Source organism: Doryrhamphus excisus, linkage group LG10 (assembly GCF_037039965.1).
Source record: "Doryrhamphus excisus strain RoL-2023G ecotype Guam linkage group LG10, RoL_Dexc_Guam_v1.1, whole genome shotgun sequence".
In the NCBI taxonomy this organism is placed as follows: domain Eukaryota; kingdom Metazoa; phylum Chordata; class Actinopteri; order Syngnathiformes; family Syngnathidae; genus Doryrhamphus; species Doryrhamphus excisus.
In genome coordinates, this window is record NC_136366.1 from 6,423,115 (window position 1) to 6,533,399 (window position 110,285).

The following is a 110,285-nucleotide window of genomic DNA, read 5'->3' on the forward strand; positions in this document are numbered from 1 at the left end:
CTCGGCCATCTCTGTGTGGAGTTTGCATGTTCTCCCCGTGCATGCGTGGGTTTTCTCCGGATTCTCCGGTTTCCTCCCACATTCCAAAAACATGCTAGGTTAATTGGCCACTGAATGTGAGTGTGAATGGTTGTTTGTCTATATGTGCCCTGTGATTGGCTGGCGACCAGTCCAGGGTGTACCCCGCCTCTCGCCCGAAGACAGCTGGGATAGGCTCCAGCACCCCCCGCGACCCACGTGAGGAAAAAGCGGTAGAAAATGAATGAATGAATGAATCTTCTTCTTGATTATGCTCGGTCTTCAAAAAGCTCATTTCCGCCGTACCAACATTAAAGTACAAGTACTGACACATTTACATCCGTATATGCACGCTTGACCTTTTTGGCCTTCCGCCGCACCGCTACTTGTTATAGCTTTCCTGCTAAGCCAACTCAGTCGTAAGCGTAATACGGCAAATCGTATCAAATTCTCCTGGGACCTAACAAGGCATAGCAGCATATCATATCATGTCTGAAAGTGCGAGCTAAAAATAATGACAAACCATTTGTCATGTTCAGATGGATTCCAATCCAAATCATAAAATCGTGTTTTTTCTTTGTGTATTACTTGAAACAAGAACATCCATGACCAGAATACATCATATAAATGAGTAGAAGTGTCACCACTATAGCACGGTTCGATGCCAGACTATTGATTCATGAAGACATGGTGACGTTGATCATCATTGTTATCATTCGAAGTGTTATTATTGCGTTGCGTTTCAGTTTCAGGGATTCCATGGATTCAAAGAAATTTCCCTTATGAATTGCGCTGAGTTTCATCATCGTGCCGAAAGATTTTAATCAGATCCAAATGTGAAACGGAGCTCTTGTCAATCCCAGCACACCTAAACTCAACTTTGACTCTGTTGCTGTCATATCTGTGCAATAGCCTGAACAGGAAGTGCTTTCAACACGTTGAAATTAACCGAGACGTATGATGTCCTTCAGCGTCATAAAGGATGAGGACATCGTATGAAAAGGAGAATGGGTTCCAAGACTGTGACGTTGGGCCGTGGTGGTCATTCGGGAGTGGACTTGAAGCAGCGGGTCCTTCCAAGTTGCTCGTAAGTCAACAAGGTGAGCTCATGGGAAGTCCCTGCCTCTCCCGTGTCGGAGAGACAAGAGAGGCACGTCCTCCCCGCACTCTGCTTTTTAGAGGCTTCTAATCCTGGCGGGAAGCGGGCTAACGTCACGGGGGCACCGCCCCTCCCCTCAGTCACACTCTTTGCTGATGTTAGCGTACCCCGCACTCTCATTTCCTCCCCGCCAGACTATGATGACATGCGTTGTTGGCCTCTTGACTTTCCTACGAGCAAAACATGGCCGCACTCAAACCGGCAAACTCGGCTCCCCTGATGCGTACTTCCAAGTCCTCATTCCTCATTTTCTTCCCCGCCTGTGTGTTTCTGTCCCTGCCGTCTGCTGCCAGGGCTGTGTCACGTGACCAGGAAGTGTGGCTCCCCTCCATTTCCCCTTCTGGCAGAAAGGAAATATTGTAACAGAGGGGGCCGGCGCTGGGCTCCGTTACGTCGGCGGTTAAAAATAACTGGCATATTTAAGGTGGCTGAGGAATCCCGGAGCAGGCAGAGGCTGGACAGCCGGCAGCCCGGCAGGACCTCTCCGTCTCTTGCTGCTCTGCCCTGTCACGTACCATCATAGCGCCAGGCTTTGCAGCGGAAGCCCAGCACTTATCCAAGACCAGCCTGTTCTCAGCCCTCAGCCTGGTCCATGTGCCTGCTTTTGCAATAACAATAACAACGACTGCACAATGACACATCCTTATTGGGCGACAGGTACCAGGATGTCTGGACCGCATTGTTTTGTCATGCAAATGTATTCCCTCTAATGTTTGTTTTAGTAACAAATGTCACCCCGGCCTTCCAGATTGACTTGCCACGTGCACCTTCAGATGAGAAAGCAGACAAATGTGAAGAGAGAAGAAGAATAACTAAAAAGCATGATTGCAGAATTCACCACGCTTTTTTTAAATGTTTTACAGGGGTTCACTTCTTTTTACACTTGTGTGACATGGAAGAATGTTCAAAAGGAAGAGGGGAATGTGGGAATGAAAAGATACAAATATACAGTACTAGAATGCAGACTTGGTCTCCATAGTAGGAGTAGTTACTGAGGAACAAACAAAGAACTGGTGAGGAACTAATGACTAAGGCACATACATTTAGAGTAGTTACTGAGGAACTAATGAGGAGGTAATGACTTGAGTAGTTACTGAGGAACTAGGCATATAGTACATTTAGAGTGGTTACTGAGGAACCAAGCATATACATTTAGAGTAGTTATTGGGAACTAATGAGGAGATAATGACTTGACTAGCTACTGAGGAACAAAGCATATACATTTAGAGTGGTTACTGAGGAACTAAGCATATAGTACATTTAGAGTAGTTGCTGAGGAACAAATGAGGAGATATTGACTTGAGTAGTTACTGAGGAACTAAGCATATATATACACATTTAGAGTAGTTATTGGGGGACGAATGAGGAGATAATGACTTGACTAGTTACTGAGGAACTAAGCATATATATACATTTAGAGTAGTTATTGTGGGACGAATGAGGAGATAATGACTTGACTAGTTACTGAGGAACTAAGGATATACATTTAGAGTAGTTGCTGAGGAACTAATGAGGAGGTAATGACTTGAGTAGTTACTGAGGAACTAAGCATATAGTACATTTAGAGCGGTTACTGACGAACTAAGCATATACATTTAGAGTAGTTATTGGGGAACTAATGAGGAGATAATGACTTGACTAGTTACTGAGGAACTAAGCATGTACCTTTAGGGTGGTTACTGAGGAACTAAGCATATACATTTAGAGTAGTTCCTGAGGAACAAATGAGGATATAATGACTTGAGTAGCTACTGAGGAACTAAGCATATACATTTAGAGTGGTTACTGAGGAACTAAGCATATATGTACATTTAGAGTAGTTATTGGGGGACAAATGAGGAGATAATGACTTAACTAGTTACTGAGGAACTAAGCATTTACATTTAGAGTGGTTACTGATTAACAAATGAGGAGCTAATGAGTAGAGTGGTTGCTGAGGAGGTAATGAGAAGTGGCTAACGAGTCGGTAATGGTAACCCATCAATCATGCACTTGGGCCATTCCGGAAGGAGATGCTAAGCCGAGTGAAGTCAGCACCCAGCATTCCAGTAGCATTCCTAGTAGCATTCCTAGTAGCATTCCAGTAGCATTCCAAAGCTACCATCTCACTATGGAAAAGGCAAATACAACAAAATGCCCTTCTGGTCTTTCTCAGAAGAACATCAACGGCAGGAGGCAAACGAGGCCAAGAAAGTTGATAATTGATTTTCCAGGATGTCATTCATTCCGTCAGTCCTCCCTTCAGGTATGAAGACATAGCGGATGCTAATATGGATAAACGTAGGACACCTTGCACCCCCAAAAAGCAATGGCACGCTGATGCTGTTCTAGTTTTACGTAGCGTGACAAAGAGGCCGCATGAGGCTTTCAAGAATTAGCGCAAGAATGAAAAGTATTTCTAATTACTGAGCAGCATCTGGACCCGAGTGGAGAACGCTTCCTGGAATACCTCCACTTCTAATCTTCTGGTACTCAAATTCACTTTGAGGAAAGCAGGTCACTGTACCTAATGGTCGTGCTGCTGGGTGATCGTGAGCGTTCCTACTTCATCAGATAAGAGCAAATGTCTGTGAGGGCGCGTGGCGTGTCGGAGCTAATGAGTGGAAAATTATTTAATAATTACCTCAATCCCTCCAGATCTCTTTCCTGCACTTCGCTCACCAGCGTGGTGAATTTATGGTCGATATTTGGGTTGTTAACACTCCAAATGATTCCTGCTGGGTGGGCTCTGGAAGCCCCCAAATTCCAAGCCTTAAGCCGGAGCCCAGGCTACAACAAGGAGTGTAAATCTCCACTTCTCATCGGGATGCAAGTCAGCAGCTGCTCTCTTGGCCAATTACGCCTGATTTCTGCTCACAAACCATTCCCTTCAACGCTTGGGAGAAGTATTTTCGTGACGTGGAGTAAGACTCCAAGATCTCTGCCAAGGCTCGGTATCCAAACTGGATCAGCACCAAACGGTACACCTCCTGCACACGGTAAGGTAAGAAGATCCCTACACTTGGTACGACATTTTGGCAGACTACTGTATCTGATGCTCCCAAACATTTTAGTTGTGGACTACATGACCCGCACAGAAAGCCTTTTAGATCTTCCAGACTCTGCACCTATTCCTGCAGTGTTTCCATGGCCTTCCTGCCTTCCGCTCAAACTGGGCCCCAGCCCCGGCTCTCCCTCAGGCATGCCTCAGCTATGATTGGTGGAAGCTCAGCCTTCTGGGTAATGTAGTTCACATACCAACACAGGCTTTGTGATAGCCCCCGGCGATGATGACCATGGGTAGGCCAAGTAAGGATCCACAAGTCACACCAAGAGAAATTTAGTGGCGTACAGGGTTACCATCATGGAACAGCTTTGTGTATCTGGCGAGGAGGACACGGCATCAGGAAGAATGAAGAATCGTTAGCGTTAACAAGCCCCCGCAGTGGTAGAAAATAGTTTCCACCGACTCAAAATCAAGTGAGAAAGACGCCCCAGCCCACTAGACAACATGGACCACTGGTCATCAAGTAAGTTCTAGAAGATATTGATACACAGTCCATCTACGCACAAAGCAAGTTCCTCGGTGTTGGTTCAGACAATACCAATGCACCCATAGCTTGGTTGCAAGGGGAGCGTTGTTGGCCGGTTTGGGCTGGTTTTATTGGAGGGCTTTATCGGTGAAAGAAGGGAATTCCCGTCCACTGCCTCGTGCATTGGAAACGCACAGAAAAGGGAAAGATGTGAGTTCTGGTCTCACATGAGGATTGTGGCCGAGCGGTTTTCTGTTTTGTTTCTGTACTGTTCCGAACGGAACCGTGGCATTTATCCCGAAACACGTACCAGACCAATTATGCCGTACCGTGACACCCCCGGTCTCGTGTGAGTCGTTACATGGCTTGTCGTTACATTCCAAATGATATGACCTCGGGGGCATTACGGGGGCATTACAGGAGCTTTACGGGAGCATTATGGCTGCTAGTGCTGTTTTACCATCAGTAGGACACACTATGCCATCTTTATTGTGTCGCGGAGGAGACAGTGGTGTCATTTTTCCCCTTCTTCCACCAGCCCCTCCCCACGCTCTCATTATTGTTGTTATTGCAATGCCAAAGCACCTCAGCTGTCAACCTTTTCTTTTCGGGATCATTTTCAAAACCCATTATCCGGCGGCATAAAGAAACTGGCTGTAATGACCTAGCTTGCATTGTGCGGCGGCAGGAAGCGCGGAGAAACTAGGTGCTGTGGTTTGAGCCGTGTGGGTATTTACAGGAATATTTCAATACAATGTACGTTGAGATGGTTTGGAGTGTTCTCCAGGCCCAGACTTAGAACATCCAAACACGTTGTACCTAACTACAGATCAAGAACACAACGGAAATGACTTCACACAATTTGGTGATCAATGAAATAAAAGAAATGACTGGGACCCGTTTTGAGCCCCCAAGCCTCAGTTTGGGAAATCCTGCTGCAGATACGAGATTATCTGCCGCAGGATACAATTTCTGTTCACCAAAGCCGTCACGCTGTCCTCCAAATGTGTCTTTACCTACCAGTTTTTTTCTATTTGCTAACCAAAATGGCGTGCACTCAGGCAATCCTAAGTAGCTGCAGTCAGCGTGTCCTGTTGGAGTGACGGAACATTTGTTTGACATGCCCAACGGACAAGATCCTGATGCAGCAGGATGAGTGGCGAAGGCTTGTTTGCTCTCAAACTTTTCTGCAGCCATAATTGTCTCTCGGAGAGAGAGAGAGGTTGGTGTTAGCTCTGCTAGCTTTGAGTAAACACGCCGCAAAAAAAAAAAACTGTTCAAACGCAGCACTTGAAACAGTTTAGTGATATTCCTCAAGGCCAGCTTTTCTCATGTCGGGTGTCAAGTTTGCGTCGCTGGTTGGTGAACGGACATAAGGAATTTGGAAGAGGAAGATTTGATCGGCGGGGTTTTTGTCACAGAAAATACTGTAAGTCTGACACTCTGTATTTCTATGTTGTTTATTGAAACTATTGAAACTGGGGATTCTTTCATATTCATTGATCCACAAGTTTGCCATCTATATTTCTATATGCATTTGAATGGGCATACGACACCGTAAAAACATGAGGCACAAGTCTATGATCCAAAACAGCTGGATCAACGCTATTCACCTTTACAAAGACAATAATTAGCAGTACTTTAGATGTAAAAAATGCTGTTGGGATTGACCGTTGTACAGATCAAAACTGAAAACCACAACACATTGAATGCACCAGCCGGAAGACGGAACAACCCTTGCTAGCAATCATCAACAGAGGGAAAACTCACTAGGGTAAGCTGGAGCCTATCCCAGCTGAACTGGTGGCCAGCCAATCCCAGGGCACATATAGACAAAACACATTCATACCTATGGACAATTTGGAGTGGCCAATGAAGCTAACATGTTTTTGGAATGTGGGGGGGGGGGGGGGGGGGGGAGTGGAGTACCCGGAGAAAACCCACACATGCACAGGGGGAACTCCACCCAGAGATGGCCAAGGGTGGATTCCAGCCAGGTCTTCCCATCTCCTGACAGTGTGGCCTACATGCTACATGCTTCACTATATCCTGGTTTTCTAAATAAATAAATATGAGGTATGTGCCATAATTATCAGTGTCCGTAATAATCATCCCGATATCAGCATAAAAATGTGATATCGGGAACTGATTTTTTTCCCCCAACCATGAAAAGCGATATAAAAATGCTGATACAACACATACGGATGAACAACACAATGTGTGTGTTCATTCCATCAGGAGATATGTTATGTTACACATATCAGTAGCAGCTGATAATGGTATCGGAAATTGAGAGTTAATATCGGCATATCGTTTTTTTGGCAAAAAAGCCAACATCAGACATCATTAATAAATACATTGGCCTTATTTTGTGCTCAATCAATAGTCAAAAATGCATCTTGAAGCGAAAGGTATTTATTCTTGGCTCAGGCTTCAGAAACCGGACGGTTGAGGGTTCAATCCTGAGCGGCATATAAATGGGAATGAATGTTGGGTGGTGGTCAAAGAGGCTGCAGGCATGAACTGGTAGCCATGTTTATGTCAGCTGTGACTACAGTCATAGATAACCACCACAGAGTGGATGGAACGACTGCATTGTGAAGCGTTCCAGGTGCCTTGAACGGCGCCATCAATTCTAACCGATGATTATTATTCAATAGAAATGTAAAGCATTGAGAAGACAGACATTCACACATTGTACACTGCTCATGAGGTTCAGCGACAAGGATGGGACAATAGCCACCACAGGAAGTACACTGTGGAGAAAAGACCAAAACACACTCGTGAAATGATAGTGTTTTTTGGAGCCATTTTTTTTAGTTGAACTACAAATTTATCCGGTGGTACGTTCCAATTGGGAGGTGCATTATCTAAAACCCATCGCGTCTTTTTGGGGTACAAAGTCTTGTGAATGGGGTGGTGTCCTCAAAGGCTATTCTTGGTTCTATGGTTATCATTGCACTTTGCTGTTATCGAAGTTTCCACACTATTTGGTAGATTTATAGGATTTTAGAGGTGGAATGAGGCGGTATACTCAAAATAGTATCCTGCAATAATTACAAATAATTTGACTATTTATTTACATGTTCTTATTTTATGGTTGTAATGACACTTTTTCCACTTTGATATTATTAAAAACACAAACAAGCCAAAGAAAAACCAAAACATACATACATAGTCCCCAGCATTACATCCATATATATGGAGTGTATATGGATGTAAAGTGTTATGTACAATAATGGCAAATAATTAGCATGTTTAACACACACACACACACACACACACACACACACACACACACACACACAAAGATAAGAAAACATGTCTAATGAAAAACTGAATGAACTGAAGTGAATGAACTTGAAGAATGAAGAATAAAAGCACATGTAGTGGCTAACATAGTATGAACATCGCCATAACACCCCCACCCCGGACAAAATAAACTAAGTCTTCCCATGAGAACATTCAAAACTTTAACAAAAGTAAGAAAAAGTAAGACAGGAGTAAGAGCAGTGCGGATGGGTACTGTTGCTATGAACACAAACAACGTGCTGCCTCGCTCGCGTTAATGTTTTTGGCCCGGTTGCCAGGCAACGCAGACGAGGCCACGCCCAGCGATTTAAAGGCACACCGCTTCACACGCCGCTCTCAGTCCGCAGCCAGACGCTCAATTGCGTGGCCACGACGACGACGACGGCGACACGGCCGCGCGGAAAGAGGGATTCCCGGACGTTCGGCGCCTTCTGGTCTTCCCACGAAAAATCATTAAAAATAATAGAATAAACTGAAACACCCACGCGCAGTACGTGGCACGCACGTCCAGCGGAAGCAGAATGTCGTGACACATACTGGAGCGACTTATTATTTTCTTTGCTTTTTTTTTTTCTTTTTCCTGAAAGCAACATAAATTCCTGTGAATGAGGTGCGAACGATACTTTGGAGGACAAACGTGGAGGACTACAACATCAGGACCGAGGAGGACTGACTTTTTGTTGTTGTTTTAGGCAGCCTCCAAATGACGTCGAGATGGCTTTAGGGGGGACGCTGCTGCCATCCATATCCACCTTTACCAGCCCTGCTACCAAGACCAAAGCCATAGCGAGTGCCAACCTGGTGGGTGAAGCCTGCTTCTATGAATACTTCTATGAATACAGTACTGTACCGGTAGAGTACTACTGTGTACGCAGACACACTTGATGCGGCGTGCACATCCCTAGACCAAAAGGGAGTGGGATGACTATACTGTAAGGTCAACGGGGGCGTCCAAACTTTTCATCAATACAGCACAGTTGAATTGGTGTGTGGGTGTTTGTTGGGGGGGTGGGGGGCTTTGACACAAAAGTAATATCTAATCATATAGCTCATTTAAAGTCAATGTGGTTTATTTGCATAGTAGTTTAGCATAGTAAGCTGAGGGCCGATAAAACATAAGCTGTGGGCCAAAACCGACACTTGCGGTGCACTTTGGACACCCCTGATACTTCCTCCATCACAAAAGAAGTCAAAAAAATTCAATATGAAGATTAAAGTGTGGACTACGGGAATTACAGCCCCTTCAGGGCTCAAAAGTATTTGGACAGGTGGCGACTGGCACGTTTCTAAACAAGAGTATTTGCAGGTGGAGTCGTTTAAGGTTCATGCATTATTTGCTGCTAGTCATGCTAGCCTCTACTTTTTAGGAAAGAGTTTGGCATACCAAACCATATAAAGGTGAAATGACAAATAATGAAACACAAAATGAACACTCATATGGAAAAACAACAACAAAATAGTAAGGATCCAAAACATAGCGCATCATATGTCACAGAAATGTATGTACACTTGCTAATGGAAGACAAATTTAGCAGTAGTTTTGGCAGGCAAATGAATGGAATATGAATATAATTTGAAGGCGGGCTATCAGAGCATGCTCAGTGAAGACAAAAATGAAAGAAAAATAATCCTAAATGGTAAATGTCATCTTGCATACTAGTGGAGTATCAAGCGGAGTACCCCAGGGATGAGCTAACTAGCGCTCCTGAACGCTACACACAAAAGGCTGAAAGTTTGGCAAAAACATTCACGCTACCGTGTTGCCTGCGCTATCGTTTTTCTAGTAAACGCACCGCATGGTGGCGCTGTTGATACACCCCTTGAAATTGAAACGACTTGAAATTTCTCACACAGCTCTACCGACACCTGCTGTAACTTTGGAGTGTTTAGCCGTCATTTTGGTGTTCGCTTTAGCGCATGTCTGTAAAAAGTGGGGATGATTCCTTGAAAAACATGGCCGCCTTCAAGCTAATGTGTTTACAGGCATGGGCGGGACTTGGCAATTGGTTGTCCATAAGTCATAGACCAGTTGTGAGGACATCGGTACATGTACAGTACACTAACATGTAGCGCAAGCCTGTCCGCGCTTTACGTACGCATAGGTGCTACACTGACCACATCTTTGCTTCAGGAATAATGATAATAATAATAATAATATTGAGTCCAGTCATATTGACCTTATCCTGAGAGACAGCGGACGTGTCCAGGTCGACAACATTGCTGTATGATTCTCGCCGCTGATGCCTCTGTAAATTTCCTCTAGAGATGGAAGGAGGAGCTGTCCCATCTTAAGAGACTCAGCGTGCCAACCGGGAGCTCCGAGCCAGACCATCCCAGTACCACCAGCACAACAAGCCCCAGCATGTCCAAGAAAGACGCTGAGCCAGACCTGGACTTAGACTATGACTTCATTCTGTCCAATTCCATGCTCCAGCAGCAGCAGCAGCAGCAGGACGAGGCCATGGTGTGTGGGTCTGCCCAAACCCTGCAGCCCCCATCGCCAGGCTCCTTCTCCTCCTCGTACCCCTTACCGTCCCCTCAGGGCTCAGCCGGCGAGTTGCTCTACACCATCCCGGACATTAGCGACGTCTCCCCGTCGGGAGGTTTTGTGGCGGAGCTCATGAGACCCGAACTGGACCCGGCGTACCTTCACCCCACCAGTCTCCATGGCAAATTTGTGGTCAAGACCACAGTGGACCTGGGGGAGTACAGCCTGGGGGTCAACGTCAGCAAAGCCTGCGTTAATCCAGCGGCAGATCCGCCCTCTGCCCGCACCTCGCCGCCATTTACGTGCCACCGGATAAAGCAGGAGACACCCAGTAACTGTACCGTCACGCAGCCCATGGACCTCCACCTAAGCGGGGGGAGGCAGAGGCCAGGCCAGCTGGACCTGCACGGCTTCCCCGGAAGCACGGGGCGGTCAATGACGGGCGGCCGCTTGTCCTCATCCTCGTCCCTCTCACCGGAACACCCTCTGAGCCGCGAACACCAGGTGTTGGGCCACCCTCACGCGCAGATTCCTCTACCTCCCCACGGATACCACCACAGCTCCCCGCAGGGATACTCCGCCTACCCTCAAGCGACCGCCATGCAGCAATACCAAGGTGCGTGCTCACGCAACACGGACATCTGTCGTTTGACATGCTTGTCCATTAGTCAAAGAGAAGACACGCATACACTAACAAAGAGCAGACTGCGGCGAGGCATGTGAAGTCCCTTTAAATATATCCTATACAACATTGTGGGTTGTAATTACAGAGCAACAGGAGCGCTTGAAAGGGATTAAAACCAACATCCCGTGGCCTTGGATACAAAAGCATCTCTTCATCGTAGACTTCAAGAAACCAGACCAGATGTGAAGCTAATTTAACGTATTGTTTTCGTCCTTTTGCACAATACGGACGGCTCTTTCAAACTAAGGGGCTTAGTTTTCCCTCCATTTCGCGCCGGCGTTCTTACGACACCGTCACTGTATTAAACAGGTGCTCTTTTTTTTTTTTTTTACAGACCCCCTCATGGTCTCCAGCGGCGACTGCATGCCGGAAGAACCCAAGCCCAAGCGGGGGCGCCGCTCCTGGCCCAGGAAACGAGTGGCCACGCATACGTGTGACTACGTCGGCTGTGGGAAGACCTACACCAAGAGCTCGCACCTCAAAGCGCACCACCGCACACACACAGGTAACGCACCAAAGGAAGCGCTTCCTACCGCACCTTGACACCTTCAACTGCACGCTCATGTGAGCACGATGTGGGGAAACTGAAACATCTAGCGATTGCGTCACATCGAAGCTACACATCGTGATGAAAACTAAGAAATCCATATTTCTAGAGGTATGCTTTTCATTGGAAAAGAAGAAAGATACATCATGTAAGGCGAGATATCATGTCCTCAAACATATGGGGAGCGTACCCCCATATGCCCTTATAAATAAGTGGCAGGACCCGCCAGACCATGAAAAAAAAAAGTGTGGCTTATAATCTGGAAAATATGGAAATCAACATTTCAGCTTTTCATTTTTTGCTGGGCCAATAAACAAGCTGTGGGCTCCAAAATGGCCCCCAGGCCGCACCTTGGACACCCCTGGAAAAGTCTGCCATATCAACATCAGGATACATGTACTGTATGTGGGTACCATTGTGGGTACTATTCCACTATCCGTTCAGCTCAGTGTGACGAATATAGACATCTTTTGTTCACTCTGGTCTTTTCAACCATTGATCCCCAACCGGTGTTACGTGTACCCGGGTGGTACATGAGCAAATTGCAGGGGGTACAGCTAGCTTCCCAGCTGTGCCAGAATCAGGATGGTTGTGTTACATTCTGCTCCCGGAGAATTATCAACACCAAATGTAATCTTACATGCTAAAATGGAGACTTTATGTACTGCAACAGAGCCGATGTTGCTCATGCTGGCCAGCAGCATTTAACGTGCATGCAGAGCTAGATGAAGCAGCTGGAGGCCAAGCGCTCACGTTGCCGCGAATGCAGTTGCTACCATCTTGTGGTGTTCATGAAAAGTACACCAGGAGGTTGCCTGCAGCCACAGCCAATTAAATTCAATGTTTAAGACATCGTTCTAATAAGAGAAATAGAGCACTTACGCTACATTTAGAGATGCTAACATGAAAAGTATTTCACCACAAGTTTTTTCAATTATTTCCAAGATTTTTCCAGCATTTTTCTGCTGGAAAATGTACAGGAAACTGGAAATGTTCACTTGACTTGAGATGATACACTTTGGTTCTGTAGCAGCCAAGTGAAAGGAACTTCTAGGAACACCGTGATTTTTGCATTTTACCCCCTAAAAGCTAACTTTTAAAAAGAGAACTCAAGTGCTTTTCAAACATTTGACACACCCCGAGGACCCATGGCCTATGTGCACCGCATGCTATGAAAAAGGAACCTGGTTATGGGGGGTGTGGGGGATGGGAGGAGGGCAGGTTGCTACTGAGCCTTACCCAAACATAAACCCCGCAGCAGCTCCATTAGATCTAGCTGGGCCTTTTTAGCTACACAACAGGAAGGACTTTTTCTGGAGTCAAAGGTCACGGCTAACTCCATTTATGTGCATTGTCTTTCCGAAAACAAGGAGAGAAGCCTTACCACTGCGACTGGGAGGGCTGCGGGTGGAAGTTTGCCCGTTCCGACGAGCTGACGCGCCACTACAGGAAGCACACGGGCCACCGACCCTTCCAATGCCAGAAATGTGACCGGGCCTTCTCCAGGTCGGACCACCTGGCCCTGCACATGAAGAGACACTTGTGAGGACCGGATGACGACGACCAAGGACGGCTGCAGAACTAATTCAGCAGGACTTGCCTTGGGATACGCCAACAAGACGCGCTGTGGTGTTCATGGCTTAAAAGAGCGACTGTCAAGACGAGACCTGTCTGGGTTGTACAAGGGAGCAAAACTGGAAGTCCTTTTATTTATGTGACAAAAACCTGAGGACCATGTGCCAGAGACTCTTGGAACTGGAATCTGGTTCTTCTTGACGTGGAAAAACCAGCATTAAGAGAAATCATCTCCAGAGGCCTTCTACCTGCAGCAACACGCCCTGACACATCCAACACTGTATGGAAGCATATCATATATATTTATATATAGTCACATTTCACCTGCCACTCCATTGACCTCAGCTACAATGGTCGACCATTCATACCCAATGGTGCTCAAAGCGCTTCCAAAAAAAAGGTACCAAAGATGGACAAAAACAGGAAGTAGTGACAAAGTGCCATGAGATTCCAAAAATAATCAGGTTATGACTTTCACTTTCCAGCGGTGATGGCAATCTTGAGATGCACTGCAGTTGCAGAGTGCAATAATTTATATGGAAAAACATTCATATTTTTCTAATGAAATGAGTGACTCTGAACAAAAAAAAAGTTGTGTTTTTGTGTTCAAGCCAAATAATGTAATATAATCCTGATCCTTGTACATTTGTAGATAAGAATCCTTTGTTATTATGGTTTTGTATTTTACAGTACAATAAAATGTATTTCAGATAATGGAACAGTGGTCCCTTGTGTTGGTCTGCCATATTGAGGATGCCCACCGGGGTACGTTGTCGCCATTTAAGCCACTTTTAAATACGCCCTGTCTGACTTAAGGATCAAATTGTTACATACTGCTGTTTTCCAAAGATGCATTCATGTGCATATTAAAAGTTGGCCCGGGAAGGTCTGCTGGGTTTGTTGTGGTCGCCTTACGATCATCCATCAATGAACACTAGCAAATGACAAACAGACAATATACATTTCACTCAATAAATAATACTTCATCATTTGAAACTTTAATAAACATTAGACGCATCAAATAAAGGAATATAGAATTTAAACCATAGAATAAAGTTTTTCACGAATGATTTAAAGTGGACCTAATATGCTCATTATCCCACCCTTTGTATTGAGTGGTGGTCTACAAAGCAGCCACAAACAAGAACCCTACACAAAGCCTTTTAGATCTTCCAGAACATGCACCTACATTTCACCTGTATTTTATTTCATTCGTACTTCCCGCCAAAACGCTGTTTTCATTTATTCCACCCACAGCCCGCCTCCGGGGACGCCCACTCCGCTGTGATTGGTCACACGCACGTCCAAAGCGCTTCCTAACTGTGAACCATATGTGACGTCACAAAGTGGCACCACCCATCCCAAAGTTCTTTCAGGGCTCACTTCCAAATGTTCAAAAGTCATGATCTGATCCTTTGGTATGGTTTAACTCCACAATACAATATTCTATAACTACAGTTAGAAAAGCCAATACATTTCCCCATACTAATTCATAATTTAATGAGCTGCTTATTTAGTTCTATGTGTAATTATGGCCTCTAAAAAGAACCATAGTCAGAAATATCCCATAACAAGTCCCAAGACAGAAAATGAAACCAGTAAAACCAGTAAATATTGACCTCACTCACCTCAGGGCTGCTGGGGACGTCCACCTTATGGTCTATGCCGCCCTCTAGCGGTCCTCTCAGGAAGCGCAGCGCCCTAGATATTCAACAGCAGCTGGCGGTCGGCAATACAATCAATACAGCAGTGCTTGATTGCAAGAATAGGAAAATATGAAATAGGCGTCAGAACACATATTGCATTTATTGAAGGTTGAATGGAAGCCTACCGTGAGCGTAAGCCACCGACATGGTTACCCATGAAGGATGTACAATGGGGAGAAAGCTATTACTAATGCACTTTTAGTTCTCAAACTTAGAAAAACAGTCAAAATAAGACATATGTGTAAAAACAATGATTGAAAAAAATTATAATAATTATTATAGTGAAATTATTACTGGAGTATGGCGAGGGGGGGTAGATGTGTAAATATGATGATACCGTGGATGTATCTCCGATGACAGAAATCAAACGTAGAAATAAATCTCTATCAAGTGGTAGCCGGGGTTGAAATCAGTCGTCATCGAAATTCTGCTGTAAAAGGAAGTTGGCCGCCAAGTTCTCGTTCTTCTCACAAGCAAAGTAGGCTTGTATAACGAGCCCCTCCGGAAATCCTAAGGCTTTTAGCTGCAAGACACGGGACACGCTAGCTAGCCACACACGCCTTTCTCAGGGCAACGAGTCGGTTACTCCTCACCCTCTCGATGGCTTCCTTCTCCTGCGGGGTGACCTGGATGTAGCTCATGTTGGCGCCGCCTTGAGAGTCACCCGGCGCCCCGGCGGTGCCCCCGCCCATCGGCGACGACGACTCTGGAAGGGGCTCGTTCAGCATCTGTATGAAGTGCTCTTGATTGTTGCTGATTTCCTGTGTGGAGAGAGAAGCCTTAGCCGTACAAGGGCCCCCTAGATTTGAGTAGCCCCCCTACACGTCAGTGACAATTTTATTTGATCATAACCTCTCAAGGAACCGCTTGTGTCGCTGTACAGATCGGTCAAACATGATTCAGCATTGTCTAAATACTGGCTGGGGGCTGTCTAATAACCAAAATATAAGAAAAATGCCCCATCCCAAGTTGAACACTAATTGAACTTTAAGGACGGATACATTCTGCTTCAATTATTTCACATGGGAGAAATTCTAGAACAGATGGTGTGGATTTGTTCTAATCCACGTTTACCTATACCTACCTGCAGAAGCTCCGGGTTTTCCCTGCCAATCTCCTGCAGCAGAGCCGGAAGCAGTGCAGCGTTCTGCTGAATCAACTGCCGCATCATGTAGAACTGCGGCTGATTCCTTAGGAAACTCAGCGGATTACCTGAGAGCATGAGCGGATTCAATAGGCGATACAAAGGAACGTTTCCTACATGACCACATGTGCGAGGGTCCTCTTACCTGCACCCTCTGGAGCACCGGTGCTGGGGAGGTTGCTTAAATCACCCGTAGGTCCACTTGGAGCGCCACCCAGGGCGGACAATGCGGCATCAGAGCCTCTGGCTCGGACCTGCTCCCTACTTGGGATGCCCTGATGGAACGTTCACACAAATGTTTGAATCCATGGTGTGCAAGACTTCTTGTACAGTAGCTCGCATTTCAAGAACCATTTTTGTTATAGTACGGATTCTCAGCGTTGTGCAGGCAGGGCCAGCAAAGCCTCCTCTGCTGGCCTAAAGACCACGAGAAACACTGACCTCCATTCAAATGTAATCTTTGCATTTGTTCATGAACATGTCTAGTCTATTATGGTCTTTTCCTAGTGTGTGTTTTGGCTGCACTGCTCTCTGTATACAGCATTACCAGGTCCATCTTACCTACTCATGGTCTTCAGAACCAGGACCTCTGACAGACATCTGTCACCACTATTTAGCTAGCAGGGCAACAATAACGTTAGCATTCCCCCAGGGCGAAACTGTTGAACATGCCAAGTTATGGCCACCATGTCTCAGGGAGGAGAAAAACTTGGACGTTTTTGTCATGTTATTGAATATTGATTCTGAACTGTGTTGCAATTGGTGGAGCACCAAACTGACAGGAAGCAGCTACCAAGGTGGATGTTATGTAATGCTCCAAGTTGGAAGCAGAAACGTAGGTCAGAGAGATTGTTTCTTCACCTCAGACGTGGCAGTACCCACCCCAGATACACCAAAAGCCTCAGTTGATGCCACACCATGGAATATTGCATTTTGTATATTATTGATGGTTTGTACAATTGCCACAGCTCCAAGAGTGATCATCATGGAGGAGTGGAAAAGGATTCCAGTAGCAACCGGTGCAGCTCTGGTGAGTTTTGAGTATGAAGGCGGTGCGAGTGGATGTTTATGTTCCTTACCGAGAGCAGGTACTCCACGGCTCTGTCTGGGTTGTTGAAGCTGGCTCTCAGAGCCGCCACCACCTGCTCCCTCTCATAGCCCATGAGCATCATCTCGGTCACCATGGCGTCGTACGATGGGCCTGTCACTACGAGAGGACTTCAGCAGTCAATTCGAGCGAAAGGTACGGCAGTAACCGGAAGCAACGCTGCCTTACCAAGAGTCGAACCTGCCTCATCGACGAAGGTGGACGAAGCCGCCGAGCTCCTGCAGGAGGCAAAGAGACGCATGAGTGGTGCCACAAGTCAAATCAAGACACAGGAACTATCACGCGGTTACCCGCCAGTGGGGGGAGGTGGGTTGGCAGCGGCAGGCCGCCTCGCTTCTGGCTGGCCATCCGCGGGGGCACGCTCTGTGGGCGTCTGCGAAGCGGACGATGTCGTCGGAGGGGCCGCCGTGCTGGGTGCCGATGCAGGCGGGGCAGCTGAGGCCTTTTTAGGCTACAAGTTCATCATTAGGACACAACTAAAATCACCTCTGAAAATGCAATCATCACCAAATAACCAGCAATAATCTATGATATGATAATCGTCAATCATATCAATTTACAATTAGATCTTACTGAAAGAGAAAAAGCCACAAACCTTGGTCACCATGACGACAACAAAGTTCTTCTCATCAATTTTGTACTCTTTGAGCGTGGAGTCATCGCTGAGGATTTTACCTGCGGACAAAAGTGAAGATCATTTCACGTTGTTCTGCTGTGACTGCCACAATAAAGGCTCAAATTGCATTATTATTGGTTTTATTATTAAATGAACCAATTCTAAAATACCAATAGATAAATAACAACATAATAAACAAAGCACGCATCTACAGAGCAAGGGTGTCCAAAGAGCTGCCCGAGTGCCATCTGCAGCCCATAACTTGTTTTTCTGGAGAGTCTGGCTACCTACCACTGGCCAAAAACACATCAAAAATTATTGTGAAATTAAAACGGGACAACATTTCTCATTCTGAGAAAATATGTCTAGTGGCCCCGAGGCCTGGGACAATAACAAATAATCACATAAACACAGTTGCAGCCTCGGTATATTGCAATATATCTGTTTTCCTCTTCTCTTGCCTCCGAACAGGCAGGAAGAGAGTTCACTCTGTGCATTGCTTTCACCACCTTGGTACCCACGTTCCATGGAACAATGTAATGTAAGACCGTTCCTATCCCAGCTGTCTTCGGGCGAGAGGCGGGGTACACCCTGGACCAGTCGCCAGCCAATCACAGGGCACATATAGACAAACAACCATTCACACTAACATTCATACCTATGGACAATTTGGAGTCGCCAATTAACCTAGCATGTTTTTGGAATGTGGGAGGAAACTGGAGTACCCGGAGAAAACCCACGCATGCACGGGTCTCCTAGCTGTGAGTTCTGCGCGCTAACCACTCGACCGCCGTGCAGCCTAATGTAAGACCAATAGACATTAAATAATACAATAAAAGAAAAACAAAATAGTCCATAAAATACCAGCATAGATTAGTTTCTGCCCGGCAACTGGAAAATTGTCCTGCCCCTTCTCTTGCTCGATCCGCTCTTTTAATGTCGTCACCTGTGAGGGAAACATGACAGCAACATGAATTGATCTTTAGCCAATATTGCAACAAAAGTAACATCAAAAGAAAACATTAGCTAAACGCTTTTTGATGTTTACTCATGTTTTCAGCTGCCTGAGAGGAGCCAACTATTGGAAGAACATGGACAAGGGTAAAGACAAGGCAAAATCGGAGGGCGGAGTCAGTGGTCCTCAGGTTACGGCATTTTGTAATTCCGATCACTATCCAATAAATGAATTTAAAAATGTCATTTGGTCTGTAAGACACGACTTTCTTGACTATTACAGCATGTGCTGCACGCCGCTACATGGAATGATTAGAATGGCTTTTTTAATTAACTTTGCTCTTTATTCCCAAGTCCAAAGTGGAAGGTCGGCTCTTCTGGTCGAAATACGCCCAAGTAAAGAGAAACCATTACCATGGAAGTTCAAATGAACACCGTTAGAAGCTCCCTAGAGAAGAGAAACTATCAGCTCCTATGAAAGCCATTATGGTTATTATCACTGAGATGGAAGGGGAGCCAATCTCCCAGTGACTTTGGTGTTCATTTGGGTCAAACCATCCAACTTGCACCAACACTCCTTAAAAGGGTCTCGGACCCAAGACCACCTGGTGTGGCATTCAAGGCCCATGAGTACCTACAGTAAACGTAGCACGAATGAGGTCCAAAGTATACTTGGTCATAAAGTATTAAAACGGCCAGAGAGCCGCCCTGTTTGTAGTTACTTGGTCTTGTACAAGTACACGGAGGGCAGACGAGACTGGTAGTTACGAAATAAAGTAAATTTATCTGTGAACATCAGCCGGCTATGGCGAAATATTAATATTAGTTTTCAGTCCGTACCGTCAACCATTGCAAACAGACACAAATATCGAGTACTGTAACATTTAAGACGGATTAACTGTACGCAATTGTTAAACCGGAACAAATGTCCAATTATTTCAGTTAAAATAAATACGTTGTCTAGACTGAAATGCTGTTTTTATTGCGTTAGTGCAAACCAACTCCCGTTCCCTCCATGTTTGACTTACCGTCTCCTCTTCGTCTATGTCGATTCTGAACGTCTGCTGCTGCAAAGTTTTCAAAGTAATCTGCATTTTGACGCAGGATTCTATCCACAAATAGGGTTTAAATGGGCTAAATTCAACTTATAGGACCGTGTTTTGGTTTGGCTGGCTCATTACAAACTGTCAGCCGCCATGCCTTGGCGCCACTCTTGTTCTACGCTCGTTTTGAATAAAGTGAGTGAATGCTAGCGCTCCTAGTGGTTAGTGTGACAGACGGGGGTTAACATAATCACGGATTTATAATAATGACGAAATAATTTCCATCACCAGTTAAACCTGTAATGGAATAATATTTTGGCGTTCATTTTTAAAGTAAGAACATTTAACGCGTTGTTTGTGCTTTTTGGATAACTTCCTGTTGCCTTGAATTGCACTCGGACATTTGAACACACGTAGTGAGTGCTCATCTCATCTTTTGACACACTTGTCTTTATAGTGAGAGAATAATTATGACACATTTGTCTTTATATTGTATTCTTTAATTGTTATATACGTCAATTGTGCGTGCAGTCTTGTCTTTAGCGGTCGTTAGAGTGTGACGTCATTCCCGTTATGTTCCGATTTCCGAGGTGCTGCAACGCAGCATGTAGCCCTCTATAGCACACGTACACACACGTACACACAGGTGCTCCAAAAACGGTCTTTTTTGCTTTTTGTGCCTTTCTATCTGACGGTATATTGCGTTCAAGCAACTAAAACTCAATTTTGGCCATCTCTATAGAGAATGGAGACGTGAAAATGATGACATATTTTGTAGCGTTTGCGACGTCTCGCTGTGATGACGTCACACGGAGTGCCAGTTTATTGCTTAAATAACACCACTGGCTTCTGCTTAAATGTTTTCATGTGGACAGTGTCACATTTTTACATTTCCCTCCTCAATGTGGGGACATGCATAAAAGAGTAAATGAATGTGTGAATGGCCACCATTGTTATTTCCAAATAAGACATAGTTGAAGAATATTATGAACATATCCAGTTGAATGCGCTTATACATATTCATCCAGACCTTGCAAGTGTCCCAATTCTTATTTTCAGTAGCGTGTGAGTTGTGGTCTGGACTCAAACATGCAATGGTGGACTGTATGAATCTGTCAATCTTTATATCCCAATCCTCTCAATGTCTCCATCTGGCCGCCCCCCCTTCAGTTCTTCTCTGCTCTGATCTGTTGGCAGACATCCATCACAAATTCTCCATGTGTCCTCCTTTGCCCCTCCTCTCCGGCTATCCCCCCTGCCGTCGGTGCAGTCTCAAGTGCTAAACTGTGAGATTAAAATCTGATCCTCAGCGATCTGGAAATAGCTCAGAGACGTGAGATCATGTCTTGCGTTTCTTGTAGCGTTAGAATGACATCATGACAATACGAACAGGCCACAAACAGCCTGTGCCTGACTTCAGGTGGTCCTGATGATGGAAGTGCAGCATCCTGGGGATGGGTGCCTTCACTGACCATCTTTATGGTGAGTGTTTGGACTGTAAAATTGCAGCATTTGAAAACAATGCACGATACCATAAAAATGAGTCGGTGGTCAGCGCTTCCAAAGCTACGTGGAGCTCCATGCTAACGTATTGAAGGGTAAATGGAAGTGTAGTTCAGTAATGTTTCAACTATACCTAATATGAGCGTACTGCTGGATCCTATTTTCCTAATCTGCATCCCAATTGCCTTTCAATGCTGCAACAGACGTGTTGGAGCCCACGTGAAGCCAAGATTCGCCCAGAAAGGAGTCAAGTTGTGTGGAGGAATATCTTGGCTCGGGTTCCATCCAGCAAGAGCGCAGCTGGCAACATGGCCGACCTCAAGCGTCCACAAACATGTCAACGTTACCTTCCAAAGGACAACTTCAACCCCCACGTCCAAGTTCCTGATAGTCAAGAAGCTCGTGTTGTTGTCACCATGAATAATATCGACCTCACGCTTTGGTTGTGGACGGAGGCTTGGAAGATGAAACCAAAGAAATCGGTCTTGAAAGTCTGGGAGTCGTCCGGGACGGATTTCTTTGCCATTCCAGATGATTTGATCAGTATGTAGTTCTTCCGCCATAGCTGAGTGCATGGTTAGAGTCCTTCAAGCCAAAGGCTGCCAGGGCACCCTGACTTTATGTTCCGGAAAGGAAATCTCATCTCTTCCGTGTCTCCATTATTTTGCTATGCAACAAGACTTTTGTCCCAAGTTCAATCTGACATTTATGTCCTCATGAAATAAAACTCCACAGTATTTTGCTGAAATAAACATTTTGTAAGCTATTTCTGAATCTAAAGGTCGAAGTAGGAAGTAGTATCTAGTTTAATGTTGAAATTTAATACAAATTATTTCCTTCTATTGTCCTACCAGATTTGCTGCTTCAAGACTACCAAGAGCTAAATGCTAACAACAACATGCTAACACTCTGATGCTACTCAAAATATACAGCATATGCCTAACAATTGATATAAATATCAACGCTATACATAATACTACGCTCCAGTAGTCCCAGATGACAAGAAATAGGTCAATATTTCAACTATAGCTATAGCGAGTGTACCGTACTCTAGTAACCAAGTAGGTATCAACAAAAATACTTTAATACTTTTGAATGGATTGAGTAAGGACCTCAAACAATGCACAACAATGAGCCAATTCAAGAAACAATACAAGCAGTTGATGTTTGCTAAATACAAGGATGAAGAGTCTTGAACCAGTCATGATGTGCTATATATATCACTATATTGACACTTACCATGGTACACATTATGTCATTGGATGGTCATATCACCTACTTCGGTACGTGACACAAATAAAAGAAAAAAAGAAAAAAAGAAGAAAAAAAACTATTTTAGGAAAGCAGGAAGTGAACAAATGTAACAGTTACTGATTGTAAAAGTACCAGATGGAGGGGTAGGATTTAATAAGCTTTGCTTCTTCCTACTCCTTTTGGACATGTGGAACTGTGAACTGATTATGTGATGCATTCAATTGTAATCTGATGCATGTTCAAATGAAATAAAACCATTACCATAATATGTATTTACACGTTTTCCTTCTACAATGCAATTTTAGAACGTGCCGCTACTTCAGTGCTACTACCAAGCGCTAAATGCTAACATTAGTGAAAAATACAGAAAGGCGACTGGTCTGGTTTTCCTTACCAAACGTAACACCTGAAAGCCATCCGAACTGCAGCTTCATTGGCTCGTTGAAGCAGAATGCAGGAAAACGACAAGTGACCATTATCTGATAACTTTATTATCAAGTTAAAAAAAGACAATGAATTACAATATTTACAGAATATCCAGAGATAAATGGAATAAAAGTGTAAACAATCATCCTAGGCAACATCACAACCCACCATCAGGTAATCAAGATTTGGACGAGAAGAAAGGCAAGAAGGACAGATGCTAGTGTCCACCTATGGAGCCAAAAAGCACACCTATGTACAAAGTATCCAGTGTGTTGTCAGCAGGGAGTCTACACGTTTGGGGGGGGATTGGTAAGTCACGGACTACTCAAAAGATCACACAACATCTGTTTTTTTTGGGGGGGGGGCTCATTTCGCCGATTGTCACGAGAATAATGATGCAACATCTGCTCAACAATTGTAGGAGCTGCCTTTTAGTGACACCACGAAGGTTGGAGAACGCTACCAGCTGGCTGTGTTAAAAGGAAAGCCAAGCAGCAACCAGGTGGGAATGGCGATGGGATAACTCGAGTAAAACGGGGGCATGGATAGGCGGATAGCTTCCCGATCTTCTGATACAACGACTGGATTAGACAGGAGGCGGATCTTGACAAGAATGGATGTTTGTTCCTATTCCTATATATGATCTTCCTATCCGGAGACAGTTTTCCATTTTAAATGGATTTTTTTACAGCAGGGTACTGGATCGGGAATTCCGAAAAAAACCTAAAATATCATATTTTTGGGAAAAGATGCAAAGACAAAAGAAAAATGGACTTGTGTATTCTTTCTGAAACACCACAGTTCAAACACTTAACAAGGAGTTCTCTGTACAAGACTGCAAACGGAAGTGAGCAGATTTCCCTTTTGGAAAGAGGTCACAGCGGCACAGGCTGGAGAACCAGTTACGGAAAAACGCACCCTGCATCTCCACTCAATGCCATCCAAATGTCCCGATCTGGAATTTTGCACTAAAATCTGATTGCTCTTCTTTTCCTCGTAAGGCTTTAGGGCGTCGGAGCAGCAACTTTCAACGTAATACAATCTACTGGTTTTGGGGGGGGGGGGGGGGGTCAACATGGACTCTTATCTACACCAAGAGAATGACACACAAGCAGACGAAGAAGGGGGGGGGGGGGTCAACAGTTTAAAACGATAGCAGAAACGAGGTGCTCAGTCTAGGTTGCACTTGTCTTTTTATTCGAACTCGGGCTGTCCCATAATTAGCGGTACTGATATCAGAAAAATTGGTTGATATCGGAACCAGTGTTCAATGTTTTCCGATGAATTTTTCCAAAAAAATCAGGAAAACATGTTCATTCCACCACAGGAGATATGTCCTTACACATATCGGCATCGGAAATTGACAGTTGGACAACATCTGCTTTTATTTTGGGGTATAGGGATTTATACAACGGGGGCAGATCATGGAACTACTTCCTTCAAGCCAGGCAGAGCTTTTCTTCCCATTGCACATGCGCCAGAAACCTGAAAAGACCCGTGAAACACAATAAATATATATTACCATTAGCAAATACGGCCTGTCTACTTCACTGATCAAGTATGAGTACAAGTATGTATCAAGAAAAATACTTGAATATGTATTTAGACGTTTTCCTTCTACAATGCAGTTTTTTCAGTGCTACTGCAAAGTGCTAAATGCTAACATTGCTGATTTTCACAACAGTAATGTTAGCATTTACTAATATTACTAATCTTGATAAGATTATTCTGGTTTTGTTCTGAAGAATAAAATGGTCTTAAAAAAAGAGGTGTGGTCTTATATGCCGGTCAATATGTAAATGATAGAAGTTTCTTTTAACACAACCAGGGTATGTTCTCTATGTCTTATCCTCATTAGGGTAAGGGGATGCTGGAGCCTATCCCAGCTGGCGAGAGGCTGGTGGCCGTGTTTACTAGCCACTAGAGGGCAATGTCATTCAGTAAAGAAACACCACCCACTGCTTTTGGGACTTGTGGGTCTTGTACGCACGAAAACAACTGTTGTGGTACTAGCGCCACTAGGGGGACGCAGGAACACCAGTGTTTTTAAAAATACTATTATACTCTTCCAACGATGCGAAATGTGTAACAAGTAATCCAGTAATCAATACACATGTATCCATCCCGAAGTATGCTACCGTTGCGCTGGCCTCCCACGCCACAGCCAATGGCAAGCAAGAGTCGTGCAGCCAGACAGACCGTTGCCATTTTGCTTCATTTGCACCAACCCCGACTAGCATGGCCCTCCTGGTAAAAAGACAAGTGCAACCTTTACCAAGTGTCCTGTCAGTCCAGACCGTGAACCAAACTGTCGTATGCATCCCAAGGCGCACTGCCTAAATGACGACGGACTGGAAACCAACGTCTCAGGGTTAAGGTTTAATCCAAAAATCCACTATTTTTCATCAGGGAAATGACGGAACAACAAAGCAGTACAGTCCAAACACGAAGGGTGTGCCACAGGCGGAAGGCTTATACGTAGTATAATCATATTAAGGGATCTAAAGATAGCAATTTGCTACAAAAACACGGGTGGTCGATTGCCATCAGTTCTACCAATGAGGATTTGCAAACGTAGTCAAACAGATAAGGTGCGAGTCCTACTCCAGGTTTTCAAACTAAAGGCTTCAATGGGAAAAAGATCAGATGTCGCTTCTACATCGGGCCAATCCGAAAATGTTGACATGTTAGCTCATTTTTTTTTATCTTTTCTGATTATGCGTGTGGAAAAGGTGCTTCCAGTCGCTCAGTTCCATCATTTTGGGCAACATTCTCCATAAATAGTTGAATATAGCTTGGATCTTTCACGGTACTTTTGACCAGAATGTCGGTAATAAAAGTTCACTATTGGTTACCAATATATTAAAAATCTGTCCTAGGGGACCGCCCATTTCATTCAGGAGCTCCGCCTTTTTTTGTAAGCAGCACAACCTAATACTTATATATGTAACACCTACAACCTAAGAATGCGGCAACTCAAAACGTTTATTCACTTTTTTTTTTGTTTATTCAACATCCTATTTGGACCTAACTTTCATGTCCCAACAGGGTCCCATAGGGTCCCAACAGGGTCCCCAAGAGGGGCCCGAGGGTCCCAAGAGGGTCCCAATCTGGTCAACCCAGCTGCTGATCCTTTTTGGCGTCAAGCATCTCGTCGTCGTCGTCCTGGCACTGACTGTGCGATGGATCCGAAGGGTTGTGATTCTCTTCCCAATTGGCGGAAAGGTCCAGTCCAGTGTCGATGGAAGTGGAGGAGAGGGACGACAGAGCGGAGGCCTCCATTGTGGAGTTTGTGCTGGTGTCCAGTTGGTTGTTGTTCACCATCCTAGAAGAAAATGAAAAGGCGTTTTAGAAGAGGAAGGAAAAGCACATCTCGAGTCTAACGTACACTTGGATGTTAGGTGGCTCACTTCCAGATATACATCATGATATGTTGATATACAATGATGTCCCCGGGGCGCTTGGCCCCTCCCTGCCCAGAACTGCCCTGACCTGTCCACCTGAGGTCCTAAGGACTCATGTTCAAACCCATCTGTCCAAAACTTGCTTAGAACGTTTCATCCCATTTTTGCTTAGTTTATCATTTTAGCAGCAAAAGTCTTGGATTGGTTGCATTACTTCCTCTTTAGTCAAGTGCCTTGGAATTTTTGGAAAAGCGTTTCAGTTTGGTTTTGACTGCATGGAATAAACAATGAAATGGAAAGAAAGGAAGGCATGTGGCGTTCCTCAGGAGTCTGTTCTGTGTTCCTCTTACATGTCAATTCAGTAGCAATACACCTTTCTATAAATTAGAAAGAATTTTCCTCCATTTGTCCATATATACGTATATAAAAGACGTTTCTTTATATATAGTATTTCAACTTGTGCTCTTGCAATGACAATGACATATGTTCTTTACCACTCATTAGATTACTACATTTTTCGCTTAATATTTAGACTTTATTCTTATAAAAATACTACTGATTTTTTTTAGTTTCCAAGTACAATACAAGTAAACAAAAAACAACAAAACAGCCATGGCCACAAATGGCCCCCCAACTGTCCAGGGGGCCAGGGTATACCCTGCTTCTCGCCCCAAGTCAACTGGGATAGGCTCCAGCATACCCCACAAACTTAATGAGGATGAGCAGCATAGAAAATGGATGGATGGATGGAATAGTGACCTCTGTGTGAAAAGACGCCATGCCACAAAATGAGCTGAGTGCATCACCCGTCACGCCTCAAATGCCTCCTTTTAATATTTCACCCCCGGGATAATAACACCCACTGGGGTGGCAGTAATGACTCGGATTCATCTGTAATTACCACTTGTAATTACCATCTGTAATTAACCATCAGTAATGACCATCTGATTGACCATCTGATTAACCACCTGTAATTACCACCAGTAATTAACCATCAATAATTACCATCTAAATAACCATCTGTAATTATTTTTGTAATTACCACCTGTAATTTACCACCAGTAATTAACCATCAGTAATTACCACCTGTAATTAACCATCAGTAATTACTACCTGTAATTACCACCTGTAATTACATCTGTAATTAACCACCTGTAATTAACCAACTGTAATTACCACCTGTAATTAACCAACTGGAATTAACCACCTGCAATTACATCTGTAGTTAACCACCTGCAATTACCACCTGTAATTAACCACCTATAATTACATCTGTAATTAACCACCTATAATTACATCTGTAATTAACCACCTGCAATTACCACCTGTAATTAACCACCTATAATTACCACCTGTAATTAACCACCTGTAATTACCACCTGTAATTAACCACATATAATTACATCTGTAATTAACCACCTATAATTACATCTGTAATTAACCACCTGCAATTACCACCTGTAATTAACCACCTATAATTACATCTGTAATTAACCACCTATAATTACATCTGTAATTAACCACCTATAATTACATCTGTAATTAACCACCTGCAATTACCACCTGTAATTAACCACCTATAATTACATCTGTAATTAACCACCTGCAATTACCACCTGTAATTAACCACCTATAATTACATCTGTAATTAACCACCTGCAATTACCACCTGTAATTAACCACCTATAATTACCACCTGTAATTAACCACCTTTTATTACATCTGTTATTAACCACCTGTAATTAACCACCTATAATTACCACCTGTAATTAACCACCTTTTATTACATCTGTTATTAACCACCTGTAATTAACCACCAAAAAATTACATCTAATTAACCACCTGCAATTACCACCTGTAATTATCCACCTATAATTACATCTGTAATTAACCACCTGCAATTACCACCTGTAATTAACCACCTATAATTACATCTGTAATTAACCACCTGCAATTACCACCTGTAATTACCATCTGTAATTACCATAACAAGACACACTGCATGTTGTGCAACGTCGGTCACACTGAAGTCAGGGTTTTAAGAGAAAGTAAATAAACAATATTACAAATACAAATACAATATTATGCCATATACAAGTGAACACCCCGGCTGGGGAAATACAGGAAGTGGTCATTTGGGATCATGTGATGCACTCGTCTTGCTCCGTTTTCTGTTACAAATCAGCAATAGGTAAAAAAAACAATACGAACATGCCGTGGCGAAGGACATGACGTTCCCACTCTAAATTGTTAGTGAAGCAGCGTCCACAGAACTGGCAAGGAAGACGTTTCTCGCCCTTCTCGCTGCTGCTGCTGCTGCTACTACTGCTTGGAGAAGCAAGGACTTCTGGGAAATAGAGTTCAACACAGGGTTGACTTTAGCCGCTACTGGGAATGGATGGGACAGGAGAGGTTTTATTTTACCAGGTGGGGCAGGCCTGTCCTCCTCCATCTCCTTCAATCCCTCCTCTTCTGCTTTGATGCTGCCGTCCCGCTCTTCATCCTCCATGCCTCCTTCGTCCTCTCCTGGGTCTTCCATCACTTCCATGCCTTCATCCTCCGCCTCTTCCTCCTCCTCGGCAACAGCAGCACTTCCATCGACCGCCATCTCCATCCCGTCGTTGTCCTCCTGCGCTTCTTCCACTTCGTCCCCCTCGCTGCTGCTTTCTTGCTCCTTCATCATCTCCAGCTGGTCCAAGTTGACACGGCCCATCAGCTCAAAGTTCCGGATGACCTGACCAAAACCAGAAATGACACCACCGTGGACATTTCTACTTTTCAACTTGAACCGTTCCGCTTGGACAAAAAAACAATCTCATGAACGCTCCATAAACGTACGCTTCCTGACCTTGTGCTCCAGGCGGAGGTGCTCCTCAAGCTGGCTGCGGCGTCGGCTGTCGTAATAGCAGAGCTGGCACTGGTAGGGCTTGACTTCCACGTGCTTCTGCAGGTGGAGGTGCAGGGCCGGCTCGCTGGAGCACGTGAAAGTGCACATGTGGCAGCGGAACACCAGGCCTTGGAGGTGACGCGACAGTTTGGAGCGGTTCACCTCCAGCGGACCCATGCGGTCATCTGAGGAAGAAAAGACCGTTCAACATACGCCGAGACATCCTAAACTATATCATACTACTTCATAGCTTTAGTTGTGTCCACCAATGGAGATCTTCAACCCTCCATCTTTGAGACATCCTGGTACAGCGGTAGCATGCGTACCTTTGTGCAGAACGACGTGGTCGATCATACTGCTCTTGTATTTGGTGTGGTAGAGACAGAGAGGACAGCAAAGGTCTCTCTGAACGTCCTCTGGTGCGTTGTTGTTGTTGTTGTGGCCGGCCTCCACGTGCGTAGTGAAAGTATTCCTTCAGACAACAGAGAAGCAATCAGCGTTAGAACGACCACGGCCTTCAGACATCAGATATTTCGATCCGTCCAGCGTGGTAGCCATCGTCTCACTTGTAGCAGGTGAAAAAGGAGCAGTCCTTGCACTTGAAGAGCTTCTTGCCCCCGTGACGGTCCCTGTAGTGTCGACGCAGGCTCTGCATGTACCCGGAGCTGAACTCGCAGAACTCGCAGGTGAGGATGCTGTCCGGGCGATTGTCGGCCAAGCCGTGGGAGGAAGAGGACGACGCATGACTGCGAGAAGCCGTTTGGTAAAGATCGAGCTGCTGGGAAAAATCCTCCTGCTCCCAGTAAGACGGGTCTGGAAGAGGAACAAAACCGTTTTGTTAATTCTGGGAAAGTCTGGAGGGGTTTTACCGAGACCCCCTGATTGGAAATATTCAAGTCAGGGCACAGCAATCTAAGACTCATGGTAGGCATCGACTTCTTTTACTTAAATAAAGACTAATAATATAAGTTTTATATACTGTATATGTGTATTTATGACAAGTACCTTGTGATCTCATGTGGAAATAACATAGGAAATGTTACATTCAGGCCTTTGGATATCATTTCCATACATTGGATACCATCGCCATTTCTATACATGGATATCATTTCTATACATGATACCATCCCCATTTCTATACATGGATATCATTTCTATACACGATACCATCCCCATTTCTATACATGGATATCATTTCTATACACGATACCATCCCCATTTCTATACATGGATATCATTTCTATACACGATACCATCCCCATTTCTATACATAGATATAATTTCTATACATAGATACCATCCCCATTTCTATACATGGATACCATTTCTATACATGGATATCATTTCTATACATGGATATCATCCCCATTTCTATACACGGATACCATTTCTATACACTTAACCATCCCCATTTCTATACATGGATATCATATCTATACATGGATACCATACCCATTTCTATACATGGATATCATATATATACATGGATACCATCCCCATTTCTATACATGGATACCATTTCTATACATGGATACCATTTCATTAATTCATTCATTTTCTACCGCTTTTCCTCACGGGGGATGGCTGGAGCCTATCCCAGGTGTCTTCGGGTGAGAGGCGGGATACACCCTACACTGGTCGCCATCCAATCACAGGGCACATATAGACAAACAACCATTCACACTCACATTCATACCTATGGACAATTTGGAGTGGCCAATTAACCTAGCATGTTTTTGGAATGTGGGAGGAAACCGGAGTACCCGGAGAAAACCCACGTGAGAACATGCAAACTCCACACAGAGATGGCCGAGGGTGGAATTGAACCCTGGTCAGCTGTGAGGTCTGCGCACTAACCACTCGACCGCCGTGTCGCCCCGGATACCATTTATATACATGGATATCACTTCTATACATGGATACCATCCTCATTTCTATACAGTACACTTTGGAAAGTAATAATGCAGAAGCCATTTTAGATGTGAATATATTGTAAGAAAATGCATACATGTGACTTGGGAGATGAATTGATTCCATGGCGGGCGATGTGAGCCCTTCAATCATCCTCTGGAGGTTGGCTAATGTCGCCCTACTTTGGGGCCTCGACATCAATAAATAAAGCACAGTGACACTAATAGAATATCTATCCATAAGAAAAATGCTTCATTCGGCATTCCAGACTTTGAGGAAGAAAGTTACATTCCATTTTCACGACGAAAGAAAGGTGGAGGAGATGGAGGAGATAAGGAGCTGTGCTTATGTGAACCAAGGGCCGCACGTTGGATTCCAGCGTTCTTTACACAACATGGCTGAATGGTTGAGTGGATGGTTGTGTGCCGTGCCCCTGGCCGTGCTGGATACGTGATGCTGGGGAGCAGCTGAGAGCCGTGGTTGGCGCTGTGAGGAATGCAGGGAATATTCCTCTGCTCCGGCAGCAAGGGGACAGCTGCCGCCAAGACGAGTCCAACCAGGGGGTCCGGTCTACGCCCAAGGTGACCCTTTGACAGGCTCAGGTCAGTAGAAATGGTAAGTACTACCACTACCAGTAGAGGGCGCAAGCATCATATTGATGCCATACTGATGAGGATTTTTCCATAACGGAGCCTAGAGAGCCTTTTTCCCAAAAGGTTTCGTGTGGGACTATTTTGCCCAAGAAAATATTTTTGTTGTTATGACAACATGTTTTGTTGAAATACTAACATTCATATTAATGTCATTAATGTCAAATAATAATATTTTCCCTAAAGAAATGATCAAGCAAATGGCCCTCCAACACCCATACCGGGGGCCCCAGGATCTCCTACCTTCCAGAGATTCTCCAGGACTCTGATCAGCGCTGGTGGTCAGCCGGGTGGTCCTCAGAGCAGCGTGGGCGGCCTGGTTGGCGGCCCGCAGCTTGGGCAAGGTTAAAGCCTCGCCGTGGTCCTGCAAAGAGTGCTCCTTCAGCTGGCTGATGGTCACGGAGGAGAAGGGGCAGGACAAGCACTTGTACGTGTGCTGCTCGCCTGGGGAGGGGGGGTAAAGACATAGCTGTATTTTACATCACGTCTTTGAGCTTTCTTTGAAAAGATCAACAAAATATCTGCAGGTACTGCATCTTGAAGTACATATGTTCAGATCTGTGCAGTATTTCCATGCAGTTGAATTACATTGCCAATTACTACTGGCGTGGAAGGCAGACTGCAGGCAACTTGTTGTTTGCACTCAGAAATGGAACAAATAAAATATTCATACATTTTTTTAAATGTGCATTCATCAGTTGACCATGTTTTACTGCCAATAACGTTGTATTTTTTTACAAAAGCCAAACACTAATAGAACATTAACGCTATATTAAGAGAAAAAAGTCATTGCCAGGATAGTCAGAAATATTACAAATACAGTAATGAGCAAGTCAGTTTTCCTAAAGCAAAGTCCTACTTTGAAAGGAATATCAGAAATACAATGAGATGCTAAGAAGCGCTAACATTAAGAGAATTATTATGATGATCATAATGAGTGTTTATTATGATGGTTGGAGAGCTGAGCAAATGACACATTTTGATACTATAGTAATTTGGTTTGTAGCTTATTAACATGCTTAGGGTAGCATGTAGATACAGATGTGTATTTACAGTGTATTATTACATGTCATCATACGGTGTGCATATGCACTTACCGGTGTGCGCCTTATGCATGTGGCTCTTCAAGCGGCTCACGTAGGCAGACTTAAAGGGGCAGAGTTTGCACTTGAAGGGCTTGTGGTGGCCATGGTGAGACTGCATGTGTCTGTCCAGGCTGAGGGGGGGACAGAGAAGAAGAGTGGATTAGTGGGCATAACCAAGCACCATATGTTTGAGTGACTACGGCTCATGGAGGTGTGTGTGGGGGGGCAGGGGGACTCATCTACCCACAATCCCCTGGTGGGTGTTAGCGCATGCGGGGAACGTTGGCGGCGTTTTGAATGCCAGCCGCTCGGTGGCGGGTCAGGGATAACACCAGGGAGCTCAGAGGAGACGAGGACTCGCTTGTCCCCTCTCGCTCCACCGTCTTGACGGACGAAAACAAACCTGCGTCCGTCTCAGAAGAGGGAGCCATCGGTATTCGTAGGGAAGGGCTACGAGCTGAAAATCAGTCCTGTCACAACCAAGGTGTTGTATTTAACCCTTAACATTGTTCTAATGTTCCTTCAAACATTTTATTTCACCCCGGAATGATTCATTCCATTCCCATTACTGCCTATGGGAAAAACTCATCCCAGAATAACTGATGGCGCTTCCACCGTACGCTACTTTATGGTCGTGGCTCAACGCACTCACTTGTGTCTGAAGGGTGAGACGAAGTGGCAGTACTGGCAGCTATATTTGTCCTCTCTGCTGAGCATGGCCATGGCCGAGTGACTCCTCTCATGGGACCTTAGTCCCTGCATGGACATGAAGACTCGGTCACACTGGGCACACGGATGGCCTCCCGTTGCCAGACGTTGCTTGAGCGAGGTCCCCGACGCCGAGGCCCTGGCCGCCAGAGTCGCCGCCCTCCCCTCGACGGCATTCAGCTCTGGCTCCCGTGTCGCTGTGGCAACAGGGGAGCCCGCGGGGTCCACGGTGTCGTCGGCGGGCCCCTCGAGGCTTTCTGATTCATCCTTTTCCACGTCACCGTTAACTAGTCTCTGTAACGGGGCAGTAAGTGGAAGCTCGCCGACTTCCTTCTGGAAAACAAAGGATGCTCTCGTTAGGGATGCACATCTTCAAGCTGCAAACGATACATGTAGGATTTGGAAATTTTGGATGCCTCCAAAACATTTCTGATGTTTTCATGTGTTATTTTTCACATCCATTTGTGTTATTATTAATTCATTCATTCATTTTCTACCGCTTATCCTCACGAGGGTCACAGGGGTGCTGGAGCCTATCCCAGCTGTCTTCGGGCGAGAGGCGGGGTACACCCTGGACTGGTCGCCAGCCAATCACAGAAGTAATCTGGGGTTCAGGGTTGAGTTTTAGGTAGTGTGGGTTACAGGCAATACAGTGGCTCGTGTTTTTAATTTTAAGACTTTTATTGGGGGTATTGTGCCTGTTGTGAGATAATCCACACCTGCAATAAAAGGCTGTTGTTGTGGCAATCAAGTTTATTTTTAACAAATCACAGGCCATATTCAACTACAAATGGCATAATTTATTAATTAATATATATATTTTTAAAATGTCATAAAATGAAGACGTGTAGTTCAAGTGGCGAGGGATGACTGTACTTCATACACAAATGTTCTTCGGTTATTCATTCATTCATTTTCAACCACTTATCCTTACGAGGGTCGCGGGGGTGCTGGAGCCTATCCCAGCTGTCTTCAGGCGAGAGGCGGGGTACACCCTGGACTGGTGGCCAGCCAATCACAGGGCACATATAGACAAACAACCATTCACACTCACATTCATACCTATGGACAATTACAAGTGGCCAATTAACCTAGCATGTTTTTGGAATGTGGGACGAAAACGGAGTACCCGGAAAAAAACCCACGCATGCACAGGGAGAACATGCAAACTCCACATAGAGATGGCCGAGGGTGAAATTGAACCCTGGTGTCCTAGCTGTGAGGTCTACACGCTAACCACTCGACACCGTGCAGCCCGCAGTGTTATTAATTTTCCAAAAATTATTCTTTTATCAGTAAAAACTGTTCCACACCAAATTAAAATGGTCATTATTTAGCAAGAGTATTCCAGCGTGTACGCTTGTACTTAGACCGCTACCCTTGTGGGCAGCAGGCCAAAATATTGTAGTAGCAAGGTCTTACATTTGCTGTCTACAAATTTAGAAAACCAGACGATGACCCATACTACTACTAATAACAATAATGTATAATTATAATGGGATAATGTCCCATACAGAGACTTTCTTCCTGTCACACACACACACGTCAAAAGCAGAGGATGCTAGTTATGCTAATTTTAAAATAATGCTTATCAATGAAAATGATTCCAAAAGTGGGTCTTTTATTCAGCGCCTATAGTCGGGTCACTATAGTACTTCGGTAAGTGGAATGACACGGGGTGAGCCTATGGGCGGTAATGGGACTGAGAGATTGCACTTCTTTGGCTAGTTCACCTGAAACCAGAACAATGTGTGTTTAGCTCGGCTAACCTCTTTATTCCAATGTCTCAGGGCATATTTTCCATCTATGTCTGCCCCCCCCTCCCCAATCTCCCGCAGAGGCTTTGTGTGTCTGTCACGATCCGATGGACAATCACTGCGACTTTTTCATCCCCTCAAGGAGGCTCCTACTTTCCAGCCGAGGCCCTGGCCTGTACTTCATGCAGCCATAAATAAGATGCGGCATCTCCAGAGTGAAGCTCGCCATCTCCTCTGTGCAAAGCCCCACCTTAGGAGAGTGTCGCCACGGTGAGGCGTGTTGCTCGACTATGAAGTCAGCTAATGTTCTCTGGTTGTGGCGCTGCATCCCCAAGCTGGTTCCCAGTCTCTCTGGAATACTAATGTTTCCAACAGCTACCCGCCCTGTCCTAAAAGTTAGACTTCAAGCTCCTCCTCCTCCTTCCCCTGCTCCCAATGTTGCCTGAAGGGGACGCTGGCGGACGGTCTTACCCTGGAGTAGTCGTCACTCACATGAACATGTTTACGGTTCTCTTTTTTCATGAATTTCCAATGCATTTTTATTTATCAATATTTGTCTGGGCTGCACGGCGGACGAGTGGTTAGCGTGCAGAGTGTGAATGGTTGTTTGTCTATATGTGCCCTGTGATTGGCTGGCGACCAGTCCAGGGTGTACCCTGCCTCTCGCCCGAAGACAGCTGGGATAGGCTCCAGCACCCCCGCAACCCTTGTGAGGATAAGCGGTAGAAAATTAATGAATATTTTTGTCATCCTTCAATGGAGTCACTGCTAATATTAAAGACAAAAACGCTGCACTTTACAACAAAACAAGTCAAAAGCAAAAACACCAACACAGAGACTGGCCCTAACGATGTCAGGGAAGCCGCCATGTTTGATGGCCACATTGCCTGGCTGCTCAATCCAAATACAGAAGATGTGTAGAAGGTTCATAACAAATGCGGTGAGTGTATTGTTAGGAGAATACGTTCCATCTAAAGGCCTTTGTTTGTAGAGCGTGCGGTGCTAAAGGGTTGCCAGATACAGGAATTGGGATCTCCTTTCACTGCAGTTACGAGTGTGAGTTTATGTTGAACAAGTAAGTTTGCTCCTGCATTCAACACTCCTCCCCCATGTTTTAGCATGCGCCTTATAATACGGTGGGCCTGAGACGTACAGAAACAGACCCTGTAATTGAATAAATATAGGATAACTCGATCACAGCATGCAAACTTCAATGGAAAAACATTCTGATTTTTACCTTCACGTGTCCCTCTTTGACCTCTCCATACTGGACATGCTTCCTCAGATGATTGCAGATGGCTCGCAGGGTAGGATGGACCTCCATGCAAAAGTTACACCTGAAGCCTACAGGAGCTTTGTTTGCACAGCTTTCCTGTGAATGGAGAGAGGGTGATGTGTGTTGTTCATGGGCTTTTGTTTGACAGCTTTACTAATGATTGAGATTGACTTCACTAGAAAGGTGTCAAGAAAACATCCTAGGTATTTGAGATGAGCAAGGTTGCTGAGTAATACCTAATAACAGCTCATAATCTCAATCAGAAATCACTCCACACTATTGCTCTCTGGTTCTACCATATCTTACTTATTGTGTGGAAATATGGGGTAATACCTATAAGAGCAATCTTCACTCGCTAAATGTACAGCAAAAAAGGTCAGTAAGGATAATTCATAATGCCGCCTACAGAGAACATACTAACCCCTTATTTCTAAAATCACAAATACTTCAACTTGCTGATATAGTTCATCTTCAAACAGCTAAAATAATGCATGAGGCTAAAAATAACCAATTATCTAAAAATGTCATCCAATACTTCTCTACAAGAGAGGAGAAATATGATCTCAGGGAAGAACTACATTTGAAACACTTATATGCTAGGACTACGTTAAAAAGCCATAGCATTTCAGTATGTGGAATCAAACTATGGAATGGATTGAGTAAGACCCTCAAACAATGCACAACGATGAGCCAATTCAAGAAACAATACAAGCAGTTGATGTTTGCTAAATACAAGGATGAAGAGTCTTGAACCAGTCATGATGTGCTATATATATATATTTCACTATATTGATACAGTCATTGTATGGTCATATCATCTCATACTTCGGTACAAGGTACATTATTAAAAAAAACCTTAACCTGTATTATGGAAAGCAGGAAGTGAACAAATGTAACAGTTACTGATTGTAAAAGTACCAGATGGAGGGGTAGGATTTAATAAGCTTTGCTTCTTCCTACTCCTTTTGGACATGTGGAACTGTGAACTGATTATGTGATGCATTCAATTGTAATCTGATGCATGTTCAAATGAAATAAAACCATTACCATTACCATAAAATGTTATCTTGAGAAAACAAAGAAACGCCCCCCCCGGCCGTGCTCTGGTCACCCCGCCACCCGAGAAATTCTAATGACTTTGATAGTATTTTAAAGAGTATTTTCTCTCCAGTGCCAGATCACAAGAGAAGTAATTCAAGAGAAGCTTTTCCATCAAAAGCGTCAATAACTTGCTCTTTTATATGAAAAATAGGGCGTGTCATTTCTGCCTCGCAAGTTTCCAATTCTGCTGTACTGCAATGATACATGACAAGTCAATTACGCGTCAAGCTACTGGTCTTAACTTGTAGGATCATGGTGGTGTACAACGGTGAAACCTAAAGGGAGACTAGACTGCTTTCCTACCTTCTCAGCTTTGCTGTCCAGTACATCCACTGCTTTGTGTTTGCCGAGAAGCTGCTTCCGCCTCTCCTGCCTGGTGACCCTCTTCTCAAACTCCTCATTGTGGTTCAGCAGATGGGTGGCCAGCACAGGGAGGGCCAGGAACTTGAGTTCGCAATGCGAACACTGGAACCACTCTGAGGTCTCATCCACGGGGTCGGGTGACATCTCAAAGTCCCTCTTGAAGTCGGAGCTGTGGTGGTCGTTGTAGTGCATAGACAGCAGCCTGCCGGAGCTGAAGGACAGCCGGTAGCATTTGAAACACTTAAAGGGCAGCCAATCTCCGTCTCCGTCCTGCTCGGCTTCTGGAACGTCCTCCAGCAGTTCCTTATCTTCCGTTTCCATCGGACTGTCCTCTGTTTTTTCTGGTTCTTTGGCATAGATGACGGTAAAGTAGCGACCGAGCTTGCTGGCGTGCTGCTTCTTCGGGAAGACGCCCGGGTGGCGTTTAATGTAGTGGGCCACGATGCTCTTCCTGCTGAAAGCCTGGAAGGCACAAAGAGAACACTTGCGTCTCTCCACGGCCAAGCGCAGCTCTTCGCTCATCTCCGAGGTCTCCCCTTCAGATGGCGTGGGTATGGTCAGCTTGCTGGGTTTCTCGCTCATTGTCTTGGAAGCAGCCAAGCAGTGGGTGTAGTACGCATCGATGTCGTGGCGCTTTTGGTAATGCGCCGCCAAGCCTTTACGGATGGGGTTCGTGTATGAGCACAGAGCACATTTGAAGACGTTGTTTTTGCCCTCCGGTTGGGCGCGGACGTTGTTGTGCTTGATGCGGTAGTGGCGGGCGATGCCTTTACGGGTGGAGCAGAAGTACTTGCAGAGCTGGCACTTGAAGATGGCGTGCTTCTCTGGCTTACTGATGGGGAGCTGTGCAAGGGTAAAGTCAACATCACCGACCTCCTGGACTTTGGCGGTGCCCGACATGTTACTGGCACTGCATTCCGCAATGGGCTCCGCGTCTTGTCCGACCGAGAAATGAGTCAACCCCGGGGTGAAGATCTCGGTGGCTGACTGATTGTGATACTTCTCATAGTGAATTTTGAGTTTCTCCAGGGTCCCGTGCGTATACGAGCACATTTTACACCTGTAGGCGCCGTAGCCTTGCCTTTGAGTCTTGTTCTTGTCGTCGGCTTCACTGGCGTCCGCGATTTGCTCGATGTCATTGGCAAAGTCCTCCGCCGTGACTTTCACCAGCGGGTGCCTTTTCTGATAGTGAGTGAGGACGCCATGGATGCGGGAGTTGACATAAGGACAGTGGCGACACTTGTAAACAGAACTGGGGTTGATGTCGGCTTCCTGTGCAAAGTCTGCCGCTTTGACTTTCATACCAGGGTGTTTTTTTCCATAGTGGGTGAGGAGGCCATGGAGGCTGTTGTACTCCGACATACACACAGTGCACTGGTAGGGATTCGTGGAGATGGAGAGACGTGGGTGAGGGCGATTGGGGTTGCTCTCTGAGGGGGGGATGGCAACGAACAGGGAGCCATCGTCTTCTACAGAGGTCCTCTCAGCTGTCCCTTGAATAATATCCAAAAGTACCGATTCATCCGCTTTAATTGCCCACGGGTGCACGGCCTGATAGTGACTCGTTATGTCAAATATCGTGCAGGCTTCAAAGGCACAATCCCGACATTTGTAATGTTTCGTTTCAAGGTTCCCCCCGTGTTCGCTGGTCTCCGGTCCAGCCCACAGCTTGCTCGCCATGTAGGCAAGATCCACATTATGCTCAGGGTGGCGTCTTTGGTAATGGAGCAGCAAGCCCTGGGGTTCCGCGTGGGAGTAAATGCACCACTCGCAGTGATAGCCAGCCTCCAAGATGCCATCTTGGTAAGCCCAGTGTAAAATAGTCATGGCGATGGCCTTCACGGCGGGGTGATCCTTCTTCAGATGCTTTTTGAGGGCATACACATAAGGGGACGTGTAGGAACAGTGTCTGCACTTCAAGGAACGCAAGGGGGTCGCGTCATCAGGGTCCGGTGGAGGGGCCGGGGCGACCATGGAGGAAGCGAAGCTGCTGGACTGCGCACGTTCACGTTGACTGCGTACAACGGCGGTGTGACGACGCACCAAGTCAGCGTTTGCCTTGGTTTCCCTGTGCTTCTTCTGGTAATGGATGAGCACTCCCTTCACAGTCCGGTTGCCGTAATCGCAGTGCTGGCAAAAGAACAGCTCATCTTCACTTTTGTCTCCCAGTTTAGGGCTGGAGTTGGTGGATCCACCGTGACCGTTGTTTTGAAACTGCGTCATCAACTGCTTAGGTGCCGCTATTTGCAATTCGTCCATCAGTTTCATCAAACCAGGAGTGGGGGCACCTTGCTTGATATATTTTGCCGTCACCTTCACTTCAGGGTGTCTCTTTTGATAATGCACTAACACGCCCACAACAGATTTGTTGCTGTACACGCAATGTTTACAGTAGAACATATCTTCATCTGAGCCATACAGTGCCGCACCTGATTGTTTCAGGGGGGTGGACGCGCTCAGGTTAAACGAAGTGTTCGTGATGGGCTGATCCACAGAGACGACCTTCATTGTTTTCTGGATACGGAAATAAGACGCCTTTTGCTCTGGGTGTTTCTTCTGATAGTGAACCAAAACAGAGTGCATGTTGGGGCTGGAAAAGGTACACACATCACAGTCATATACGACGACATTGCCCCCCATTGCTTCCTTGAGGGGATCCATCTCTGTGGCGGCCTTGGGGGTCTTAGACACAGTTTTCAGCACCGGACTTGAAGAGGATCTTGGAGTAGAGCTGGCAGAGTTAAAACTTTTGGGGCCGGAGTTCAGTATCTCCCTCAGAGTTTGGGATTCAGATGTCTTGTGGGCCTGCTCCACAACATAGCTGGAGAAGATCATAGCGTTGTTGATCTTAACGGTGGGGTGCATTCTTTGGTAGTGGGGCATGAGGCTTCGGACGTTGGGGCTGGTGTAGGAACAAAAGCGGCACATGTAGACCAGATTGGGCTGGTTGAAGTTGAGCACGTTGCTGGCTTCCGGGTGGTGATCCATGTAGTGTTGGTGGAGGTCGTTGTAGTTGTTGTATTCAATGTAGCACTCCAAGCAGCGGAAGACTGCGCTTTGGTCCTCAGGGTCCAGAATGTACTTAAAGCTGAATTTGACATACGGGTGCATCCGCTGGTAATGAGTGCTGACGCTACGTGCGGACTTGTTGTGGTAGTCACAGTGTTTACAGTAGAAACGTGCGGCTCCGGGTTCCTCCGCATAGTCGCTGTTTTCATGGGTGACCTCCCTGCTATCCAGGAGATCACCTGAAATGTTTTCACTATCATCAGAAAGAGTCAACGACAGAGGTAGGCTCCTGGATTTGGACTTGGGATTGCTTTTTCTTTTCCCGACTCGGCTTCCTTTATGAGCCAAGTCCCTCGCATGAGGCTGTTCGATGTTGTAAGTGAAAATGGCATTTTTCTCGTCATGCCTTCTGCTCGCTTTGTCAGCACTCGTGTAGTTGTCCGCATTGTCCTCGTCATCCATGTCGTCCAGTTTGATGACCAAGTCCTGCTGGCTTTGGCTTATTTTGCTTTGAAGGTTGCTTGCAATTTCGTCAATTCTAGTTCGCTTTTTGACCGAGGACAAGTCCAAAGGCAAGTCGTTGATGGACTTCCTCGCCCTTTTCCCGGTTACTAAGGGTTTTTTGGTGGCCAGCCCTAAAATGGAAGTCTGGGTTTTTTGTAGGCAGGTTGGCGATTCGGCTACATCAGCGTCCAGCTGGTCAGCCAACTGGCTTTCCGAGACGGCGGGATCCATGTCATCGCAGTAGGAATGTTTGTGCTGCTGGTGGACCCGCAGACCTTTCAGAGTGGTGGTGGAATAGCTGCAAAGCGTGCACCGATGGGGGTTCTGCTGCTCGTGCAACGTGCTCGTTGGCTTTTTCCCGTTCATTTTGCTTACATTGCCCCCGTTGACTGACTCTGCTGCACCGTCATGATGAGGCTCTGGGCTGTCGCTCGTCAGGTCCATGGTCTCCATGTCTGAGGAACTATGGCTCTGTTTGTGGGTGCCTAATTTATGAGGGCTGGTGCAGATGAACGGGCATTCGTCGCATTTATACACTGTGGTTTTACCGGAGAGGTGAATGTTCTCGATGTGACGCGAGATGCTGCGCCTGTGCATGGTGAGGAAGGAGCAAAAGGGGCATTGGAAACGGTTCATGTACTTCCTGAAGGGTATGCCTTTCGTCTCCAGCAGTTTATTGTCCTCGTCTGATAAAAGCTGCTTCGCGTCTGCTGACAGCGTTCCAGTGTAGTTGGGATCATCATCAATATCAACCAAGTCTTCATCTTCCTCAAGGCTGCTCCTGGAGTCCTCATTGAGTGCATTGCCGCCAGTCTCTACGCCCCTATTCGCCACGTCCTCGCTGATGGGTGTGCCTGCACCACTCTGCGTTGCTTCAAGCGTTTTTAGCGTTTTTTCCGGGGATTCCACAAATCCATCAGTCGAAGCAGTCTTTGATGCACTCGCGCTTTGGGATGGCGAATCTGCTTGGGGCGAGCTTGCACCTGCATCCCCGTCTGGCTCGGAATTGCAAGAAACGATCTTGACCTTGTCACCGTGTTCCTTGAACACGTGATTCGTCCAGTCGGCCTTCTGGTCTGTCTGATAGTCACACCATTCGCAGGCAAAGGTCCCCCTCATGAGTCGGCCGGATGAGTCTGACTCCTCCGGCTCCTCATTCTCCGAAGGACCTTTAGAACCGTCTAAGGGAACCTTGCTATGACACATAACATGGTGCTTGATCATCCTTCCTTTACGTGGCGACTTGTACGTGCAATACCGACACGAGTAAACTTTGGAATTGTCACTGTGCTCCACGGCCGTCTGCGAGGAGATCGGCGCCACCGTGCCCTCCTCAACAACATTGTGCACCTTCTTGGTGTGGTTCCTCAAGAACACCTTGGATCGGAAGTAACGGACGCAGAATTTGCACTGGTAAAACAGCAGATGGGTTTCGGCGGTTTGCTTCTGCGGCGCCTTGCTGGAGCTGTCTGCAGAGTTGGGACCTAAACAAAGACAAAACAATTGTAACAACATAACATGATGATGGCATTGATAATAAATTGATCATTTAAAAGATGTATTACAAAGCAATAAATGATACAGTTGTTCCTGGTTTATTGCAGATAATTGATGAATGAACCTGACAGATGTAGACGTACACTCCGACAGCACTGCCAGCTTTGTTTACATCCCAGCTGCTTATGTGCAGGTGACTGAACGCTTGACGTGGCCGCCGCTTTAACGCTACTGTAACTCGTTATCCTTCACTATATTTATTCTGAAAGCAGGTCATGTCTCATCAAGGTAACATTACTGCTTCCTAGTACTGACCAGATGCTACACAATTTTGGACCAATATTTCTTCTATGTAGCGCGCAGACCTCACAGCGAGGAGACAAGGGTTCAATTCCACCCTCGGACATCTCTGTGAGGAGTTTGCATGTTCTCCGCGTGCATGCGTGGGTTTTCTCCGGGTACTCCGGTTTCCTCCCACATTCCAAAAACATGCTAGGTTAATTGGCGACTCCAAATTGTCCATAGGTATGAATGTGAGTGTGAATGGTTGTTTGTCTATATATGTGCCCTGTGATTGGCTGGCGACCAGTTCAGGGTGTACCCCGCCTCTCGCCCCAAGACAGCTGGGATAGGCTCCAGCACCCCCGTGACCCTTGTGAGGAAAAAGCGGTAGAAAATGAATGAATGAATGAATTTCTTCTATGTGTCAACATGATTTAAACAAACAACAGACATTATTAAATCAAACATTCCACTGGTGGATTGGAAGGGATGGACCAACTTCCTGGCCACTCCAGATATTAGTTCTGATAAAGATATCATGTACTAAACATCATAAGGGACATCAACGACCTGAGGGACGAGGTCACTGGGATATTGCCACCTTTGATGAGGCTACGCTGCAAATATAAATATATTATATAATCAGTCCCGTCTTGTTGCTCTGCATTCAATAGTATATTCAATGAATACAACGCTTCACACTAAATATTGTGATCATGTATCATGAGTTACGCTGCCATTTCACACTTGAAAAGCAGCACGAATCAAATAAATATTTATGATTTACGGAATGAATATTGAATATGGGACTGTGCATTGATGACTCAGTGAAACAATGATCCCTTTATGTAGAAAATGTGTCTCCGCATGATTGATGAATAACTGTCACATCTTAAGTTGATGTGGGAGGCATACTCATTTCAGTTTTAGTCGGTGTGGAATCCTTGTCACGCGTGTCCCCGGTTTCCTCTGCTGCTGCTGCTGCTGCTTCCCCCTCCTCCTCGCCATCATCATCTTCTTCCTCCTCCTCGTCTTTCAGTGAGTCAGACTCGTCTGCATCCGCCGGCTGCAGGAAGACCGTGTGCACTTCCTGAATGTGGGTCTTCAGGTCGTCATACGACTCGGCGCGGAAGTCGCAGCCATCACACTGCAGCGCCTCCATAACGGAACAGGGAAAGCACTCCCTGGAAAGTCAGGGAAACCTGCAAAAACACACAAAGTAGGACTTGTTGAGCGAGGGTGGGGCACCAGACCTGAATGAGCTGCTAAGTGAACTCATATAGGACAAATGTTGGACTTACTAGTACAAATATTTAGGACTTGAAATGGGCTTTGTTATCACTTATTCAATCACTCGCCATTCTGTTGATCAACAATAGGGGCAACCATGAAGTTGATTCAGTTCACAGCTTTTCTGCCTCAAGAAGGTACAGTAGATCCTCAGGAAGTACTCCAGGCAGCTTTACTCTTCTCAATCCGAGGCTGGCATGGAAATAAATGTTTAGAAGCTGTGAATGCAATTCAGAAAAACCACTAATGTCCAGATTCAAATAACTCAGATGAAGCACCACAAAACACGAGGCTCCAGCAGATGCCATTAGGAAGGTCTCATTTTTTGAGTAAAGCATCATTCCAGGAACAATGGAGCGACCCAGGGAGGATTATGGCCTGATTTATCCCATTTTTATTACCTTGGGATAAGCAACAGCTGGAGAGCAGCGGCTCTACAGAACAGCATTTAGAGCCCAACCTTCCATCTGATGGATCAACTGTCCTCAAATAAGATTGAATGAAGCAAGATGAGATCTTCTATTCCTTCACCCTTTGCCGTAGTAACACTGCACCTTGCTTGTGATGCAACCAGTTAATTACATAATTCACAACCATTAAGCAAATTAAATATCTCATTGTTTTTTGTAACAATATCATTGTGGGCCGCACGGTGGCCCGGTGGTTAGCATGCAGTCCACACAGTCATGAGACCTGGGATGGAATCTCCGCCTGAGCATGTCTGTGTGGAGTTAGCATGTTCTCCCCAGTGCGTGTGTGGCTTTTCTCCGGGTACTCCGCTTTCATCAGACATTCCAACAACATGCATGTTAGGATCATTGTGAATGAATGACTGTACTGTATGGAACGAGTCACGGTTCAAAAACCGGTCAGAGAATGAATCCATGCATCAATAAACTAATTAATCACTTGGCAGCCTTGGTGCTGTCTATTTCAATGCACATACATGATCATTATTACACTGATGTAACACAAGATTTAGCATTCAGTCTATCTGGCGTGTCCACACTGCTCTTCAACTGGCGGCCTGGGGGCTGAATCTCGCCCGGGAATGACACATGACTACAGGGTCAGTCCCGAACATCACGGTTTCTATCAAATCTATCATTTTCTGGTGGACGATGGACTATTAGTCAGAAAATAATGACAAACGAATTATATGTAGAATTACACTGATAGACATACTATATTGGATACAATGCATGGAGTCGGCCATAGCATGTCCAACATGACATCCTCCCCATCCGTGTGGAAGTGGTAAGTGTTTGGCTTCTTATTTTGTCCTCCTTCCCCACTCCATTTGAAACCTTGAAGTTTAGAAGCAGCATATTGGCGCCTGGCTAGTTCTAGCGCTAGCTCGGTAGCACGCTGTGGTTAAAGCGGCAGCCGTCTCGTGTCCCTGTACAGCTGAGCAATGTAAATAATAGCGAACAAAAACACATGACTTGTAATGTAACTAGTATATATATATATACACTAATATATATTATGGGTTGCAATGTGGACGTGTGGTTAGCGCGCAGACCTCACAGCTAGGAGACCCGGGTTCAATTCCACCCTCTGCCATCTCTGTGTGGAGTTTGCATGCGTGGGTTTTCTCCGGGTACTCCGGTTTCCTCCCCCATTCCAAAAACATGCTAGGTTAATTGGAGACTCCAAATTGGCCATAGGTATGAATGTGAGTGTGAATGGTTGTTTGTCTGTATTTGCCCTGTGATTGGCTGGCTACCAGTCCAGGGTGGGCCCCGCCTCTCGCCCGAAGACAGTTGGGATAGGCTCCAGCACCCCCGCGACCCTCATGAGGATAAGCAGTAGAAAATGAATGAATGAATATTACATTATCTCATTTTCATTGAGTAATCTTTGACAATGGATGTCTTCCCCATATTGTGTTGGTACCCCAGTAGTAGTAGTAAAATGGAGACAGGCAGAGGCAGAGGTAGAGCCAGTCCACGGGAGCAGGCCAAGCTGCCACAATGTCCCTGAGCAACCAGAGGATCCATTGTTCTGGAGTCAGGTTTCAGCCCCACCCTGCTCTCTTGGCATGTCAACACTGTTTTCCAGCAAGTTGCCAGTTTTCTTGACATGGCTATCAAGAGAATCATTTAAGAGAAGGAAAAAACACACCATCTGCCTGGAGTTGGCCGCCTCATGCCAGTAGCACACCAAGTTAATGGAGGAGATTGTGCAAGCGCTTTCATCTAGTCAGCTGGGGCTCTGACAGGCGGTGACTGAGCTGCTCAGATCCTCCTCTGAGCTGAGCTTCAAGGGCAGCCATTTTAAGAGCTGACTATGTGCACTTAGGTGTTCAGCCAGCAGCACAACATGGACCCACGGACCTGATCCTCTTCCTCAACAAAAGAGCAGGCAGGGCAGCCTGTCACGGGAAGAAGTGCTGACAGAAATCTATCTGCCAGATGTACACAAGCTCAGCAGAAAACATCTCGCAATCTCGCCAGCCTAACTCCGCCTCTCATTTCTCAGGACATGATCTCCCGCATCAGGAGGTTTTTCATTAAAAAAAGAAAACGTTAAGAGTTTTGCCTTCTGAGGAAGGAGTCGCAACAACCCCTCGTGGAAACAAAATCTAGACTGAGAAGGCTATCCTCTCCTGCCAACGACATTCCACAAGGGGGTCTAAAAATGCGAGGCATGTTTGAACTTCTTTATCTGGGAGCTGCACAGCCCTCAGGAGAGCACAAGAAGGGGCAGCAGGAGGGGATATCAGAGCTAAAGGGGTGGGTGGTGGGGGGGCGGGGAGTGTGATGAAGCAACCTGGAAGACCTTTGGTGGAGAGCACAGAAGGCCAAAGCCACCGGACTGGGCTTCCCAGATTCCAAAGTCGAGTAACATTTGTTAATCACCAACCGGTCTCTCTGCATCGGTGAGCTCTGCCAGCAGTCACACCCTCCACCAGCGCCGGCTGCCTGCAGCTGCCTGGCCTGAAAGAGGACCTTTGAGTAAGCCAGCAGAAAGCTGATTAGATGCAACCAGACGTCCTCCTGAACTCTTGCTTACTTTTGGGCAATAGACCCAAACTAGCGAGAAAAATCGGATTGAAAACAGGCAGGAAAGGTAAAAGATATCCGATAGGCCGAAAGGTAAGACAGCGGGGAATGTACAGTCCCTTGTTCATCGCTGTTAAATGCCTTCCATACCAACCGACATAAGGGAATTTCCTCAAAGAAGGATTCAATATTACATTATTAATTAGTAAGGACAAATATTTAAAGACAAGTTGAATGTTGTATTCTGGTCACTGGGCCTCAGTAAAGACGCATAACATTGATGCGGCATTGCATTACATTACCTTCACATTGCAACTCGTCAGCCATGGCATAACTGAAAAAAGTGTGGAAGTGGTATATATTTGGCTTCTTATTTGGTCCTTTTTCCCAACACTGACAGTTTAGAATAAATAAATCGGTAGCTGCCTTCATGCTAACAATGGTGGCCAGTCTCTTACGTCCCTGTTGTGCTCCCATCGCCTGAGCATTGGTGTTGCGCAATGTGGTGGAAGCAAAGCACAGGAGGGTAAAGGTGACTATAGACGTGTAACAGACGACTAATAATTGTCAAAAGTGTGTTAAAAGATGCTCTACCAAAATATTCCATCTGAATTCCATCCATTGAATCCTTTTTTGAGGAAATTCCCTTATCTCGGTCGGCATGGAAGCATTTACCAGGGATAAACGAGGGATGACTGTGCTACCAAAAATAACTTAACAGTCACTTGAAATGTTAAAAGGTGACGTCGTTACTCACACAAACATCTAGAGAAACACTAGTACATCTATAACCATCAGTGGAAAACCACCAGCCACAGTAGAACACATTCTTTTTCAAAAACTGCACAGTGAAGTAAATTCCTTGATCCATACCGTAATCCAGATCTGTCAAATGCGTTATTTGATTCTTCCCAATTGGTGAGGAAATTTCTACATTGCAACTAACAACTATGGCTTGCTTACGATGAAAGAACTAATACTAGGCGTTGTGGTTGACAAGGTCGTATATTCTTCCATGTCCACGTTTCAACATGAAGTTCTCCAAAAAGTGAAAAGGTGCTATGAAGATAAATGTACACTCTGTGACATCATATAAAGAAGCCAAGCAAGGAAAAACGTGTTGGGTCAGTCCACAGTCCACGGCATCTGCATCTTAGTTTTGGAAAAAGACACCCTGGATGGGGTTGACCAGTGGAGATGTGTAGAACATCCGTATTCCAAAATACCACAACATCTCATGCCATCTTAACAAATAATGGCCAATGGATTTTAAATGGCAACCTGCTCTTTGAAGGGAGGAGGCGACGGCAGCAGAGACAGGTACTATGACAACATCAGAGAAAGAGAAATTAAGTTCAGGCTGTGGTGCGAGCGTTAGTCTGTTATCCAGCTTTGAGACACGTGCCTGCTTTCAGGTCAATTCCGACATAGAGCTCGCCGGCGAGGAATGTCACTGTCTGCAGGAGAGCAGGGAATGTTACGTCACCGTCAGAGGGAAGGACACAGGCAGGCAGGCAGGCAGGCACGCTCAAGATGGCTCCTGCTCATCCTCTGATGGCAGAGGTCGATGAAGCGAGAAGAGGTTCACATCTACTCCAGCTACAAGTTATTCGAACAGCAACGGACTGCAGGTGAATCTGCAACATCTGCAGGTTCATGTCATCGCCCCTGCAATGATCTAGGTGTTTCCTTCTGGATTGAAAATATATGAAGCCTACCCACCTGTGGTAATTAGTATGGTTATCACAATCCGCCTGCTGAGTTCCATAAAAGGGGAGACTCCTGACCTCCGATGAAGAAACGTGCATTCGAAAGACAAGGCAAGCGTGCTTCATCAAGATGCAGTAATCTGATGTCACACAGCATAAAGACATAAAAGACCCATTCCTGATGGCGATTCCAGTCGCCACCTCCTTCAACACCATGATTGGACATGGAGCAATTCAATAAACGTCTTCAAAATCAGCTAAACCAATCCCAGCTTGTTGTCAGACATTGTTTGTCAATGTTCAGTGTTGTGTTGTATTTGTTTCTAATTCATTTTACACAGCGGTAATGCATTTTTATGTGGACACTCATTTTGAAACCTTTTACTTTGAAAGTGCCACTTCCGCTTCGGGTTTGCGTATGTGTATGTTGCGGGTGGTAATGCTGTCTGTATCAGCACAGAAGTCATTTTCAATGTAGGTTTTTAGTTTGCTTTAAGAAGGACATATTTGAATCATGAATGGCCTCAGCGCGTGTGTGTATTATTGACATTGTGATATAATGATCGTCACAATGACCACCGTATTCATCTTAAATACGTAGCATCTGAATTAGCTATCATGGCTATCCTGCACATGCTGATTTAAGACGACAGTTTTTTAGTTGTATTTATTTGCTGCTGTTTATACTCAAATGCAGAGGAGCAGCGGTTCTACTCCCAGTTTCTCCCAGATGACCGCGTTTCTCCTGACCACAGGGGAGGGTAGGATTGTAGGGTGACCCTTAAATTGAGTAGCCGGTAGCCCCCTTCACCACAACAGACTGGTGCAGAGAACAAGACCCTGGGGCACTTCACTCCACTCCACCTCCACTTGGGGCAGGATCACATCTATAACTATCAACTATTTTTCCACAGTCTGAGTTGCCGCTTGCCGTTCCAAACACTGGTCTAGAGTTTTTGTACAATTTCTAAAAATAAATCTCAACTAAACAAGGTATTATAATACAGTCATTTACAATATCCAAAACACCAAAAAGTTACAAATGACAATACCCTACCATGTACCCTACATATACCCTACCACTGTCTTCTGAGGAGAGAATGTAGGAAGCCATTTACAAACCTATTTAACACAGCACGGTCCAGGGATAAGGCACAACAACAAGGCAAAATATTAGCATTTGTTTATTTATGTCACTTCTGCCTGTGTATCCTCAAATGGTACAATCTGTGGTTTTGCCCACCAGGTACCAGAAACAGTACCAGGTAGCTACCAGGTACTACCCGCTTTAGTCAGTAGAAAAGCAACATAAATAGTCTTATTGAGAGAAGACATTACAGCCTTTCTAAATTCATTCAAACAAAGCATGAAATCATAAAAAAACACTTATTACCAATTTACATAGCTTCAATAAATGCTATTTTAAGATTTGGCCGCCTGTCAAATTCATCCTCGTTAGACCTGCTGATCATGTGCCATTCCACGAAGGTTCAAAAAACACAATTAGGTCATAGAGCAGGTACCAAAAAACACGTATATTCCCACTAGGGGCCACGGACTTTCAAAACATTTTACCAGCAGTTTGAAATCCCACTCTTGTGGGCTCACAGTCTGCCTTTATCAGCAGGCATGTTGCCGATAACAACAGTGGTTCAAAAAAGGAAAAGCTGGTCCGACCTGCCTGACCTTCATATTCCTATGCAACCTCTTTCTTCTCTTCACAAAGGCCTTACGACATGCAGAACTGCCAAGATAAACACTTCATGACTGACATCACTGCAAATATGAACCATTTGCCGTCTTTTGACTGTTACTAATGTGTCTTCAAAATACTGTGGATTACAGAGGCTGGGGTTTCTTTCGCAAGAAGGACCTCCGGCCTACGTTTACAGTCAACAAAGACTCCATGCAACAAGGACAGCTCGAGATAAGGGTGAACAGTACAAAGAGAAAGAAGATACAGAGTAGAGACTTTGGTTTTTCCCATTCTCCAAAAAGCCCAAGAATAATTAGTGAATCAGTTTCTTAAGCAATTTTAACCACGAGTCAGATAGAATGACTTTATTGGCTAAAAAAGCACCTGACCGACTAAGCTACTGTATCTCCAACTCAGCACTACACATAATTGCCCTGATAACCTGGTGTATGCTCAACACACCAAGTCAGTAGTCTTACTACTGCCTTTTAGACATTAATGACATCAATTATGTAAGGTCGCACGGTGGACGAGCGGTTAGCGTGTTGGCCAGATTGGGAAGACCTGGGTTGGAATCACCGCTTGGTCATCTATTTGTAGTTTGCATGTTCTTCCCATGACATGCGTGGGTCTTCTCCAGGTTCTCTGGTTTCCTCCCACATAAAAAAACAAGCAGGTTATTTTCATTGGCCACAGGTACGAGTGGGAATGGTTGGGTATATATGCCCTGCCATTGGCTGGCTAGCAGTCAGCCCAAAGTCAGCTGGGGTAGGCTCCAGCATACCCCCGCAATCCAAATGAGGATACGTTGCATAGAAAATGGATGGATGGCCGAATTAATTATGTATATATGATATACTGATTTGTATTTGGTATTTTTATTGTGCTGTAAATATTTTAACATGTTCAAAATCTTCAAACCTAATGATTAATAAATATTTAGTTCACATTAAAAAATGATTTTCTCAGAATTCTGAAAAAAATGATAGTGTGGAACTACCAAATAAACATTAAAATCATGGATTTGGAGCCAGGATTGGCCGGCTCAGACACCAGACATGAACACAATCAAGCATGTTTGGGGTTAGATGAAGGAGTAGTCCTGGAAGATGAAACCAAAGAATTTGGTTGAAGTCTGAGTCGTGAAAGACTGCTTTCTTTGCCATTCCAGATGATTTTATCAATTAGTTGTGAGAGTTATTGCTGTGACGTATGGATCGAATCCTCTAAGCTCATGGAAGTCATGAGGCACTGTTTGGTTAGACAACGATAGAAATATAAAAAACAATCATACAAATGTTTAGCTCAGTGATTCTCAACCGGTGGGTCTTGACCCAACATCATGACCCAATGTCCCTGCATGTACCTTGCATTCTTAGCCGTGCTATTTGCTCGGGTGCATGCCATGTTTCCAGGTGACTTTGTCATGAAGTGGCGACTTAAGAAGCCATCCGTCCAACACACAGCTGCAGATATTTGCTGAAGAAGTCTATCTAAAGGACAGTTCACTGAACAATCTGTTTTTATTCTGTTCAATCCAACCACGGCATCCAAACAGGAGTTCAGAACAATCCAACAAAGATTCTCCTGCCCCTTTGAACATCTTTTAAGAAAATCAATTGATTTGTTATTTTTCCACATGGTCGATTATCCCTGATAAAGACAGACAGACGTCTTCAATTAATGGCTTCTTAACATGAAATGATCAAACCTTGTGGGGATTGTACCATGCACCCAAATGAGAGCAGAATGAATCCTAAAACCGGCAAGAAGCTGAGAATCAGACAGAAGGTATGCCGCTACTCTGGTCTTGATGAGCCGATCTGTTTCATCACAGCAAGCATTTCAGCACTTGATAAGAGATAAGACAAAACACTGCATCTTTTTCTCCTCACCATCTCAAAGCAACGGTGAGCTTCCTGAAATGCTGTGATCACATGACGCGTCTTACATTTGAGAAAGTCTGAATACACAGAGTCGAGACATCGATCTTGACCAGCCAATCAACGACCAAGCAAAATGGGACAGATCAATAATGGGCGATCAGCCATGAATTGTCATCATATTTATAGTTATCTGCTGGAATGGAACCAATGAATAGGTGACGGGAATACGCTAGATGGATGCTTGGGATTATCAGAAAGGTTTTTAACCTTAAAGACAACGTTATTTCACTGAAATTCAACTGACACACACCATTTATTATAAGTGCAGGCTACTCCAGACTAGCTCCAAACGTAAACATGAATAAAACTCACCTCAGAAGGCTCACAGTACTCCAAATGCAGATTAAAGTCTGACAACCGAGGTCCTATTACGTCCTGCCGTGATCCAGTCAATGGGAACACTAACCACCGATGCACATGGCTATCATTTTTGGCAGAAGCGCACATATTACCGATCAGAAATTTGGTTAGCATGTATGCATTAGCCCCACTGTGTTACTGAAACAAATCTGAACTTTGGACCTTTGACTGACACCTAACTCAACGCCCATAGACAACTTGTTTACCTGTCGGCTGTGGCACAATAGCCAATGAATTTCCATTCACAAAAATGGACCAGACCTTCTTGGAGTGCACCTAGTTTGGGCCAATTACAGCCAAAATAGCCAATGAAATAGTGGAAAAGCAATACGCTGCTTGATGGGGCTGGCTTGTATCATAAAAGCAAGGTAGACTTGCACAATTGAAAGGAAAACATTGTCCATCAAAGGGGCATCAAACGTTGCACCTTTGATGTTTTTCTGTCTTTATATTAAAGTCATGACAAAAGTGACCTGAAAGACAATATCCAGTATGGAGGAGCCACGTGTCTTTGTTGTTCGGACTAAGTGAAGACTTGGTGCAACCTTTGCAGTGCCTGATCATAAACTTTTTGTCATCCTCTCATCATCAGTTAAGGACTCGAGATACGGCCCTCGGGTTCTCTAGACTAGTTATTTCTCTCCTCAGTGTATCCAAACTCTATTCCTGTGTCAGTCGGTAGCAGTTAGACACATTGTGACTGACTGCTGCTCCCTTTGTTAGCTTTCCAAAGAGCCTAAAGCCATCCCCGAACAAATGATTCAATGACAGGGGGGAAACTTGAAACAAGCCCAAAGCCCGCTTGCTTTAAAAAAAATCAAGATAGGTCAACCAGCTGATGAGCAGATGTTGTCCTAAAAAAAAAAACTCTCTCCTTTAAACTTGAATTAACCCAGACAGGTTAAAGCCATAGCGGTAAGCATGTTGGCCCCACAATCAGGAGATGGTTTGAGCATCTGTGTGGAGTCTGCATGTTCTCCCAGTTTCTCCGGGTGCGCTGGCATCCACAGAACATGCATGTTGGGTTCATTGGACACTGGAAGTCATAATTGGGACGGTAAATTCATTAGACATGAAAAACAAAGACAAAGTTATTGTAACGTATGGAAGCTGTCCTGGCTGCTCAGCACAATATGGCTTAGTTGCCATTAATAGTCAAACAAGACAAGCAGAATGTGTAGCCCCTGCAGTGTCTTTTGTCACTGCATCCGTCACTCATCAGCAAACTTAAAAGGTGAGAAGATACTTTGTTGTCTTTGCAGTCTTGTAGGACAACTAAGAATGTTGAAAATGCAACCACACTTTCCCGTCACTCATCAAAGACAGGTTTTAGTATTTTTGCATTTCCTTTTTAAACCCTGGTTAACTTCCCGACAGGGTTCTTCAAGTTTCACCTTGGAATGGACAGATTCAAATTCCATGATTTACCATGAAACTGCAGCTTAGTGATTTTATTCAACTTGTGTAGAATTCATCAATAGTAATAAGTACCTGGTGATACAATGGGGATGGACATTGACTGACCATGGGGAAAATATATCAGGTAATATTGAAGAAATAACTATTTTAACGGGATAGGAGAATATCTTGGAATGTTCCAAACTCCTGTTTCAATGCCACAGAGTTGCCATGGTGTGGCTGCCCCATAGTTGATGTCATGTATTCGTTGTTGAGCGTCATTCCACAGCGCATGTGCTGGTTGCAGCCAAATAGTTGCACTGTATTTACTAATCACACATTCTACAGCATTCTTGTCAACTGATAGATTAATAGCTTCCAAGACCCATCTTTTATTTAGTCAGTAAAACATGCAACTGAGGCAATGATACAACTTAGCAACCGAGTAATCAAGTCTCGTTACGTCTTTCCGAAGAAGGGCATGCTAAACACCAACACCAGACTGTCTCAGAGGAAAATGGAGGCGCACAGCCCCTCTCAGGCACCGCAATCCGGGGAGCTTTGCTGATCTGTCTGCAGCCTGACCTTCACTGGTGTCACATTCACAGGACATAAAAAAAGGAAGTGCCGCACCGCACCGCAGCGCAGCAGGCCTCAAAGACCATCCTCCTCAAAGACCTTGTTGACGACTACCACCATCCTATTCCTCTTAGCCGGTTTATAACATGACCGGAAGGAACTAAAGTGTACTTTAGTACAACATGGCTAAAGGACAGCTATTCCTCTACTACCCAACAACCCAGCATAAGCACACTAAAAACCAAAGCAAAGACAGAAAGAATCAGGAGAGCCATCAGTGTTGGGCAGCCAAGCACTAATCCCATATTTCATGTCTGGGTCCTCCATCCTGCAAGGTCAGACTGTCTCTATCTGACAGATGGCTACCTGACATCACCCACATCACCCACCCAGACAGACAGCCTTAAAATGTCCCTTTCTTTATCTTTCTTCACAAGCCCTCCCAATTAATGACTTGATGAGCCCATGTTGCCCCCCAAAGCCGCATGAAAAATTGTCATGAAGCAGGCCATCTTGGTAACCTTGCTCCAAGGGTAGCCTTCTGTTTTGTAAAGAGCTCAGCCTGCTCCCTCTGAAAAGGGTGGGCAAGGGGGAGGGTGGGCACGTTACACAGAGCATTAAGTAGCAACATTTGGCCTATTTTGCACAGATAACATCCGAGAAGATTAGGAGAAGCATTAATGACCATGTCCTCGTGTGTCTTTAAGGCTGCTGGGGTGAAAACGTCACTATGACTTCCCCTGCCTTGATACTCAAGGCACCCTAGTGCATGAAATGCCCCCAAAATTAGCATGACCTCAAGTCTGTTGCCACCGCTTGGTCAGTGGGGACCCAACTACAGGTCATAACAGGTGCTTTACTCTCAACCAAAGCGGGGTCGCTGATTGCTACCAGGCAGGTGCTTGAGGCCCCATCCCAGTTGGGGGCCCCTAAAGCAGGGGTCTCCAAGTCGCTAGTTTGAGGCCCCCACCTTGATACCAAAGTTTAATGTTGAAATGACAGCTTAAAGCTGTGTGCACACCGGACACAATTAACATGATTTTGCCCCGCCCATACTGTTACCCTACCCTGTTACCCCGCCCTGTTTTGCTTTGGATTAGCAATGAAGCTAAAGGCTTATGACGCTGGGTACAAATAAATGCAGGAAATGATTTGAAATAAAACGGAAAATACACGTCAAGACATGTTGTTAAAGTTGCGATGTTGCTCCCAGATGGAACTGAGTACGATGCTAACTTGCTAATTGGGTAAAATTATTAAGTTTCATTAATGTTCATGTTAAAGGTTAAATAACTGTTAATACTGTACATTTGAATCTGAAAAAAATAATTTCTCTACCAACTGTATGTGGTTTTGCTGTTTTTTTATTATTTTACTTATTACTGATTGATTGATTTATTGTCTTTATTCTTAATTTGTTTATTTTTTTATCTTATTTTGTGTATAGAAAAATAAAAATTAAGATATTTGAGAACAGTGGAATGTTTTATCAGATATTTTGGTGTGGAAAACCGGAACCAAAGTACTGAAAAAGTGTAGGGTATAGCAGAAGCAAAAGCATTGAAGATAGTTTTTTTATAGATTTTTTTTCCCCCAGTTTTTAATAAATACGTTTTGGGTTTTTTTTTTTGAAAACCTGATGCGACCCGGCTTCACCCAGAACCTAGCTCCGGTGGCTCCCAGGTAAATTGAGTTTGAGACACCTGCCCTAAAGACTGAAACTGGGGCCCCCTGTTCATTTCTGCTGATGACCCGAACAAACCCTGATGTAAAAATGTAAAAAGTAAAAAAATCTATTCAATCTGCCTTTGACATTGACGTTAGCGTAGCGTGTTTTTTCTTAGTTAGCTAACTTCTTTTTGTTCTGGCCAATAAGGACAGCTATCTCCGTGGTTAATCCGTGTTGCCAACTCTTCAGCAAGGAAAGTGTAGCGACTGGCGGTTGCTGGAATTGTACGTCCAGTGCTCAACCCACACCAACAGCTGCAAGAGGGATCAAGGCATCTTCGGAACGGACGCAGAAGCTCAATCCAGACACTTCAAGAACAATGCCTGCCTTCATGTCTCTCGTAATAACAGAAAAGGTCGCTAGTGGCTTTATTCTAAGTAGTCGCTACAGAGGTCCGAATACTGGGGAAGTATAGTGACTAAGTCGCTCGGTTGGCGATACCGCAGGAATACTTTGATTCTTCATGGGATCAAAAGAAAAGACAATAAGACATTTTATATACAAGACAATTTCTTTGCTGAATTCTAGGACTGACGTTTCGGTGTAAAATGTCAAGTTTACAAAGCCATCAACTGCAGAGAAAACAAGCTAATGTCGTCATCCTGAACCTTTGTCATTTTGATTGAAGACCAAAACACAGTTGCAGACAGGATCAAAATGCAGGAAGCCGATAGGTTTGGTGAAGATAAGAGGAAGCCGACATGCAAGCCTCCACTGAATCTTTCTTTAGAATAGCTGCCTCACTTGGCCGCTCTCTTGTCCCTCTTGGGGCAGCCAGAATTATCTTCTGCATCAGAGCTGAAGCTCGGGCCAGTGCTCCACACACAGAGAGCTTCGTTTCACACAGCAGCCCCGCCTTTGGCCTGAGGAGATGCAACCAATCACACTGGAGTATCCGTGGCATGGCCACAGTCCACCATTTTGTGCTCCTCAAGGTCTTTGGCTGGTTCTTCCCGAGCAGAGAGGACATCTATCTGTTACACAGATGGAAGTGTTTAAACTCTCGGAAGTAAAGACCAGAGTAAGCAGCTTTCCCGCTGGTTCCCTTGCAGAGCGTCATGGCGGTCAGCAGAAGCGGGTAGCTGGGTCAACACTGGAAGCTGTGCCTCTAAATTGGGCAATTTGAATCACCCTGTCACATAACCCCAAGAGACCCAGCTCCACGTTCCTGTGGACATCAAATACTGCGGGCCTGGCATTTAGAATGCCAGAGCAACATAATCCTTCCTTTAGATCAGTAGCTTGTACTATTAAATATTGCTTCCTAACATGTTGGTATGGACCAAATACTTTGTTACTATTTTATGTGAAAATGGGTAACTTATGCTGTGAAACCCCGGTAAACGTATGCCCAGTTAGTGTATTTTTCTGCTTACATCAAAAATGTACACAAGGTTAATACAACTGCTCGAGTCCTGCATTTTTAGCACGTAAGGCCTGCTAGCATGGAAAGCGGAACTGGAAGTCATCATCCCCCGCTCCATCGTAGTTGACTCTAGCTAACTAAACCACTCTGCTTTTCTTATTGATCACGGCTGCAAAACTACATCGAAAGCGCCAAGTACTAGCACTTTGATAGACGGTGAGAAACACGAAGAGTTAAAGTGTTTTGCATTTTATTCTGAAAAATATATTCGGTCAGAGCACGTTTCCGTTTGAGTTGGACCTTCTGAAACCAACTGACACTAACCGACATTCCACTGTAGTATATTGCACGACACAGCCAAAACAGAACCAATGTTGTAACAGTAGTAACGCGAAAAGTCAGCCAGTATGACTAGCATTCATGAGTTAATTGTACAACAACAGTACAGCAAGTGCAACACGCATGACTTTCATTTCTAATTCTAATTACTTTTCATTTTATTAACAGCTCAGCCAAAATATCGAGTGCATGCAAGGTCCACAAAGCTGTTGGATGATGACCACTCAAAAGTTATATGTAGTATTCTGGTCACTAGGTGTCAGTAATGTTACACTGATCGGGCATAGATTACCTTTACCTTAAAAGGTAAGGTCCAATCCTTAAACACACACTTCTTTCCCTTTTCTGAGCATTACAACAGGGGAAAACAAGTTAATTTCAGCTAGCTTACAACACTGTCATTGGGATACACGACTATGAAGCCCTGTAAAAAAAACCTCTAACGTTGCTGTAATCATGCTAACACGTAATAGATGCAGTATCCTGCATCCGATGTCCGCTCGACTTGGGATGGCTGTGTCTTCCAGCACAAAACATGTGCTCCAGTCCTCAGGTCAAAAAACGATGACGGCAAACCAGCATCTTGTTGGGTCTTGGTAGCCAAACGAAGAGCTAGCTATGCACTCTTCCGTTCTATAGTTTAGGTTATTTTTGTGAGGGCTTTAGCGTCAAAATATGTAGGCGTTTCCCATGATGCCTGTTGCTTGCTAGCTCATATAACTTTTGTTTTCTCACGCTAGAATGCAAGAAATGGGAAAGAAATATGTGTTCATGTTTCACAAAAGCATTGTGAATGATGGGCAAAATTACCAAAAAATGCAGTTCAGCTATGCATGCTCAATATGATACTTAATTTGTCCTTCCCCACTCCGTTTAGAATAAATAACCTGTTAGCTTGGCAGCTTGCTATGCTGGTGGCGGCTGTCTTATGTAGCCTGCGCAATACGGTGCAAACAAAGAATAATAGGAAGGTAAAGCTGACTGTAGGGGTGTTATTTCATGTCTACAAGGCTTTAATAATGGATGCTCCATCTACAAACATATTCTGTTTATTTCTACTTCCCAAAAATTCACTTGTTGCAGGGACGACACCCCAGCATTTATTTCCTTTAGTAGAAAACACTCCAAGTGACAATGGGAGACTTGCAGTACTTAATTGGATAAAAGACATAAAATGGAGCATTTCTGGCTGCCCACACTATGAACAGTTTGGTATCCCACTTGCTAGTTCTTGTGTCTTGAAAGTTTCAGACAGATGATTCAGTGTTTTGGCTTGAAATCAGCTCGCATAAACAAGCAGCTCAGTAGGAAAGCGATTGTCCTAGCTGTCATCGATACCTACTTCCCTTCTCTCCAACACAAGTCCAAACGTCCCATTGTGGCATTAAATCTGCTAGACTCAGACCTCCTCCGAGAACCAACACGCAGCCCCACAAATATCACTCAAGTGTCACGCTGGCGTAGAATGTCCAAGGACAGGTCTTGGAGAGAAACCAGGAAGTGTTTTTCCACAAGGACAATCACGCCAGGAAACCTTGCATTCCACACAGCCATCTCCCCTAGGAAACTATTTCCTGACATAAATCAATCCAATGTTGTCATCTATTATCTCCAGGTCCAATATAGCACCAACTATGTGTCAGCATCATAAACAGTCAACGATACCATGATCAATCTTAATTTCTCCCTCTCCCCACAACAACAATGCCCCCTGCTATTTCCAATTCACCAGAAAATTATTAAAAGAGAAAAGTGGAGCTGAATGGACAAGTGCCAGTAAACACTGCACTGTCACTGTCAGGCTTCCAAGCAATCAGCGTTCCTGCAGCAGCACGTCTGGATGCAGTATTCCAGAGTAAAGAAGACGCAGGTTGCAATTAGGAGGAAAAAGTCTTGAGCGGTTTGCTGCAGGAATGTATTGGAGAGATGGAACGTGGAGCTTTAAAAAGCAAGCGCTAAGTTTAGCAGAAGTTCCTTCCCAGGTTGGGACCTCAGGAGGTAACTCAACAAGTTAGAGACGGTGGGGAAAGATGAGAGAGCCATCAATATTAACTTACCACCGAGACCTCCAAACTCTTCAATATTTAATCGTCCTTGGACAGCTCTGTTGCTTCCAGCCAGTGGATCCTTTCTACAAGACCACTCCTGTTCCAGCTCAATGAAGGCCTTGTCCCGTGGCACCACACAGCCCAAGGAACGGGCGTCTCCAAAGAATTCAGGGCTTTTTTTTTCCTCTCCTCCCCACCACAGGCAGCTTTGGGGCTGACAGAGCTGGGTTCACTTGGTCTGACTTGAAGGCCATAAAACCAGAATTTAGGCAAGAAACCTGAGCAATGTCAAGGCTTCATTTATCTCCCGAGCACAAACAGCCATGACACTCCTTCTCCATCCAAACCAGACCCCACCAGTGTTAGACGCCCGGCGATAAAGATATGCTGAGCTTTTTTTTTTTTTTTTTTTCCTCTCCTCCCAGAAGGGAGAAGGTGACGTTGGGACTATTGATGTTCTGATGGAAAGCAGAGAAGAGGAACCAGTTTGGCAGTGGTGTAACGTGGCAACTGACAACAGAAACTGGAAAGACATCTCTCTGACACACACACACGCACACACACACACACCACTTCCTTGTTGGAAGTTTAACCCTGACATGAAGCTGCACTAGACCCATGGAGGTAGTGAGCTACAAAAGTATTGCGGCGACACCATGTTGGTTTTCTTGAGCAAACACAAAGAGAAGGAAGCGAGTGGCGTAACGTCGACAACGTTTTGGACGTGGGCCTTGGGTGTTGCACTCGCAGCAGCAGCAGCAGCAGCAGCAGAGCTGTGCTGCATCTCATGCATCATGTCAAGAAAGCACTCACTGGAGCATTTCAATTTGCTTTTGTGTGTCCCCCCCACTCTCCCCTCTCTCCCTGTAGCCTTCCTTCACTGCCTCAGGTGGAGAAGAATGGAGGAGTGCAATGAGGGTGAGCAGACAGAGAAAGAAGGATGGGCTTCACGAGCATGTCCTTGCAGCATCCAAGCCATTACTCATTGGAGCTTTTTTTAAGCTTTAATGCTGAAATAGAGAGTGACCTCTAAAGGTCAAACAATTACCATTTTGACCCCAATATAAGACCATTTTTTTCCTGACAAAAAAAAAAGTCTGAAAGACAGGTTGTCTTGTATTCAGGGTCTTCAGACACACCAAAGGAATATGGCCAAACAACTTCTCTGCAAGTGCGTCAGAGCTTCTCTTCCTGTCACTCACACATACCAGGGACCTGGAATGACGCAGCCACAACAGATACTAAACCCCAAAAAGGAAACAACAGATGCTAATTTTAACATGATGGTGATCAATGGAGGTAACAGTCTTCCAAGCCTTGCAGATGGAAAAAGATAACCACTGTTCAATATACTCACACCAAAAAAAACTTTTATTCTTATTATTAATACTCTTATGCACTGAGCAGCCAGGACACGTGTAGCACTTCTTACCATAATGCCAGGAAAATAAGATAAATCTAACAAAAAACAAGCTCTACCCGTGATGTTCTTGTCGTACAATCACACCATCATTAACTTTGTTTGACATAAGTCCCTTCAGCATCGTAACAGCAGCACAAGGCTTCCCATTCATCAGGCAACACCAATTCATCGTATCACAAAAGACAATCTCGCTCTCATATTTACCGTGAAACGACATTGATGCGCCGCACATAAATCACCAGCATCATCCCTACATCGCACAAGCCCAATTATCCCAACAACATTTGTCATAAATCCTTACAAAAACATGCAAACAGAATGGATGACATCATCTACAACACGGCGAAAAGATAATAAAGCATGCAGATTTCTTATCAGCGCACATTTTGATGATGGTTTACACTTTTATAAATGTTACCTTCAAGCTGTCATAGATTCAATAGGAATATTGATAACATGGTAACTATCAATCAGCAGTGATGATTGCAACACAATATTCTATTCTGATATGAACTGGAACATCAACTATCCAATGCATTATTAACTCATTGCCTGCCAGAGAAGAGAGAGTTTAGCTTTAAATTCTCTGCTTTCATCAAAAAAAAAAAAGAGTTTGTTTCTAGCCTTTGTGGGTCTTTATAAAGCGGCAGTGGAACATAGAGCGGGTCCACCTGATCTTGACCATAAACAGGAAAAGAGAAGAAAAATCAAGCAGCAGAAAACGGTGACTGATGTCCATATTTGTTGTTTTAGTGACACCTCACAAAATAACACAAAATAACGTACATTTTTTCTGTGAATACTATAACTCATCATATTTTGATTTTATTATTATAATGTTATCCCCAACTTATTTGGCACAAAATTGCAACTTTCCTTGATTTGTTTCTCATATTTGCATTTTTAGAAAGTGCTAAGGGACAATAAAAAACAGTTACGGGCCCTAAATGGCCAGCGGGCCGCACTTTGGACACCACTGCTTTAAAGGACAAAAGTTTCATGGAACATATTTCAATAGCTATGATCTCCTAAGGAGGAACGCTGTTGTCAGATGTTCCCCCATACACTCCTATAGGCAATAAAGAACTGCCAGTGAAGCAAGATGGGTCCACACTAGTAGAGCAAAGACGAAATCCTGTAGGTTACACAGAGCAGCTCCAAAAACTGCAAAAGAAGACAAGGCCATCACGCCCTAAGAGTTGGAGGACTGGAGCCCCGTCCACCAACACTGCAGTGGCCTGCCAGAGAAATGTGTCGAGCGCAGCAGATTCCTGTCAGGCGAGCATGCTGCTCCTCTTCGAGGAACCTGCCACACCAGGGAGGGAGAAGGAGCATTGCCACCATTTTGATTTGGATGGCTCTCCTCGGCCTGGGCGCTGTCGCAGTACCGTGTGTCAAGCTCACGCTCCGGCTGGTCCTCGTCAGCAACATTGCACAGTGACCACAAAGCGCTGCACAACACAAACACTCTCCTGACAGGCTGAACACCTTCAGGATAGCTTTTGTGGAGAGTCATTTAAGCAACCCGCGAGGAACAACAGAGCAGACGCACGGAGAGAAGGTCCCTGTAGAAGCTGTGCACCATTTCTTCACACTTAGCTGAACATTAACCACGTAGAGGGACCACAACACTGCAATGTTCAGCACTGTTAGGCCCAGCCATCACAAACCAACAAGGAAGTATTCCATTACGTGGTTCTTCTTATATGGCAACACACCCCAAATACAGAAGACCCTCGGAGGTCAAAGGTCTAGCGGTTGAATGACAGAACAATAGAAATCATAGTTATACTTTTCTCGCTCTTGCAGTACCTTACAGCAATGATAATTGACTCATTAGCTTATGTAATATATATATAGTCAAAGTGTTTGCTAGCTGCTAACCGACGGTATTACGCAACAAACTAACAACATGAAATTAGCTTTCATAATAAACTCCTGCTCAAAATTTTAAAACAATTTGAACGGTTGGAGCTTAAAAATGGCAAAAGAAGAAATGGAGGTGAGAAGGCGGTTTATTGCAAACGATCATTAAACTGTTTGGCTGCTCAAAAGTTTAAATACCCCAGTCATTAAAAGCCAAACTCTTATCAAAAGTGTGGATTCAGAGCCATTTTCCGTTATCAATTCATGATGGTATCCTGACGTGCAAATCGGTGGCACGACCTGGGTATCGGGGCGAAAGTCTGATCGTCGAGGCGACAAAATGTTTTCTATTTGAACGCGGTCCCATTGGTAAGCCGTGGTGGTGGACCCAAAACTATGTCACCAGCCGGCCCTGATCCAGGGGATCCCACTTGCTGTCCATCAAAGTCTAACATCTAAGATGTTCAAGTGTAAAGTCTAATAACAAATCAGACGCCAATTCTTGGACATTTTCAACTGCTCCTAAAATTTAAATCAGGAGTGTAACATAACCGTTAACATAAAGACAGATTATGTTACACAACAAACTAAATAAAGTCTTATTGAAATGTGTCCTGCAACTGCAGGTAGATGTTACTGGTTAGAAATCTAAGCTCCTTTGATGGATTCATCGGGAAAATGAATCTGTTGTTATTTTTGATCATAAATGAGACATTAATAGTACAAGTTCATCAGAATATGAACTTTTGTAGCCCAACCTCCCACAGTGGACGCGTTCTTCTTCAGGGAGTAGACAGTGCCAGCATGAACAGCACCTCAAGTGGCTGCAGCCATGTACTGCACTAATTTTGTCCATCTCGATTGAAATCATTTCATATATATATTCATAAAATACCAATGTATATAGAATAACCAAAATATTGCAACTAGAGAGTCAGCTCTAGACCTCCATCAAGGTCTGGCAAACTGCCGAGCCATAGCAGAAGATCCGGACCCGAACTACCGTGCCCTCCCAAGTCAGCGTCAGTGCAGGACAGCAACTCGGGAAAAATAAGTTGTAAGAATGCTAGCATCAAAAAATTTAAATATGCCTTTTGGCTTTCGCTTTCTTTCCTCCGACAGCTGAGCCGCTGTGAAAGATAAACTTATGGTGGCGCTGTGACTGCAATTCAGCTCCAGTCCTATAGGTGGCAGTCCTTTGTATGACCAGGGTAGTTGCTAACTTCTTTCTCTTTGGGCTTTTCCCTTCAAGGGTCCTCCATCCAACAAGGTAGTTGCTAACATGCAAGCAAACAATTAGCCGTTCCATCGCTAACAAACAAACATCAGTATATTTAGCTGCGTTCTTCTTCTGCTTCTACTTCCTCATCCGAGTGTCTGGCCTGCGGCTCAACATGTCAAACACAACCTTTGTTCTGCCGACTCCTTGGAGAGTCATCTGCCAGCCTCCATTTTATGCTGGGAGCTCCACTGTCAGCACCTGACCTGAGACCAGTGACAGGCAGCCAGCCAGGAGCACAACCACCAGGACACACAATGACACACATTTGCATCATCTATGGAGAAGCAGCCCCTTAAAAATGGCCACCAGCTATGGAGGAGGAGGAGGAGGAGGAGATAGAGACTCATGCTGGACACAGTGGGCCAGTGTGGCTTATGGCAGCTCCTAATGGAGGACACAACCATGCGTGCAATGGCTCCTCCATGAAGCTAACGCGCTAACTAATCCCTTATCTTTTCCCCAGGAGATGATGAAATAAAGCAACAACGAGCATTTCCTGGCTGACAACAGGAATGGAAGACAGGCGGACATGAGAGCGAACCGGGAAGCGAGGAGAAGACACTTGACTTTGGTCACAAGGGTAGCCAAACACCATTAAAAAGCCTCCCTATGGAGGAGCAGGAGGAGGCGGCGGCGGCGGAGGAGGAAGGGGGTCAAGCTCTTTCCAGGTCACGCTCCTAAAAAAATAATCCCATGATCTACCAATGGCGACGTTCTCGCAAGACCTTGAAAGCCACATGGAATCGTGTAGCCACCAGTGGCCGAGCAAATAAAAGCAAATAAAAGGCGTCAAACTCACCGCTACAATCTTCTCCGTCACCTCCAAACTTGTGTCTCATGCGTGCGTCCGATCCGGCTAGTAGTGGCTGATCGCCATCTTTCCTGCTTCTCCTCCTTCTTCTTCTTCTTCCTCTTCTTCTTCTTCTTCTTCTTCTTCGCCTCAGCCGCAGATGACCTGAGCTCCTCCGCCGAGCTCTCAATCAGCGAGGACGAGGAGGAGGAGGAGGAGGGAGAAGACAACCACCAACACAACAACACCGATAATGTGGCGAGAGGGCCACACAAAGGAGGAGGAGAAGAAGAAGAAGGAGAAGTTCGCCAGGCGGCGAGCGAGCACCAGAGGGTGCGCAAGAGTTGGCCGAGAGACGAGGGAGCATCGGCGGGATGGACGCCCGAGAAGCTCATCCTTCATGGCGCACACACACACGCGCAAGCACGCACGCACTATCTCTCACACACACACACACACACTCAGGGAGCTAGCTGCTAACCCTGGAGCCGAGTCGGCGCGCTCCCTTAAGCGCGCGCACACATACACACAATACATTGGCGTACACGCGCACGCAGGCTCTGCGAATATAGTAATGTGTGTGTGTGTACGCACGCGCGTGCCACAACATGGGGTTATGATCATGTAGATTGATCCATACTGTACATATTGATAGATTGCTCATTTACAGTACATGCACGTATTGAACAATATCATAAGACACTATTACTTATTGACGTAGTAATAAGTAATAGTAGTAATAATAAGTAGTAGTAATAAGTAGTTTTCATTATGATGCTTATTACATGTATAATATCAAATAATACAGGACTCTTATGTGGGCACGTGTATGTATGAATCAATATATTATAGTACTATTTTATAGTACTATGAATACTAACAATTCTATTAACCAAGTATTAGTACAATAAAAAGATGATGTCATTGATTTAGTTTTAGTTTAGTTTAATTTAATTTAGTTTTAATACATCATTATTACATAGGTATATGTATTTACACATAAAAATAACAGTAGTAGTATTTATGTATTATCTATTTAGACAAAAATATAGTCATACTTCATATATTTTGTAATAGTTGATATAGTGCAGTGTGTATAATTGTGTATGTGATCACATGATCCTGTTTTACAGGAAGAAAATACATGAATACTGATTTCTTTCTGTGTTGATTTTTAATCAGAATTTAATATTATAATATAATATAATATATATGGACTTTGGTGAAGCATTCACTACTCAATACAAGTGTCCAGCCAGATTGCTGTGATGTCCTGCTAGTAGTAGTACTGCTCACGGCCACCAGAGGGGTTCGGCTGATACCCGACTGTACCCGGTAGCTGCCATAGTATGTTGTGATGTGTTAGTCAGCATCAGCGTTGTCTTTTAGCTTTAATGCTGTTAAAATGTGCTTTCTTCAGAAGATCACAAGATAAAGATCATAATGGATCATTTATACGTTTAAATTCAAGTCAATATTTGATCCAATAACGGTGTTAGGTGAGGTCAGATGAGGTCAACGCAACGCTGCTGCAGGCGGCTTCCCTGCATGCAGCAGCTAACAAAGAAGCCCAAACAAAAGGTGCTCACATGTACTGCATGGAGGATGGCCTGGAGGGGGGGGGGCTGCTGGGGGTACCCCCAGCACACACCCCTGTCCTCATGCTGCTTGTGTGAAATGAAAGCCAGACTTTAGACACCCCTATGTTCTGTTATTGGGCATCTTTCATAAATGGTATGGCCTGTAGGGCGTCATGGTGTCAGAGGTGCAGGGGCGCCCAAACATTGTTTTATCCCTGCTTAATGTGAAACGCCTCAGCCATAAATCTCACTTGTATTTGATTTACACACAGACAGCCCAGACAGGAAGTACACTAATGTATGAAATCACATTGGACACGTGTTGAGAAGGAATTATGTCTTGGATTGGAGTGTATATCATGTTTGAAATGAGATGGTATTGCAATGGTATCTTAATACGTCAAATACGTGACACCTCAGAGAGGCGGGAAACAGTGATGTGTTGGTACACAAGCAGCAGATGGAGGAAGCATTCCTCCATACTGGAGCCTCAACATGGCCGCACACACCAGCACACCGTGTTGACCGGGCAGCCTGAAGGTGCCAGGCAGCGGCCAAGGTTTATCCCGCTGCTCGGACATATGGCTGCTCCGGAAAATCTGATGAATATGGGATGGCCCCTTGTCCGGGGCGGGCTGCACCAGACCATAGCCCCCCCCACCCCCCCACCCTCACCCGTGCATGCAGTGCCAAGCATGGCTATAAACAGACCAGTCGTCAGGGAGTCAGATGGCTCAGCCAAGCTAAGATAGGCTAGGTCCATATTTACATATGGACCCCCCCCCCCCCCCATTCTACATAAATACAGTAGCACCTTTTGTTAAAATACCTGGACAATTTTAACTGCCACTACATGGTACAATTACAATTTTATTGATCATTTTCCGCAAAGTGGGCGGCACGGTCATCTAGTGGTTAGCGCGCAGACCTCACAGCTAGGAGACCAGGGTTCAATTCCACCCTCGGCCATCTCTGTGTGGAGTTTGCATGTTCTCCCCGTGCAAACATGCTAGGGTAATTGGTGACTCCAAATTGTCCATATGTATGAATGTGAGTGTGAATGGTTGTTTGTCTATATGTGCCCTGTGATTGGCTGGCCACCAGTCCAGGGTGTACCCCGCCTCTCGCCCAAAGACAGCTGGGATAGGCTCCAGCACCCCCGCGACCCTTGTGAGGAAAAAACGGTAGAAAATGAATGAATGAATGTTAATTGGCGACTCCAAATTGTCCATAGGTATGAATGCGAGTGTGAATGGTTGTCTATATGTGCCCTGTGATTGGCTGGCGACCAGTCCAGGGTTTCCCCCAAAATTGGAAATTCAAATGTTTTAGATACTACAAAAATAATAATATTATATATCAAAGATCCGAAAAATCCTACATTCATAAATGTAAATTTCAATGGTGGCAGCTGATGGGGCTTTACGTATATACGTATACTGCATTTGTTAAGTAGTGCAGTAGTCCTACTTAACAAATGCAGTATACGTATATACATATATACATACAACAGTACATTAAAGAGTGGGAAAGGAGGACACACTGGTAACCTACACCTCCCACATCTTGAACCAACTTAGCAGATAGTCGGTAGCGCTCCAGGCTTTATTTCAAGATGTGTGGTGAAGCCTGCGTGTTATTTTTAAGCCCTGTTCATTAAACAAGCTGTAGGGATATATGTTACTGTTAGAATAGATTATTATTAAAAAGGCCCTTTTCCGTCACATCTTTATCTTCTGTGGGAATAGCATCTCCCACCGGAGGCCAACAGGAAACGTTGTCATAGGACTTCCAAGTCATTCCAAAAGAAAACGGCCTTACTTCCCTTTGAGCAATGACTGAGTCTATCTCCAAGGAGTAAACATGCATCGTGTGGTAAGAGGTTACCAATAATAATCCAATAATCCACATCACCTGCAGCCACGTTTAATCCTGTTTGAAAGGTATAGATCATTATTTACTGTTGCCATGGCAATAGGGCAACACTGCGCTACCTTAGCAGACCAAAAGATGAGGCGCATCTTAGCGACAATAAATCTGCTCTGCCATTGGAACTAAAAAGTCCCCAGGTGAGAGGCCCTGCTAGCAGGGAACAGCCAAGCAAACAGTGGATGGTCCGCGGGATTATAAATTGCTGCATCCGCTCTTCCCCGGGCTCTTTGACAGATGGATAAAGCCTTGGACTCCACCTTCTCCAGAGAGAGCAAGCGAGCGAGCCCCGGGAGCCATGAAATCCATAGACCCGTCTTCAAACGGCTCTGTGGGAGGAACCAATCACAGCAGCTGAAAGAGCCCATTAAGTCAAGCCGGGTCCTCAGCATGGCGCCGGGGCAGAGTCATCACAAGGCAAAAGAAAATGGCGGCTCGTGGCAAGATGTGACAGGTCGTCACGTGAGACATGGTCAACACAACAAGGTCTTCACACTTCCTCTGCCGCTCCCTCCAGGGGCTTCAGACACAAAGAACATTGTTGCTTAGTCCAAGCATACGTGTCTAGTAGCCGTCAGAGGACTGGAGACGCTTTCTCATTGGCTCGTTGACTGGAACCATCTCCAAACCTTCGCCTCCGACCGTGTCAATGGAGAATGCTGCTAAGGTTTGGTCGCAGGTGAAACGACGTTATGCTACGCTACGATTCCCTTGACTCCTGGTGCTGCTTCATCTTATTTGCGGACTTTTGAGATAGTAAGGATCTGAAAACAAAAAGCACTAGACGCTATTCTACCTCAACATCTGGTAATGGAATTGGACCAGTATTTACCAAGTAGTAGTTTCCAACCAGACTGAACTGCTCCACTTGGGAGATACAGATCAATTCAGTATCGTAGAATACCCGTTCGATGGAGTTTTTTATGGACCTGGCGCTAAAGTACAGTTTTGTCCTTCCATGTTTACATAAGGCAACCCTTACATGCATTACTTACATACATGACTGGACTAACTTGTTTCAACACGCGCTGCCGATGTGTATGCGCTGCAGCGTTAGCATTCAAGAAAAGCCATCACTGGTAGGAAAAAGGACATGAGACTCTGACAGAAGAGAAACCGAAACTGGGACTGGTTGCACTTTTGGTCTTGGCCGTAGGACAAAGATCCAATCCTGGACCATCTAAAACAGGGGTCTCAAACTCAATTTACTTGGGGGCCACTGGAGCTCGGGTCTGGGTGAGACTGGGCCGCATCAGGTTTTCAAAAAAAAAAAAAAAAAAAACGCATTTATTAAAAACAAAAAAATTTTAAAAACTTTGAAAAGCTCTGATAAAACATTCCACTGTTCTCAAATATCTTACTTTTTATTTTTCTACACAAAATAAGATGAAAAATAAATAAACAAATCAAAAATAAAGAAAATCAATCAATCAGTAATAAATAAATATAATAATAATAATAATAAAACGGCAAATAATAAAAACCAACCACATATAGTTGGTGGGTAGACAAATTATTTTTTTCAGATTAAAATGAACAAAGCATTATTAGAGCCCTGTAGACATGACAAAACACGACTATAGTCACATTTATACTCTTTTTATTTACAACATATTGCGCAACTGCAGGGTCTTGAGACACATGCTAACTCGCAAATTAGAGAGCTAGCGACCTAAATGGTAGCCTTCAAGTTATTTCCTTTAAACTTAGCCAAAAACTTACCACTTCCACACGGATAGGGAGGATAACTATTAACAGTTATTTAACCTTTAACATGAACATTAATCAAATGTAATAATTTTTTCTGGGTACATGATACCATACAGCATCCATATCAAACTTGCGCGGGCCGAACTAACATTAAACTTTCATATCAAGGCGGGGGGCTCAAACGAGTGTCCTGCGGGCCTGTTTTATTTCGTTCTTGTGCAGTATTTAGTGTTTTCTACTCCATTTCAGTTCCTTCATGTGTTCTGTGACGTAAGAGTTCATTCAGGGATGAGATTCGAGTTCCATCACATTCTGGGAACGGAACGTGTACGTAACCCGAGGACCACCTGGATGTAAGGTGGAAAACGTAAAAATATATCATGGATTAGAGAAGGTACTTAAAGTCGTTTTAAGGAGACATGGCGATCAAGCATGCTGATAAGATGTGCAACATGAGCATGAATGAACTCTCGCTAACCGCTTAGAAGCTAAGCCAAGGCCTGTAAGTACAGTTGTCTGGGCTTGACATGTTGGGAGACGGCCATGAGGCCCGGTTTCACAAGGGAGAAGACCTCAGGATGCCACTTAACAAAGAACCGCAGCTTCACAGAGCCTGGCAGCACTCATGCGGCCCCAGATTATCACATGCGTACCACCATGACACAGTCATCTCGGGTACTCACTTGACATGTTGGGAGACGGCCACGAGGCCTGGCTTCACAAGGGAGAAGGCCTCAGGATGCCACTTAACAAAGAACCGCGGCTTCACAGAGCCTGGCAGCACTCATGCGGCCCCAGATTATCACATGTGTACCACCATGACACAGTCATCTCGGGTACTCACTTGACATGTTGGGAGACGGCCACGAGGCCTGGCTTCACAAGGGAGAAGGCCTCAGGATGCCACTTAACAAAGAACCGCGGCTTCACAGAGCCTGGCAGCACTCATGCGGCCCCATATTATCACATGCGTACCACCATGACACAGTCATCTTGGGTACTCACTTGACATGTTGGGAGACGGCCACGAGGCCCGGCTTCACAAGGGAGAAGGCCTCAGGATGCCACTTAACAAAGAACCGCGGCTTCACAGAGCCTGGCAGCACTCATGCGGCCCCAGATTATCACACGCGTACCACCATGACACAGTCATCTCGGGTACTCACTTGACATGTTGGGAGACGGCCACGAGGCCCGGCTTCACAAGGGAGAAGGCCTCAGGATGCCACTTAACAAAGAACCGCGGCTTCACAGAGCCTGGCAGCACTCATGCGGCCCCAGATTATCACACGCGTACCACCATGACACAGTCATCTCGGGTACTCACTTGACATGTTGGGAGACGGCCATGAGGCCCGGCTTCACAAGGGAGAAGGCCTCAGGATGCCACTTAACAAAGAACCGCGGCTTCACAGAGCCTGGCAGCACTCATGCGGCCCCAGAACATCACACGCGTACCACCATGACACAGTCATCTCGGGTACTCAGTATAACGCTTGCGTGTCGAGTATACTGCAATAGAAGCAGTACACGGACTACTTCTTGAGAAGGTACGCCAGAAGAAAAGTGGTTGCTGGGTCAATTCCACTGAGACACTGGATTAGCCATTGATAGAACATGTCGCCAGTTCAACTCCATGAGCGAGCTACGTGCTTTCTAGCTGATATGACGACAGCGTTCCAGGCGCTGTATGAAGCCAAAATGGCTGGTCTGACGTCGGATCGTACCATGTGGACAGGATGGAAGGCAGCATATACTAATGGAGGCGTGAAGGCCGAAGGGAGGGTTTGGACCACTGATTTGTCATCTGTTCTTCCTTCCACCTGCCCCCCTACCCCCACCCCTCCCTCCCTGTCATGCATCCTGCCAAGGGGGAAATCCACCCTGATGTCTGAGGACAACAGTGGGAGAAGGATGGGGGTGGGGGGCTGGGGGGTAGGAGATGGACATGAATGAGAAAGAGATGTTAAGTAGATGCATTACATTGCGTATTGGAGGTGCTGGAGCTTACCACCGGGACTGCAGCACATTACTACTGCTGTATTTGCTATTCATATATTTGCAAGGTGACTTAGTTCAGACAAAAAAAAAAGATGATCAAGAGCTCCTCCTCTCCTCCCTTCTCCTCAGTCACTCTCACATCATCACGGCTGAAGCCTGGAAAACATTGGCAAGCTGGCTCCGTTGAATCCATGTGGCTGTCAGAAGCTGCTGGGAGCACGTCAGCGTGGGGTGTAGACCAGGGACGAACGAGATATGAGAGTCACACTTGAATCACAGAACACTGCTTTGCTGTTTCTCCTGACGTGATGTGATGTGAGACGTTGGGCCATGAAGGCAGCCTAGCCTGGTAGATGGAGCAGGTGTCATTGCTCCTGCAAGGTCGTTTGTCACGTCTTCACCAGAAAATGAAAGGAATGCGGCAGCATCCTGTGTGTGTGTGTGGGGGGGGGTGTTGTCAGTCCTTGGCTTTTAAATGGAGGGGGACACCCAATGTTGTGGAACGCAACCAACCACTGCTTTAGGATCGGTTATTTGAGCACCTACTGGTTCTCTAAGGCTGGAAAAGACATGACTAGTCCATCATTTGAAGCTTTACCAGACAGGTCGGTTAAATCCCGTACCTTCAGCTTGCCGACATAGACCACGGACCAATGGGGGCAACACAAGATAACAGGCTCGCTCTGGAGCCCCGTGCAAGATCTCACCTGGTGGGGGGAGGTGGACTCTTCCGACAGGTGAGGGCCAATCCCAGAAGGACACCGAATATGATAACAATGGTTAATGATCTCAGGGAGGGTTAGCAACACAGCCACCAAGACGGTCGTTAGTGATACACTTTTCTGAAATGGGGGCGTGCCAGGAACACCTGAAGATGATATGGGATGGTCAGAAGAGACCAACACTGAGCTCTTTGGCATTTTAGTCAACTTCAAACCAAATAACCACCAAGACAAGGAGACGAAAACATGCTTCTGCCGTGGAAGAGAACCAGGAAGCAGGTAGGGTATATAGGATATATTATAAATATATATATATAGGCTGCACGGTGATCGAGTGGTTAGCGTGCAGACCTCACAGTTAGGAGACCAGGGTTCAATCTCACCCATATCTGTGTGGAGTTTGCATGTTCTCCCGGGTACTCCGATTTCCTCCCACATTCCAAAAACATGCTAGGTTAATTGGCGACTCCAAATTGTCCATAGGTATGAATGTTAGTGTGAATGGTTGTTTGTCTATATGTGCCCTGTAATTGGTTGGCGACCAGTCCAGGGTGTACCCCGCATCTCGCACGAAGACAGCTGGGATAGGCTCCAGCACCCCCGCGACTCTCGTGAGGATAAGCGGAGGATAAGCGGTAGAAAATGAATGAATGAATGAATGACATATAGGACGTATAGGATGTATATAGGATATATAGGACATATATGTAGGCTGAAAGACAGCAGATGAACAAAAGACAGCATGATGATACAAATATAGGAAACCATGAAAGTGAAGAAATGATGATGATATGACGATATTTCCCCAACCTGACCGCTCCGTCCAAAAGACGTAGCCGTCTTTCACTTTGTTTTTACATGAGAGGCACAAAAAGGTGATGATGCAACTCCACAATTACTGAAAGTTCTACTGCCTATTCCTGATGGAAGATAAGAGTCGAATGTTCTAATCTGACCCTACCGTGTCCATGTAGCCCAAGAACACCACATTCAGAGGGCCGTAAAAATGGTAAAAAATGCATGTAATTCGCCGTACTTGTTGCATATTTCATTCCCACTAAAGGAGACCTTGCTGAACATGGCCAAGCAATGGTGAAAATGCAACTCGGGGTGGCGGAGGTTGTTGAATTTGACTTCTTTGTCGAGATTTCTCCCTGAGACAGTGTCGGCGGCATCAGCACATTCTCTTCATTGGCATGAAATTCCTGGGACAAGTGTCCGTGTCAGCACTTTCTGCCCCTCAGCCAGTGTGTGGAAGGACATCATCACATTCGTCTGCTGCAGTAAGCCCACATCGTGTGTGTGTGCGTGTGTGTGTGTGTGTAGTGCTTTGCAAGGAGGATGAAAAGCAGGATCTTGTACTCTTCAGCTGACAGATCAGGTTGCTCCAATCTAAACATCATCTCTCCTTTCACTGGAAGCATGCTCAGATAACGACGATGGTGCAGATCCAGCAAGAAGCTTGTTAACATCATTCATTCCCCAATCACATACGTGTACATACAACACATACATGCAACATACATACAACATAGGGATGACATTCCTAGAAATACATTCACTGACGCTCAGACCTACATATACCTCTGTTGGAATTTGGAATTTCCCACAGCAATAGAATCTGTTCCAGGGTTAAACAGTGGCCATATTTAAGAAAAAATACTATTAGCTGTGCTAAATTAGTGACGGACCATTCTTAACTGTCATGCTAGCGTAAGAAGAAGTTAAGCAAGTCAAGAGGCAGCCGACTCCCTCTTGTGTACCGGGAAGGAGATACAGTATCAGTGTGATATTAGTGTGATATCGGTGTGCACTACGCCCGTTTCAAGTTCCTCCTGCACCAAAAGTGCTCCATAGTGTCTGCATGCTCCCAAATCCATACTGAGGCGCTACTCATCCCCAAATGTTGCCCCACTTGGTTGGAACCGGGGGCTTTATAGCCGCTGCCTGACGGATGATCACATTGGCAGCCTCAAACTCCCCACAGCCCGCTGGGACACTTTTGAGGCACGTTTTGCAGAACTTCAGAACCATCACTCTCACAAAGCTTGCTCACTCTCGTGGGACACGCTGTGCACCCACGCGGAACCCTCACATCCGACTTCCGAGCTCCACTGCACCAACGGTGTGTCTGACAAAGTGTGTCCGACAATAAGTGCCCCTCCCCGTGCAGGCAAAATTGCAGGTGCAGATTCTGGAAGTTCTAGAAAGTTTTCTGTGCAGGTTATTGTGTGTAGCTGCTCTACAGGAGCCCACCACTAAATACTTGGTGGGGTTGCCGCCAAGGTATAAGAGTGGAATCTCACGATTATCATTTGGCCTTGGCTGAGGTCTTCGTCTGAGTTCTCCTGTTCCCGTGAAAGCATGTCAGCAAGGTTGTCCCCTTCAAGATCCTCTGGGAACTCTTGTTACATCCTGTTGCCCCCCCGCCCCCATTCCCGCCCTTGCTTGTCACGTGATCACCACAAACTCCTCAGTGATCACATTCATTTGCCTTTTCTGACATGGCAACGTTAATCCAGCCATCTTTTTCTGAAGCTCCTGTGTGTACCTGCTGCCTGCACCCCCCCCCCCCCCCCGCCCCCTTTGCTGATTACCACCCCGTTACATCAGCGAAATCATGAAAGCCACTTTGCTCCCACAAGATGAATGAGTATGAACTTTTTCATGGATTGAGGCGGATGTTTGTTTGGGTCCTGGTGGGAGGCTGTGGATTATAGTTTGGCTACTTGGCCCTAATGAGCCCAAAACCTTAATCCACACCTCCTTGCTGCAAAGTCCTACCTTGACTGAATCGTGCTCTTCCATGGCAACAAGATGGCAGTGCGATGGAGGCGGCATTAAGAGTGTTTTAGGAGCGAGGACTGATTATCTGTTGGTTTGTTAGCATGGATATGACGCCACTTATTATTTCTCTATAAATGTACGTTACGTATGCTATGCTAAACACAAACATACACAAGAAGAATGGGCCAAGATTAGTCCTGATCGATCTGCAGCTACAGGAAGCGTCTGGTTGAAGTTATTGCAGCCAAAGGGGGGGGCACAAAATATTAAATGTGATGGTACAGTTACTTATTCCTCCCCCTTCTGTCATTGTTTGCATGCTATCCTCATTAATATATGAAATCCTACAAATGTTTGGGTGGTTTCAGTTAAAGCAGACACTGTTTTTTTCATCAAATCACATTTGATGGTGATTTTATGCAGAAATGTGAGAAATTCCAAAATGTTCAGATACTTTTTTATACCACTGTATTCAAAGTAATCATTCAGGAACCGTTCTCAGCATCGTCACAAAGGTGGCTTTGTTTGGATACCCCTGGTAAGGAAAAGATGGGGGCATACTACGTAGCATCATTTCTACTGCCGCAACCTTTCCAGCGGTTCCTATGCCCGCTTTGCATGCACCTCCTCACCTGCGGGGAAGCACAGCAACAACAAAACATGTAAGCGACGGCAGACGCCACCGGAGGCGGGCGGGCCTGTCAGAGCGGCTGATGTTTTCTATCCGGGCCTAATATGCGGATGAGATGAACAGAGGAACCCAGGTGGACGAGGCCTCCGTGTGTGTGCGCAATTCAATCAAAGGCGAGTCACATCTGCCTCTCTGCCCGCTCCATTCTTCTTAATTTCACTTCAATACGCACGGCCCCCCCGCCATGATGACGGACAGGAGGCATCATCAGACCTTACATATTTGGATTTTTAGGTTTCCTTAGGTTTGGTGTACATCATCAGACCCATCATCGACACAAAAAAAATGTCCAATGCTAGCTTGCTAAAAACAACATATAGCCAAAATACAGTGGCATGAAAACGTTCCTTTGTAAAGAACTTGGGATCATCCCTTCCAGGTCCAGATCTCATATAGCAGACCAACACAGGGATACATGAAAAGAAGGATGAAGGTTAGAGGAATTACAGAAAGTCTGCAATCATTATGTCAACTAAAGTAGGCAGGGGCATACATTTGCCCCCCCCCCCCAGAGAAAAATGACATCAATAATTAGTAGATCCTCCTCCAGCAGAAATAAATGCGTCCTATAGCTTCTAATGAGGGTCTGGATTCTGGTTGAAGGTATTTCGGATTCTTGAAAACCGTTGAAAAACCTTGAAAACCAACAATCTGCTGATACTGACTGCAATCCATGCCACCTTCGACTTGAAGATTTCCAGTACCTGCACTGGTCCCCCCAGCCTCCCAGCATGATGGAACCACCACCAAATGTTACTGTGGGTAGCAAGTGTTTGTCTTGGAATGCTGTGTTCTTCTTCCGCCATGCACAGCCCCCCCCCCCGTTAGGTCCTAATAACTCCATTTGACTTTCAGCGGTCTGCAGTACTTATTCCAAAATAAAGCTAGCTTTAGCATACCTCAAGAGACTCCCTTTGTGACATGTGATCAGGAAAGGCTTCTTCCCCAGAATAGTTGAAGGATGCACAGTGACACCATCTGCACCGAGGTCATGTTGGAGGTCTTTGGAGCTGGTCTGGGTTTGACTCTTCTCACCATCCTGGACCTCTGCTTATCTGAGATTGTTCTTGGCCTGCCACTCCGGACCTTAACTAGAACTGTGCCTGTGTTCGTCCAGTTCCTCACTATGTTCCTCAGAGTGAAACCTCTGAGCTAGCTTTGGTATCCTTCCCCTAAACCATGATGTTGAACAGTTTTTGCTCTCAGGTCATGTGACCTGTTTGTTTTCAGGCTAGCATGGTATATGATATGGCATTGATATGAGAAAATGGTGTAATGCCGACACGTTGGCGTTTTAGGCCATAACACCGGATAGCAATATTGCATCACGGAGTACTTTTACTAAGACCTATATTAGTTTTGTGATTTGCTGCAAGAGGGGGGTGGGGGTTGGGGGCGGGAGGGATGAGATTTTCTCTCCATTTGGGCCAGCAGTGATTAGACGCGTCCATGTCGGAGTTTAATCCCTGTTGGAAGGAGCATCAAGTTGCATGCGTCGGGCACGCACGCACGCGGTGACACGCTCGGCTTGACCTCCAGATGTACTCTTTTTTTTTTCTTCTGAACGTGAGAGGAACTGCATCTGCATCATCGGCCGACTGGCGTGGCGCTCTCCCAAGCTGCTTATTGACGGACAGATTTGACCCGCATTCATTTCACTCACACGGAAACACGTCAGCACGAGGAAATATTAGCCTATGACGTACTTCCTCCACCCAATTCACTCCTAAAAACAAAGTGACAGGATGCGTCCCACCTCCCTCCTGGTACCTGAACATCTACAACAAACATCTTCCGTTTCTTCTTGGGTTTTAAGGGGTCGGGATGTGGCCCCACACTGTGCACACATGAGGTACGAAGAGCATCACGTTGCCTTCCTTTCCAAACCTCATCGACGGCTCCTTGACATTCCTCTGCCTGTCTCGGCTGACACGTTTCTTATTGCGACGGCAGCCATGAAAAATCGCTTTCTCGCCGAGACGCTTTCTCAGAGGTGACCACTGCACAATTAGTATGCGACGACGACACCCGGCTGCCGCTGCAAATACGAGAAGAGAAAATGAGCCTTGTGAAAATATGATGTGTTGGCGAGCCCTGGGAAAGACGGCGCTAATGCGGATGTCAGTCAAGCCTTGGGGGCGGGGGGCAGATTGAGCAAGACGCAACCGTACTGGCGGCCTGATGGACCATGCGGATTCATGCAGGGCACGGACGTGGACTATGGACTACAATCTTGGTGTCTTTAGCTTGCCTTTAGCTTTAGCTGTCCCCTCTTAAGCATTGCTATTGCTGTACCTCGTTGCTCCCTCTCTGTCCCCCATTAATCCAAGTACTACACAATCTTCTTGTTGCCGTTAGCTTGTCTTCTTTCTCTGCTCCGTCTGTCCGTCCGTCCCCTCTTAAGCCTTGCTAATGCTGTACCCCTTTGCTCCCCCTCTGTCCCCCATTAATCCAAGTCCTACACAATCTTCTTGTTGCCGTTAGCTTGTCTTCTTTCTCTGCTCCGTCCATCCACCCGTCCCCTCTTAAGTATTGCTATTGCTGTACCTCTTTGCTCCCCCTCTGTTTCCCATTAATTCAAGTGCTTCACAATCTTCTTGTTGCCTTTAGCTTGTCTTCTTTCTCTGCCCCGTCTGTCCGTCCCCTCTTAAGTATTGCTATTGATGTACCCCTTTGCTCCCTCTCTGTCCCCCATTAAACCAAGTACTACATCATCTTCTTGTTGCCTTTAGCTTGTCTTTTTTCTCTGCTCCGTCCGTCCGTCCCCTCTTATGCATTGCCATTGCTGTACCCCTTTGCTCCCTCTCTGTCCCCCATTAATCCAAGTACTACCCAATCTACTAGCTTGTCTTCTTTCTTTGCTCCGTCCGTCCGTCCGTCCCCGCTTAAGCGTTGCTATTGATGTACCCCTTTGTTCCCTCTCTGTCCCCCATTAATCCAAGTACTACACAATCTTCTTGTTGCCTTTAGCTTGTCTTTTGTCTCTGCTCCGTCCGTCCGTCCCCTCTTAAGCATTGCTATTACTGTAGCCCATTGCTCCCTCTCTGTCCCCCATTAATCCAAGTACTACATCATCTTTTTGTTGCCTTTAGCTTGTCTTCTTTCGCTGCTCTGTCCGTCCGTTCCCTCTATTATTGTCTGTGTTTCCTCGGTTGGCTCAGTGTCCTCTCTTAAGCTAAGTTGCTGTATTACTCTTTGCCGTCTCCTTCCTCCCTGTCTGTCCCCTATGAACCATGCTTAGAGAGCTCTTTTCATAGGTGTTGGCCTTTTGGATAGACTTGTGCTAGGACTTAAATGAGCATGAAGAAACAGGTTTACTGTCAACTTGTATTCACACTGCACAGCAACCAAAGGAAGAAACGGTTGGCAACTGCAACCACGCCAGTGGTCCAACCTGCTTGGGAAAAGGAAAGTGTGTGTCTGTGACATGTTGTGACAAAGCCACCAGTGACACGCCTAAGAAGTCAGCCCAGACCCACGGTGGAAACCCTCATCAAGAAAGATGCAACACACACCTCGCTCCACCCACACACACACAAATGCCTGGTACTCTCCGTAGTTGAGTAACAAACACTGTGACAGGAAAGGTTCCCCTGTGGCTGGAGATACAACACCATGAGCTTAAAATGCTTAACATGTTGACCTTCTCCTTGCTAATGAGCCTTGTCGGTACGTCGGGGACACAATCATATCAACACGAGCGTCCGTGACGGCCATTTTACCTTGGCGCAGATATATCAATCATCATCATCATCATCATACGCCCTCAAAAACCCACAAGTATTCCCATGCAGTGAAGGCCACATTAAGTATGACAAATACCATGTGTACTGGCCCCTTAAAAAATGCTTTATGGAGTACTACTACTACTGCAGCCTTACAAGTACAGCGGAACCTCGGTTAGCATATGCCCCAGTTAGCATGTTTTTTGGTTAGCATGTTTTTTGGTGTGCACATCTTGGCGTGTTCCACTGCGTGAGTCCAGCTGTGTTCCTCACATGTTTTTATGATGAATCGTCCTCGGTAGCGGTCCATTAGCTTCCCGGTACATGAAAACAGGAAGCAGAAGTCAGCGCCATCGTCTGTCTATGATGCCATCAGTGTTTGGCGGTGGTGGTTTCGGTGAAGGCCTCATGTCCTCAGCCTTTCTTTCCTGGCCTTTTCTAGAGAGTTCATATCGTTGCCATATTTCACCAACAGTAAGTAAATAGATTAACAATATTCAGCAAAAAACAACACTTTTAGGAAAGGTCACAATAATGACAGAGTAACTGAAGCAGGAAAATCCCAGCAGCCTTGAATGCAACATTAGCGTGCAGTTCAGAGTTTGAAATGATTTGGTTTTTGGACATGGCTTGGAGATAATACGCAACAAGAAATGTGATGAACGGGAACGAGACCTCTGCAGTGGTGAAACTACTCTATGTTGCTACCGTTGCCATAGCAACCGTAGACCTTTCCATTCAACCTGACCTGAGAGCAGGACACCCCAACTGGATGGTTTTGGAGACTGGACTGGTTTGGGCCATCATCATCATCATCATCATCATCATCAATGCAGACGCCATGTTGGATTTGTCGGCCTACAAGGAGGAGGCAACAGATTAGTGTGAAACCGTGTTCCAGATTTCCTATTTTTGGCTACTTAAACGTTTCAGATCATCAAACTAAATAAAATCTTAGTCGGTGGCAACACAGCTCAATACAACATAAAGTCTTTAAATAGGACTTTAAAAAAAAAAGAGTGCCAATTTGTAGATTTAATCAAGATGACATCAGGAGGTTGCCTACAGCCACAGCCGAGCACAACTTGTCAGGATTTGATCTCCTGATTGCATTATTCTGTCCTCCTCACCATCCATTTCCTCTTTCCATGACCGAGGCCATGCTTTCGTTCTGATGTATCCCCCCCCCCCCTTGGTGGCCTCCAGCCCCCCCTGCTCTTATGTTCCACAACAATGGGAAGCAGAGAGGAGCAGAGGAGGCCAGTCCGTGCCTCCCTCTTCCAAGCTGCACTCTGTTTGGCACGGTGCAGTACTGCAATGCCCGCACTCCATTTTCCTCTTCCTCCCTCCCTTCTTTCCTCGCTCCCTTCCTTCCTAGCTCCTTCCCTCCTCAGCCCTCAGGATAAGGTCGTCCTAGGCTCCTATCCCTGACTCAAGGATACGCAGCAGCAGATTGTCCAGCAGACCAATGTGGATGGTCTTCTCATGGCAGAGGATGCTGCATCAGCTCAGGAAGTCACCGTGAGGATCTTCCACTTCCGTCCCGGTCCCGGACCCCGCCTGCTTGCCTGCTGGCCATTGCTGCATGATTCATCCTTCTTGACAAAAAGCACTGACTCATCTTTGCATTTCAGCCTGCGTTTCCAAAGCGTGGCATGGAGCTAACTCGCATTTCAAAAGCAGGGAGGTAGAAACATTGAATGCTGTCTCAAGTGCTTCTTCTGGCTCTGCCGAGGCAATGCTGAGATGTTGATGAGGCAGGAGGTATGGATCCCAAGTACGATCTGTCAATGGTGTTGCCCAAAATGGAGTCTTGATGCTGGAATTTAGGATTTAGCTTCCAGGTGCTGTTGTGTAGTGAGCCCTAGCGGGAAGGAAGAACTAGAAGAACTACTGTACACGTCTGACACGGGGCACCGCCATTCTGCGTTCGATAGATGATACACGTCATACGGTCTTCACATACGTACGTACACCAGTGGAACGCATTCGCTAACCAAAGACCTAGCTATACTTTACATCCTGTCCAAGAGGAAGGACGTTTCTTTCTGCATGACTTCATGAAAACACAAAATAGGCCCCTGAATTGTGCAAAATAGGCCCCTGCAAAAGTAGGTTCTGTCGTGTGCTACTAGTCTACTACTATTACAGTACTAGTGTAGTACTGTAAGCAATTAGTTGTTGCAACTTTGCAGACATAATTGCTGAAATAAGGCTGGATATAGTTATATATATATATATATATATATATATATATATATGGTTGTATCGGACAGAATTGTCCTAATCTTGGATTTGGAGGTGAAAATCCTACACCCTGGGCGGCATGGCGGACAAGTGGTTAGTGCGCAGACCTCACAGCTAGGAGACCAGGGTTCAATTCCACCCTCGGCCATCTCTGTGTGGAGTTTGCATGTTCTCCCCTGTGCATGCGTGGGTTTTCTCCGGGTACTCCGGTTTCCTCCCACATTCCAAAAACATGCTAGGTTAATTGGCGACTCCAAATTGTCCATAGGTATGAATGTGAGTGTGAATGGTTGTTTGTCTATATGTGCCCTGTGATTGGCTGGCCACCAGTCCAGGGTGTACCCCGCCTCTCGCCCGAAGACAGCTGGGATAGGCTCCAGCACCCCCGCGACCCTCGTGAGGAAAAGCGGTAAAAAATAAATGAATGAATGAACAATGTTAATGGCGTCAATACAACAAACCATTGCAATGTGCATGCCAGGCCACTGGGTGGCGAGCTTCTATGACATGCATATGCAGCAATACTGTTTCAATCATTTCCATTTTGAGACATTTGAGATGTTTTTTGGTGCCATCATGTAAGACAGAGTTTTCAAATAAAAAACTCTGTGGTTCAGAGTTGAGTTTTAGCTAGTTAGCTCGGTTATGGACCCAACATTATGATTATTATGTTAATTGGCAACTCCAAATTGTCCATAGGTATGAATATGAGTGTGAATGGTTGTTTGTCTATATGTGCCCTGTGATTGGCTGGCGACCAGTCCAGGGTGTACCCCGCCTCTCGCCCAAAGACAGCTGGGATAGGCTCCAGCACCCCCGCGACCCTCGTGAGGAAAAGCGGTAGAAAATGAATGAATGAATGAAATCCTACACCCCCTCCCACCCGGGGTCATGCGGGGATTCACACGACACTCAAACTCACTTTTGCCAATTCTCCCCAGTAACAAGCGAATGCTGGGGGCTACCGATGATGAACTATGGAGGACCTGCCGACTCTGGAGTTCTGAGTGGCTCCCGTCCACTCTGCTGTGATTGGTCGCTGACTTCACATGCAGAGGTCACGGACAAAGGGGTGAGGATTGGAATATCTCGTCCTCTGAGACCCTGGAAAGAAAATGGATCTCAGAAAAGGAGAAGTAAACATACTAGACAGATCATTGGGACTGATTGAGGCGTCAAGGGGATTGTCTTTCGGAGAATAATGTCCCCTTTCTTTTCAGACGTGGACTTTCCGATGGGGAATCATGGGTCAGGAGCCGAACCCGGTCTCGCTGCATGCGAGTCACATCTTTATCCGAGTGAGAGGTCTGATCCATGATCCCGAGGATAAGGATTGAAACCTTCTTTATGTGGTCATCCCTTGTTTGTTGGTTCTAGACCTCATAAAACCTGTTTACAATCTTCTTCTAAATATGGTTTAACATTAGAGCCCTCTAGACATAACATAACACCCCTATAGTCACCTTTACACTTGCATTACCTAATAAAGTAGAAGTAATCAGAGAAAATAATGCATATTAGACATAAATGAGGTCACATGAACAAATTCCTATTTTTTTTTTCTGGACCGTGTACTTCCTGAGTGGTTATTGTAATGGCGGCTTTAAATGGCTTTACACGCATATTAATAGGCCTAGTAAGATTAAATAAGCCATTTAAGACGGAACTAAAAGTAAATGTTCCCTGGCAGACTGACAGTTGTGTACGGGACAGGAAGTGGCGTCTGTGGTTCAGAGTTGAGTTTTAGCTAGTTAGCTAGGTTATGGACCCAACATTATGATTATTATGTTAATTGGCGACTCCAAATTAGCAAAAATAGGTATGAATGTGAGTGTGAATGGTTGTTTGTCTATATGTGCCCTGTGATTGGCTGGTCACCAGTCCAGCGTGTACCCCGCCTCTCGCCCAAAGACAGCTGGGATAGGATCCAGCACCCCCCGCGACCCTCGTGAGGAAAAGCGGTAGAAAATTAATGAATGAATGTTAATTGGTGACTCCAAATTGTCCATGGGTATGAATGTGAGTGTGAATGGTTGTTTGTCTATATGTGCCCTGTGATTGGCTGGCGACCAGTCCAGGGTGTACCCTGCCTCTCGCCCAAATACAGCTGGGATAGGCTCCAGCACCCCCACGACCCTCGTAGGAAAAGCGGTAGAAAATGAATGAATTAATGTTACTATTATTGTGAGACAATTTAACCTTGCAATAAATATCTTTTGTTTCACGAAACACTGACACCTAGTGGCCAATGTGGAATACTACATTGCCTTCTTCTGTATTTGGATCAGAGTTCATGTTGTTCATCTGCCTGTGTTATGCTTGATAGTGATTAATGACGTGCCTTGCTCATGAGTGGGTTCAGGTCTGAAGGACTCCTCAGCAAGGACTTCATGGAGGTGTGTGAACCACGGCTTCCGCAGCACTCGTGTACCCCCCAACGATGACGCTCCCACCACTACGCCACAATTATCTTGGTGCTGACTGATAATAAAAAACAATAATTCTTTGGCTTCTTCAAAGTTCTGTGGTATCCTCTGGAATAAACATGCTGAGGTGCTCACCGCTTCTATGAGAGACTACACTTGTGACCTTCTGGGTGGCTCCATGCCACCAGGACTGGTCTTTCAGGAACTGATCTAATCTCAGGCATCTGCAGCGCCATTGTTCCTCGGCTCTTTGTTTCATTGTGTCTTCAGACATGGTCTACTGTATCATCAGCTCTGAATGACAGCAGCAGTTTTCTTCTTTGCGCCACTTTGGGGGCTTTGGGATATTCAAATGGACGTGGACGTAGGAAGGAGAAGGACACAGCTGTTCCTTGGACCAACTCGGATATCTGGAGCCATCTGTGACATGAATTCATCTACAAATCACGCAAGGAGGCCCTCGTTCCTGCAGAGCCCGGCAGCATGAGCAGGAGAGGGTCTGTGTGTGTGTGTGTGTGTGTGTGTGTGCCGCCATCTTCCATGCATCCACGATGTGACGCTGGCATGGCTTCCTCTGACCGGGTTGTAAATGGAAGGAGTTTGGTTGCGTCGCTGTATTACGGCGGGATAAAGTATCAGTGCTGGTAATCTTTCCGTGGATTAATGGCTTCTTCTTTATCTGCGGCGGCTGCTCCGCTCAGATGTCTGGCCCGGCCAGGAGCCTCCTGCTGGAATACTAATGACAGACAGCTCCAGCATACCCCCACCCCCCCCACCACCCCTCCACACCCCTGGCTGCACGTGCACCACAGTGTGCGTTACGGCCCCCACCGCCGCCGCCGCCTACCCCCACCAAAGACCCCGTCGCCTCCTTTGTGAGGAAGTCGCTGCCTCCTTGTCCTGGCTGACACCTGCTTTGCATACGGGAGGGGGCCTAGGTGGCAAGGATGCAGGGAATAAGGACCCCCCTCCGAGGAACACAGAAGGGAGGTGACAAAGAGGGAAGCAAGGTAGAAGAGCCTGCAGGTTATTAGAAGACAATGCTGCAGGGTGATGGAAGAGGAATGCAAGTGTATCCTCTTGACAGACAAATCCCGCCGTTCCGATTCCGTGGAACGCCACCTGCTGTCGTCATAGTGACACGTAACGCCGCATTCAAGGTCACGCTTAGCCCACACAGACCTCCCTCGGCTCAGAATGTCTAGTAGGTCCTTTGTGAAAGGAGATGGAGAAAAATGCCATCTGCCTCCTGGTGAATGGAGAAAGGAAGGAGGACAAGGAGAAGGAGGAGGCGTGACACAAGCACACCGCGTACCAAACCACTGGCCGTGATGATGGGAGGTGAAGAGGAAACAAAAGAACCCACAGTAGAACTCATCATCCTGATGGGAAGGTTTAGAAGCTTTGGAAATATGACACATCGTTACGTAATGTGCGTCTTTTGGCTTCTTTTTATCAAAGCCAACAATTCAATTCAAGTATTTATTTTTGGACCTCCATCCATCCTTTTTATATGCAGCTTAGCCTCACTAGGGTGGGGGCATGCTGGAGCCTATCCCAGCTGTCTTGGGGCAAGAGGCGGGGTACACCTTGGACTGGTGGCCAGCCAATCCCAGGGCACATATAGACAAACAACCATTCACACTCACATTCGTACCTATGGACAATTTGGAATGGGGGGTCTTGTAGCTGCTGGATGATGACGGTGGTGGGGGGGTGGTGGGGGATGGGTGGTCGGGTCTTGCAGCCCTTGAATGACGGAACAGACAGTTTAGCCAAACAAAAATGTTGCTCGTCTTAATGCGACTCCCCCGTGGTCGTCTCCATCCTCCATCTTAGCCTCTTTCTGACTTCTTCCAGTGTTTTTTTCCTGTGTGGTCCCAAGCAACCCCCCCCCCCCCCCACCGCCCCACCCACGCCCGCCTATTCCTTTCATCAGGTTTCAAGAAATAATGAGATAAATTGCATCACCCTCATTTGACAAAACTCTGGATTATTAACACGCTTTGATCCTTCAAACTGCCACAGTTGTTGGGCAGAAGAAAACAAGCAAAGTAGCCTTCAAAACCTCCTGGATGCAAACTTAACCATAGTCTGGGAATACTAGACTTTAACCCAACTGGAAATACTAGACTTTAACCCAACTGGAAATACTAGACTTTAAACCGACCCTGGAAATACTAGACTTTAACTCGACCCTGGAAATACTAGACTTAAACGATAGCCTGGAAAAGCTGGACTTTAACCAGACCCTGGAAATACTAGACTTTAACCAGACCCTGGAAATTCTAGACTTTAACCATACCCTGGAAATTCTAGACTTTAACCATACCCTGGAAATTCTAGACTTTAACCATACTCTGGAAATTCTAAACTTTAACCATACTCTGGAAATTCTAGACTTTAACCATACCCTGGAAATTCTAGACTTTAACCATACCCTGGAAATTCTAGACTTTAACCATACCCTGGAAATTCTAGACTTTAACCATACCCTGGAAATTCTAGACTTTAACCATACTCTGGAAATTCTAGACTTTAACCATACTCTGGAAATTCTAGACTTTAACCATACCCTGGAAATACTAGACTTTAACCATACCCTGGAAATACTAGACTTTAACCAGACTCCGGAAGTACTAGACTTTAACCAGACTCCGGAAGTACTAGACTTTAACCAGACTCCGGGAATTCTAGACTTTAACCAGACTCCGGAAATTCTAGACTTTGACCAGACTCCGGAAATCCTAGACTTTAACCAGACTCCGGAAGTACTAGACTTTAACCAGACTCCGGAAGTACTAGACTTTAACCAGACTCCGGAAGTACTAGACTTTAACCAGACTCCGGAAGTACTAGACTTTAACTAGACTACGGAAGTACTAGACTTTAACCATACCCTGGAAATACTAGTCTTTAACCAGACTCTGGAAATACTAGACTTTAACCAGACCCTGAGCCAGGAACTCTGCACCCCATGTTGGGGCCCCGGACTGCCAACATAGATGCTCTGTGCAGGAAAAAACAGAGGCGTCCTCCAACGTCCAAACTGGTAGCTGGTGGCCTGCGGTAGTGGTAATGTGCTAAAGGCGGAGCCTCAAGAAAAGGACGCCACAGGCCTGGACAAGCTGGTGAGGAAGTCAGTGAGGAGGACCAGCATCATCTCCCCACAGTAGAGAATCTTCAGTGGCAGATGACTATCACCGTCCTGCTCCATCAAAGACCTAGCAGATCATTCCTCCTCCTCCATCCCATGCGTCGTTTCAACACGACGGAGGCGGAGCAATGAAAACACAGGGGGCCGGTCCCTTCTTTCATATCTTACAGTAAATAGCAGGAACTCTGGGCCCCCATGTTGCGTGCACCCCCCTTTTTTATTCATGGCTTGTCTACTTCCTGTGAGGTAGCATGTTATTTTCTGAGCAGAGTAAAGAACATGTAACAGTAAACAAAAAATAAAAAAAGGAAAAAAATGTTAAAAGTACCTCAATGAAAAAAATGTCATGACATGATTTTTGAAGCGTTGTTTCTTTTGATGTGGAATTGAAGAACGAGTTGTGAACACGGTGAGCAGGTCATGCTGGAGAACAAAGCGCCTGGCTGGTGTACACCCCAGCCCTTTGTGTCCTTTTGATGGACTCCTTTGTTGTCCCGCCTCCCAAGCAGCCATACGAGTACACGCAGGCTACCGATGAATACAACCGACATGATTACAATGTGTATCTCCAAAATCATATTGTTCCAGAACACGGCAACCGCATACACATACATACATACACACGCATGCCTGCAGCTACCATGGGACCACAATGAGGTCTGAGCTGGTCCCCATCCCTCTTCCCCTGCAGCTGCTAGCCGGCCTGTCATTTCCCAAGCATCAAAGGGGGAAAGCAACACAGCAGATGATGACTCCTGATGCCACCACGTGGTCATCTCCTGTCCTGCATCAGCAGGCTCCATTGCTTTTGATACAAAAGCAACATCACAGTGCTGAATCGTGCAGATATGTTCATTTCTTCCATAATAGAGGCGGGATGATTATTGAATGGACCAAATCGGGAATCACGAGATCTTCATGACCCGGAACCTGGATTCTATGAGTCATGTGGCTGGCTACCTGATGTACTGACTCACTGAAAACGCAACAGACTCGTATGATTTATTTGCAACCATTTACTGAGTCAAATATGAATCGATTCACAAACTCGGTTAGTGAATGAATGCGGTTCAACAGAAACACGGCAAACTCAGATGATTCATTTGAAGTGATTCATTAAGTCGAACGATGGGAGCCGCCAGAAACAGCTAACTCAGGTGATTTATTTGATTTGTTTCACTGACCCGAATCATCGAACTCAACAGAAACACAGCGAACTCGGGTAATTCATTCATTTGTAGTGATTCATTAAGTTGAACGTTGGGACCCACCAGAAACAGCTAACTCAGGTGATTCATTTGATTTGTTTCACTGACTCGAATCATCGAACTCACCAGAAACACAGCGAACTCGGGTAATTCATTCATTCATTAAGTCGAACGATGGGACTCACGTGATTCATTTGATTTGTTTCACTGACTCGAATCATTGAACTAACCAGAAACACAGCGAACTCATGTGATTCGTTTGAATTGTTTCACATACTCAAATCAAAGAACTCTCCAGAAACACAGTAAACTAAAGTGATTCATTTGAATGGAACTCCCCGGAAACCCAAATGCTTCATATTTTAGTTGGTTCACTCTTTGGATTTTGGACACACCGGAAATGGGGCTAACATTTTTGTAACAGGTACTTAAACACAGTCGAGTGTTCTGTCATATAGCATAGGAGATCTTTGTCTGGTTAAAAATATTAAAACAATAACAATAAAGTGAACTTTTTACTGGTGCTAAGATGTAATGTAGTAATGCTTGAGCGTGATTGTGACATTTAAAGGGGACAAAACTACCCAAAGCTACCGTTGAAGCTAACACACTGTTGAAACAAATAGTCCCTCGGTGGAGAATGTTTGGACACCCCTGAAAATGGGAAATTCTGCTTAATTTTTTCAGTCACCTCCAAAGTTTGGATCAAATGTTTTTTTTAACTTCCTTACCTGTGGCGATAGCGGCGAGAAAACAAGGAGCGAAAAGGTTGGTGGATGGGGGTGTCTTCGACGTCTCAGCAATGTGACGCTGCGCTGCCATGTTCGGGTCAAACATGGCGGCCCCCATTAGGGTAATTGTTAGTTCTCTGGAAGGTGTGTGCCGAAACAGTCAAACGTCAACATTACCAGCTGCTTTGCCCCCCCCCCCCCCACCCGGTTATTTGTATTCAGAGGAGGAAATTTGCAGGCGTCTTTTCATCAGGTGCTGATGTTACACTGATGCAACCTTTCAGCCTACAGTGGAGGTCAAACGGTGAACTGTAATGATGCTGTAAAAGCTAACGTAGCGATATATACACATCCTATAGCTTTCCCCACCTGTATAACCTCTGCATATCTACTGTCATGATCAACTTAAACAAGTCAGTACATTAGGTACACCCAATGAGATCCAATACAATAACTTTCTTTTATTGTCATACGCAGACCCTGGTGCAGGAAAATCAAGCATGGATCGACTTTTGAGGATAAGGAATCTTCCTTCAAGTGAAGCGTTCACATTCCTGTGCTGTCTCAGTGCGGGAATATTGACAGCAGGCAACTGAATTGAATGCTTCATTTACGATTCAAGGCATTTAGTATCAAGCAAACCCATTTTAAAAGCTTTTCTCCGTTTTTGCAAGTGCAATTATATTTTATATAAATAGAATAAAAAATGATTCAATGTCATATCATTGAAAACCAACCCCCCTCCCCATTGTAAAGCAGGAAAGCATTCCCATATGAAGCCATTCAGAAAGCAGCGGGTGCACAGCATTGTTCCCCAAGACATAAAAGTATCATTTGATTATAAATATAGATATGCATATCTTTTAAAAAAAAATAAGACACATTGCTTTGTAGCCCTGATATCATAACATCACAGTAGCGTGAGGATGAGCCCCAAAATACGGTGCCGGCTTCACTGGAGTCTTGAGTGAAATTCACTTTCACTTTGATGATGAAAAACTCAATGGAGGAAACCAAAAGACATCCAAGGCTCAGTCGGTCTTTTTGCAGCTCTCCCCCGCCTGCGATCCGTCTTTGGTTCTGCTTCCGTTGGCGGGCCTCTTCTCGCAGGTGAGCGCGCTCCCTGAGCCGTTACGAGCAGACGCCTTCCTGACCTCCACGGCGAGGGCGGCGTACGGGGAGAAGCCGGTGAACAGCGTCTTGTAGATGGCTGACTCGATGGTGGCGAAGGGCGATGCCGCGGAGCCGGTCAGCATCATCCTCGCCTGGGAAGATAAGACGGCACAGGATGTGAGGGTGGAAGGGAGAACGGCGGTCTATTTGTTCGGGTGTCAGGGTGACTGTCAATCATGCGTACGCAAGCTTGAAGAGGATGTTCACGCATGAATAACTCTCCTAAAAACAACTTGTATTTTCATTTCCCACAATGCTAATGGCTGTGAGTGTGAATGGTTGTTTGTCTGTCTATATGTGCCCTGTGATTGGCTGGCGACCAGTCCAGGGTGTACCCCGCCTCTAGCCCGAAGACAGCTGGGATAGGCTCCAGCACCCCCGCGACCCTTGTGAGGAAAAGCGATAGAAAATAAATGAATGAATGAATGAATGAACAATGCTAATGGCGTCAATACAATAAACAATTGCAATGTGCATGCCAGGCCACTGGGTGGCGAGCTTCTATGACATGCATATGCAGCAATACTGTTTCAATCATTTACATTTTGAGACATTTGAGATGTTTTTTGTGTTTTCAAATAAAAACGACACCGCGTAAGACGTCTTTAAGACCGACAAGTTCCCCTTTGGCCGCCATATTCCCCAGTGGACAACATGGATGGCTGTACAAATGATACCACATATTAAGTGTTAGAAAGATTTGCATGACGGGTGAACAGTTGTCAGTCCCGTGTGGAAACACATACGAAGGTGGAGTAGAACCATGTTAGGCAATGATGGTATGTGTATCAGTGTAGACTCCACACAATAACAAACAATCACGTCTGACAGGTCTTCCATCTGCTGAAACATCTCATTAATTTTGACGAATCCGAGTTGAAAGACGGCGCGGTGGATGTATCAGCGCCACAGACAAGTTTCCCAGAGAAGAGGAGGATGATGCAAGCGGAGGAAAATGATGCAAAAGCCGCCGCCCTGAGGGTAACGCCGCGCCAACAACGCCAACGACGGTGAAACTTTTAAGCAGGGAGACAGAAAAGGTCATTTGGAAGACGACGCTTGACCTGAAAGCCATCTTTTTTTCCACTTCCTTGCCAAATACTTTTGTCCCAGTCGGTGTAAAATGAGCGAAGTTGATCCTGAAACTGACCTTGTTGACGACAGTGAAGGTCGTGTAGATGAGCATCAGGTGGTGCTTGTGCAGAGGCAGGTAGCGGGTCTGCTGCAGAGAAAACAGTACCGCCCCTATCAGGGTCACCTTGGTGGGGCTACACACACGCACACACAAAGGTAGTCCATTGTTAGCTAGCTCAGATGAACTGGTTTTCAGAAAATAGGAAAGAGGATTGTGTTTTTTCCAAACAAAAAGTGCAGTTCCCCTTCAAAGACCCCCTCAAAAACACCCTTCAAGTCCCAGAACCAATTTGTGTTACTTCCAGAAATTGCACGACTCACTAGGACATTTTGAGGAGCTCGTTGGTTTCTGGCCTCCACACTCCTCGAACAAGCTGCTCAAAGTTACTGATAAGACCGCCCCCAGCTCCTGGTGGACACAAAGGTCAGACACACTTGGAAGTAGTACTGCGCCATGCAGTAAACGTGTCGCTGCTAATACACACTGTTTGTATTTAGTAGTATTTAGATCACACATTGATCTGTAGTTTAGATACGTGAGAATGGCTCACTGACCTCTGGCCCAGCCGATGGCAATCATGACCAGCAGGCCATCCTGGTACTTGCTGTGGGCCTGGGTGACCCCGCCCAGGACTTTCCACGTGCGTGTCACTTCCTTCATTCCCGACAGAACCAAGCGGAGAGGCAGCAGGGCCGCACAGCCGTACACCAGGTCCCAGGGGCAGTAGAACACCAGGTACCTGTCAGGCCACCACAGGAATTGTCGTGAAGCCAATGGCGGCAATACAGCTTTTGACCAGCAGAGGGCGGCATTCCCCCCAACTCAATTGCAAAGATATGAAATACCATAAGCTTGTGTAAATTACAGTTTTAATAAAAAAAACATGACATTGTGATGATCTCATGTATGCATGTAGTATCTCAAAACTTTAATAAAACAATAATAATTTAAAACGGTGTGATAATTAAAGAACATATTAAAAAGTGTTGTTTTTTTTTCTCCAGTTACTTAAAAATCTATACAGGGCTGCACGGCGGTCCAGTGGTTAGCGTGCAGGCCTCACAGCTAGGAGACCAGAGTTTAATTCCACCACGTGGGTTTTCTCCAGGTACTCCGGTTTCCTCCAACATTCCAAAAACATGCTAGGTTAATTGGCGATTCCAAATTGTCCATAGGTATGAATGTGAGTGTGAATGGTTGTTTGTCTATATGTGCCCTGTGATTGGCTGGCGACCAGTCCAGGGTGTACCCCGCCTCTCGCCCGAAGACACCTGGGATAGGCTCCAGTACCCCCGCGACCCTCGTGAGGAACGTTAGAAAATGAATGACTGAAAAATCTATACATCTATTGTAAAGTGATTAAATGTGGCTGTTTGGGTGCAATGTCAGATGCCACCAGCAGAGGGAGACAGACAACAGCAGCAGTTTGACTCCTGATGCATTTTCAGGTTCCTTGGCAGGCCGTTTAAAAATCACTTTCAAGCAGACAAGGCTATCGCTGTTCCACAGAGACAAAGGTGCTGTTGTGTTTGGTTCTCTGCTTACCAGATGAGGGAAGCGAGGAGGACGCTGGTGCCGTTGGATAACGGCGCTACGGGCGGTTCTGCCAGCATAATCCCGGAGAGCACGGCGCCACCGAAGCAGTAGAGCATGGAGCTGAACCAGCAGGCTAGCGGGCTGACCCGGGACACCTGAAGAGCCCCTGTAAGAGAAGTCAAATGTCCCTGGAATAAATATTCAACTTGACCGCAGCTAATCAACACATAGGAAGTGTGGACAAGTGGCTTAAGGTCAGAGTGCAGGTCGGATTACTTCCCGTGTGAGGCTGCACAATGTTGGCTCTGGTTCATAATGTTGGTTAAGAACACTGGTGTCCTTGTTTTCAATGAAACGCTGCATAACGTGATCGCACGCCTGGAGGCTCCGGATCATTGGACACTTGACTGAGGACAACATCCAGCTCGATCAAAGTCTGCCTTGGCAAAGACAGCTATTGCACGTGGCTGTAAATGACCACAATGTATACCACCGGACACTGTCGACAGGGTGTACTGAAAAATACCCTGCCCACAGCGGTGACTGCTTCATTAGCCACGTTCACATGAGGAGTTTTTCTTTCCGAATGACCTTTCTGAAAGCAATGGTATACATGGAAAGGAATATTCCAATCACGTGTCTACATGCGGCGCTATAATCAACCAGAATAGTCAATGGGGCATGCCCAGTAAAGCGTAAACACCAACATCACGTGATACCGACTTCCTCCAGTTTTTCTTTCACTTGTTGGAATAACTCCGTATCGCCAGTTTTTCCTTCGTCCTGTCCTGAAATTTAGTTTGAATCAAAAACAAACTTTCCGTAGCAGTCCAGTGCCGATTGCTCGCCTCCATTTTTTTTTTTTAAATCGAAGAACTTCTCGAGCTGCGTGTTATGTCATATCTCATATCTCGCATTCACTGAAAGAACGCACCCGGGAACAAGAAAAGATAAAGTTCAATCTTGCTAATATTTTATAATTAAGCTTGGCACATGTTTTATATAGATATGTATTTTCTTTTTTTAATAAAACTGGACTTGTGAATGGCGTATAGAAGGGTTTAGATTCTGTTCCACAGATGGCGCTAATGCACACGAAAGCTGCTTGCCAACCGCCAATAAACAGAAGAAGAAAAACACCACAAAGAAGAACGCAGGCTGACAACTTTCGATTGAGCGGGTACAAGATACCTCAATCGGATTGGGGAAAGGAATATTCCACCCCCTGTGAATCCGATTATATATTCATTTGAATTGGCACTATTCTTTGGGAATGAGGTGTATACAAAGGTTACATTCTTTCCGTTTGAGCAAATAACCCGAATGGAATTGGAATATTTGGGTCCATGTAAACGTGGTTATTGATTGACATTCCAGTCAAATGAGCATCTTAACTCTGTTGTTTGCTTGCGTCACCAAGTCATTGGTGTGAGTGACAGGAAGAAAAGCTGGGAGTGAAGAAGGAATCTACCGTTTATAAATCTCCACATTTTAGGCGATACTTGGGTCCACAAGGTAGTTTTAAGACCTGAGCCGGTCAAGCTTGAAAGTCGGACCGCTTACACTTTAACTTCCCAGGTTTCTCAAACGCAGCAATAGCTCACCTGCTTTTTAAGCCTGGGTAGTAAAGAGTCTGGATGGCCTGATCCCATCTTCAGGATGAATTTTCAAGATTGGATAATATCAGTTCCTGCCACCAAATTGGGTCGATACGATTTCCGTATAGCTTGAGCCAAAGTCTTAACATGCTAGGCGCCTGAAAGCTACTCATGCTCTTTGTAGCGCACTAAAAATATCTGTTCTATTAAACTTGACAAACAGGTGAGTGCAGTCACATCCGTCATTTGAGATCATAAAGCAAAAGTATAACCAAGCTCGTCTTTTAGTGCTTTTTTACTGCTTTTAATTTGTACTTTAGAACATTTGTTAATTCATTGGTGGACACGCGTCCACTTTGTTGTTTGTGTTGTATTGCCTATGTATTGCCCAGGATCCATCCTGTGTCCACATCATACATTATACTATGTACTTTGTACTTTGTACTACAATACGGACTACAAGTGCAAAGACAAAGTCAACACTGTGCTGTGTACTTTCTGTGATCTAGGCAGAACTTGAGCAGCAGCATTTCTGGGGAGTCCAACTCGATGACTGTTGCTGTGCTATGACTGTTTGTTATATAATCTTGTCATTTCAGTCTCGAATTTGAACCCTGATCCACCTGGCTGGCCCCCGGGTTAGACCTCAGGTTAATCGGAGGATTAACAAAAGATTAAAGACTCCTGTAAAGTAAAGCTCCATACTGGTGAACCATACCTTTGTTTGAGTCCCAACGCTACATTCCAGAAAACTGTACGAATGTATCGCTAGATAATCTGTTCTATCTTGACGTGGAGAGTTACTACATCGTACATGCTAGCAAAGCCATGCTAGCTGCATGTGTTCAATTGCTGCGTTTTGGCTTGAATGCAAGCGACAATGCAAGTTTTATTGTCCATTCAAGTCCAAAGACACGGAAGCCCATTCTGTCCTTTACCGATATCTCAACCTTGGAACGTTTTACCACTCCCTTCTGTCCCAATCGACAACACGGACTGCACCGATAGGAAGCTTATCTCTGGTTATTTCTGCATGTTGACTTTTAGCTGCTCCTTCTCTGCTGCCTTGCGGCTAGCCTGCTTCCTCTCCGCTAATCTTGTAGCTTTTTGGACACACCTTTAAGAGGTTGAGTTGGCCTGCACAGGGTTGTTGACAGTCAGCAAAGGGAGGATGTAGCGAGGGTGTGTGTGTGTGTGTGTGACATTCCTTTCCTTTTGGGGAGGAAAAATCCCCAAGGCCTGGCTTGACGTTCAACTTTTATTGCACGTTGCGCTGTGCTAATATCCGTCTTTGCTGTGTCAACACACATTGCTCACACGGCCACGCGTGCTGCAGGGTGTTGGGAACAAAGGGGGAAAGGTTACAGGCATGGATGCTTCATGAGGCAAGCTCCAAAATAGAGCACCATGGGAGGGGGGTGACAATGGACTCTACGAGTGTGTGTGTGTGTGTGTCAAAGTCCACCTGTTCGTGGCACCATTATCGCGGTGGTACGACGTCACTGGGCTTGGCGCACATTTGCATTTTGACACACTTCTTTCTGATACTTTTAGGACGCGTTAAGAGCTGTGCCCCCCCCTCGCTGTACCCCCCAGTCTGCCCTGAAGCATTAGTCTAACATCTTTTCATAAGACGACACAGTAGAACTGCGACTTTCCGGACTTTTGTTGTCTTTATTTGTGCCCGTCAATTTTGGTGTATTATTGGAAGCGCTTTAGCGTCTGTAGCTTTAATGCTAACATCAACAAGCATTATTGTTCACTTTTTCTATGTTTTTAATCCGACCTAATAAATGGCATACGGCACATAACCAACCTGACATTAGGGGCGGGGCCAGGAGGACACTAGCAAGTTAACACTAGCATAGCTATATCAGCTACAGTGCTAATATGTGTAGCCAAGCCTACTTTAGTGTCTACAATATGCTATATCAGCTACAGTGCTAATATGTGCAGCCAAGCCTACTTTAGTGTCTACAAAGCAATCATTTGCAAATATTCCAAGGGACAGCCTATTAGTTCCATGACAAGCAGAGGTTTGTTTGTGATGTCTAACCCACATGAAGAGCAAAGAGAGACAGATTTTCCTCACATTGGGTGTCCTAAACCGTCTGGAGGGACGCTGATGTTGGCCTACGGTGCAATGTATACATAATATACCGTATATCATCCTGGGGGTGTTGAAGGGTGTGATTTTCGAGCCGGAAGGTGGCTTAGAGTGACCTTAGTGTTATTTAGTTTTACAACACATTTTATGAGGAGTGCTGTACTTTCCTGTGAGGGTAGCATTCAAGAAAGACTATGTCTGTTAGCATCTTTTGTACACACCTGGACTTACCTGGCTGCTCCCTCAGAGCCATGATGGACACGATGTAGTGCGCCATGTCAAAGTATGGAAACATGGACATGGTGGCCAGTCCATGAGAAAGATCGTCCAGAAAATCCATCATATACAAAGAAATTGTTTATCCCTGTGTTGGAAAAAAAAACTAAAGGCACCAACTCCGTGCATCCATACAGCACTTTAGGCTTCTACTTATACAACACTGATGAGCTTCCGGGATTGAGGGGAAAAAAACCCGGCAAAGTTGCTTTTAAGTGAAGCACCAAAGCCAACATTCGTCATCCGCTCAACAGGTCTGAGCCAAGCCGGTGTGTTCATCCCTGTTGGCAGCCGTTTAACGCCGCTGTCATCGTCACACAGGCGGAATTCCTGCTCCGTGTTCCGCCATGGTAGTGATGAGCAGGCGGAGACATAGCAGCGATGTGATTGGGTGGAGGTGAGCACGGCGAGCCAATCTCAAGGCAGGAAGTGGACAAGGCCCGCCTCCGCCACGCAGCGCAGCGCTGCTGATGTGATTGGACAGTAATGCGGTACAGTGCTGGATCAGGTATGTTTTTTCAAAATAAAACGATTATTTTTCTACGGTGCTATTTTGGCGACACGGCAAATGGCAAATACAACAACCACCGTACTCATGCCAATGCAGTGCTTCGAATTAAAGCATAATAACACGGTTTATTGATTATTTTTTCATTTAAATGTTTACTAATGGATGCTGTCAGCCCTAATTCTGTCTGGCCCGCAGGGCACAAACATATGGATGAATAACTCCGCTGTTTTGTGTTGAATGCAGCCTATTGTTACACAAAACATATGCACATTAAAGCAAATGTTACACATATTTTGCCTAAATGAAGCATATTCAAGCATAAAAATTAAGTGAAGTAGAATGCAAATATAAGGCATATGAAATGTAGTATTCTGCCCTGGTCACTAGGTGTCAGTAACGATTAGAATTAGAGCAATTAGAGCCCCTAATAAATAGCAATAAAAGTCACCAGACTTTCGAATCAAGTTCGTGATGTCTACGTCAAAGCTGAGTTACAAGTATTTGATGTTATCGTCTAGTCGAGGCCGATGGCATCCACAATGTGACTGGAGTCCACACAGGAACAATATATAAGTCTGACAAACTGTTACAAGCTGTAATGTGATGACTTGGCCACTAGGTGGCAGCAGAAACCTTTCTTATGACTCGATGACCTCTGCTCATGACAGCGGGACTTAGGTTTATGTCAACTTTGTAAAGGGATAAAACATGACGTGAAAAGACAACGGAACCTTGGCTTATTGTGTCCCACATTGTACGTTAGACGTGCCAAAGACGCATGAAGATCATGAAGAATTGGCTGAGTTTCTAACATGGCCAGGTGATTCAATGCCTTGGCCACTCCCACGGTCTTATCAGTCTTATCTGCTTGGGACAACCTTTGCCCTGGAGAAATAGTAGCATAAAAACATACGGTAGATCAATTTGGCTGAAGGTATTTTTCAGTTCTTAAGCAAGTAGTTTCCACTCATATTGATCACTTACGCTGCCGTCTTGAGTTGAGCCCATATTTGTAAAAAGCCAACATTACTGACATTCATGCACATAAAGGTGTTTATGCAAAAGTCTCACATCAACTTAGCATAGCTATTAGCTTAGCATCGATCCTTCAATGTGTAATGGCGTGTAATATGCATGCCAGGCCACTTGATGGCGGTAGTGTAATGAGACGCTACTCAGGCGGCAGAACTCCCGCTCCTATTGGATATACCCTTTGACGCCACATGTGGCTTTACGGGATTAGTTCTATCCCTGTCATGATGGAGACTGATACCTTGGCAGGTTGGTCCCTAGCAACGCCGGCAAAAACAGAAACCACCAAAACGCCCGGGAAAATATGGACACTCTAAATTAGTCAGCCATCAGCCAAGTGGAAGCTCTTGTTCATACATATACATATACATATACATATACATATACATATACATATACATATACATATACATATACATACATACTTCCTTCTTTCCTCCCTTCCTTCCTTCCTCCTTCCCTTCCGTCTTTCCTTCCTGCCTTCCTTCCTCCACTTCTTTCCTTCCTTCACTTCTTCCTTCCTTCCTTCCTTCCTTCCTTCCCTCCCTTCTTTGCTTCCTACCTCCCTTTCTTCCTTCCTTCATTCCTTCTTTCCTTCCTCCTTCCCTTCCTTCTTTCCTCCCTCCCTTCCTCCCTTCATTTCTTCTTTCCTTCCTCCCTCCCTTCCTTCTTTCCTCCCTCCCTTCCTTCCTTCCCTCCCTTCTTTGCTTCTGCCCTCCCGTTATTCCTTCCTTCCTTCCTTCCTTCCTTCCTTCCTTCCTTCCTTCCTTCCTTCCTTCCTTCCTCCTTACCTTCCATCTTTCCTTCCTGCCTTCCTTCCTCCCCTCCTTCCTTCCTTCCTTCCTTCCTTCCCTTCTTTGCTTCCTACGTCCCTTTCTTCCTTCCTTCCTCCCTTCATTCCTTCTTTCCTTCCTCCCTCCCTTCTTTCTTTCCTCCCTCCCTTCCTTCCAACCTTCTTTCCTTCCTTCCTTCCCTTCTTTGCTTCTGCCCTCCCCTTATTCCTTCCTTCCTTCCTCCCTCCCTTCTTTCCTCCCTTCCTTCCTTCTTTCTTCCCTTCCTTCCTCCTTCCCTTCCATCTTTCCTTCCTTCCTCCCCTCCTTCCTTCCTTCCTCCCTCCCTTCCTTCCTCCCTCCCTCCCTTCTTTCCTTCCTCCCTCCCTTTCTTCCTTCCTCCCTTCATTCCTCCCTTCCTTCCTTCCTTATTTCATCGTCTGACTATTTTTCTTCCTCCCAACTAAAGCGTAAAAGGAAGTTAGCCCCCCTCCTGCCTCCTCGCTCCAATGCTAGCTTAGATACGGTCCCACTCCAGGCTCATCCATCGAAGGCCAGCGAAGCGAGTCATCTTCTTGTTTTGGGAATAGCAACATGACATGTACTGTATGTGGGACGTTGGCTGCCTCTGGGTCTGGCCGGGAACCCCCCCCCCCCCCAGGACTGGCAACTATACGTACCCAGGCATGCTCCACGTAGACACAGACGTAGACACAGCAAGCACGCACACGCATGTGTCATGTTGTTGTTGCCGTGGGACAGACCATTTAGCGTCTTTAGCAAATAACGAGCCAACTTCACATAATAGCTTTGCTCTTGTTTACAACTTTCTTCAATAAGCTTTGTACCTTTACTTGTCCTTTTCAGGACAGTTGACTTCCTTTTCCACAAACTAATTTCTCCCATATTACTATTTGATTTTCTTTTGTTGGTTTCTCATATTTTGAATCCTTGTCTAATTAAAAAAAAAAATCAACTCTATGCTCCTGAAAAGACATCATGAATATGACAAGTCCTTTCTCAAACTACAACTATTGTATGATTGGAGTAGAGCTTTTTGTCCACCTCATGCAGAGGTGATGATGTTGGAGTGTGTGACGTCATTCTGGAGCCACGACGACCCCGTGGAGAGGTCAAAGTCACATTTGAGTTGAATCCAAACATAAGAGCCTGTCCGGACAGCAGATCGTGATGATGTCACACTGAGCCAAAAGCAAACAACGTCATACACTTTAACAGTACTGTCCAGTTAAATACTCCATCAGAGATACATACTAACTCCTTATTTCTAGAATATTAAAAGACAACTCAGCAGTCATTTTATACGTCATATTATGGAAAAATAACACACCACAAAGTTTAAATATTAAAGAAGAAATATGTAATGTTTTTATGAAATGGGAATTCTTTGAGAAACAAACAAACAACAAAGAAACATGGGCTGTGAAAATGTCAAAATATTATGCAAATAGTCATAAAAAGTTGAAATAGTTACTAGTTATTAAAAAACGAAAATGAAAAAAGCAGCTGTAATTTTATGAGAATAATGTCAAAATATTCAGAGAATTTTTTTTTATTCTAATGAGAAACATTGCAAGAATAAATTCCTCATATTATGAGGAGTACTTCAAAAAATAATATTTAAAGACATACGTTAAACCTGTCATTTATTTGATAAATATTTTGGAAATAAAGTTAGAATATGATGGCATTAAGTCACAATATGCATTTTTTACAAAGATTCTTTAGGAAGTTTAAAGTTAGTAAGGATAATTCATAATGCCACCTACAGAGAACATACTAACTCCTTATTTCTAAAATCGCAAATACTTCAACTTGCTGATATAGTTCATCTACAAACAGCTAAAATAATGCATAAGGCTAAAAATAACCAATTAGCTAAAAATGTCATCCAATACTTCTCTACAAGAGAGGAGAAATATGATCTCAGGGAAGAACTACATTTGAAACACTTATATGCTAGGACTACGTTAAAAAGCCATAGCATTTCAGTATGTGGAATCAAACTATGGAATGGATTGAGTAAGGACTTCAAACAATGCACAACGATGAGCCAATTCAAGAAACAATACAAGCAGTTGATGTTTGCTAAATACAAGGATGAAGAGGTTAGGGTTAGGACCAGCCTTGAACCAGTCATGATGTGCTATATATATCACTATATTGACACGCACTATGGTACCCATTATGTCATTGGATGGTCATATCACCTCGTACTTTGGTACATGATTAAAAAAAAACAACAAAAAAACTTAAACTATATTAGGAAAGCAGGAAGTGAACAAATGAAACAGTTACTGATTGTAAAAGTACTAGATGGAGGGGTAGGATTTAATAAGCTTTGCTTCTTCCTACTCCTTTTGGACATGTGGAACTGTGAACTGATTATGTGATGCATTCAACTGTAATCTGATGCATGTTCAAATGAAATAAAACCATTACCATTACCATATATATATATGATATAATACTATACACTTTCATATAGTGGAGTGAAATGAGAACATCTCCCCGCCTCAGATAGAATGTGATTCTCTGATGTTGGACCCACATTGCAATGAACATGTCAAAAGCATCCACGACAACTTGCCACCATGTTTGCTTTGAGGCGCTCCAAACGTATCTATTTGCACGGAGTTCCGAGACGCACGTTCCCATTAATCAAGGCTGACTTGAGCGCCTGTCGTGCTGAGTAGGAATGCTGCTCTCGACTCTCTTCCGTCTTTGAGCGTAATTGCTCCTGATTGGCGCCCCTCGCTGTGTGTACTTGCTGCTCGCTGACGAGGAAACACACACATTCACACACACACACTCGGGCAGATGCTGGCAAACACACACTCCGTTGGAAGACAAATAGAAGCACTCATTATCTGCTCCGCTACCTGAAGGGAGGCGGCTTGCTTATTTGGGCGACGTGCTTCCTCAAGACATTCCATTCTGGTTTTTCCCACACTGTGATGGTTCTGCTCAGCGTTGGCGGCGGATCAGCTCAGGGCAGTGACCTTCGGGACGCAGCGCAGATAGTCTGTATGAGAATGGCCGAAAAAAAATTCCTGACACAATACATAACAGGCATTCCTGGGAGACATGCCGGGACATGTTTCAGGACCGGGACGCACACGCTTTTTCCATCTCGTTCGGTTATCACATGTGTGCATTTCATGTGTAGCTGGTCTGGCTGACAATGGATGAAAATGCTGTTGCTGACCGCCGTCTGAAGCAATAGCACATCTGGACACATCAGCATGGACACATCAGCAGTCCTTTTACAGGGACAGAGTGAAAATATTCACAGAAAAAAATTAGAATCTATTGTAACGGTTTGATTTCATTTGAACATGCATCAGATTACAATTGAATGCATCACATAATCAGTTCACAGTTCCACATGTCCAAAAGGAGTAGGAAGAAGCAAAGCTTATTAAATCCTAGCCCTCCATCTGGTACTTTTACAATCAGCAACTGTTACATTTGTTCACTTCCTGCTTTCCTAATATAGTTTAAGTTTTTTTCAAATAACTTTTAAAAAATGTTTTTATTTATTTATTTTATTTTTATCACATACCGAAGTACGAGGTGATATGACCATACAACTGTTACATTTGTTCACTTCCTGCTTTCCTAATATAAAACTTAAATTTTTTATTTTATTTTTGTCACATACTGAAGTTCACATTCTATCTGAGGCGGGGAGATGTTCTCATTTCACTCCACTATCTGAAAGTGTATAGTATTATATCATATATATATATGGTAATGGTAATGGTTTAATTTCATTTGAACATGCATCAGATTACAATTGAATGCATCACATAATCAGTTCACAGTTCCACATGTCCAAAAGGAGTAGGAAGAAGCAAAGCTTATTAAATCCTACCCCTCCATCTGGTACTTTTACAATCAGTAACTGTTACATTTGTTCACTTCCTGCTTTCCATAATACAGTTTAAGGTTTTTTTTTTAATAATGTACCTTGTACCGAAGTATGATATAATATGACCATACAATGACTGTATCAATATAGTGATATATATAGCACATCATGACTGGTTCAAGACTCTTCATCCTTGTATTTAGCAAACATCAACTGCTTGTATTGTTTCTTGAATTGGCTCATCATTGTGCATTGTTCTAACCAGAAAAGTCATAATTTTTTTTTTACCAGAAATAGTGGTAATCGGATGAGAATAGAGTCAAAATATGAAAAGAAAAAAAATGACATTCTAACGAGAAAAATGTTTCGGGAATAAAACATGTAATATGGTGAGAAAAAAAGTAATCTATTTCACACAAGGAAAAGCCCCCCCCCCCCAAAAAAGAGCAGTCACAGCTCGGTGGTCCGCATCGCCATTGATGCGAGGTTCAGAGTTGTCGTGTTCTGTTCCGTTCTGCTCTGCTTCCTGTTGTGTTCGTCGATGTACGTTGTCACAGAGCACCATCGCCAACTAGTGGCCTGGCATGCACATCACAACGTTTTCGGTCCCTTTTTTATATGAACAGGGATCGTTATTTTTACCCGACTAAAGATACCGTTGTCATGCAAACAAACCCCCCCACCAGACCAGCGTGTTTTGCTTGTAAGAGGGCGGCAACAGTGGAGCTCTGCAATCAGATAGTGGCTTGATCCGGCTATCAATAGAGACGCTCAAGCAAGTTAGGAGGGAGGGGGGGGGGTTAACTGCTTTAACTGCTAAAATAGATGCTATCAAGCAGGCTCCTGTTCCCGGACCAGAGCGCTGATGAAAGTTAACTGTTTTCTGTTGGATGGGTTGGACTTGGACACCTTGGACTTTGACTGGGATCTTGGGATTTCCATATTTATTTCCATAGCTGCTACAGACAGGGGGGGGGGGGGACAAGGAAGGGTACCAATACCCACCTTGGCCTAAATGATGCAACCTGATAGCAGGAGGAGAGGGTGTACTCTCGGCAAGACAGATGGCAAAGAAATGTAGTGATGAGAGAGTTTGGGAGTCTATTCACAGGAAGTGGAGGGGCGGTTGAGGCGGGGGTTGAAGGGTGGGGTTGGGGGGCACAAAATGCTGAATCAGCCACCATCACACGATCTATTCCAGAGTGCCCCAAGGGAATAGTTTTACTCTCAAGACTCCACCGCGCTCTTTGTAACATTGATGGGGGGTTGGCGGGGGGGCTCGCAGCGACAGCAGCGGGGGTCATGTTACCAGGGTGGGGCTGCTGCTGGATGAAAAACAGGAGCTTGGTAAAAATGATGTAGTAATACTAGTCATGTACTATTACTAGCACACTGTAAACCCGAATGTTCAAAGTACTTAAATAAATGAAGTTATGCATACTCAAAGTTCTAATAACTTAATTATGTCAAGTTCATTTAACATGTTGTTCCATTTTGAGTACTTTTAACTAATATGTTTTGATTAAATTGAACTATGGCTATATTAAGTAAGATTAACTTAAAAACAAGTATAATTAACTTGAAATATTCTTAAAAGTTCTACTTATAAATGTTGATTACCAGTTGCATTATCTGTCTTTTCAGTTTATTTAACTTGTAATTTTTGATTAATATGAACTTTTTGAGACCAGGGTTCAATTCCACCCTCGGCCATCTCTGTGTGGAGTTTGCATGTTCTCCCCGTGCATGCGTGGGTTTTCTCCGGGTACTCCGGTTTCCTCCCACATTCCAAAAACATGCTAGGTTAATTAGCGACTCCAAATTGTCCATAGGTATGAATGTGAGTGTGAATGGTTGTTTGTCTATATGTGCCCTGTGATTGGCTGGCGACCAGTCCAGGGTGTACCCCGCCTCTTACCTGAAGACAGCTGGGATAGGCTCCAGCACCCCCCGCGACCCTCGTGAGGAAAAGCGGTAGAAAATGAATGAATGAATGAACGAACTTTTTGCAGATTTGTGTAACCTACTTAATAACTCCAAATATTAAAGCTCTGATATACAATCTGATATACAATCTAAACTACAGGAAATAAGACTTCTTCAGCCTCAATTATCCAAAAATGTCCCTCCGGCCAATAACTTGTTACCAGGCAGAGTTCACACGGCTCAATTCCAGCTGCTCCATAGGCTGATAAAAATGTGGAGGACTCAATCATACGCCATGAGGCACGTTTCTGTTTTCATGCTAAAGAAAGCCCATGTGACATCGGCCATTCCACACAGTCACTACATTTATTTCCAAAAGAGTGAGCGAAACACCTCGTGAGCCCCCCCCAACCTTAAAGCACTCGGGGGAGCCTTTAATACGTGTGATAGAGCGGAATTACAACTCAGATCAACTTTCTTATTCACTTTGCAGGAAGGAAGTTGATGAATGCCAGGAAGTAGGGAAAAGCAAAGTATGGCTGAAGTTATGTTGGAGGGGGGGGGTCTGCCGCATGTTGCTAGGCAACACTGATGATGTTTAATAAACCTAATGACCTTTTTCTCCTAGCGGCAGCCACCAGTGTGATGTCAGTGGAGGCTGACATTGAGGTAGCGCCAGTGACATACTGGACACGCCCTCTCGCCACAGCCGATACAAAGTAAAATACAAATATGGTTTCCATACTGAGGATTACGGCTAACAACGCTTGCTCCTTGTCATAAATTAAATACAGCGTTTTAAAAAAACGTCCTGCAGCCAGTCAGAACAATAACATTGGCGTTCCTGCAGTCTTTGGATACAAGCTCACAAGATAAGCCGCTAAATTGCAAAATCCGACTCCCATCCTGCAGCCTCATCATGCAAACGTTCTCTTGTCATCTATTCGTCTCCACAATGAGCCCCGCCCCCTATTTTTTATTTCAGTCTGAGTCTTATCTCCTTTTCAATCTGCTTTGTCCTTCATTGCTTCTTTTGGGGCGGCGCACACTTTCTCTCCTCCTCATCGCCTCTTGGCGAGAAAGAAAACGTTGATGCTCAGCACTGATGCTATACTGTATTTTATTGGTGGTACCACTGATGCTATACTGTATTTTATTGGTGGTACCACTGACGCTATACTGTATTTTATTTGTGGTACCACTGACGCTATAATGTATTTTATTGGTGGTACACCTGATGCTATACTGTATTTTATTGGTGGTACCACTGACGCTATACTGTATTTTATTGGTGGTACCACTGATGCTATACTGTATTTTATTGGTGGTACCACTGACGCTATACTGTATTTTATTGGTGGTACCACTGACGCTATACTGTATTTTATTGGTGGTACCACTGACGCTATACTGTATTTTATTGGTGGTACCACTGACGCTATACTGTATTTTATTGGTGGTACACCTGATGCTATACTGTATTTTATTGGTGGTACCACTGACGCTATACTGTATTTTATTGGTGGTACCACTGATGCTATACTGTATTTTATTGGTGGTACCACTGATGCTATACTGTATTTTATTGGTGGTACCACCGAGGCTATACTGTATTTTATTGGTGGTACCACCGATGCTATACTGTATTTTCTTTGTGGTACCACTGACGCTATACAGTATTTTATTGGTGGTACCACTGACGCTATACTGTATTTTATTGGTGGTACCACTGACGCTATACTGTATTTTATTGGTGGTACCACTGACGCTATACTGTATTTTATTGGTGGTACCACCGAGGCTATACTGTATTTTATTGGTGGTACCACCGATGCTATACTGTATTTTATTTGTGGTACCACTGACGCTATACTGTATTTTATTGGTGGTACCACTGACGCTATACTGTATTTTATTGGTGGTACCATCGACACTAGACTGTATTTTATTGGTGGTACCATGGACCCCATACTGTATTTTATTTGTGGTACCACTGACGCTATACTGTATTTTATTGGTGGTACCACTGACGCTATACTGTATTTTATTGGTGGTACCACTGATGCTATACTGTATTTTATTGGTAGTACCACTGACGCTATACTGTATTTTATTGGTGGTACCATTGACGCTATACTGTATTTTTATGGTGGTACCACTGATGCTATACTGTATTTTATTGGTAGTACCACTGACGCTATACTGTATTTTATTGGTGGTACCATTGACGCTATACTGTATTTTTATGGTGGTACCACTGATGCTATACTGTATTTTATTGGTGGTACCATCCGACATAATTTCCCAACATCCACCTGACAGCGAGACTGACTCCGACAATGATGAGAGGGAGCCCAGAAGACGAGGAAGTTTTAGCAGTCATTTTCACTCTACTTCCTGTAGTAGCATTAACATGTGAAGAAGCAGGAAGAGGAAAATGACTAAAGCTAATTCAAACCTCTCACCCTTGAAGAATTGTTATGGATGGATTGGATCCACTTACACATACCGTTAAATGTTATTCTAATTTTTTGAAATATATAAAATTATATTTAAAAATACTAATATTTAAATGCAATATTTCCATCATGTTCTAAGAAATACAAATAATAACAAATAAGTAATTACTTTTATGATTTACTTGAGTTACTTTAACATGATAGATTTAATGTAATTTAATGATGTATTTATCGGTTGTAGCCTCGCTGGTGACTGCAATCATTTCCATACAGCGGAGGACTAGCGGGTATGTTGTAGGTTCCTGTGACCGCCATCTCAAGTGCCCCCCGCCCCCCGAGCACAGTAACCCACACCTGCTGGTATCTGCTAGACAGGAAACAGCACGCTCGCAGATCTGGTTTCACTTCCCCTGCCAGCTCAAAAGCAGGAAGCGAGCGCTGATAAGCCTCCAGAGGCCAGCGACAATGGCGGCCTTAAAATAGACCGGGAAGAAGAGCACACGGCCTTTGGTCGGATGGAGAAAAACCAGCCTTGGAAGGTTTGGCTCATGTAACAAAGAGAAGGTATTGGGTCAGCTTATTGGGACAGATGCCGTCTGCGTGACGGCGGTTAGTCACCACTTCCCTAAAATGGGCCCCA

At 45.0% G+C, this 110,285-nt stretch overlaps 4 protein-coding genes and 1 long non-coding RNA gene across 8 annotated transcripts; 2 read left to right on the forward strand and 3 right to left on the reverse strand.

Annotated features, from left to right (window-relative positions):
• Window positions 1–5,988: 5,988 nt before the first annotated feature.
• klf4 (Kruppel like factor 4) lies at window positions 5,989–14,078 on the forward strand. 2 transcript variants are annotated; one of them, XM_058051775.2, is made up of 5 exons: window positions 5,989–6,118; window positions 8,694–8,802; window positions 10,265–11,105; window positions 11,509–11,679; window positions 13,092–14,078. In XM_058051775.2, exons 2-5 carry the CDS (start codon window positions 8,716–8,718, stop codon window positions 13,265–13,267), a joined length of 1,275 nt encoding a protein of 424 aa, XP_057907758.2. In that variant the 5' UTR covers window positions 5,989–6,118; window positions 8,694–8,715; the 3' UTR covers window positions 13,268–14,078. The 2 variants fall into 2 exon arrangements, with proteins under 2 accessions (XP_057907758.2, XP_057907748.2); XM_058051765.2 differs by lacking the exon at window positions 5,989–6,118 and adding an exon at window positions 8,330–8,611 and having other exon boundaries at window positions 13,092–14,077.
• Window positions 14,079–15,055: 977 nt separating this feature from the next.
• Window positions 15,056–20,069, reverse strand: rad23b (RAD23 homolog B, nucleotide excision repair protein). Its single transcript, XM_058051788.2, has 10 exons — window positions 19,853–20,069; window positions 18,735–18,816; window positions 17,850–17,929; window positions 17,545–17,705; window positions 17,423–17,472; window positions 17,226–17,353; window positions 16,292–16,421; window positions 16,087–16,214; window positions 15,596–15,763; window positions 15,056–15,525 (listed from the first exon to the last, which is right to left on the reverse strand). Exons 1-10 carry the CDS (start codon window positions 19,916–19,918, stop codon window positions 15,412–15,414), a joined length of 1,107 nt encoding a protein of 368 aa, XP_057907771.2. The 5' UTR covers window positions 19,919–20,069; the 3' UTR covers window positions 15,056–15,411.
• A 3,028-nt stretch (window positions 20,070–23,097) lies between these two features.
• znf462 (zinc finger protein 462) lies at window positions 23,098–66,743 on the reverse strand. Of its 2 annotated transcripts, XM_058051717.2 has the most exons (13): window positions 66,323–66,743; window positions 44,400–44,686; window positions 38,133–43,189; window positions 36,690–36,824; window positions 33,640–34,028; window positions 33,000–33,118; window positions 32,146–32,346; window positions 29,908–30,154; window positions 29,668–29,813; window positions 29,303–29,526; window positions 28,879–29,188; window positions 28,666–28,801; window positions 23,098–26,375 (listed from the first exon to the last, which is right to left on the reverse strand). In XM_058051717.2, exons 2-13 carry the CDS (start codon window positions 44,644–44,646, stop codon window positions 26,165–26,167), a joined length of 7,422 nt encoding a protein of 2,473 aa, XP_057907700.2. In that variant the 5' UTR covers window positions 44,647–44,686; window positions 66,323–66,743; the 3' UTR covers window positions 23,098–26,164. The 2 variants fall into 2 exon arrangements, with proteins under 2 accessions (XP_057907700.2, XP_057907738.2); XM_058051755.2 differs by lacking the exon at window positions 28,666–28,801 and having other exon boundaries at window positions 26,234–26,375.
• Window positions 66,744–74,487: 7,744 nt separating this feature from the next.
• On the forward strand, window positions 74,488–84,945 carry LOC144901182 (uncharacterized). The gene is made up of 3 exons (XR_013629328.1): window positions 74,488–74,534; window positions 84,647–84,777; window positions 84,926–84,945. It is a non-coding gene; the product is annotated as an uncharacterized LOC144901182 (long non-coding RNA).
• A 6,669-nt stretch (window positions 84,946–91,614) lies between these two features.
• Window positions 91,615–99,263, reverse strand: tmem38b (transmembrane protein 38B). 2 transcript variants are annotated; one of them, XM_058064674.2, is made up of 6 exons: window positions 99,008–99,263; window positions 95,081–95,237; window positions 94,090–94,274; window positions 93,856–93,943; window positions 93,551–93,668; window positions 91,615–92,492 (listed from the first exon to the last, which is right to left on the reverse strand). In XM_058064674.2, the coding sequence occupies exons 1-6, from the start codon at window positions 99,117–99,119 to the stop codon at window positions 92,259–92,261; spliced, it is 894 nt and encodes a 297-aa protein (XP_057920657.2). In that variant the 5' UTR covers window positions 99,120–99,263; the 3' UTR covers window positions 91,615–92,258. The 2 variants fall into 2 exon arrangements, with proteins under 2 accessions (XP_057920657.2, XP_057920658.2); XM_058064675.2 differs by having other exon boundaries at window positions 98,998–99,263.
• Window positions 99,264–110,285: the final 11,022 nt, after the last annotated feature.

What these genes read in the sequence shown, in the direction of transcription:
- tmem38b (XM_058064674.2), bottom strand. Translation starts at nt 99,119, where the DNA reads ATGATGGATTTTCTGGACGATCTTTCTCATGGACTGGCCACCATGTCC. An exon ending in CTCCTCGCTTCCCTCATCTG is followed by an intron (nt 94,275 to 95,080) that starts GTAAGCAGAGAA and finishes GTGGCCTGACAG; the next exon opens with GTACCTGGTGTTCTACTGCC. An exon ending in CCTTCACTGTCGTCAACAAG is followed by an intron (nt 92,493 to 93,550) that starts GTCAGTTTCAGG and finishes TTATCTTCCCAG; the next exon opens with GCGAGGATGATGCTGACCGG.
- znf462 (XM_058051717.2), bottom strand. Translation starts at nt 44,646, where the DNA reads ATGGAGGCGCTGCAGTGTGATGGCTGCGACTTCCGCGCCGAGTCGTAT. An exon ending in TCAAAGAGGGACACGTGAAG is followed by an intron (nt 34,029 to 36,689) that starts GTAAAAATCAGA and finishes TTTGTTTTCCAG; the next exon opens with AAGGAAGTCGGCGAGCTTCC. An exon ending in ACCTCCGCCTGGAGCACAAG is followed by an intron (nt 29,189 to 29,302) that starts GTCAGGAAGCGT and finishes GGTTTTGGTCAG; the next exon opens with GTCATCCGGAACTTTGAGCT.
- rad23b (XM_058051788.2), bottom strand. Translation starts at nt 19,918, where the DNA reads ATGCAGATTACTTTGAAAACTTTGCAGCAGCAGACGTTCAGAATCGAC. An exon ending in ACATAGACGAAGAGGAGACG is followed by an intron (nt 18,817 to 19,852) that starts GTAAGTCAAACA and finishes TTTCCCTCACAG; the next exon opens with GTGACGACATTAAAAGAGCG. An exon ending in AAAACCCGGAGCTTCTGCAG is followed by an intron (nt 15,764 to 16,086) that starts GTAGGTATAGGT and finishes CTCTCCACACAG; the next exon opens with GAAATCAGCAACAATCAAGA.
- klf4 (XM_058051765.2), top strand. An exon ending in CCATAGCGAGTGCCAACCTG is followed by an intron (nt 8,803 to 10,264) that starts GTGGGTGAAGCC and finishes AATTTCCTCTAG; the next exon opens with AGATGGAAGGAGGAGCTGTC. An exon ending in CGCCATGCAGCAATACCAAG is followed by an intron (nt 11,106 to 11,508) that starts GTGCGTGCTCAC and finishes TTTTTTTTACAG; the next exon opens with ACCCCCTCATGGTCTCCAGC.